The sequence below is a fragment of the Tachypleus tridentatus genome, chromosome 6 (genome assembly GCF_004210375.1).
Source record: "Tachypleus tridentatus isolate NWPU-2018 chromosome 6, ASM421037v1, whole genome shotgun sequence".
Taxonomy (NCBI): Eukaryota; Metazoa; Arthropoda; class Merostomata; order Xiphosura; family Limulidae; genus Tachypleus; species Tachypleus tridentatus.
In genome coordinates this window covers 167,733,643-167,877,821 of record NC_134830.1, presented here as the reverse complement: position 1 = coordinate 167,877,821, position 144,179 = coordinate 167,733,643, and the positions used below count along the sequence as shown (strand labels likewise).

General features: G+C 34.0%; 5 protein-coding genes and 1 long non-coding RNA gene across 8 annotated transcripts; 1 reads left to right on the top strand and 5 right to left on the bottom strand.

Annotated features, from left to right (window-relative positions):
* Nucleotides 1-26,066: 26,066 nt before the first annotated feature.
* LOC143254400 (glutathione S-transferase 1-like) lies at nt 26,067-37,056 on the bottom strand. Its single transcript, XM_076509505.1, has 5 exons — nt 36,844-37,056; nt 33,029-33,087; nt 28,970-29,111; nt 27,225-27,389; nt 26,067-26,415 (listed from the first exon to the last, which is right to left on the bottom strand). Exons 1-5 carry the CDS (start codon nt 36,982-36,984, stop codon nt 26,272-26,274), a joined length of 651 nt encoding a protein of 216 aa, XP_076365620.1. The 5' UTR covers nt 36,985-37,056; the 3' UTR covers nt 26,067-26,271.
* Nucleotides 37,057-63,533: 26,477 nt separating this feature from the next.
* Nucleotides 63,534-123,600, bottom strand: LOC143254399 (cadherin-86C-like). 3 transcript variants are annotated; one of them, XM_076509502.1, is made up of 22 exons: nt 123,515-123,600; nt 121,278-121,346; nt 117,807-117,952; nt 117,371-117,415; nt 114,147-114,239; nt 108,920-109,003; nt 106,485-106,610; nt 101,139-101,279; nt 98,610-98,688; nt 96,955-97,079; nt 95,533-95,856; nt 94,261-94,419; nt 88,686-88,850; nt 83,229-83,299; nt 82,081-82,330; nt 80,386-80,607; nt 79,463-79,542; nt 75,788-75,859; nt 71,726-71,800; nt 67,345-67,387; nt 65,990-66,123; nt 63,534-63,662 (listed from the first exon to the last, which is right to left on the bottom strand). In XM_076509502.1, exons 1-22 carry the CDS (start codon nt 123,564-123,566, stop codon nt 63,542-63,544), a joined length of 2,676 nt encoding a protein of 891 aa, XP_076365617.1. In that variant the 5' UTR covers nt 123,567-123,600; the 3' UTR covers nt 63,534-63,541. The 3 variants fall into 3 exon arrangements, with proteins under 3 accessions (XP_076365617.1, XP_076365619.1, XP_076365618.1); XM_076509503.1 differs by having other exon boundaries at nt 63,540-63,691; XM_076509504.1 differs by lacking the exon at nt 117,371-117,415.
* Nucleotides 123,601-125,206: 1,606 nt separating this feature from the next.
* Nucleotides 125,207-126,316, bottom strand: LOC143251536 (uncharacterized). Its single transcript, XM_076502808.1, has 3 exons — nt 126,258-126,316; nt 126,045-126,134; nt 125,207-125,942 (listed from the first exon to the last, which is right to left on the bottom strand). Exons 2-3 carry the CDS (start codon nt 126,087-126,089, stop codon nt 125,304-125,306), a joined length of 684 nt encoding a protein of 227 aa, XP_076358923.1. The 5' UTR covers nt 126,090-126,134; nt 126,258-126,316; the 3' UTR covers nt 125,207-125,303.
* Nucleotides 126,317-132,514: 6,198 nt separating this feature from the next.
* LOC143251535 (uncharacterized) lies at nt 132,515-133,585 on the bottom strand. The gene is made up of 3 exons (XM_076502807.1): nt 133,520-133,585; nt 133,339-133,428; nt 132,515-133,235 (listed from the first exon to the last, which is right to left on the bottom strand). Exons 2-3 carry the CDS (start codon nt 133,381-133,383, stop codon nt 132,597-132,599), a joined length of 684 nt encoding a protein of 227 aa, XP_076358922.1. The 5' UTR covers nt 133,384-133,428; nt 133,520-133,585; the 3' UTR covers nt 132,515-132,596.
* A 6,067-nt stretch (nt 133,586-139,652) lies between these two features.
* LOC143251534 (uncharacterized) lies at nt 139,653-140,427 on the top strand. Its single transcript, XR_013028624.1, has 2 exons — nt 139,653-140,036; nt 140,085-140,427. It is a non-coding gene; the product is annotated as an uncharacterized LOC143251534 (long non-coding RNA).
* LOC143251533 (uncharacterized) lies at nt 140,339-141,271 on the bottom strand. The gene is made up of 2 exons (XM_076502805.1): nt 141,162-141,271; nt 140,339-141,065 (listed from the first exon to the last, which is right to left on the bottom strand). The coding sequence occupies exons 1-2, from the start codon at nt 141,204-141,206 to the stop codon at nt 140,427-140,429; spliced, it is 684 nt and encodes a 227-aa protein (XP_076358920.1). The 5' UTR covers nt 141,207-141,271; the 3' UTR covers nt 140,339-140,426.
* Nucleotides 141,272-144,179: the final 2,908 nt, after the last annotated feature.

Here is a 144,179-nt window from a genome sequence, read left to right as displayed (position 1 = left end):
GATGAACTCTGGGTAAGTATTCTTAGTGTTACATATTAGTGAATTCTCTTGTATTTTCAAGTTTACATTCCATAGAGTGCACATTGAGGTACTAATCTTTATTAAACACAAATAAACAACATTAAAATTTTGTTTCTAAATAATACATGATTGGGAGACAATATTCTAGATAAAAAATCTAACTCTTCAAGAGTTACTTTAATTTTTACCTCGTGAAAAATTATTTTGGTATTGGTATTTGTTTTAGAAATATGATTACTGACAGAATCTTAAGTCAGGAAAAAATATTTTGTCTCATTTTTATGAGAGATTTTACTAAAGAATAAAATGTAAGTGAAATTTTAAATTTTGTTTGTTTAGGTAATAATGGAATATTTGGCAGCCGGATCTTTGGATAATGTTCTGACTAAAACCCGTCTGTCCGAACATGATATATCAGTAGTTTGTAAAGAAGTGTGTTATATTGACTGTTAAGAACAGAGGTTTTGGTAATTTTGTACAGTAACAGATGTTTAATGATTACAATTTATCTAAAAGTCTGTTCAATAGTTATTGCAGTTAGTTTCCCATGTCTGTTATCAAGCATTATTATATTAATAACATTACTTATATATAATAATAATAAAAGCATATGTCTGTGCGTGTATGTTAAAGTCATAGTTTGAAGAAGAAAGATCCCAAAAACCAAATATTTTGCACCTGTACCAAGATACTCCTGAGGGTATGCACCAGAGTATTACTTGTTCTCGTATATGTGCATCTATTAAAAGAGAAAAAGTAACAAAAACCACATAGAACACGAGCAGTTTGTTGCATTACAAATACAAATCACAGACAGACAAACACATGTGAGCAGGTTTACATGTGGATCTTTTTAAAGAAAGAATCTATCAAGAGATCTGCGTCGAAAAGAAGTTGTTCCCTATATAACAAATTTTAATACATAGAGAGGTCAAGGCAAAAATTATACTTTTATGCTATAATGGTTTCTCAATTTTGACCATAACATAAGTGTACAGTAGAGGTGGATGAACTGAGCCCTTTTTGAGGGTCATGCCATTTCATTATGAGTTTGTTTCCATTCCATGCCACCAGCAATGACAGTCATGTATGACCAATGCGTTTCTAACGAGGAGTGACCATGTGCCATGACACATGGTAAGTTAACGTCTGTCACTTGGAATATAACAATATAATAACCTGAGTACAGCTGGACACTTTCATTTATAAACGACACTGAATGTATAGTAAAGCCAATGGGATTTACTAACAGTCCTTTGTAACAATGGCTTCCATGTCATGTCACTTAGCTACAGAAGTATGTTTTAATATCGCTGTCATTCTGTGTACTGAAAATACATGAAATGAAACATCTACATAACAAAACTGGAAACTATTTGTTGATATTTTTCAATTTAGAATTTCCACTGGTTAAAGAAGGTTTTTATTGTCGGTGATATAACAGAAAATACCTTAATTCGGAAATGATTTGAGTTTAAAATTGCACAGGGGCAATTACTCAAGGTGGTTGGTCTCAACCTAAAAAGGTCACACTTTTCTCGTAGCCAGTTTAATGTTAGGTGCTCCAGTGTCAGTAATAACTTTTTCATCTTGGCAGCAGATGGTAAAACAACTAATATATCAACCCAATCTGAGCTTGGTACTTCTGCTATTTATAAATTATATATATTTAAAGCATTGAAAACAACAAGCACACTGAATTAAAAGTATAGTGATATTTAAAAATGTTTATCTTTGAAATAAATTTACATCTCATGTAGGTTCTTCAGAGAATAGAATATCTTCATGTTAACAGTGTAATACACAGGGATATAAAAAGTCAGAATATATTAGTTGGGATGGACTGGAGCATAAAACTAGGTAAATTTTAAGACATATAATGTCAGGTTTGGTTATTAGAAAAACAAGTTAACTGCAGATGTTTTATTTTTCCAGATTCCTAATAATTTGTCCAATGTTACTGAAAACCAGGGTTGTCTAAAACCCTTCAGGATTATTTTTTATACACCTCTAATTTGTAGCCAAAATGTAGAAATTAGAAACATGTAAAAGGAAATACACCTGCAGCTATCTTGTTTTACAATAATTTTGAGCTTGTACAATATTTTAGTAACTTACAGCATTTAGATTGTAATATTAAATAAAGTTTTATACCATTTGTATAGATATTTCATAGAAACTTTTGTCTCTCACCATCCAGCCAAACTAATAAGCTAACATATTGAATAAAATCGTTTTTGGCTCTGACATGTAGGAGACAAAAGATAGAATTGAAATGATGTTTTCGACACGCCACTGGTATTGAATCACAATGGACAAACTGAGAATAATTTAAAATAAAAACACACCATCTGCACTTAGCTTGCTTTTATTAGAATTTTGAAACCAGTTGGTTTTCAATATTGTGCCAGCATTCAGTGCTTGTGCAATGATTTTTGTTATTAAAGTCATTACTTTCATTCCTACGTGAACAGAAACACATATTTTATGAAGATGTTATACGTTACATGGAAATAATGTTTACTCAGAAATATAAAATATTTACGAATAAGAATTAGTGTTTCCAGTTCTCATGTTCAGTACAATATCTATGTACAATACATTCAGTACGATATCAACTACATAGCATAGCTATGTATTATTCTTTTAATAAATTTGTATATAATTTGACATATAAGTCAGTTTTTACGTATGCTTACTAGCAATGACACAGTCACGTACCAAGCAATTTTCTAACCTGATTTACTGAAAGAAATTGCCATATATTACTTGAAGGTGTGTAAGTAAATAGAATTGAATAAAGAAAATAATTTTACTTTTATATTGTCTTTATAACTATTGATCTAAGATATTTGGAAATTATAAAATAATTTATTATGATATTACATTTTTTTAATACAACCGTCTTCGAAACACATTTCATTAAGAATATTTGTTCTGATAATAAGCGCCAAACATGTATAAAAAGAACAGATTTGTAGCAATATTTTGAACGTTGACAAAATTTATTTGTGCATTTGGATGATTAATTATTTCTATTTTTCTATCTTAATGTTGTCGTGCTTTCAAAAAAGGATATTATACAACTGGCTGAAAAAAGTAGTTTTAACAATTTTAACATTTTACTACCTAAGTTGATCCTAACATACTGACTACAATACTGTAAGATATACTTTAAATTCATTTTGTCAGACTAACTTGAAATTCTTTCTAAACCATTTCTGTCTTCGTTTTCATTCAAATGAAAATTTTGTTCTTGGTTCTTTCCATCATGTAGCTGACTTTGGATTATGTGCCGTTATAACATCACAACGAAGTAAACGAACATCAACGGCCGGCACTCCGTACTGGATGGCTCCCGAAATGGTTAAAAAGAAAAAATATGAACGTGAAGTCGACATATTGTCTTTTGGTATTACAGTTATTGAGATGATTCATGGGGAGTCTCCTTATTTTAATGAAGATCCCCTCATGGTAAGTGTTACCGTACAGCCATGGAGAAAAAGTAGATTGAATTTCAACTTTCTCCTTATTTGAATGTATTTTCCTTTTTGTATGTAAATACTTTGATGAGATGAGAGTAGAAAATTATGATTGAATAAATCTATAAGAGTCTCCTTCTGGATAAATTTAAAGTATTGCTTAATCAGTTTCAAGATCTTTTAGGAATTTGGGTGAATTAATGCTTGCGTTAGTTAAAGAGAAATGTTTCTGTAATAATATTACTCATAAAAATTATAATTGTTTTACAATACTCAACTTCTTAATAGTGAGATTTCTTTTACTTGAAAACACAATTGTATAATTTGGTTGAAATGTCTTCCAGCAACTCTAATAAAAAAGACAGAACAAGGCTTGTCCACTAATCACACATATAGATATACATAAAGTTATGATGTCCCATTTCTTTTTCAGCTATTTAATCTCATAGCGAAAAATGGGAAGCCTAATATTAAAGAAAAAGATAAGATGTCTCTGGTATTCCAAGATTTCTTGGACAAGTGTTTACAAGTAGACGTACAGAAACGATACACAGCTTCTGAACTCTTGAAGGTATGTCGTGAATTACTTTTACGTCACTATTTTATTTTGTTTTACTTTGAACCTATTATTCTAATGACATACATCAAAAATCAATATTAATAAGTCGAAGAATTCTTTGTTGTGCTTGCAAGTTCATTTTACAGTTTGAGTACATCGAGTTAAAACATCACTGCATAATTTATCATTTTTATTTTGTAATATCCATCAATCCCATACAATATCACATTTTACTGCTGAAAAATTTACCTGTCTTGACGTCAAGATATATGGTGTACTTAATAGCGATTGGGGAACAGTTCAATTCTAGAAAAAGTTTTCGGAGAGTCCAACAAGCATCACATAAAGCTTTTATGCAAGTTCTATGATTTCCTAACAATCCTTCATGCCTTGGGAGCTGTGACATGACAACAAAACTTAATGTATGGTGTTAAACACTGTTTTTATGAAGGTTTATTTGTGGGTTGCTATTAAATTTATTCTTCCCAGTATATAAATGTTTTATATGCTAAGTTCTCTGTTAAGACACTGCATGTGGTTCTATGACAGTTATTTCAATCCCTATATTTCATTCAAGCAGGAATTCTAAAGAATATTGATTATTCTTACGCTGGTTCATTCAGTTCTCAAGAGGGATCAGTGAAGCGTTACCATTGTGTTGAAATTTACAATCAGTTACCGCATGGTAGAATTATATCCGTAAAATGGAAAGAGTGACAAAATATTATCTTGTTCTAGCACTTTTGCACAGTACTGTCTGTATACAGAGACTGATTTAACAACATGTTTATGATGTAGAATTAGTACTTTTTTAAACAAATATTTTTTTATTTTTCACACAGCATCCTTTCATATTACAATCAAAGGAATGTGAACATTATAAGCGATGTGAGACAAATATTCATCCTCGTTTATATTGATTTTTTGTGTGCATTCTATGTGTTGTTGTTTTGTATGTATTGTAAACATTGGCACGTTAAATATTTATGATGTATAAATTTGCTGGTTTGTTTTATATTTATTAATATTATTTGGCTGTTAAATTTTACTATATGTATATGTTTTATAATGTACAATATCATAATAAAATTGAAAGAATTGGAGGGGAATTTAATTTGTTTGAAATTATATTATTCTGTTCATATTTGATGATTAAATCAACTTTAGAAAAGAATAAATAATTAAATATCATATTGCCATTTTTGGTCCAAGTTATCATCGTATTTTCGTAACGGATAATGTTTGTGCTAAAAGCACCCAAATATTTACAAATAAAAAGAAATATAGAAGTTTTTAATAGTTTAATTGGTATTCTCCAAGATATATCAATCCTACACAAAATATTTCAAATAATATAAACAATATCTTCATATTTCGCTGTTATATAACTGAAATTACAAAAAAATAAAGAATGAAAATAAATGTTTCTAATCAATCAGCATCACGATTGATAATTCAACATAAACACCATCACTATCTATAAAATTTGCTTATTCCATCTTAGATTGTCGCTTTTAGCTTCGCTTTCAGTTTGGAATTTTAAACATTCCAAAAACTCTGTGTAGATGTCGGAAACAAATTATGTATCTTAGTATTTTTGGAGATTTAATGTTCCTAATTCGAGAATGCTGTATAGGTAAAATGCAGTTGTACAAGGACAGTTCTTACAGACACATGAAACTGATTGGTTTAACTTCTGTGGTCATAAAGGTGTGCAGGCCGTGATGATAGGTAACTGGTGGCAGTTTATTATCCATCCGTGATCATTGAGATGAGAAATTGATATATTGTTAAAATCTGCACTTTTGTGGATCAGTGTACCAAGAGCATCTCTTTCGAAGTGTTACATAAAGCATTCTCTGTTGGGGGAGAACCTTTAGAAGTGATTTATTGTTTGTGAAAAACAGTTTAGTGAGTGAAGTGTACAGAGGAGTGTTATGAAGTAAGACACCCACGAAATTGTTGGATATGAAAAATATTATCAATATACCTTCTGTAGAGAACAGGTTGGAAGCTTCAATGACAATTGTAAACCCATTTGTGTTCTTGGTGACTGAGGAAAATGTTGACAAGCCTAAAACTTATGTAGGAGCACTTACTAACGACATCTATCTGCTCGTATAGTGTTATTAAAGAGGTGTAGAGAGACTTTAGTCGAGAGTTTAAGCACAGATTTGAAATAAGGTTCAAAATGACCATTATCAGCAGAGACGTAACCCGAGGGCGCAATCCTTCTGAAAAATCAACTCGTTTTATAGCATTGAATGAAAAGTTAAACGTATGTAAACACTTGAAAGAGAGATTCACGAGCTAAGCGATAGACTATACACACTATCCAGTTTTACTGATACGAGGGAATGATAGATTTTGAACATGGAATATCAATCCATTCCTTAAGAGGTGGAAGAGAGAACATGGAGGATATTGAGAACCAGTGTGCATTTGACAGGAGGTTTTTTTAATATGTGCAATATATGTAAATACACAGTCAAGGATGAACCACAGAATCTTAGTCTCAACTACCATTGGAATAGCATCACCAACTAGAAGCAGCTGTGGGTCAGAAAACAAATCGTATTAGCAGCAAACATGTAATGAAATACTTTAAAGAAAGAGAAGGGGAAACCGTTTCTTCTGATCCACCCCAACAAGAAAGTGGGACAACTTGTAGCTGCTGCACAATAAATGTGAAAGTCGTCAACATATAATGTGTTAGTAACAATAGGAGAAAATTGTTCAGGGATAACATTGATTGTAATAGTGAAAATGTGATAATCAAGAGAAAAACCTGAGGAGTGCTGTCAACAAAATCCGCATTAGGTGAGCGAGAAGACGTTATTTAATTAAAGGATCCAAACAGACATGAACCCACTTCCCTAAAACTACACAAAGACAGTTAGGTATTCAAAGCTGGAGGGTGGAAATTAGAAGCATCTCAGAATGTATGCTGTTAGGTCCAACTGATGAAATGTCGGACCAGTGAAGAATTTTCGTTCCACCAGGGTGAGTGGGCGATAACAGCTATAATGATGATTTGTCTTCACCACCAAAAAACGAAAATGGTAAATGGTCAAACCCTCGCTTACTTACCAAGAGAGCAGGGTACGAGAAAGTGTTGGTGATGTCATGAACAATAGCATCTTTTGGCCATTGAAGAGCAAGATCTAAAAGGGAGAGGAAGCATAATTACTACTAACATTCCAAATTCTGTGCCAGACGGCTTTGAAGTGATGGTAGAACAGATGTTGGTAGTAAATTTATTCCATGACTCATTTTGGATTTGAAGTCTGACAAGCTGGACATGGGCACAAACCTATTGGAAATTAATGAGTTTAAAAAGAGTAAAATACCTACAAAAGATATTCCAGATTTGTTACTGAATATTGTGTGTCCACTGGATATTCCAGATTTGTTACTGAATATTGTGTGTCCACTGGATATCCCAGGTTTGTTACTGAATATTGTGTATTCACTGAATATCCCAGGTTTGTTACTGAATATTGTGTGTCCACTGGATATCCCAGATTTGTTACTGAATATTGTGTGTCCACTGGAATTTAGGAGTTCACCTTGAATAACGTAGAAATTGGGATTTGAAATCATATTCGAACAGATCTCGTCGAGTGTCTTCTAAAAACATATTCTTTTATAATTTTTTTATTATGCAATGAGAGATATAACAAATTAAAATTTCCAAGGGGGACACTTTTTGTCTACCTCAACAGAAGAAAATATGTTTCTCTCTATCTGTATGTCTTCCCGGTGTAATGCTACTTAATAATCTATATGTAGCATAGGAAACTATACCTATAATGTAAGTGGGGTTTAGTATGGTAATACCCTAATATCTTGTTATTTATGTCCAAACATCGTATTGAAATCTGGAATGCTAACTTGAAGGACAGTTTTACTCTCTCTCCTCTTGGTGTAATGTGTTTTAATGTATTTGTTTATTTTTAATTTATTTTGCATTTTCTGTTTCATTTATTTATTCGTTTTTTTTTGTCAGCAACCACCTTTCCACTTCTGGATGCAAACAGAGGAAGGTGGTAAAGATTTGGTATGTTATAAGCTAGATCATCCTAATCTGCTCAGTTTCTGTCTTAATCATGTGAGACTGGCGAACTGGAGGTTATACTAGTTAGACGATGTACCCTCCGAAGACATTTGATTCTTACTTCTCTAAGTACCTCTAAACACCAGGACAAATTACTCGATAATCCACTTCATGATTTGTGCCTGAAACTATACATTTGTGTTGTTGTGGCTGCGATTTTTTCCTTTCTGATAACTTTGTATTTAATTATATTCCATCTAAAATTTGGATATGCTGCGTAAGATTTATGTTGTCGTTTCTTTGGATGATTTCTCTTTTTAATCTTCAGATTTTTCATGCATGTGCAGTTTTCTTTCTCTATTCTCATGGAGGATGAAACAATTAGAAACAATGTTCTAATTCTGACTCATTGGTTTCATCTCCAATCTCCTGATCACCCAGTGAACTAAGGGTTTGTCTGAGATGTGTGGACACAGCTGATTAATGCATTCTACACACATTACATTGGATCTGAGTAGCTCATGCACTACAGGGCCAACTTTGTCACAGTATGATACATACCAATATAGCCACATTAATATTGTTTTCATGTTTCTGGCATGTACTACAACTATTCCTAATTATTACATTGGGACTTCGGTTCTTTTATTATGTAATACTAACTTAAATTCATATTCCTGCAACATTTATATTCAACGTGCTATTATCTCTTCCAGATTTTTAAAGTTTATTAATCATTCCAATGAACTTTCTGTGATAGAAATATTTCCAGTTGTGTTTTATGAAGACAACCAACTTTCTTCATCACTAAGTGTCTGTGTTCAGGAACAATGAGCATATGCAATTAAAAGTTATATTCTTGCGACAGAGATAACACTACCTTGACTGTGTTACAAAGACCTAATTACATAATGCATAATTTAAAACCCCACCTATGTAAGTACAATGAGTGCTTTACTCACGCAGCTCAACTTGCTAGTATTAAACCATGAAACACTGCTTGGACAAACAAAGGAGACTTAACACTATTCTATACATGTTATCGGACATTCTACTGTTTCTTCTACTCAGTCTGGGAAGAATTGGATATATTTTCTATAGAACATCAGCTCGCCTATTTCAAAAGTACAACTGACTGACAAATTCCGTAGTACGTGGAATCAAAACAAACTGAGCTGAAGATTCGCCTCTCTTTTAAAGTACAGGCAATTTATATTTGTCAGAATGAAATCAATATTCGTATATATGTAAAAAACGCCTGGTTTGGGTTGAGAAAATTATTTTATATATAGAGGAGCGAACAACGTTTCGAGCTTCTTCAGTCATCGTCAGGTTCAAAAAAGAAAGAAAGAGGTGACTGACCGATAGCTGACCACATGTTCGAAGGGTGTTGTATAACTGAGTGTACGAATGTAGAGGGTTGCTAACTTAGACGTTTGATTATATATATTAATATAGATATAAAGGTGTTCCTTTGTATTGGTTTATTTTGGGCTTTAGTTGTTGTATAGGTAAGGTTTCTTTAATTTTGCGTTTGTTTATGTTTTTTTCTTTATTTAGTATGTGGGTATTTTCTATGGTTATATTGTCTTTATTTGATTTGCAGTGTTCGAAAACGTTTGAAGGTGACTTTTTGTGTTCTTTAAATCTGGTTTCCTTTTTTCTATTTGTTTCTCCAATACAGAAGTCGTGGCAATTATTACATTGTATTTTATAAATAATGTTGGAGTGGTGTTTGTCAGTGTAGTTTTTACATAGTATAGACCTCAGTTTTGTGCCTGGTTTTTGAATAAATTTGGTATTAACTGGAATGTCATATTTTGTTACTAATTTTTGCCAAATGTTGGTTATTTTTCTGCTGATGTCGGAAATATATGGTATACAACAATATATGGTGTCGTGATTTTTTTAATTCGTGGTGTATATTTATTTTTGTTGGTTGATTTTTCTTCCTGTCTACGTGTGTCCGTATAATGTTTTCTTCGGTTTGTGGAGGAAACTTATTGATGTTGATGAAGTATTATTTTATTTTGTCTAATTCGTTGTTAACTTTATCTGGTGAGCATAGTTTTATGGCTGTGATTATTTGGTTTCTTAGTATGTTGAGTTTTTGCTTTGTTTCATGTGCTGAGTCTCAAGGAATGTATAGTCCAGTATGGGTGATTTTTCGGTGGATTTCTGTTTTAAATTGTGTATCGCTTCTTGTAATTTTGAGGTTAAGAAATGATATTACATTGCTTTCTTCCTGTTCGCATGTGAAGTTAATGTATAGAGCTAGTGTGATTGAAAAAAATTAAGTGTGTGTTCTGTAGATATGAATTCCGCAATCGTGTCGTCTACATATCTGTACCAGTATAGTGGTGAATATAATGCTGTGTTAATTGCTTGTGTTTCAACTTGTATCATAAAAATATTGGCTAGAACTGGTGATACTGGGTTGCCCATGATTAGGCCATTTGTTTGTATATAGTTGTGGTTGTTGAACATAAAGTTTGTCTTCATTGTGGTGAATTCTATGAAGGTTGCTAATTGGTTGCTGGGAATGTCTATAGTTGAGTTATGGTCTCGGATATAGAGTTCAAAGGCTATCTTGCCGGCTGCAGCTGTTGGGACTTCTGTAAAGAGGGATATAACATCGAATCTGGCCATTAAGGATTAATGATTAAGTTGATTTAGATTAGACTTGAAATTAAAAGAGTCTTTGATGAATGAGCTGGCTGATATTATATATTTGGAGAATGCCCATGTTATGTATTTACCAAGCTTATATTTAAACAATTCATATGTGGACATTATTGGTCGTAATGGACAACCTGGTTTATGGTTGGGGATGCCGTGTATTTGTGGTGTGCGTGAATCGGTTTTACGTTGGTAGGAATAAAGTGTTTGTAAAATTGTGTTGGCTTTTTTTCATTTTCAGTTGTATTTTGTTCAGTTGTGTTTCGTGTGTCTTTGTTGGATTTGTGTGTATTGTTTAAATTTGTTTGTGTCTGATAGGATGTTTTTCATTTTCTGGATGTATTCATTCGTGTTCATTATGACAATAGCGTTTCCTTTATCTGCTTTTAGAATTTTTATGTTTTTGTCTTGTTTTAGGTTTTTAGTGGAACTAATGACTCTTTCTGTAAGATTGTTTATTAGTTTCTGTTTTGTGAAATTATGTTGATGATTTTGTGAGAAAATTCTTTGAAAAAATCGTTTAAGATGTTGTTTCTTGGTGTTTCTGGAAAATATTAATTTTTAATTTTTTTCTGGGAAGATTGGCTGTTGGATATCAATAGATTTGTCGAAGTTGTCTTCTTTCTATTGGTTGTTTTCGGTTGTTTTGTTGTTTTCCTTTCCTGTGGAAAGTATCACAAGTCTCCTGGCTAGGTCTTCTAAACATGTTTTAATTTCTAAGGTTGGAATGTAACTAGGTGTTATAGCGAAGTTAAGTCCTTTGTTAAGTAGATGTATCTCGTCTGTGTTTAATTGTCGGTCAGATATGTTAATTATGAGGTTAGTCAACGGTTTGTCGGGTTGGTGTCTTTTCTGTTGTTTGTATCTTAGTTTTTTCTAGTTTTTGTTGTGGCAGATCTCATGTCCCTGTCATTCCCAGTGTTGATTTGGTTTATGTTTCGTTGTATAAGTCCGTAAATCTCTGGTTTAATGCAACATGCCAGTTGATGGTCTAGGTTCATTTTTTGCTTTTGTAAGTCATGTAGTTCTTTGTATTTTGTGTTCAATATAGCTTTAAGTAGTTACACAACACCCTTCGAACATGTGGACAGCTATCGGTCAGTTATCTCTTTCTTTCTTTGTGAACCTGACGATGACCGAAGAAGGTCGAAACGTTGTTCGCCCTTCTACATAAAAAATTTTCTCAACCCAAACCAGCCGTTTTTTACATATATATTTTTCTCTACAAATGGGTTTTCTCGTCATCACTGAAATCAATATTCACTTCCTATAAAGGAAGATAAAATAAGGATTTTCAAAAATTACAGCAATGGGTCAACCACCTTTCCCTGAACTTCTCCCACTTCCCAAAGAACATATTATGCCTGCTGAGTGTAATAAAGATTTTGTTTGCCTTTTTTTAGCCCCGGATTGTGTCATGTCTTTTTACACCCCATCTGTGGAATCAGCTTGGTCTTAAAGAAGTGTTTACACATGATGCCTATCTCGGTATCTGTTGAAAGCGAAAGCAAAAAACCAGAAAGCTTTATGAATTTTAATTCATAGTATTTCAACTGCGTGGTGAGTGTTGCTATTTTAAATACTTTCTATATTAGTAAAATGGTTGACTAAACAGTAAATCATTTATTTATTATATTCACTTGTAGCAAAATGACTTTCATATAGAAACTGAAAAAGTGCTATATGTTATTAATTAGAATCAATAAGTTGTCAACAAAGATTTTAAACATTTTATTGGAATTTATCAGTGAGTTTACAAAACTAAATATTATAAATAAGCATCCTAAGAGAAGTGAAAAACACCAGAAAATGGAAAAAGTATGATTAGATATAGAAGGAAGAACTGTAATCAGTACCTTAGATCATAAAAATACAATCAGTTTTCTATATCAGTGTTTATAAAAAAAACAGTTATGACAGAAACGTTTCAGTAGTATGTTTGTAACATTATTTTCTCATAGAAGCACATGTAACTGAAAAATACAAACGTAAATTTAAATCTGTAGTAACTCCACAGAAGCATCGAAACACCACTGTAAGACACACAGAATACACCTAATAAGACCTTTGTAAAACACATTTGAGTTAAACCTATACTGTTTCGTCAGGTACACTTTTATTATGCTAAACCTATAATAGATGTACATTGAATAGAAGACTGTCAGCTTTTGTAAATGAAAATTATCATAATTAAATATAAACATTTAAAATCAAATTACCCTGAGTAACACGGTGTATATATAGAATCTTAATAACAGTATCCACCATTTTATGACACGCACAATATACCTAGTAAGACTACCTAAAGAAAGAAATCCGTAAACATAAAACGTACACAATAAGTTGAAACCTGTACTCAGTCCTATGGGCTTTTTTGTAATATACATAATTCACCTAGTGACGCCAACAGAAATCATAGTAATAACATCCGCATACATTAAAAGTAACCACATACAAAACTTAAATCCCAGAATCCTCCTGTAAACTGTCCATCTGTAGTAACAGACTCTCTAGCGTAAAGCAGTATTGGGTGTTATAAATACTAATCGATAGGATACATTATTGTATTAATATGATATCTACCCATATATCAAGGGTATTGACTTCTGAATAAAGGGTAATAAGTTACATTATTCTTGTATTCATCATCTGCTTTCTTCAGTAACCAAGCAAAAGGAAGGCGAGATACTTCCATACAAACACATCTGATTAATAGCACATATCGTCATATGAGCTGTGATAAATATGTATATAACGAAGACAAATGTCACGGCTTCTATTAACGTGAAACAAATTAAATTAGGTTGTGATACACGTAGCTAACATTTTTGACTCCATACGTAAGCTTATTCACAGCACCATTTTTACCATGTATGACTGATGATGATAAGAACAATAAAATTTATCTAAAACTATATAGATGTGAATGAGTAATATGTTTTTGTACAAGAAACATTACATTTATTAAAGTTCATATAAGTTTAATAAATAAATATCAGAGATGCATTACAGAAAACTGCACCGTTCAGATTTTCGTAACATCACAATATGATACTCATTTTCACATTACAACATCAAAATACCAGTTACTGATTGTAGAAAAAATAATTTTTGACGGATTTATATGTGTAAAAACAATTTAAAACAAATGGATAATATACTGAACTATTCAATATTTGAAATCATCTTGTTTGTAGCTTTTACTTTTGCAAAGTACGGTTCATGCTGTTAGAGGAACACTTGTGAAGCCATAGTAGAGAGAAAGAGTGGCATCAGATTTGTGGTGCCAAAATTACTCTACAAGTAGTTGCCAAAATTTACAGTCATGCTATCCATGAAATTATTACAATGTTTCGACTACAATAAATCTTTTATTGTGCACTATTATCATCAAAGGTAATATACTTTAATTGTCGTAACTTTTTATTTATTGATTCAGAGTATTAAGCCACATGATTACCGAACATATACGGTATCGTACATCTTACAATTTTAATAACTGGCATTATTGGAATATGTACGTCATAGGTCACTCTCCTTTAGTCAAGACTTGGTGGTATTACTTCCATATTCCAACCTATGAACAGAAAGGTGAACGATAACTGCGAAGACAGTGAGCAGAACAACAAATTTCCATCGTTCATGAAGTCTCCTCCTAGGAATATGTATCGCTCTTACCGCATCATTTATCATCTGATTTTCAAGTTGAAATCGTAAACTCCATGACTTTTATGTTTAACATGGGTTATAGCTATTTTTTGTTGAGAATGTAACATAATGACTAGACTGTGAAAGCAATATTGTGTGGGTTGTATGCTAAAATTTCGTTATTGGTGGTTTTATGTTGAACTATGTTTTACAATGTTTGTTCGGTCAGGTGATTAAGGTGCTCGACTCCCAAGCTAAGGGTCGTAGGTTCGAATCCCAGTCATACCAAAAATACTTGCTCTTTCACCCGTGAGGATGTTGTAATGTGACAGTCAAACCCACTATTCGTTGGTAAAAGAGTAGCCCAAGAGTTGGCGGTTGGTGGTGATGACTAGCTGCCTTCTCTCTAGAGTTACACTGCAAAATTAGGGTCGGCTAGCGCAGATAGCTTTCATGTCACTTTGTTTTAAATTCAAAAACAAATAAACAAACTTCTCACCAGAAATTCATATTTCTGGTTATTTGAAATATATTGTATACATTTCGTAACATTTTTTCTGTGTTCATGTTGTTACAGTACGCTGTGTTTCTTTTTACTGAATTTTATTAAATGTGCTTTCCTCTGGATGGATTGTGTTAGTATTTTGTTCAGGATCAGTACTCTTGGTATTTGTTCTGTGTTGGTAGTATCAGCTAGTGTTTTGCTCTCTATAGATTATGTTAGTGTTTACATGTGCGGGTCATGTCAGGTGTTTGTTCTGTACGTGGGTTGCAAAAGCGTCTGCTCAGTGTAGACTGCATTGTTGTTTGCTCTATGTAGTTTAACTTAGTATTTGTATAATATTTGTGTTTTTTGTTTTGGATTATTTCAGATAGTATATGTTCTGTGTGGGGTATGTTAAGTAATGATTACTTTCTGAACATCACTCAAATGGACTTTGTTGTTTTTCTTAGTGCAAAGCTACACAATGGGCTATTTGCACCCGAGGAAATCGTACCTCGGATTTTTGCTTTGTAAGTCAGAAAACATACCTCTGATTCACCAAGAGGCAATTACTTAGAATCATAGTTCATATAAACGAAGTGCTTACACCTAAAATACCCGTGTATTCAATGGATATATACGTCTCCTAAAATGTTTGATTTACAGATGAAAAATATTGTGTGAATAATGTTAAAAGGGTAGACAAACGGTTGACATATATGAAATATGTTTTAACAAAATTGGAAGTTGTTTTGCTTAATACAGAACCTAAGTCTAGGCATATGATTGAGTGCCATTCAAAAAATTCCCCTTTTTACATAGGTTTTGTATCCTTCAAATCAAATATAAACTATTTTTAACTTTTCTTCCTTGAAGCCTCCATCTTCTTTATTCGAGAGATTGACAAAACTTTGTTGGAAACATCTAGAAAGTGACTATAATTTTCAAACCGAGAAATATTACCCATAACCGACACTGTTTTGTTTCATAACATTGAGAAAGTGACAGGAGTTTTCAAACTGAGTGCTACTGTTTAGTTACATAATGTCAACAAAATGACAAGTGTTTTAAAACTTAGAATTATTACCCACAATGCTTGTCATGCTGGATATACTACTGCTACTAGAATTCGAGTTGTGCACATTCAGTTCGCCATCTTTAATTTTTCTCATGTTTTTATTTACGTCTTTTGATCGTTTTGGAGCGGATGGAAACGACCAATTTTCGTTTTATTCACTCATTTGATGATTGTGGGTAGAGGTCTGTGTTGGTGAAAGAAAATGTTTAGAATCGGGTAGCTGGTTTAAATCCCCGTCGCACCAAACATGCTCTCCCTTTCAGACGTGAGGGCGTTATAAGTTTCGGTCAATCCCACTATTCGTTGGTAAAATAGTAGTCCAAGAGTTGGCGGTCGGTGGTGATGACTAGCTGCCTTCTCTCTAGTCTTACACTGCTAAATTAGGGACGGCTAGCGCAGATAGCCTTCGTGTAGCTTTGTGCGAAATTCAAAGAGAAACAAACAGACAAATGAAAAACAATAAGAAGGTATTAATGGATTGTCATTCAATGAATTTTTTAAAAAAATGCCTTAGAAATCAAGTAAGAACACTGTGCAACAAATAAAAACAAGTAATTTAATTTATGTAAACACTGCCAATTAAAATCCCTTAAAATGCAATATTATTTAAACTTTTAAATACAGCTTCATTCTAAACCCCTCGCCACCTACCACTCATGTGCAACTGTTTTATGATGTGTTTGTTTTTCTTACAGCAAAGGCACGTGGGACTATCTGCTGAATCGGGTCCCTGATTTTAGCGTTGTGAATCCGTAGACTTACCGCTGTACTAGCGGGGGGCTGTTTCATGATTTTTAACTTAGATGAACCCAAATTTTTAGTAACAATACTTCTGTTAACACATAGTAATTTTAGTATTTTTAGTTCAGTTTCGAATATAATCATCGTTATTTAATGAATTAATAATTAATTACAAATACATTGCTTTTTTATATAATTTAGAAAACTTGCAAATCATAGAAAATCAGATTTGATAAAATCTTACTTTTAGACATACTTTGACACCTATTTATCAAAAATTCAAATAACAATCAATGAAAATTAAAAACAAAAAATTTACCCACAAGTTTAATTAATAACGGTTTTACAATCATTATTGTTCATTAGCTTAAATAACTTTCTTGTAGAAATAATGAAATGATTTTACTTTTCTTTTTCCTTTGAAATAATTAAATTATTTATTTGCTGTTAAACCGAAAAGCTGAACAAGGTTCTCTGCTCGCTGCGATATTAAAAATCTATTCTTTGCCTTATAAGTTTTATTACTTCCCGCTGAGCCACCAAGGGGTCAAAATAATTAGAGATCACTAACATAATTTTATGCTGAACAGAATAATGTTCATTAAACCTACAGTTTCATTTCTTCTTTATCCCAAGGTGAGTTTGGCATTAAATTAATCATCACATATATATATATGATGAAATAATATGGTAACTAACCCATCATCTTGTGGATGCAGTGGTAGGTCTTTATTAAATTCTGTCTTTCCACACAACCAATACGTGGGCTGTTTTCCTTTGCCCTGAAATGACCATTACAAAAACAAAGACAAATCAGACCTCACATATTTTAATCAAAATCGTTTTTACAACAATATTAAAATACAGTTTATCCTAGGACTGCCAACCGCCGAGGTATTTATGTAGGGAAAAATAAAACAACTCACATATCTACGAAATGGTAACTTTGTTCGTTCTAATTCTTTCAAAAATTTAAAGTTCAACTTAGTTTTTACAATGAAAACAATAATGTAATAAGTATTCTACATACGTATTACTTCTGTATTTCTCCGCATAACTTCCTACTCCACTGCATGTAACATTGTTATCTCAGTAAATTATTCATTTCATAATTGTCTTTAGCTTAACATGCTACGTAAATAGGCCAGGTGTGTTAAGGTGTTTGACTCGTAATCTGAGGGACGCGGGTTCGAATCTCCGTCACACCAAACGTGCTCGCTCTTACAGCCATGGGGCGTTATAATGTGACGGCCAATTACATTATTCGTCAATAAAAGAGCAGCCCAAGAGTTGGCGATGTGTGGTGATAACTAGCTGCCTTCCCTTTTTGTCTTACACTGCTAAAATAGGGACGGTTAGCGCTGATAGCCCTCGTGTAGCTTTGCGCGAAATTCAAAACAAACGACATTTGTAAAGTATACGTATTTTTGCTTGTCAGATTTTTTTCAATAAATCTACTCACACTATAAGAAATACTCCAACTTTTCCGAGACCATTTAATTCCTACAATAAATCGACTTATATTTGTGAAGTACATGGAGTTTTCCGTGGCCCATTGCTAAACGTCCCTAGTGGCTTGGCGTTGAGTTGAAGAACTAATAATGCTGAAAATCGAGTTTCGATACATGTGGTGGGCACAACAAGATAGTTTATTCATTATGTAGCTCGCCCTTACCAACAAACAAAAGTATTGTTCAACTAACATTCATGTTTCATTCCCCAAACAAATCAACTAACATTTACAAAATATTCAAGTTTTTGATTTCTTACTTGTAGGAATCAATCGCTTTTGTAAAGAATATTTTTTTGTGTTTTTGAGTTTAAAGACATATTACATTATCGACATAAGTTACTCTGAAAATATCTGAAAGCAGTTTGTTTGTCTGTTTGAAGTTAAGCATAAAGCTACACAATGAGCTATCTGTCTCTGCCTGTTATGGGTATTGAAATCTGGTTATAATGATGTAAGTCCGTAGACATACAGCTGTGCCACTGGGAGGCGCCTGAAAACAGCTCGAAAATATTGTGTCCCTAGCAAATGCACAATCTGTATTTATTTATTTATTCCAACTTCCTATGCAATCACATTTGAACATCAGGTAATTATTTATATATTCCAAAAATTCTACACTTGGTATTAGGCATATTGGATGTATAACCTTTAGTGAGGCATGAAAAGGAAAATAATGGATGTCATTTGTTAGGTATTATAATTTATCCCTGACGAGCTTCCAATTTATTATGTTACATGTTACGATTATAAAATCCTGAAATTTTAATTTTAATTTAGAAGTTAAATGAATGTCAGTATGTGTCAAATTTATAATATCTGCCAAAACGAATGAAATAGAAACCCTACAACGCGAGCGCTTTCGAAAGGTGGACCTTTCTTCTTCAGGGACAAAGTGAGAGTGATTAAACGAGTGATATATATAGAGGATGGTTAGTGACATCATGGGAGTCGTCCGATTTTACCGGGATTTTTTTATTTCTCTGTGTACTGTTGTGAGCGTCTCATTTCCAAATAAAGATAACACGTGTATGAAAAGGTGTTAGTAATATTTTAATTTTGATTAAAAAATAAGCTTAGATATGTTATATTAATCAATTTAAAAATAAGCTTTGATATTTCATGAAAAAATAAGTGAAGAATAAAGTTATTTTTCTTTTTCCGACAGAGATGAAACTAATAACCAGAGGTCACTGATATAGATTAATTACAAAAGTTTGAACAGTGTTTAGCTTGGCAATTCAATAAGCTCCTTTTATTTCTTTATCTGCTTTAGTTTTGAATCCTGTTTCAATGCCAGTGAGAGTAACATCGTTAATGGAGTGACCGTGTTGGTTGAAGTGTTGAACAACATGGTGAATTTTTTCTGTGTTAATAGAACTTTTATGGTTGTTAAAACGTTCTCTATGAGTTGGATGTGTATTTACTACATAATGGTGATTGCATTTTCACACTGTATAAGATAAATAGTGAGTTCTGTTTCACAAGTGATTTCTTTGGATAGTTTAAAATTTCTTTGATGATGCTTGTCGGAAAATAAGTCAGTGGTTTTTATGAATTTGAAGGTTTGACAATGGGCTTTATTGTATAGACGACAACTATTTTGGTGTGGGATGTAATCTATTTTTTGTGAGAACAAGGATATCTTTTAGAGTTGTACTTTTTCGAGGTGAGGTGGATGGAGTAATTCATCGTCAAAAATTACCGAAATTGTCATTTTGTGGTTCCTGCGTCAGAAATAAGCTTGTAAGTGTGCTAACATACACCCTCACACAATCAAGATACATTCATAGCTTAGGAACTTAAGTCAATCACTTCTGGTTATAACTTGTAACAAGCATACCTAGAATTCTATTTGTTTTTTCTTTTCTTTAATAGCATAATGTTGTGAAGTGTCCTCTCCCCTTGGTGGTCTGACAACTTTCCAAGTAAGTGTTGTACTACCTGTTACAGCTTTAAGACGAAGGTGTGTTTCCCATTGATCCAATATTCCAGATTTTCATCCACCCTAATACTGCACACTAGTAGACTCCAGGTGGTTTAACATTGGTGTTAATCTTATTAATAGATTGTTCCTTGTTTTAATTTTGATACCTTTTACATGTACTAGGATCAAATTCAAATTAAATTTAACATTAGATATACACTGCTGGTCAAAATCTTAAGGCCAATGAACATAAAGAAAAATATGCATTTTTGCGTTGTTAGACTCAACCACTTATTTGATTAGAGCTTCAAAATATGAAAATAAGAAAAGGGAAAATAAAAATAAAAACTTTTTAGCATTTAATAGGAAAAATGTGAACACTATGAAATTAGCCTAAATACTAGCTGGTCAAAAGTTTAAGACCATACCAAATAGAAGTATTACACAGGGTAGGAAATGCCCAACAAGAGGTCTCAGTAGTGAGTTGTACAGCCGTATTGCGAATAACTTCAAACATTCGCTTTGGCATGGTCGATATAAGCGCTTGCAGAAGGCTGGCTGGAATGTTATTCCAAGTGGTGAAGATGGCTTCACGAAGATCATGCGCTGTTTGGAATTGACGTCCATTTCTAAAGACTTCCCTTGCTATCCACCCCAAACATTTTCAATAGCGTTCAGTTCAGGCGAACATACTGGATGGTCCAAAAGAATCACGTTATTCGCCATGAAAGAGTCCTTTGTCCTGCGGGTATTGTGGATTGCAGCGTTGTCCTGCTGAAAGATCCAGTCATTTCCACACAAACGAGGGCCTTCAGTCAATAAGGATGTTCTCTCAAACATGCCAATGTAGCCAGCTACTGTTTGACGCCCCTGTTGTCCAGCTAGTAATATTTAGGCTAATTTCATAGTGTTCACATTTTCGCTATTAAATGCTAGAAAAGTTTTTTATTTATTTCCCTTTTCTTATTTTCATCTTTCGAAGCTCTACTAAAATAAGTGGTTCAGTCTAACAATGCAAAATGCAATTTATTTATGTTCATGGGCCTTAAGATTTTGGCCAGCAGTGTATAATTAATCCTGTTTTATTGATGTAATTATAAGTCCACCCCCAGTAATTCTAATGCTAATTCAAGTTGAACACTAAATGTAAATAAGTAGTAACACTGCAATTATGACTTATTAAATGAGCACATGGTAACACTTTATGAAATAGAACAAAACATAAGTTAACTGTGTGCTTGAAATTGAAACACGATGACATGTAATACATTTATACAGTTGGTAACACTACAAAATACCTTTTCTTTCAATTTCTTTTCCTTTTTTAAGCATCACTGTACACCTCATCACAATATATCCTAATTTACTCATCACTATGATTTACTACCCTTACTCAGTCTCTGTAATTGTTTCTGGAAAAGATCTAGGCCTATTTTAAATTCAAAGTCACTTTAACAAGCCATTCAGAGCATTTTAGTTATTGGGTAAATAATAATTTTCCATAAGAGTTTATGACAATTATAAAGGAATTATAATTAAATTTTCTCCTTTTTTTAATCAAATAAAAGATTATTGTCAATTTTTTAGTTTTTATGATGATTGGGGGTGTCATGAGGTAGAGGTTGAGTAAGCCTGTAGGAGTGGTCTAGGATACCTCCAGAAAGTTCTATGTTAGAAGTCAAGTATTTGGTAACTTCAAAGGTTATCTTGAAGTGTGACATTAGATATGAATACCAGCGAACGAGTCAATAAGAAATCTTGCAGTGAATCAGCCAGTGTTTTTATTTTCAGTGGGTTGTGCCAGTAACTTTAGTTCAATGAATGTAACTTTATTGAAATATTTGAAGCAGTGTTAGTTATTTTATATATTCAGTTATGTGTTCGTTTTGTTGGGAAATTGCATAATTAAGTTTATTTTTTGTTAGTCATACTATAAATAGCGAAGTGTTTTCGTTTGGAAGTCATTCTTAAAGGTGCTCATGCTTGCAAGTTACAATAGTGTTCAAGTGAATGCAGTTTGTAGAAACGTTAAGGAAGAAATAAACTAATTTCTTATTGTTAAAAGGACTGGACTGTGAATTTCTCCCAAATAATTTATAACAAACTCATCCAAAGAAAGAAAAATGTTAAAACACTGGTGTCAGAAATGGGATTATTTTAGCGAAAATAAAATATAACACTAAGTAAATTCAACTTTCTAGATGACCTCACAAGATAATATTTAGGAACTTATTCGAGTAAATGAAGCAAAAACAAAAGTCAAAATAAATGAGACAAAAAGAATCAAGTGAAACCAAGAAGAAGGAAATGGAAGATGGAAAATGGAAAGTTGAAGAATAATAAAATGACAGAAATTTAAAGAGAACTTGAGAGAAACGTAGTGATAACAGAAAGTTAATAAAGTAGTTAAAAAAAGACACACTGTTTAAAGAAGTATTAAAATAAAAAATAATGCTGACTGAAGATAAGACTGATGAAGCTATAAGAGACATCCAGAGGACTTATGATAACAAGGTTGAAGAAAAGCTTTTCTGAGGATCTAACAATGACTTTAATTATTGCACTTGGCCAGTGCGAATTCAAGTTTCCCTCAATCGATTCATCAGTTTTGGTTTCTTTGGTTCTGAATTTCGCGCAAAGCTACACGAGGACTATTTGCGCTAACCGTTTTAATTTTGCAGTGTAAGACTAAGAGGGAGGGCAGCTAATCATCACTTACCGCCAACTCTTGGGTGACTGTTTTACCAACGAATAGTATGATTGACCACTACATTTCAACGCCCCCACGACTGAAAGGGCGAGCATGTTTGGTGTGACGGGGATTCGAACCTGCGACTCTCCCATTACAAGTCGTGTACCCTAACCACCTGGCCATAGTTACTCGAGAGCTACATCTGAATAATTTTGAACTGATAGACTAGAAGGAAAGCATTAGTAGCAGTACTCAACACCAACTCTTATCTGACCAAACAGTGGAATAATAATTTATCCAAGTGACTTGAACATTGGACTAGTAGATCCACAGGTCGACTCAGTTCCTACTGAATGACTTCTATGTTCGTGAATAATATATAGACAACAAACCTTGAGGATGAAATACACGTACAAGACATCATCTTGCCTGTTTCAGATATTCTGTTGTCCAGTGTGGTGTTATTCGATGGTAAACAAGTTTTATTAAACTGTGTGTTGCAATTGTCACTGTTATTGTTAAATTTATACATTAATAAAGTTTTGATTAGAATAAAATTTATTGAAATTTCTTAGTAATTTGGTAGCGTAAATTACCATTACATTTTAATAAACATTCATGTACTAAACCCACAGATATTGGTGGCATATTTTATATTACCATATGGTCTCTACCCAAAAAAGGAGAAGATCAGACATAAAAAGTCCAGGATTTATAAGTTGTTGTTTCTGAATTAAGCACAAAGCTAACAATGAGCTATCTCTGCTTTGAGCATCACGGGTATTAAAACCTGGTTTTTAGCGTTGTAAGTCAACAGACATACTTTTGTGCTACTGGGAGGCAGGATTTATAAGTTTGTGGGAACGTATAAAGAAGAATGCAGCATACAATAGGTATGACTTACATTTTACAGTTACAAGTTAAGTAAAAATGACTGAGTTACAACTTAGCAGAAATAGCATAGTTAATAATAGTAATTCTTGTTGTGCAACAACAGGCACGTCCGTTATGTGTGTCTCCTTCGTTATCACCCTTCATTCTATCAGTTTTTTAGAACACAACCCAATCTTCAGCTGATAGCGCCAAGCTCCGGTGAAACACTGCTGCTATTCCAAGCTCCGGTGAAACACTGTTATTATTCCAAGCTCTGGTGAAACACTGCTATTATTCCAAGCTCTGGTGAAACACTGCTATCATTCCAAGCTCTGGTGAAACACTGCTACTATTCCAAGCTCCGGTAAAACACTGCTACTATTCGGCATGCCACAAATCATTATTATTTCCTCGGTTATCTGCAAGAAAAGGTTCCTTGTTGTGTGGTTTACATGCGTAGCCACTGTGGAGAAAGTTTCCATTATGTTTTATTTAGATACGTAGCCACTGTGTAGAAAGGTTCCATGTTGTTTTATTTAGATACGTAGTCACTGTGGAGAAAGGTTCCATGTTGTTTGGTTTACATACGTAGCCAATGTGGATAGACTTTATGACATCTCATTTTGAAGCAAATCCATCTATCATGTCCAAAGATAATGTCGTGCCACTCAAAGATTAGTCTTCCGCCGACAATGATAGTAATATTACAGTGGCCAAATGGAAAGCTCAGGAACAACAAACAAACAAAGGTCGCAGAAGTTAACTTGGGAATCAAATAGAAAATATATTTAATTCGTGTGAGTGGCCACAGCAGGTAACGTGGTGCAGCCACTCTGTGCTTAACTGTTTGTAACTTCTGACTGAGAAACGATACCATAATATGGTCCTCATACTTAAATACAGAAAAAAATTCTGAAAGCTCCAACTGTGTGTACAATACTTCCTAAAGAAAACCATCCAGGATGTAAGTTTCCTTTTCCTGCCACACAAAGCCACTAATTTGTTACTGTATTAGAGAAAGACCCTACCCATACGAGGGCTGTTCAAAAAATACGCGGACTGACGTCATAAAACAAAATGTACTTTATTTAGAAGTTACAGGTCTGGGACCCCTTCAAAGTACTCTCCTCCTCAACGCACACACTTATCCCAACGGTGTTTCCACTTGTTGAAACAGTCCTGGTACGCTTCTTTTATAATGTCCTCCAGCTCCTTCGTCGCATTTGCCTTAATCTCTGGAATCGTCTCAAATCTTCTTCCTTTTAAGGGTCTTTTGAGTTTGGGGAACAAGAAAAAATTGCAAGGAGCAAGGTCAGGTGAGTAGAGGGGGTGGGAAAGAACAGTGATCGAGTGTTTGGCCAAAAACTCACGAGTTCTGAGGCACAAATTTCGCAGCAACGCGGTGCATCTTCAATTTTTCGGTCAAAATCTCGTAAAAAGATCCAACTGATATCCCACACTCTTCAGCAAGCTTCCTGACAGTCAGACGTCGTTTTGCCCGCACCAGGGTGTTGATTTCGTCGACGTGTGGGTCGTCAGTTGACGTGGAAGGACGTCCAGGACGCTCATCATCTTCAATGGACTGTCGACCATCCTTAAAACGTTCATGACACTTGAAACATGCCGTACGCTTCATAGCAACATCACCGTAAGCCGTGTTAAGCATAGCAAAAGTTTCAGTCGCAGATTTTCCAAGTTTAACACGAAATTTCACAGCAAGTCGTTGCTCCTTCAGGTCATTCATTCTGAAATCTGCCAAACGAAGAAATCGCACTTCACTTAAAACCGCGTAGCTAATACACAAATGAAGATATCTGCAATCGGGAAATGGCGTCGTAATCAGCTGATTTGTGCAAATCTAGCGACACCAAGTGGATTCCCCTGGAAACAACTGGAGCCGCGCAATTCAAACAGTCCGCGTATTTTTTGAACAGACCTCATATATTGTCTCCTTAACTACCGCGTGTGTGTGTGTACTACTCTTAATCTCATTATTCTCAATTTTAAACATATATTTAACAATACTGTCACATGGACGACATAATTATACAATATTTTATTTTTATATCAGATTTGTGCGTATTTTGAAGAAATTACATACACCGTGCATTACAGAAAATTAATAAATTCTGTCAATAACAGTTTGCGGTAAAACCGTGTGTGTGTGTTTTTCTTATAGCAAAGCCACACCAGGCTATCTGCTGAGTCCAGCGAGGGGAATCAAACCCCTGAGTTTGCAAATCCGTAGACTTACCGCTGGACTTAAAAACTTGAAAATGTATTTTCAATCTCAAAGGTAGACTACTAGAATCTCCTTTTATTCTTTATAAATCAAAGAAAAACTTCTTTATTGCAATATTGTCATTGAAAATATCTTTCAGCTCAACGGCTGGAAGACACAGAATTATAATTAACATAATTTGTCTGCGTACAAACCAATTACATAAAAACTTTGTTCAAAATAATATTTTCACGGCAGAAAATTTTGTGATAAGAAAAATAACATTTCTTTGAAAAATTTTATTGAGCTTTTCTAGACTTAATCCACGCCTTGAACTCTTGAAGAGGTTCATCATTAATGGATTTGTAGTCGGGAATTTCTTCTTTAACCTTACTTTTCCAGGCAGAGATATTGGGGTAGGCGCCGCAATCATAATCCAGTGCCTGAGAGACAGAAACAGATATACATAAGAACAAAACATTTGATTTTTCAACAACAAAAAACAGTGATGCCAGGTTTGGTTTGTTTTGAATTTCGCTCAAAGCTACAAGAGGGCTATCTGCGCTAGCCGTCCCTAATTTAACGGTGTAAGACTAGAGGGAAGACAGCTAGTCATCACTACCCACCGCCTAATCTTGGGCTACTCTTTTACCAACGAATAGTGGGATTGGCCACACATTATAACGCCCCCACGCCTGAAAGGGCGAGCATGTTTGGTGTGACAGGGATTCAAACCCGCGACTCTAAGATTGCGAGTCCAGTGCTTTAACCAGCTGGCAATGCTGGGGCTCCAAAGGAAAGGACACCAATATATAGTACCATACTATTCATTAGTCAAACTAAGCAGCCGAGTTCTCTCTTAAGATGCCCCAAAGCCTGGAGTTGTGGGGGAGGCACATTTTCTGGAATCGTACTGATTCGAATCCGGCATGCTAGCTCCGAAGTATAGAGTTATACATATGATCAATCACATTCGAAGCGCTTATTTATTTGTAGTTAAGCAAAATATTACACTATGGGCTATCTGTACTGTGTCCATCATGAGTATCGAAATTCGGTTTCCAGTCTTACAAGTCTGCAGACCTACATCTGTGCCAGTGGATGAAGTGACAAAGAAAACTGTTGAATCATCAAGCTGTGGGTAATAGTGTACAAATGACAGAGTTTGTAAAACTATGGAGCTTTAATAAAAATAATCGAGAAAGATATATTTTTCATACTTTTTATGTTTAAATATTTTTTTACCACTTACTTCAGTCATCGACAGAGTAGCCATGATAGAAATGTCTGCCAGAGTGAACTTGTCCCCAGCCACGTAGGGAGATTTTGAAAGATATCCTTCCACGTAGCCTAAAGCTGTTTGATAATTCTTTTCACTTTCTGCACTTGGAGCTTCACCCTTGAAGATTTGGGGATACTGGAACGAAAAACATTAGTTTGTCAACAGAATCTTGTGACATAACAAATTCTACTTTTGTTTTGTGATCACGGTTGTGTTTATCTTTATTATTTTCTTTTATCGTTTAGTTTATCTGTGAATTTTCAGTTGCATTAAAGCGCTAATTCATCTTCTAGCTAATTACGTATTTTATTATTATTTTGAATAAATGTGTTTGTGATCAAACTGATGACAACTTCTCTGGCGATGACGCACATATACCATGAACTTAGGAGAATAAAATGTAAATTTATGATCACACGAGTGTTTAGTCTCGTGACTCACTCTGTAAATAAATATTCTGCCAGAAACTTCGATAGATTTGGTTTGTTTTGAATTTCGCGCAAAGCTACACGAGGGATATCTGCGCTAGCCGTCCCTAATTAAGCAGTGTAAAACCAGAGGAAATGCAGCTAATCATCTCCACCTACCGCCTACTCTTAGGCTATTCTTTTACCTGACGAATAGTGGAATTGACTGTAACTTTATGACGCACCCACCGCTGAAAGGGCAAGCATGTTTAGGATTCGAACCCCCGACCCTCGGATTACGAGTTGAGTGCCTTAACCACCTGGTCATGCTTGGCCGCTTCGCCAGAAAGATGGAGTCACGAGATAGTTACTGAAGGGCAAAGTTATTGCTGTTTGTCACTCAGTATTGTTATTAATATAGAAAGATATTGTTACAATATTGTATAATTGGAAATTAGTTTTGTCGTTTTTATTGATTCGATTATTACTGATATTATTAATATTTATAATAAATTGTTTATTAATATTGGTAAGAAGTCGTGGCCAGGCATTTGTTGATTAACTATTAGTAAATGTTGCATTTAATTCTAAGTGTTATCTATCTCAGAACGGCTATTACGGGTATTAACACTATTACTGATAAGGAGAGAACAACGTTTCGACCTTCCTAGGTCATGTTCAAGTTAAGCAAAGTAATTTTAAGTGTTGTTTTTGGTTGCTGATCTCTGACTGGCTGTTCATTTCAGATCGTTACAATTTGACACTCACAATAACAGGTATGAGAAAAAAATGGCATTGACACAATTTACACGACATAATGTGGAAGTTATGGGAATACCAGGCTGTGCTTGTATGGAAACACCAACTCAACTAACATGAAGACAGAAAAACTAAAATAATTATTATTCATCTCCTACACGTTATTGTCCAGACGTTATTAAGCTGTGTGCAATTGTTCAATGAGCTTTCGTTAAGTGTTTTATCTTAAAAGTAAAACATTCACGTAACTTTCATTGAAGTAGTTATAATTCACAAAATATTAGTATAATGAAGTACTAGGTGGTTATATTTGAGATTTTCATCCAATTACCCTTTGTTTAAAGTTATCATTGTTATAATAATAACCCAAGACGATAGTTATCAGTATTTTAATTTGAAACATTTCTCGATTTTTTACTAAAAATTTGGAAATTTGTACAAGTATTTTAGCGTGAATTGCAAAGACGTATTAGTATATATCTACGTAATTATACAATTCGAATAGTTTTGTATAATGTATTAACAGAATAATAAGAAAACAATACTTACAAAAACTTCTCGTTGAGATTTGTACAACGTGCCAATATCAAAGTACAATAGCCTATCAACCATCGCCCTCTGTTGGGCATCTTTAGGATACAATGAGCTGTCCGGAGCGTATTTATTCACCAAGTACGTTATAATTGCACGGCTGTAAGATCAAAATCAATATTTTACTTGTTTTTTATGTCGAATGAGATGCAACGTATTACAAATATTTGTTGCAGCCAAACTTTATTATTCTTCAGTTACGATTGAACTTTATTTTCTTTGTTGTCATAAATTTTGCCAATCCTCGATTGAAGTTGAAATGAAATACATACAAATTCATATTTGTCAAGTTAACACAGAAATGTATTAAAATGTTTCTAATTTGAAACTACCCTTATTACTATAAAATTTAGGTGTAACAATTCATTTTAGTAATATATACAATTTGTTGTATAAATACGTTTAGAATGACACATTGATTCCAGTTAATGATTTGTTTAGGAAAACCTAATTGTTCAAATTTCCTCTGTTGTAGTCCTGGTGACTTAAACATTTGTTTATACAAACTTAAGAGAGTTTCAGAACAATATTAAATCAAAATGTTCAATTTTACTTTAGATCAAAAACCCTAAGTAACGACGACACCAGAGCGTAAGTATGTTTGTTTGTAGTTTAAGCACAAAGCTACACAACGGACTATCTACACTCTGCCCATTACGGGCATCAAAACGCAGTTTATAGCGTTGTAGGTTCACAGACATACCGCTTGTCACGGGAGCGCGGGTACATATAGGCTCAGAAGACTGATTGCACTAACACTAATGTATAATCCATGGAGCACTTTTGATCACATAACACTAATGCATATAATATTCCAAGAAGGTAGATCACATTATTTAAACTTATTCTACAAAGAGATGACTGATCGCATCAGAAATACTGATATACTGTATTCTGCTCACCGATACTTGTAATACTCAGAAGAGAACACTGATCGTATATAATAACAAATATACACACGAAAATACTGATTACATACAGAGCTAGTGACGGGCTTAACTGGTGCTCCTGGCAAAAGTTAAGACTGTGCCCTAACTCACACAGGAAAGCCCTGGTATTTGTCGTCCTAGGCCCTTTATTTACTGTCTTTAACATTGGGCACAGCGCTAATATAAAATACCCTTGGCTTCATTTCTTACTTTTTTTTTTTTTTTTGCAATAAAGGTCTGTGTTGCTATAGATGGATGGCCAAGTTTTGAAAGGTGATATTATATACAAAACAATTCGTTTTATATTCAATTGCGAAGAATTAACTGTTTTCCCTCGATTCAGTTTTAGCAATTAAATTCACTTTGACATTTAATTGTAATTTAAATTTGTAAATTAGACCCGTACTTTTAAAGCCCATTTTATATCAAATATTTGGCACATTGTTTGCCATATGAACCAGTTTTAACTATTCTCTGTTCCTACAGTGGTGAGATAATCAAATTATTACAGAAATTATTTACTTGGTACAAGAAAATGGATGACACAATTAGTCATAGAATCATCCGACACTGTGTCAGTATAGATGTCTGATATAAAGAGGTTTTGGCATGTCATGGTTAATTATTTAACCATCAAATTAATGACTTGTTTATATATCATAAACATGTTGTTTTTTTCTTCCACAACATTCAGACTAAAAAACAAACAAACTTATAAACTGAATTGGGTGACGCCACTGACTTACTATGTATTTTACATAGTTATTAGCTACTATATAACATTAATGATATTAGCAATACCGTGATAAACAGTGTTAGACCCACAGGCAGTTTAGTACACGATGATTTAAAATCCAGTGCACTTCTACTGTTAAATGGTTTTTTGTATTATGCACGATAATACACATTACTTCAAACGATTAGCCAACAGAAACTTGTTCACAGACCGAATATGAATCGTGTTAATTCGAGACGTAAAGCTTTAGTACGAGTAAAAAGTGGACCTTATTGGATTTTTTTTTTTAATTTCACGCATAGCTGCACGAGGGTTATCTGCGATAGCCGTCCCTAATTTAGCAGTGTAAGACTAGAGGGAAGTCAGCTAGTCATCACCACCCACCGCTAATTCTTCGGCTACTCTTTTACCTACGAATAGTGAGATTGACCGTCACGTTATAACGCCCCCGCGGTTGATAAGGCGAGCATGCTTAGCGTAACAGGGATTTGAACCCGAGAACCTCATATTGTCAGCAGTTAAGAAACGAAAAATTGATGATGAGGGAAGGTTATTCAACAGTAAATGGTGCACAAAATATCTTGTTGTCCCCACATAATCAAGGTGTTGTCTGCCTCGTCTGTCAAACTACAATTGCAGTCATGAAAGAGTACAATATTAAGCGACATTACGCAACTAAGCACTCCTCCCAGTTTGATGAAATTGTTGGTCAGGCACGAAAGGACAAAATTGAACATTTAAAACATCCATTGAAAAGCAACAAGGTGTTTTTACCACTTTCAAGAAAAATTCAGAACTGGTGACAAAACTGAGTTTTAAGCTTTGCGAGTCTAACCTCATTGGAACCACTGACATTCCTTTTAAAACATGCAAACCAACATAGAAGTTCCAAGTATACATTTCTAACGACAAAGTACAAAGACAAGTTATACCACCTTTTGAAGGTTCTACGTTTACAAATCGTTCAGTTTATAAGGGACTCTTTCATTGCAGTTCATCGGTTTTTGTGTTTATGTCATCTCAAGTATTTTGGAAATGTCACAAATATCAGTTTGATTTAATCACAAATACCGTGAAAACGACTCAGTTTGATTTTACAGGCTCGAGTTTTATTATTTTCTGAACCCGTATTTACGTGATGTTAGAAGATCGAAATTAGCAATTACATATACTGTTAATTTATTTTTCAGATAAAGCACTTGGCTCAAAGTTTTGGATAAACTAAACTTCCTATCTTATTTTTCTCTCATTCTCTTCTCTTTGACCTATTATAGTTTTTTTTTTTTTCCATGCTTTAGCATATTTTCAGATTGGAGGGCAAGAGTCAGAACGGACAGTGATGTGAACAAAAACTATAATTTTACAGAAGTCGAGAAGAGGAATGTAATTTGGATATATTTTTTCTATGGGACATTTACAACCAACTTTTATATACAGGGTATTTTTTAATGTGTGCCAACAATAGAAAATGAATAACAACATAAAACTACCCGAGCGTTATGAAGTTACAAGAATAGATATACACCCGTGCGATGCAGGGTGAGAGATTTATATACACACATCTTTCCAGAGTATGGCAGTAATGATTGAAGGTACTTCGACTGTATGTGTAACTCATGTGATAAAAGAGAAAACATGAGAAATCCCATCATGCCCTCTAATGACCATCTCCCTAACTGATCTGTATTTAGCCAGCACTGGAGCTGTGAAATCTATTCTTATTGACACATCTGAATCATTCCGAGTTGATTAAACCACGTCTAATGGGTCCAAGTATCTTCTCTCAGGTGGTAATACAATTAACTTACGTATTTCAAACGTATAGGATAACGTTTTGAAAGTTTTCTGTTTATATCAACTACATATTTCTACAAGTGTTTATCAAATAGGAAGTGGTTCCCATTTCATGATCTACTCAATATTAATACACTGCCTAAATATTTTTTTAAGGCTATACTGGGATGTACATTTTAGTTACTTTAGTTTTCAGAGGGCCCGGCACGGCCAAGTGTGTTAAAGCGTTCGACTCGTAATCCAAGGGTCGCGGGTTCGAATCCCCGTCACACCAAACATGCTCGCCCTTTCAGCCGTGGGGACGTTATAATGTTACAATCAATCCCACTATTCATTGGTAAGAGAGTAGCCCAAGAGCTGGCGGTGGGTGGTGATGACTAGCTGCCTTCCCTCTAGTCTTACACTGCTAAATTAGGGACGGCTAGCGCAGATAGCTCTCGAGTAGCTTTGCGCGAAATACAAAAACAAACGAAATTAGTTTTCAGGATTACTAGACTGGCAAAGATATCATTCATATGCACATTTAAAAGTTAAAACGTAAAGATTTTTTAACCTTACCTTTCCCATAAGATAAATCCATCATCGTCAATAGTAGGTACACAGTGCTCCGGATTCATCTATAAAAACGAAATATTTTGCTTTATATAAATTGTCTTCTGAAGTGAAGTAAGTTAGGGCAGTTCGACTGTATTCATCTAGAAAATGTATTCAGTTTCTCATCTTATTACAGTTGGTTGGTTATTATAGAGTAAAGCCACATTAAACTATTTACTGTGTATACCGTGGGGAATTGAGTTTAGCGTTTTAAGTCCATAAACGTACAGCTGTCCCATCGGGAACGTAATTTGTTACAGAAGAACATCCTGAAGTGTTTGTAATTTTAGTAACATTTTATCTTCAATGTTAACAGCTTGTGACTACTCACTTGTTCCTTTGCAGTTTCTTAGTGTATGAATCGAGATTAATGTTCTATGAAGAAATAAAACTTTAATATTTATAACGTCTCTTTCTTTCGAGTCCCCCAGTGGCTCAGCGGTATGTCTACGAACTTACAACACTAAAAACCGGGTTTCGATACCCGTGGTGATCAGAGCACAGCTAGCCCATTGTGTAGCTTTGTGCTTAGTTCAAAATAACAATAACTTTCTTCTGATCATTTTTATTTGATAATTAGTAATATCAAGAAGAGAACAGTAAAAAGACTCATCATTCGTGACACATGTAAAAAATGATCTTTGTTGTCGGTAACGCTTTTTCTCTATCATATTCCGTAAATTAACCAAACATCTTTCAAAAATTAATCGGTTCAACTTTCCACGGTACTTACTGACTTTAAAAACAAATATTCTGAAATCAGCAAACTAGATAGTTGATTTCATATTTTTATTTTTCTGATAGACATGCATAATCTTAGGTTTGTTTTGAATTTCGCGCAAAGCTACACGAGTGCTATCTGCGCTATCCGTCCCTAATTTAGCAGTGTAAGAGTAGAGGGAAGGCAGCTAGTCATTACCACCCACTGCCAACTCTTAGGATGCTCTTATACCAACGAATAATGGGATTAACAGTCATACTATAAATTCCCCATGGGTGAAAGGGCGAGCATGTTTGGTGTGATAGGGATTCGAACCCGTGATCCTCAGATTACGAGTCGAGTGCCTTAACCACCTGGCCATGCCGGGCCTATAACCTTAGGTAAAGAGAACGTTTGATACCGATTTTTGAAAACCATCTCAGAATAGGTAACATTATAGAGTGAGTCATAATGTCTTTGTAAGAGGTGCAGTATCAAAGCCCATTTGTGGATCAAGTGTCAGTTTACAGCGATAAAATCCGGGATTCGATTCCTTGCATTGAATGGACGGAGTAAAGATAGCCCATTGTGCAGTTTGTGGTTAAAACAACAGGGAACATTTCGTAGTGTTTGCCACGTTACTGTAGCCAAAATTCTAACATTATAATATCATCCTTATCGTACGTTAGGTCTTCTACGCATGCCCAAGATTATCACTCGCGTCAGATTGTCTCTGTTCTCTTTAAAGTCATAACACCTTCCACTTGTTAACATAAAACATTTATTGTAGATTTGAATGTATTAAAATTTTTCCACCAAATGAATAAACAGCCACAGTTTTACAATTATAATACTTATTTACAGATATTGTACTATTATACCTCATAAAAAGATTAGGCAAGTTCAGGCAAGTTCAAGTCTGTGCCGAAAATTTTGACCTTTTCCGAGTGATTTTTCAAACTTACATCACACTTTCCCTACAATTCGAATACAAAGATTTGAAATAAAAACCTAAAGAGAGGTTTACTTTATTGGTGAGTGTACATAAGTAGAAATTCATTCGCAGATGAAGCTATAAAATTAGAACAAATTCAGACTCAGAATTTAACATACTTTATAGAATATAGGTTATTATTGTTTATACGATCACTCAAACTCAATCTAATTATATAGGCCTGTGAATTTAAAAATTATGAAAGCTGTTTTAGTTTTAATAATGGATTTCCTATAATTCAGCTACACTGATTTCGAAAATAGTTAGTCTTTTGTTGTTTTTTTAAAGCATCGAGAACAAAAAACTCTTAGATAGGTCAGATTATTGTTTAATTTACCACAATGAATATTATTGTCATTATATTTAACAAAACTACGAATGAAGCTAAAGAAAATTGAAGAAATTTTATGTCAAAAGACTATATATCCTCATTCATCCCGACTTGCTTTGTGAAATCTGCGTCTTTTAGTCTCAAAACTACGTGTTGTGGTCTCTTTCATGTATTGCGTTATGACGTTTTGTTAAAAATGTGTACGTGATGTAGAAAAAAATGAGATCGTTTTAGGATCCAACCTAAAAAATTTATTGTAGAACATGTAAAAATTAAAACAATAAAATCATTACAGAGTCATGTTATTAATTTGTTACTGATGTGTATATATCCTAATTACTAGATGCTAGCTACAAACCAGTTTTTATTCATCATTTCAACTGTTAATCTGATATTGTCTTAAAATATTGTGAAGGGATGTGATTCTAGGTCTCCTTAATATAGAAATGTGGTGTACTATACACTCGTTTAAATTCTTCGAAATTAGGATTTTAAATCAACTTATCCAGACAATTCCAAGGTGGATATCGCGTTTTGCTAGTAACTATATTGTGTTGCCTGAGTGCGAAAGGTATTTTTTATGTTTGTTTTCCTTCTGTGTAGCTTATATTCCATTTTTAGAATTATTCCACTTTATTGTGTGATATTCTTTAACTTTATTGGCTGTTGCAGAGTTTTAAATGCTTATTATGTTCCACATTTTGTTAATTTTTTGTTTTGTCTAATGGAATGATTTAAATCATGTTTTGTCCTCCATTATGGACTTTAGATAGCTTTGCATGTGTTACGTACTAACTGCGACCGTATGTTGTAGCTATTGAATACAGTTCCGACTTTACATTGTTTCCATATCCTATGTACGTTCAGATACACTTTGTATATACGAGAAGGTACGCATATCTATTTTTTTCTGCTTATATTTGGAGCTTAGTTTTTCTTATGGATCAGTTATTTAAGGCATTCATTGCAAATGAGGGCTGTAGTGATGTTTATCTGTTCTTTCTTCTTGGCATCTGAACCCCCTTTACGTGGCTTTGTCGCGACTCAGTGAACATCTTTGAAAGATGTCTGACTATTCTTTACAGCATACAACTTACTCTACTGATTTATATTTTAGTAGTAATATCTGGAATATTTGAAGGTTTAGTTTTTTATGTTGTGACGTGTTCTACCGTTGGACGGGTTCGTGTGAATCATTTGGTAAAAATAATGTTAGGTCCTGTCCACGCAAAGATAGCAGACAGGCAAATTCATCAAACAACTGGATAGCAGCAGATTTATATTAATTCCTACTTCTAATATCGAATATATTTTCTGTCACTGAACTAACCGACTGCCTCTGAACTGAAATATCGTCCAACAACTATTAACTAACTCACTGATCACCGATTATTCATATTTATATTATAATCATGTTTATAAATAGTCCATCAATACGTACTTATAATTAGTAAGTAGTACCCAGAATATTTCGAAGTTTAAAACACAATTATAAATTAGATTCAGGTAATAACTTTGTACACATACACAACTACTTTGACAGATATGCAGTTTAACTCGTAATTTACAAAAAAAAATCAGACATAATCAGACATGTAGTTACTATGATGGTATTTAGTAGTTAAATGTACCTTCGTTATCTTTACAATATTTAGTAAGTTAGATACAAGTGTCTGACCTATGGAGAGGAATACCTACCTTCAAACAAGACTATGTTTCAATTAATTAAAACTTGTATGTTACTGAAGACTTACCTTAAAAAATTCAGGCTTGTTTTGCTCTCCAGCCATTAAGTCAACATATTTAAGGTTTAGATCTACGCCGATAAGTTTGGCCACCATTCGAACGGCTCGGCAAGACCCACAAGCTGGCATGTGGTACAAGTCGATAGTCATGGTGATTGTTTGAAAACGGGAGAGTACGTAAATGTTAGGATTACTTGTAGCAGCGAGTGGTTTACAAACTGCACCCACCCCGCTTTATATGCTGCTAGGTGGTAGCACCAGCGCCGGTCTTTATCTCTCGTCTTTCGAAACCACGTGCATCATAGCTTCTTGTAGCAGAAAATCTTAGAAAGCGTCTTAAGTGTGTGACTTAAAAAGGCACTTTATATCCCTGACTGTGATCCTATCAAAGATATACAGGTATCGAGTTTGGTAAAATAAAAAAAAAACACATAAATTAAAGCTAAGAAAAAGACCTAAGCCTAAACTTTATATAAAAACCCTTCCCAAGATAGAATTGTTTGTTTGTTTTGCCAATCTAAAGATTTTCTTCCAATGTCTGATTTTATAAAAAATATAATCAACTGTAGAATACGATATACGTTTATTTGGTCTATTGCACTGTTGTTAACTACAATATTAAACATCTTTAATTGCTTTTCAATGTCACAGGCTTATACGTTTGATCTATTGCTCATTGTTATCCTCTACACTATCTCGAACTGTTTTCGACTGTTACAGACTGATATCTAAACAATTATACTGTTTACCTAGGATAAAGTTATTTGTATTATATATGTGACTGGACCTTTTTAACTGATAAAACTTCAGACGGATGTAGCCCCTTTTAACATTTGAATCATAATTTGGCAATAATATTTTTCAGAGAAGAGGTCTTATTTTTATATGAATAATTAATATTATGCAAATAATTAAAAGACGTATGAATGACTGATGAGTCCTAAAAATCTTAAAGGTGATATTCAAGTTGCACCACGTTCGAAGACGAAATTCAAAACCGTATTGATGGTAATTTGATACCGTACTGAAAGATCAAGGCCTGTGTCAAAACGGAAAGCCTGGGAGAACAGTTGAATAGTAAATCGTGGTGACTCAGCAACTTCTGAGTTCACGTGTTTTACAAATACGATTTGCAATTCTATAAATTTAGTGTAAGTGATACCAGGAGAAATGTTCTTAAAATGCTACATTCCGTATTGACTATGATGGAAGATAAGGTGTAATACAAGCTACTCACATAGCGTGGGCCCGGCATGGCCAAGCGTGTTAAGGCGTGCGACTCGTAATCTGAGGGTCGCGGGTTTGAATCCCAGCCGCACCAAACATGCTCGTCCTTTCAGCCGTGGGGGCGTTATAATGTGACGGTCAATCTCACTATTCGTTGGTAAAATAGTAGCTCAAGAGTTGGCGGTGGGTGGTGATGACTAGCTTCCTTCCCTCTAGTCTTACACTGCTAAATTAGGGACGGCTAGCACAGATAGCCTTCGAGTAGCTTTGTGCGAAATTAAAAAAACAAAAAAACAGCAAACAAACAAACACATAGCGTGTATTTAACAAAGTTCGCCTACGAGGTTTGTTTGTAAGATATGTAGATGAATTATGTTGCATGTAATAGGAAAGTTCGGAAGTAAAGAACTGTTCCAGTGTTGCGAGAATCTTATAAATCAACTGCATCTTCTCTAAAAAACAGTGTTTATTTGTAGTTCTGGTTTTGTATTTGGAGAAAAATATTATGGTATAAGTGAGTTAATATTCATGGTGGTTTGATACAACAGAAAGATAGGATGAATAACAACGAACAAGTTCTGATCTTCGGAACAGTGAGAGAATAACCATTGCCAGTTCTCCATGACTCAACTGTATTTTTGTGTAACTACAACATTAGAATCCGACCCTTCATTCTCTGTGGTGGATTAGTTTGCTTTGAATTTCGCGCAAAGCTACATGAAGGCTGTCTGTACTAGCTGTCCCTAATTTAGTTGTATTAGACTAGAGAGTAGGCAGCTGGTCATTGCAATCCACAGCCAACTATTTTACCAGCGAATACTAGGAGTGACCAGAACATTATATTAACCTCATTGGAGTGTATGTTTGTTGTAGGGGATTTGAATCCGTGACCCTCAAATTGCGAGTAGAACGCTCTAAGTATTAGGTCATGTCCAGCTTCCCCTAGGTGAACAGAACCTAGATAGTCCATTCTGCAGCTTTACTCTAAAACAAGCAAATATTACCAAAGCTTAGCAAATTGGTTCTCTTTGATAGAAAATTATCACATTTATACATTCGGACGAGAAACATATAAGTGGCAATAAATAATGTATTACAGTTTTAGGCCTAATATGCATAGGCAGTTTGGTTTGATCAGAAGTAATGATAACCAAGCACTATCTGAGGATTTTATCGTTACAATTGTTTTTTTGTTTTGAATTTCGCGCAAAGCTACTCGAGGGCTATCTACGCTAGTCGTCCCTAATTTAGCAGTGTAAGACTAGAGGGAAGGCAGTTAGTCATCACCACCCACCGCTAACTCTTGGGCTACTCTTTTACCAACGAATAGTGGGATTGATCGTTACATTATAACGCCCCCACGGCTGAAAGGGCGAGCATGTTTGGTGGGACGGGGATTCGAACCCGCGACAATGGGGATTTCATACTCGGAAAACAATCGTGTAATCTCAAGACGAGCTCCTGTTTATTGCTGAAAAAATTCGAGCAGAGAGAGAGTGGATAATAAGTAATTATTTTAACTATAGCCTCTGTAACAAGTATCCGACTTTCATCTATATTAGCAGCAGAACAGGACTTAAGGTACAGTTTAATTAACAGCCACTAAATGGACGATACTCACATGGAGTATTGCTGGAGTTAATGAATATACTCGTTGTATGACATTAGTAGAATCCCGCCATTTTAAAACCGTCCCTAGTTCATGTCACACACGAACGTTTAGGATAGAAAACAAACTAGTCAGCCAAATGAAACTACATTGTTTCCTGAAACAGTTTTATTGAAGTACTTGTAGCTTCTCAGAAAGTGTATAGCAGCTGAGTTTAATAAATATCGAAAACAATGTTAAAAGTTTGTAAAGGAAAACGATTGTTATTACGATAACAGCTAAACGTAAATAAGGAGTTACAAAAAATCGAGTAAATTATTGTGTTGAGATTAAAATAAAGTTTATCAAGTTGAAAACGGTAAATAATAGTTCTCAATGTTATGTACTGGAGCTTTATAACGAAAACTAAAATAAAGTAATATCATTTATCGTCCGTATTAAAATGACCCCAGCGATTCCACTGGGTCGTTTTTTAGCATTCATCTTATTAGTTGGTGTGTTTAAAATGACCGTTTTTGAGCACTCAGACTTGCTGCTCTTCAATACTTATAACCTTCCAAACCGTCGTTCAAGGACAAATGCGGCTGTTGAGGTGTAAAAAACAAACAAGGCACTTCGCGACTGGCGTCTAGCAGTAACTTTTACTTACAGGTTGCGCAATTCCAGTAACAAGGGGTTCAAAGAAGAGGGAGGGATTAGAAATAAATATATATTGCACTGTGAAGTTGATGCAGAAGGTTTATTAGATTACAGAAAGGGGGGGGAGTTTGTGTATATATAACTTACATAAAGAATAATGCATTCTGATTTTCGTAATATACTCCAAGAAATATTGCAGTACTGGGGAAATCGCTTTGCCTCAAAAAATTTAAATTTTCAACATATTTAGCTTACGCCCACCTGAAAAAAAAAAAATTCATATGCTCTTGAATGCACCACGAATTTATGAAGGCTTCAGAAAGAGGCCCGAGGACATAAATGTTCCCCTGGCCCGATCTACCTCTCGACGCCCCTGCATCTAACATTGGCTTATAAACCATTTTTTGAATTATAAAGGACATAAGTTTTTAACATCTTTTTATCCTTGTCAAGAACATTAGTGTTTTAAATGGTTTAACCAAACACACAATCGTATTTGAACGGTAAAATATTGTTTAAAACTAACATTGTAAGAATGTTGACTCCAAACCATAGATCAAGAATACCAGTTGTTAAACGTGAAGTTAAACTTTTTTTTAAGTTGTTCGAATTATGAATGCACATCACCTTCTTTGGAAATAATCTAAAGATTAGATGAACAGAGTTAACATTAGGTATGAGAAAAATTGCTAAAGCTACCAGGAAAGTGATTCACTGAAAGACTAACAAGTTATTAAAAATGTCCAACGTTACTAGGAGTATGCAGGCGGGCACTTTCCCATTTGATTTGTTTTGAATTTCGCTCAAAGATATACAAGGACTCTTATCTGTACCAGCAGTGGAAAAGTAGAGAGAAAGCAGCTAGCTGGCCATCACCAGTTCTTGGGCTGTTCTTTACAAACGAACAGCGGTATTATAATGTTGTCCCCATGGCTGAAATGGTGAGAATATTGGGTAGGATGGTGGATTCGAACCACGATCCTTAAATTGCGATTAAAACAACCGAACCGCTTTTGGTCTATTTGCTTTCTAACCAGAATGCTATATATTTATAAAAGCTTCTAGTACGCATGATTAAACCTGCTAAGAATGACACTTACGATGGACTATAGCTCACGTTTTATTTTAATTATATTTATTATTTTTTATTCATTATGTCTGAATTTAGTAATGGAAACAAAATGGAGACACGTAGCGCATACGGGAAAACGAATAATTATATAAAACAAATGAAAGATTCAATCAGTATCGGTGACGCTTATTTTACACACCTTTATTTTCTTCCTTAGTAAATGTTTAAATTCGAAATTTTTTCGTTGTTAATAAAATGTATAGCAGAAAAAAATTAATATACCCACATCTCAGTTACTAAAGTCTCATTTCAGATGTAAGTAACAGTTAATTTCAAAGCATTTATAAGAGATTAGCTGTTCATTTGACGTAACAGTTAAACACGCAACATACCACGATTCTTTGTAAAGTGTTGGTATCCCAAGATCCAACACTCAGAGTAACCTAAAAGCTAACAAAAAAAATAACCTAGCTAGAATGACAAATAATGATGATGTACGTATTGTGTTTCCGTGTTATTATTTTACTTAAGTTTGAGTTACTTTCTGCCTATATTTCACGAGTCTGATGCTTGTTTAGGTCACTTAAAGCTCATTTGTTCGGGGCAAGGCATGCCCAAGGGTTAGTGTAGTGGAATGTAGACCTGAGTCTTATATCTTATCATAAACATCATTCTTCACACTTTTGGGCCATAGATAAGTTATAAGAGTGATGATCAAATTACAGACAAGAGTAGCTCAAACGTTAGTGGTGGGTGGTGCTGATTTGCTGCCTTCCTTTTAGCCCCCCGCTAGTACAGCGGTATGTCTCCGGATTTACAACGCTAAAATCAGGGGTTCAATTCCCCTCGGTGGGCTGAGCAGATAGCCCGATGTGGCTTTGATATAAGAAAAACACAAACACACGCCTTCCTTTTATTTTATTATCTCAAGACCCAGCATGACTAAGTTGTCAGGGCACTTTACTAGCAACCTGAAGGTCACGGGTTTGAATCCTCTATCCAAGAATGTTTGCCCTTTTAGCCGTGTGATGGTCAATCCCATTATTCCTTGGTAAAAAGAGTAGCCCAAGAGTTGGTAGCGGTGATGACTAGTTGATTTTCCTCGTTCTAGCCCGACATGGCTAGGTGGATAAGGCATTCGACTCGTAATTTAAGGGTCGTAGGTTCGAATCCCAGTCACACAAAATATGCTTTATCTTTTACCCGTGAGGATGTTGTAATGTGACAGTCAAACCCACTATTCGTTGGTAGAAGAGTAGCCCAAGAGTTGGCGGTTGGTGGTGATGACTAAGTGCCTTCTCTCTAGAGAAAATTAGGGTCGGCTAGCGCAGATAGCTTTCATGTCGCTTTGTTTTATCAAAAACAAATAAACAAACTTCTAGATTCATATTTCTGGTTATTTGAAATATATTTTATACATTTCGTAACATTTTTTCTGTGTTTATGTTATTAAAGTACGCTGTATTTCTTTTCACTGAATTTTATTAAATGTGCTTTTCTCTGGATGGATTGTGTTAGTATTTTGTTTAGGATGAGTACTGTTAGTATTTGTTCTGTGTTGGTAGTATCAGCTAGTGTTTTGCTCTCTATAGATTATGTTAGTGTTTACATGTGCGGGTCATGTCAGGTGTTTGCTCTGTACGTTTTTTACATAGGTTTTGTAAGCTTCAAATCAAATATAAACTATTTTTAACTTTTCTTCCTTGAAGCCCCCATCTTCTTTATTCGAGAGATTGACAAAACTTTGTTGGAAACATCTAGAAAGTGACTATAATTTTCAAACCGAGAAATATTACCCATAACCGACACTGTTTTGTTTTATAACATTGAGAAAGTGACAGGAGTTTTCAAACTGATTGCTACTGATATGATTAACATTGTTTAGTTACATAATGTCAACAAAATGACAAGTGTTTTAAAACTTAGAATTATTACCCACAATGCTTGTCATGCTGGATATACTACTGCTACTAGAATTCGAGTTGTGCACATTCAGTTCGCCATCTTTAATTTTACTCATGTTTTTATTTTCGTCTTTTGATCGTTTTGGAGCGGATGGAAACGTCCAATTTTCGTTTTACTTATTCATTTGATGATTGTGGGTAGAGGTCTGTGTTGGTGAAAGAAAATGTTTGGAATCGTTATGAGAGTTCATCTTACTCTCAATATCGGTTAAAAGCGAAGTCGACAGTAGATGATTCGACGCTAATTCATCAATGTTACTCTCTGCTGATGAGGTGTAGGAAGAGATACAGATGCCACTTCCCTGGTTCGGAGTGTTATCAGTTTCAGTTCCATCTACCTTCTTCCTACCCATGGCCTTAAAAATATTTTCGCTTTTAAATCTGTAAAATCAGAATGTAATTACTCCTTTTGTGAAGACCATTTATGCTTCAAATCAACAGCATAACGTTTATCGTCTTTCGAGAATGTTTTTATCGTTAGACTTTGTAACTGTGCAAGTAAAAGAATTGAAAAAAAACTTTCTCAAATAACAAATTGAAAATTTCAGGTATGAAGTACCACATCGCCATTTTATAACACTAATTATTGTAATTAAATCATTAAAATAAAGTAAAATAGTTGGTTAATTTGCTAATGTCTTTTGACAAATATTAAAAAATAGTAGATTATTCGGCACTGGAATGGTGTTTTCTATGAACAAATCTTACTTTTAGACAATAATACTTTGTCACCTATTTATCAACAATTCAAATAACAATAAATGAAAATAAAAAAAAAAAAAAAATTACCCACAAGTTTAATTAATAATGTTTTTACAATCATTATTGTTCATTAGCTTAAATAACTTTCTTGTAGAAATAATGAAATAATTTTACTTTTCTTTTTCCTTTGAAATAATTAAATTATTTATTTGCAGTTAAACCGAAAAGCTGAACAAGGTTCTCTGTTTGCTGCGGTGTTAAAAACCTATTCTTCGCCTTATAAGTTTTATGACTTCCCGCTGAGCCACCTAGGGGTCAAAATAATCAGTGATATCGAGAAACCAACTTGTTGAGAAATATATATGCAAAAACGGCTCGTTTGGGTTGAGAAAATATTTTACATAGAAGAGCGAACAACGTTTCGACCTTCTATGTAAAATATTTTCTCAACCCAAACGAGCCGTTTTTGCACATAAATAGGGGTCAAAATAATTAGAGATCACTAACATAATTTCATGCTGAACAGAATAATGTTCAATGACCTACAGTTCCATTTCTTCTTTATCCCAAGGTGAGTTTGACATTAAATTAATCATTACATATATTTATATATGAAGAAATAATATGGTAACTAACCCATCATATTGTGGATGCGGTGGTAGATCTTTATTAAATCCTGTCTTTCCACACAACCAATACGTGGGCTGTTTTCCTTTGCCCTGAAATGACTATTACAAAAACAAAGAGAAATCAAACTTTACATATTTTGATCAAAATCGTTTTTACAAAAATATTAAAATACAGTTTATCCTAGAACTGCCAACCGCCGAGGTATTTATGTAGGGAAAAATAAAACAACTCACATATCTACGAAATGGTAACTTTGTTCGTTCTAATTCTTTCAAAAATTCAAAGTTCAACTTAGTTTTTACAATGAAAACAATAATGTAATAAGTATTCTACATACGTATTACTCCTGTATTTCTCCGCATAACTACCTACTGCATGTAACATTGTTATCTCAGTAAATTATTCATTTCATAATTGTCTTTAGCTTAACATGCTACGTAAATAGGCCATGTGTGTTAAGGTATTCGACTCGTAATCTGAGGGACGCGGGTTCGAATCCCGGTCGCACCAAACATTCTAGCCCTTTCAGCCGTGGGGGCGTTATAACGTTACGGTCAATCCCACTATACGTTGGTAAAAGAGTAGCCCAAGAGTTAGTGGTGGGTGGTGATGACTAGCTGCCTTCCCTCTCGTCTTACACTGCTAAATTAGGGACGGCTAGCACAGATATCCCTCGAGTAGCTTTGTGCGAAATTAAACAAACAAACAAGTTATGAAAATAAAACTTAAATATTTGCAAAGACGTTCCAAATGTAAGTAGATTTTTTTAAAAGAAGTCTAAGTCTTCTACGATGAATAAAAAATATGTTCTCGTTTGCGTCTTTCCAATTAAAGGCAAAATCATCATAAAAATACCGAAGGAACTTTTTTATTAAATTCATGAGAGCTATATCAAATTTTAACCCATTAATATTACGTTTTCAGCCTAAGAAATACACGACAGTTTAAAGAGCGGTTTGATGTGTTGCAAATTTCTCTGCTAAATTGGATTAATCAATAAAATTCGCTTCAGGCTTTATGGTTGAAATCTTAATAATCATAAGGGAAACGTCAGCTTATTTGTGCTTTTAGGCTTAACCCCCCTGGGAAGAGAAGACGAGTGAGTTCGCTTTCTATTCTCTCTCTCTTTGTTTTTTATTTTTGAAATTATCCTGAATATATATTAGGCTCTTTAAACACACTATTGAGAAAGTAATATATAAGAATTAGCATGAAATACCTGAGCTCTGCTGTGGAAATCAAATGCCTCTCCATGATTCACAAAGGTCTCTATGTACCGATCGAACTTCTCTAATATCTCCATTTGCTACTATATTTATACCAAAGTGCCAGTAAAAAATAAATCTTTAGTACACCCACCCAAATAACCTGGGTAAGTGTGCCCAGTTTGGCGCCGTTGTTTTTTCAGTGAAAATATGAATATTGTTTTCAAAATTGTACCCCTGATTCAGAGAAGGGACGATAATACAAATTTCGATGTCAGATTCGAGTTCAGAGAACCTGAAAACCAATTCCTGGACCCTTATTCATCTGTGGACGACTTCCTCGATGCAATTTATCCTTCCTTGGTATATCAAATAAGTAAGTGTAGAGTGACTGCTCCATATATATATAAGGACACCCAGAGTCAAATCGAATCTTGCTAGTTCCAATACTCTCGGAGAAGTTCGCAGAAAAATTCGCGAACGTATAATACGAATGAATAAAGGTTGTTATTCTTTTGAATTAAGCACAAAGACACACAATGGGCTATTTGTGCTCTGCCCACCACGGGTATGTAAACCCGGTTTATAGCTTTATACACTATAAGACATACTGCTGAGCCACTGGGGGCCAAATAAATAAAGGATTGCAAGGTTTTTAGTTTTCGTAATTCTTGAACAATTTGTCTAGAATGGAAGTGGTGTCCCAGTTTATTTACTGTTTTTCAGTTGCATCACGTTTCACTGATTCTTGATATTCATTAGTATTTTAGGGAAACAAATATATTGTTAAATAAAACTAACAAGTGAAATTATTTTCTTCTTGTTTATGTATTTTATGCTAATTATGAATATAAACTAGTAATAAGGCTGAGCTGTCATCACTGTACTTCCCACTATAGCTTCGTCTCTTTCTGTGTCTCTTTCCTTTTCACGAATTAATTACTCACAAAGGATGCATTAAAACTGAAGAACAAACTGTTGGACTCAATGTAATAATTCTTACCCTATCCTGCTAGGGTCTGGAAATACGAACAAAAATAATTCGTCATTAAAACGGACTAGATGTAGACCAGAAGTTAACTTGCTGGGCTGTAGTACATAAGATACAAGGTAAAAACATTATAAAAGTGATATTCATAACAATGTATTGGGTTAGGAGTAACTTTGTAGTTAGTGGGTACTATTGACTGGTTGCGCAATTCTGCTCAGCACTTTTAAATTAGTAGGTTTGTGTTGTAAGAGTCCAATAGACACCATCCACTGAAAATATGTGCTGGTTGGGATAATCACAGCCCGAGATATAGAAGGTGAAAAAAAATCTCTACACTATCACCTCTGTCCCCCAGTGGCACAGTGGTATATCTGCGGACGTATACTGCTAGAAACCGGGTTTCGATACTCGTGGTGGCAGAGCACAGAAAACCGTTTGTGTAACTTTGTGCATGATGATAATACAAACAAACTAAACTGAATAATGCATTTAGGCCCGACATGACCACGTGGTTGGGGTACTTGACTCGTATTTGAAACTTTCGTGATTGCAAGCTTAGGGAAACTTTATAGGGGGTGATGGTGAACAATTTTGAAAGGTACTTTATAGATCGTAAAATTTCTCATTATTATTGACGTAAGACTGATGAATTTAGATTCTCTAAATTTTGATATTTTTAAACATGACGCATATATCTCTTTTTTTTAAATTTATTTAGTTATAAAAGAAAATAGTAAAGACCATGATTATTTACTCACAAATAACCGCTTTATTAAACGACCACTGTCCGGCATGTCCAGATGGTTAAAGCATTCGACTCGCAATCTGAGGGTCGGGTATTCGAAACACTGTCTCACCAAACATGCTTGTTCTTTCAGCCGTAGGGGCATTTTAATGTGCGATCAATGCCATAACTCTTGACTTTTACCAACGAACCTTATTTCAAACGTGTCGTCAAAATACGTCTTTCCGATATTCTAACGAAACTGTTTTTAATGGCGTTATTTCAAAGATATAACAACTCAGCATGAAACTTATTTTAGTAAAAATATTTAAGGATGTAATAACTCACCATGTAACCTTTTTACTTATTTTGAGCCATTTGAAACAATTTTGTTAGAATAACCCACAGGATATGTTTTGATGATATGTTAAAACATGTGTTTGAAAATAATTTTTATAAGTTTTAACCCACCAAGTAGATTACTTTAACCAAAATGTTTTTAAAATGTTACTAAAAATCCGTTTCTGAGGTTTCTCAAAGTAAACCTTTCTGGACGAAGACTCAAAAATAGTCATTCGATTCCCTTGTTTTTAACGTTTTAATCTCACAACAAAACTATTTGGCTCATAACGCAAAACAACAACAACAACAACAACCTGTTTTCGATACTTGTGGTGGGCATACTAATGGTAGTCCACTGCGTAACTTTGTGCTTAACTACAAAATAACATGTTCATTTGCTCTCTAGTGGTACGTCTGCGGAAACAAGGTTTCGATATCCTTGGCGGACAGAAAATAAGTTGTATTTGTGTAGCTTTGAGTCTAGCTACAAACAAACAAAGGAAACCATTTTTAAATTAATAACAAAGAAAGAGTCGTATAAATGTATGCACTTGTATTAATAGCAAAACATTTATGCCAAAAAGGGTTAGGAAGTAATAATAATAAATATATATTTTATTTGTTTTAAATATTAAAGTAATCTCTTATGACGTTTTGAAGGATAGCATTTACAAGTTGCCAAAATGTTATTGATGTTACACACTTAGAGAAATAAAGGTGAAACTTTGGATATGGTTGTCCTCAACCGTTGTGAGAACAATATTGCAGTTGATATCAGTTATTTATTTCAGTAAGGTACATTTCTTTTTACTTGTATATATATATCAGTCCATTCTGTATGCTTCTCATGTCAAAGAGCTGTTTTTACCGATGATGAAAACTTGAAAGTGTGCAAACTTTACGTTGTTTACCTGTAGTTTCTTTTCTAAACGTTGACAATGGCCCAAGGCAGCAGAAGGGGGGAGCATCTGTCCAAGTTTAACGCGTAAAAACGTTAATGGTGATTCAAATGGTGAACCTGGAAAGTATTTGTGAAACATAAGAAGAGAAAAGCTGAAATGTGCTTTCCTTACACTGCTTTTTATTGAGAGTGTGATTCGAACTTTCGCTAGGAAAAAATCTTTTCTTCTTACAAGTAAATCTTCAGTACATCAGCAAAGGAAGAATTTTATTGATAGTGGAACATACTATATGTTTCAACAGAACATTGATCTGCCTTCTACAGATATGATTGGTACTAAGCCATACAAAAGACACAATAATTCAATGTGAGAGAATTGACTGTATGTCTACCCATTATTACATTAGCACTAGCGTAAGGCCTGTCAAAAATAACGGGACAACTACTGCTGTACTACCATCTCTATCCCATAGTATACCCTAACATCACTTACATTTTTCGGTAACTCAAATAAATAAATTTTAAGAAATGAAACTTGACCAACAGAGAGGCAGAAAAACACAGTCGGAACAGTCAAATGTCGGCAGATTCCTTTGTGAGCCAATTAAAATCTTCATGAAATGAATTGGTAGCGTATTAGTAAAGTAATTATTGATAAAAATCAGTTGCAATAACATCTTCTACTATACAGAAAAGCTAGTGCATTAGGTAACACTATGTTCCAACAATGGCTTAGCAAAAAAGTATAACTTAATATTATTGTTAGCCTATCTATTGAAAGCATAAAATGTAATGTGCAGACAACAAAACGGGAAAAATATTTGTTCATTCGTTAATTTAATTTCTGATGATTAAAGATGTTTGTTTTTATTAAAACTATGGTGATATAATTAGCTTAATTCAGAAATGATTTAAATTTAAAACTGAATCGATATTTTTTTTTACTTTCGTAATTAAATTTATACATTTGGCTCTAGGCTAGATGATCCCATACTATGCCTTTACTTTAGGCTTATTATACCAACATTCACTGCACTTATAAGGTTTCACGGATCTCTTTTAATCCGTCACTAAAATCGTAATGAACAGATAACAATTAAACTATTTTATTTGCTTGAATGTATTTTGACTTTTATATCTCCTCCTATTTCGAGAAATTAAGAATGACATGACGTGATACACAGTGGCTTTTATACAGGTTAGATAATATGTTTTCTTGTTGAAAACAAAAGACTTTTGAAACGTCGTCCTCTACACTTGTGTCTCCACAACAAGCAGTTACCGTCCATTCTACAAAATTTTATCAATGTGCTTTCTTACATACGTAAAAATACAGTGGTAATTATGACTTCAAGAGGTGTAAGCAAGATTAACTCATTTTGTTATCATTTTGTCACTAAAAACAATAAAGTTTATTCTAATATTTTACGATATTTATTTTATCTTTCATCATAAGAACTAATATTTATGCTTGAATGTTTCTTCTCATAGCAAAGCCACATCAGGCCATTTGCTGAGTCCACCGAGGGGAATCGAATCTTAAGAAATAGAGAAATAGACATAAAGCTGAAAATATACTCTTCAAAACAAGAAACGCAAAAGGATATTTTTTTTATTTTAAAGAGAAATATATGTAATAACGTTACAAGCTCAGAGTATGTGATGTTACACGTGTTAAGGCACTGATTGCCAGACCAAAATGACAATAAAAGTTGTGCACTTTGAAAACGGAGGAAAACATCGGATTTTTTGCCAAAACGCATTCGTGTCCAATAACTTTGTTTGAGAGTTCTGCATGTTCTGCACGTGTAACATGTGCAAAATCCCTATAAAAGTGACGAGTTCTCGGTTTCCATAGCTCAGTGTTAAGCCACCGACACGCAATACAGTTACGCCAAGACTGACAGAAGCACAACGCAACAACGCCATTGGTCGATTGGAAGCAGGCTGATCTTGATAAGATGTTGCCAAAGCTGCGAATGTCCACCAAAGCACCATCACAAGGCTATGGAATCGTCACCAACAACATGGATCAACTCGTGACCGTCCACGATCTGGAAGACCTCGTGTGACCACGCCCGCACAAGATCGCTACATCCGGTTACGTCACCTTCGGGATAGGACCACCTCTGCGACGTCTACTGCCTCAACCATACCAGGGCTGCGTAGGATTTCCGATCAGACCGTATGCAACCGGTTACGAGATGCAGGAATCCGACCTCGACGTCCAGTCAGAGACGTCATTCTCACCCAGCAACATCGTCAAGCACGGCTGCAGTGGACTCGGGCACATCGGGTATGGCCTCATCGACGACGGAGGCATGTTTGGTTCAGCGATGAATCACATTTTATGCTTCGTAGGCAGGATGGAAGGACCCGTGTTTACCGTCGACGAGGTGAACGTTTTGCAGCAAACTGTATGCAGGAAGTTGACAGATTTGGTGGTGGCAGCGTCATGATGTGGGTTGCCATCGCCTACAATGCCAGAACAGACCTTTTGCACATTCGAGGGAATCTTACGGCTCAACGATACGTCGACGAGATTCTTAGGCCCCATGTGCAAGCCATCATGGTGAACGTCAACGACGTTTTTCAACATGACAACGCCCGTCCTCACACAGCCCGACTCACCACTGTCTTCTTGAGACACCACAACATCAACGTTCTTCCCTAGCCCTCCAGATCACCAGATTTAAACCCCATCGAACATCTTTGGGACGAGTTGGACCGACGTCTGCGACGGCGACAACCTCAACCGCAGACTCTACCTCAGCTTGCAGCAGCTTTGCAGGCTGAGTGGACAGCCATTCCACAAGATGTGATTCGTCATCTCATCGCTTCCATGGGCAGGAGATGCCAAGCAGTTATTGATGCTCACGGGGGGCATACTCGTTATTGACGTTGAGTGACGTTAAACTTCAACTAGTGAGCGTGGACTTCGCCTATGGAGACGTTGAATGTTCAGCAGTGAATGTGCAAAGCTTCACAGATGTCATACAGAACTACCCGAAATAAACTTGTTAACAGTATGTCTCAAATTTTGACTTTTGCGTTTCTTTTTTTGAAGAGTATATTTTATAGAAAAGAAAACTTTTGACATACGGCATGTTTTCATAATGACATTTCAAACGTAATTAGAAACAAATAAAAATATCTATTATAGTCTTCAGAAATAATTTTTTTATAAGTTTGAGCGTCTTCTCACGGTAGAAAAGTTAAATTTTCTGAGTCAATTTTTCACCTAAATATTATTAATAATTTACAAATAGTAATTTCAGTTTTTATTTTGTGAAGCACAAATTGATCTTCAGCCTAAGGTAATAGAAGTAAGATGTATTCATAAACTTAATTTTGGATAAAACTTCTAGGGAGTTTATGTATTGAAAATACTTCTAAAGGTTCTAGTGTATCATATTCAAGCGCGATTTTTGTTATGGTTTGCTTGTTTCATTTTGAAGTTTGTGCAAAGCTACACGAAAGCTATCTGCGCTAGAAGTACCTAATTTAGCAATGTAGGACTAGAGGGAAGGTAACTAGTCATAACCATCCACCGTCAACTTTTGGACTACTCTTTTACCAACGAATAATGAGATTGACCGTCACGTTATATCGTCTCCACAGCTGATAGGGCGAGCATATTTGGTGGGACATGGGATTCGGTGTTGAGCTCCCTAGTCTCCAGGCCATGCTGGGCCTGTTAAGGTTAGAAATGAAAATCATTTTACAAACGCGAACTTTTGGTTGTTACAAATGCCTTAGACACCGATGTCAATATAGGGTTTCGTGGGTGATGCTTTACGAACATTGGAACAATAATCAAATTAAACCAAAACATATTTAATAAAATATTCTGAAGTTTGAAAATTGAAGTGCACATCCACCACTTTTTTAGTATTTTAAATTAAGCTTTTTTTTCCCCTAACTTAATGGTATTTTATCCATTCGTGTTAAAACTAGCTTGAATCAAAGTGAATGTAGGCTACCTAAAGAATGGATTTCATTTTCCACAGAAGGTTAGTAACACCTAGCTCCACTAAGTTGTAAGAAAATCCCAATAACAAAAAGCAAAATTTTGTTTAAATTTTCATAGCATGAAAAACTGTTTATGTCCTTTATGTCCAATTTAGAAATTGTAGAAGAGATCAACCATTACTCCCATTTAAGAATTATAGACAAAACTAACCACTATTTCCAATTTAAAAAAAAAGATGAAACCAGCCATTACTCAAAATTAAGAACTATAGACAAGACCAACCATTATTTCGAATAAAAAAATTATAGATGACACCAAATATCACTCACAATTAGGAATTACAGATAAGACCAACCATTAGGAACTACAGACGAGTTTACTTAACCCATAAAGGAAGGAATGGCGGTAAAATATAAACAGCATTTTTCTTTGGTAAAGCATCATTTTCTAAAAACTATATTGTGTAAAGGTGGTCTTTTTTTTAAACAAAAATATAATTTCTGTTGTAAAAACTGTCATTGCACCATTATATATTAATTCAATAGTTCAGAAAATATTTTAGTGTTGTAGTTTACTTGTCCACATAAACTCTTTTTAAATAATAAAAACTAGGTCATTTATCTACAGTCTTTGTCATTAAATTTGTCAGGCATACATTGAACTAACTAATATATATTTATTTTGATTTTAAGGAATACCTATTTTTAATATAGAGACATGTTAATTCAACTCCAGTAAAATACACCAATACAAAATAAAGTACCTTGTTTTGTAATGATCAGACTGTTATGAGTTGAAGATGACGAATGAGATTTTTTAAAGTTACAACATAAAAATGTATAATCAAAATGTTTATTTTGAACAAAAGGTCACAGTTAATTGAGGCTGTTTCGTGCTTTGCTTTACCATTATTATACAAATTTCTAGATATGAAAGCAATGAGGAAAATGTGCTGAAAAGTTACTGGTGATAACAGTTTCGGAATGTGTAGAAAATAGCTCACTATATTTTGTATTCTTATTTTCTAACTAAGGTGAGACACACCCAAGTATTTGAAATACTGTACAAATACATTTCAATAACCAAATACAAAATAGCTCACTATATTTTGTATTCTTATTTTCTAACTAAGGTGAGACACACCCAAGTATTTGAAATACTGTACAAATACATTTCAATAACCAAATACCAAATAGCTCACTATATTTTGTATTCTTATTTTCTAACTAAGGTGAGACACACCCAAGTATTTGAAATACTGTACAAGTACATTTCAATAACCAAATACAAAATAGCTCACTATATTTTGTATTCTTATTTTCTAATTAAGGTGAGACACACCCAAGTATTTGAAATACTGTACAAGTACATTTCAATAACCAAATACAAAATAGCTCACTATATTTTGTATTCTTATTTTCTAACTAAGGTGAGACACACCCAAGTATTTGAAATACTGTACAAATACATTTCAATAACCAAATACAAAATAGCTCACTATATTTTGTATTCTTATTTTCTAACTAAGGTGAGACACACCCAAGTATTTGAAATACTGTACAAATACATTTCAATAACCAAATACAAAATAGCTCACTATATTTTGTATTCTTATTTTCTAACTAAGGTGAGACACACCCAAGTATTTGAAATACTGTACAAATACTTTTCAATAACCAAATACAAATGGAAAGACCTTAAAAGGAATTAACATTTAACCAGGAAACATTTAGTTTCTTCGAAGTTTTACTTGGATCATACCAGCTGTAACTTTTTATATAAATTAAAAATATCAGCTGCTTTTATTTGTTATTATTTCAGTGTCTGCAATTTTTCTGCGTTTTCTATGTGTGGAGGAATGTTGTTCGTAACATTATGGAAGATGTCAAGTTTCATCTTCAGTGTCCACTCTCCAGACCTTTACTGGGCAACTCTAGGTGACGTCCCCTATTGAAGAGACGATTCGGAGTTTTTCAGCAGAGAAAAACAATAATTTTGTTTTTTGAATTTCGCACAAAGCTACTCGAGGGCTATCTGCGCTAGCAGTCCCCAATTTAGCAGTGTAAGAACAGAGGGAAGGCAGATAGTTATCACCACCCACCGCCAACTCTTGGGCTACTCTTTTACCAACAAATAGTAGGATTGACCGTCACATTATAACGCCCCCACGGCTGAAAGGGCGAGCATGTTTGGTGCGACTGGGATTCGAAGCCGCGACCCTCGGATTAGGAGTGGAAAGCCTTAACATACTTGGCCATGCCGGACCGAACAATAATTTAACACCGTATCAAATGTAAAATAATTATTTGATAACTGAATTCAAATGTACACTTTTATCTGAAGAAGAAAACCAAGAATGCCATCAATGTTACTTGATGACAGTAAAAAAAAAAAAAAAATCTTTATTGGCCAAAAGTGCAAAGAGTTTTGGCCCGGCATGGCCAAGCATGTTAAGGCGTGCGACTCGTAATCTGAGGGTCGGGGGTTCGCATCCCGGTCGCGCCAAACATGCTCGCCCTTTCAGCCGTGGGGACTTTATAGTATGACTGTTAATCCCATTATTCGTTGGTAAAAGAGTAGCCCAAGAGTTGGCGGTGGGTGGTGATGACTAGCTGCCTTCCCTCTAGTCTTACACTACTAAATTAGGGACGGCTAGCACAGATAGCCCTCGAGTAGCTTTGTGCGAAATTCAAAAACAAACAATCAAAACAAACAAGCAAAGAGTTTGTGCATCTCCTCAATAGCAAATGAGATTTATTGCTCGTAAAATCTTCACAGTATTAGACCTTTAATAACGGTGCTCAACAAGTAAGGATTATGTTTGATAATGACGACAATTGTGGAGATGAGTGAATGCGAAGAATTCATGCATTTTAATGGTTAAACCCACTCGACTCACCACTTCGCAACCACTAGATATTAATGTTAGATATTTGTTTTGTGCTGCGGTGATGAATAAAAACATACAAACATTAATGGAAAATCCCAGGTCAATATCTTTAAAAGAGTCACTTGGTTTTACGGCTACTTATCGTGTAATGAAAGTTATCAATGACAAAACTGAAGATTTTAACGCAGCGGGCTCTGCACGTCCAAGTGGTTAGAGGGCGCTCGACTCGCAGTCTGAAGGTCGTGGTTTCGAATCCCTTTTACATCAAATATGTTCGCCCTTTCAGCAGTGTGGTCGTTATAATGTACGGTAAACCCCACTATTAGAGAGTATAATAGTAGCTCTAAAGTGATGACCAGCTGTCTTCTCTCTAGTCTTATACTGGTAAAGTAGGGACGGCTAGCGCAGGTAACCCTCGTGTAGCTTTGCGCGAAATTAAAATAAAGAAACAAGGTAAATGCCAAGACCCAAAATATTCTTATCAACTTGAAACAATGAAATGTGGGAAAACAAAAACAAACGAATGAGTATCTAAAACGAAATTAGGCTTAATAACCTCACAAAATTACAATTAAAAACATCAATTTACATTGTAAATATCAATATCAGTTACTTGAACCTGAGGAAGATTGAGAAGGTTCATTGAAATGAATGTTGTGGTATTTTTGATTATCAAACTTTTGGTGTAGTCAAATAAATGATACAATGTTGTTACTTTTTTACCTATTTTACTCTATGTCACATTTTTGCATATTTAACTCTGTCATTAAATATTCTTAAATTATTTGTTAGCTAGTTATGACCATACACTATTAGTTACCGAACACGAGTGATTTGAATTAGTGGCCTAAGTTTCCGTTTTTCTTCTAAAGTAAACTAAAAATATGTGGTGAAGAAAACTGTATTAGAAAGGACTAATACTAAGGTCTTTCTAACATTTTCCACTGATTTCTGGCCTCTTATAACCTTTGAAAGAACTTTATTAATTCATGTTAAGTAAGAGGTTGAAAACCAAACTCATTATATTGTTATTGAGATCACGCTAATTGTTTCAAAAACAAAGAGTGATTGACAGTCAAGAAAGATGTCTGAAGTAAAGAAAACTCACCATTCAACTGCAGTGCTATGACAGTGGTTGTATACAATTTGCATTATGGAAAAAAATTACTAACTAAAAATAATAAAGTACTTGCTTTCAAACGTTACGGTGTATACTGGAGAGATTTACATATTTTAATAATAAGGGTAGAATAGTAAAAGACCATTGCTTTCCAGATAACTTTTATTTTAACCAATGTTTCGCCTTTGTAGCTTTTTTGGGCTTTAGTATGTAACTGTTACATTAGTAGCAAATCGTAATAAAATTAATCTCCAAATAAAATATTTTTATGTACTATCCCTGAAGAAGCCACACGGCCCGGCATGGCCAGGTGGGTTAAGGCGCTCGACTCGTAATCTGAGGGTCGCGGGTTTGAATCCCCGTCGCACCACGAATGCTCGCCCTTTCAGCCGTGGGGACGTTATAATGTGACGGCGGTCAATCCCACTATTCGTTGGTAAAAGATTTGGCAGTGGGTGGTGATGACTAGCTGCTTTCTCTCAAGTCTTATACTGTTAAATTAGGGACGGCTAGCGCAGATAGCTCTCGAGTAGCTTTGTGCGAAATTCAGAAACAGAAACAAAAGCCACACATGTGAAACGGAGTTACAATAAAAGTTTTCACAAGCAACTGTTTTACTTTTAAACAGTAATAATAAAACAGAATGGTGTGCTTTATGTTACTTTGCTTATACCGTATCAACTAATCCTTTTAAGTCGAATACATTCCAACGTTATCAACCATCAGCGTTCGGATTAGAATGTTGGGTCAAATAGCTTTGTAAAGCAAATACGGCGATTTATGTATAATAAATGTGATATAAGAACTATCGACATTAAACCAGACAGTTTTCCTTGATCATGTTATTAACAGTTAAACTTCAATACTGAAAAAATAATAATATTTTTAGTGATAAAAACAATCACAATTAAATATCTAAACTTAATGTAACATGATCAGTTATAAACAGTTCATCAGTGATGCGCACACTTGTTGAGTGATGTGAACAATTAAAGAAACGTTATAGCCAAGGTTATGGTAAATACGTATCCATAGCAACTGGCGTATCATAAACTACTGAAAATAAGACCAATCATTGTGTAAATAAGATTAAATATATTTTTGGAAAACATTCACGATTCTCTAAATACGAGTACTGCGGTTACAAAGTTTCATTTATGTGAAAGATACTCGAAACACATGCGTAGAAATATTAACTAGCAACTATCGAAAATCGTGTCAAAAACGTTTTTTTTATCTAGAAAAGATTTCTTTCGAGATGTGCAAGAAAAAATCGTTCTAAAATGGGAAAAGTGAAACGTTGATTCTGATAAATCATTTAGGAATCTGAAAATTCAGTTTAGTTAGAGGATTTAGATATGACAATGAAGATAATGTCAAATCAACAAAGAGATAACAAAAATGTAAGGGTATCATCATTTTATATAAAACCAACAATCAAATACAGCGTGCACAAAAGTTATTAAATACAAAATGACAAACAATATGGCACTAACACTTTGCCTAATAGCAAATGATGTTTCGAGTTTCTTGTCTTCATGTTGGAGACCAGCAGCATTAAAATATGATGTCTACAAAACGTGTGATCATTCATACCAAATTTGGAATTATAGACCTTTTCTGTTCTGGTGATGGTGGACGAAATGAGGTGTAATTTTGGGTACACTAAATCAATAACGTTAGTTATAATTACGGACAGCATCAAAGCCATTGCATTTATTATTCTTATTTCATGACATTTTGTTTTTGGACTAATACACGGCCCGGCATGGCCAGGTAATTAAGGCACCCGACTTATAATCTGAGGGTCGCGGGTTCGAATCCCCTCACATCAAACATGCTCGCCCTTTCAGCCTTGGGGGTTTATAATATGACGGTCAATTCCACCATTCGTTGTTAAAAGAGTAGCCCAAAAGTTGGCGGTGGGTGGTGATGACTAGTTGCCCTCCCTCTAGTCTTAGACTGCTAAATTAGGGACGGCTAGCGCAGATAGCCCTCGTGTAACTTTGCGCGAAATTCATAAGCTGACTAATACACCCAATATAATTATAATATTCAAAATAATACTACGAAGCAATAACAGGCCCCCTTCCCCAGTGGCACAGCAATTTCGATACCCATAGTGGACAGAGCACACATAGCTGTTTGTGTTTAATAACAAACAAACAAGTAATAACATTTCTTATAGCAGAAGTAGACATTGTTAACAAGGAAATAAAACATTATTTGTGAAACATTTAGAATACTGGATGAGTTGCTCATTCACAGAGCATAAATAACATAAAGTAATGTATCGTTTAACGTTTCTCATTGTTACCTGACACAACCATGTCATAAGAACACGTTATAAAAACCTAGAGCAACATATACATATGGTACTATATATTTTAAGAAATTCTGAAACGTTCGTATGGACAACTCGTAGCTATTGAAAAGAATCAGCTACTACCATGGTTTATATAAACACCAGAAGTAAAATTTCAGATTTTTTTACCAGTCAAAAGTTTACATTTCTAACAATTATCTGAATTAATAGTTTATTTTTTGCTAATTGTTAAGCAGTTTTGTTCATCCAAGACCAGATTCTGGTAGAGTACGGAAAATTTCTAAAGTAATAAAAAGCAAGTAAAAATGTTTATGAATTTTTAAAAACTTCTCTAAGTACGATACGTGTTAGCCCTTTAAAATACATCTTTATGGTAAAAATTTGCCTGATGCACTATTTTATAATTAAACTGTAATAGGAGCAAAATATTTATTCAAACATGTATCATCACAAGAAAAAGGTTTGGCTCCATTAATGTTGCTTAACGTGAGAACCACAACTTATCTTGTCGAGCTCGTTCCCATATTGGATTATTTAACATGACGACTATAACTTATCTTGTCGAGTTGGTTCTCATACTGGATCGTTGAACACGAGGACTATAATTTATGTTGTCGAGTTGGTTCCCATATTGGATTGTTGAACACGACGATTATAACTTTCGTTGTCAAGTTGGTTCCCATATTGGATTGTTGAACACGACGACTATAACTCATGTTGTCGAGTTGGTTTCCATATTGGATTGTTAAATACGACAACTATAACTTATATTGTCGAGTTGGTTTCCATAATGGATTGTTGAACACGACGATTATAACTCATGTTGTCGAGTTGGTTTCCATATTAGATTATTGAACAAAACGACTATAACTCATATTGTCGAGTTGGTTCCCATACTGGATTATTTAACATGACAACTATAACTCATGTTGTCGAGTTGATTTCCATTCTGGATTATTTAACATGACGACAATAACTTATCTTGTCGAGTTGATTCCCACACTAGATTATTTAACATGACGACTATAACATATCTTGTTGAGTTGATTCCCATACTGGATTATTTAACATGACGACTATAACTCACGTTATCGAGTTGGTTCTCATACTGAATTATTTAACATGACGACTGTAACTCACGTTGTCGAGTTGGTTCCCATACTGGATTATTTAACATGACGACAATAACTCATGTTATCGAGTTGGTTTCCATTCTGGATTATTTAACATGACGACTGTAACTCACGTTGTCGAGTTGGTTCCCATACTGGATTATTTAACATGACGACAATAACTCATGATGTCGAGTTGGTATCGATACTGGATTATTTAACATGACGACTATAACTCATGTTGTCGAGTTGGTTCCCATTATGGATTATTTAACCTGACGACTATAACTCATGTTGTCGAGTTGGTTCTCATATTGTATTGTTGAACACGACGAATATAATTTATTTTGCCGAGTTGGTTCTCATACTGGATTGTTGAACATGACAACTACAACTTATCTTGTCGAGTTGGTTCTCATACTGGATTGTTGGACACGACTATAACTCATTGTCGAGTTGGTTGCCATACTGGATTATTTAACATGACGACTATAACTCATGTTGTCGAGTTGATTCTCATACTGGATTGTTGAACATGACGACTACAACTTATCTTGTGTCTTTGACGACTAAAACCATCTTGATGAATTAGTTCGTATATTTTGTTTTTAAGTACAATGACGTTCTATCTACGTTAGTTTAATTTTATGAGAGTAGATACACATAATTTGTGCTATTAAAATCTTATTGATTAGAAGAAACTCTTCATTCAATATGTATAATGTTTTTAGGCAGTCAAATAGGCCCGTTACATGTACATATGTTGTGTGGATTCAAACAGTCCTGTTATACAGATATATGTTGTTGTGTGGACTTTTTTCGGAGCAAGTGGTTGGAATAGGAGAAAGCAACAAATACCACGATGCTTTTTCTAAATACATAAGAAACATTAAGTTTTTGAAACACGTACAAATTAAACAATTTAAGAAAAAAGGTCATATCTGAAAAGCAGTAAAGATGATTTTTGTAGACTTCCTCAACCGAATTTTATGGATTTTGTTGCTGTTGTTAAGCAAAATGCTACAAAATGAGCACCTTTAACCTGCTCACAGCAGATATTGGAACTTTATTTGTAGCTTTAAAAGCATTCAGGCTTACCTCTGAGTCACGCGAGGGCGTATAGTTTCAATTTTCCAACATTAGTTCATAAAATGGATGCAAAGATGTATAATAATCACTTGACAAAAACCAGTATATTTTCCACAAGTAATGTGTAAACGTTTACAGTGGTTTACGGAAATAGGAATAAGTTCCTTATGTGAAAGTGTTTAAATACATGTACATATTTTAACACAAACTTAAACAACGGACTATCTGTGCTCTGTCCATCGTTAAGAATCGAAGCACAGTGAATTTGAAAACTTACCGTTGACACACCTAGAACTATTTGTGATACATATATAACTCGTTATTAGTAAAGTGTTTTATAAAATCGGTGTAATTTGATGCTTTAATAGTATTTCTTAATCAAAATTATAATACAAGACAAAAAGTATTTAAAGTGCTTCACAGAGTAACGTTCAAGTGAGTTTCTCTAATACTTTGTTGTGAATTCAAATGTTGCTTGGTGGTTTAAAGTAAAATCTTAATTAATTTTTTTTCTTGACTGAATTTTCATCTTTTTCTTTGCTATACCATTCCATATAGCGAGGAACCTTCTTCACTTTTAATGGTTTATCGACTATTTGAACATCAGTGCCACCTGCCGAAGACCTATTTGACCTAAAGCCATTATTTGTGCGGCTGGCTACTGATGCATTTTCTTCAGTTTTCTTCTTCTTAGCCTCTTCAGTTTTACTATCATCTGCAGTGTTTTGATCATTGGATATTGTTGATTTGCTCTTTGAGTTAGTTGCTGAGAGCGAGGCTTCAGAAAGACCAGAATCACTAGACTGGTCATTTGAAGAAGTTAAATCCTTCTCAGTTGGAGTATTGTTATTAATATAGGTTTTTGGTTGTTCCTGCGTTTCGTATACAGAATTGTCTTTCTCGTGAGATGATTGGTCTTTTGGTAAACTCTCCAAATGTTCTGAGGACAGTGAATTTCCATCTTCCACCTGACTAGAAGAGGTTCTGTCCACAGTACTTTCATTAAGACTATCAGTGTTGGACTCCTTACTATCAATAACAACAACTCGTTCCATATTATTTTGAGTTTCTACGTTTTCTAAATGAGATCCATTATTGTCTGTTTTGTCCCTCTCTCCTTTTGGTAAGGAAGAGATTACGTCTTCTTTTTGGCCTTTACAATCATCTCCTTTTCCATTTGGTGAACAAGCTACGTCCTCATGACTTTCTGCTTGGGTCGATTTTATAAGATTTTCATCAGCTTTCACAGTTTGAATTTCACTTTCTTGTTTATTTCCATATTTTTTTGCCCAATATTCATCATAGTCCAGTGTGTTGGTTTTCTCTTGCTGGATGTGACTAATAATTGGAGTTTTGTTTTTGTTTTCAGGCAAAGTCAAGTCTCCCCTGAGGCCAGACTGACCAGATGTCAGGTTTCTCTTGTTTGGATAAGCGCTTGCTGTGTTATGGTAGCGAGAGAAACCGAGCAGTTGGCTGGCATTGTCTTGTACGGTAGGAACTATAGAATCTCGGCGAGGATGAGCATTCTGGTTAAAGGTGTTTGAATATTGACTCGACCCATGCTTGTCTTTAGACCGTGTTTCAGTGATTTGTTTAGTTTCTTTATATGCATGTTGCTGTTCATCACTTTGTTTAGAAGAAAGAGTTTCAGCTACGTTTACTTCAGTCTCAGTGTTTGTCTCGTGTTTAGAAGACTGAGTTAGATCAGAATTTGTTACGTTATTCATTTCTTTATTGGCTTTGTGTTCATAATCGACTTCCTTCTGAGAACTTACGTATTCCGTCTTCACGCTGTCTTCCTTCCAACCTTTTTTACTCGAATGTTTCTTTCCTAGATGTACGAATACAGTTTTATATCTTCCGCTTTAAAGACTAATCCTAAGAACAATATTTGAAAAATTCAAAATGCATTCTATGAATTATTTAAACAGAAATTGCTCACATTCGTAAAATGTCTTAACTTAGGATTAAATTAAACATTACGTTTCAAGGGTACAATACAGGAATTATAAGTATTTCAAATAGTCACATTTAACGTTTGTAATCCACTATGTCAAACCATAGGGCTATTGTGTTAAAAATACCTGAAGTATTCTTTAAGTCTATTAAAATAACTCTAGTTGTCATTCACATAACAGGTAATATTAACTTACACAACACAGGTTTCCGTCGCAATAATTTAAAATGTTACTTACTGTCTCCAACTTTCCTCCTTTGAACCGGTTTCCGTAATTATCACTCCCCGTTGGGCGGGTTGTATTCTACCAGAAGAATACGGTCGTTGCTTATTTTCTTCGTCCTCTGTACAACAACTGAGAGAATAAGATGTTCAATGTTGGAACTTTAAGAGGAAAGATAACGAGAGAATCTACTTCAGAGTGAACTCTGCTCTATGTTATACAAGTTAGTGTTTCAATCCCCGTCTAAAATATTTCATCAATCTTTAAAGTAACGTACTTGAGAAATTTGATAATTACACTGATTTATAGAATCTCAAACGCTTATAACAACTACCTATTGAGGCACGTCTAAATCAATTAAGGAAAACATTTAGTCTTAAGCTCCTAATTACTTAAATATGTGAACAAGTAACTGAAAAAAAAATTATCAAATCAGTGTAAAGTGACTAGTGCAGTACTCTATAAACAATATGCACAAAACATGCTTGCATTTTTAGACTGTCTCTACTGTATCGATTGGATGAAAAGTCTATTCATTTCCGACTGATGTTCAAACATTTCTTCATACCTAAGCAATAAAATAATTACAAAATATTTTGTTTTAACTTTAAAATTAACTTTGAAAATGTGCGCTAAAGAGTTCTTGGCTTCTGAAAATACAAACAAATTAAAAAATTGACCTATGTTTTTCTTCAGAGGCTTGTCTGCAGGACATGTCAGGACCAATGTTACATAGTACAAGTATATGAGGGGGGAACCATATTATATAGTACAATAATAAAATATCATTACATGAATGTAAGGAAAAACGTTATACAGACTGGGTCTAAAAACTCTGATACAGTTGTTGATTTGTTTTCTTATAACTATTTTATTTCTAGATTCAATGAGAAACTCTCCATCACAAAGGATGACATGATTTTTTTATATTTCTAGATTCGGTAAAAGAATCCTTTATCACAAAGGATGACATGGTTTTGTTTATTTCTAAATTAATGAGAGATCACTTCATCACAAGGGATGACACGGTATTGTTTATTTCTAGATTCAATGAGAAAACTCTCCATCACAATGGATGACATAGTCTTGTGTATTTCTAGATTTGGTGATAGAATTCTCCATTACAAAGGAAGACATGATGTTGTTTATTTCTAGATTAAAAGACAGAATTCTCCATCACAATGGATGACATGGTACTGTTCATTTCTAGATTCAATGAGAATACTTTCCATCACAAAGGATGACATGATTTTGTTTATTTATAGATTAAAGGAGAAAATTCTCTATCACAAGGGATGACACGGTATTGTTTATTTCTAGATTCAATTATAAAACTCTTCATCACAATGAGTGACATGATTTTGATCATTTCTAATTTGAAAAAGAGAACTTCTATCAAATGGATGACAGGGTTTCGTTTATTTCTAGATTCAATGAGAGAACTCTTCATCACAATGGATAAAATGATTTTGTTTATTTCCAGATTTAATGAGAGAACTCTCCAACACAATACATGATGCGGTTTTGTTTATTTCTTGATTCAATAAGAAAACTCTCCATCACAATGGATGACAGGGTTTTGTTTATTTATAGGTTCAAAGAGAAAACTCATCATCATATGGATGACATGGTTTTGTTTATTTCGAGATTGAATGATAAAACTCTCCACCATGATGGATGACATGATTTTGTTTATTGCTAGATTCAATGAGAAAACTCTTCATCATAATAAATGACATGATTTTGTTTATTGCTAGATTCAATGAGAGAACTCTCCATCATGATGGATGACATGATTTTGTTTATTGCTAGATTTAATGAGATAAATCTCCATCATGATGGATGACATGATTTTGTTTATTGCTAGATTCAATGAGAGAAATCTCCATCATGATGGATGACCTGGTTTTGTTTATTTCCAGATTACAAAGGAAAATTCTCAAACACAGTTGGTGATATAATTTTGTCGATTTTTATATTCCAAAAAATAGATATTAATTGAGAGTTCTCTTAGGAACAGAAAATATTGAAAGGAATATTTTTGAAAAATGTGAAGGGAGTAAGAACTCGTATTCTATGTTTTGAGAATTAAAAAAATCTATAGAAGTACTCAATTAAATTTTGATAATTTGTTATGTAGAAACAGGACGCTATTCAATATGTTTCTATCAAGTTTCACGGGGCTAACTGAATACTATCGCTCTAAGAAAGAAAAACTACCGATGGGTAATTTTAGTACCTTCCCCCCTCCGTGGGTCTGTAGAAAGCTCATTGTCTCAATCATCATGCAAGAAACCCACTATTCTAGATGAGACATTTTTCTTTCTGTAATCGAGAAAATCTGATGTTTGGAAAGTCCACTGTGGTTTTCCACACAAAATTACTTTACCTAATCATTTATCTGATCCAATAACTCTTAAAAGGAAGAAAAAAAATACATTACTAGCAATACCACTCACCAAGTGCCTTTACTGTAAACACAACACCATCGCCAGCAGCAGCAACATATTAACAGGATTAGGAAGACCAAAATCACCAAAGCGATGAAGAGCCAGAAGATGATGTCGTAATCTTTCTTTTTTACCATCTTCTCCTGAAAAACATCAGATACACAATGTAAAACATCCACAATTTATGTTATAATTACAAACCAAAAACTCAATATTTAAATAAATATGATTTACGTCTTAAATAGAAACTGGAAATACGATATTTAAAGATACATAATTTATGACCTAATTAAAAACTGACCACACGATATTAAAACAGCTATGTTTTATTTCCTAATTAAAAACAAGACATACAATATTAAAATAGGTTTGATTTGTGTCCAATTAAAAACCAAGCAAACAATTTTAAAACAGCTATGATTTACGTCTTAATTAAAAATCACGCATACAATATTGAAATGTCCATGATTTACCGCCTAATTAATGGTCAAGAAATACAATATACATGTGTGTGTTTTTTATAGCAAAGCCATATAGGGTTATCTGCTGAGTTCACCGAGGGGAATCGAATCCCTGATTTTAGTATTTTAAATCCAAAGATTTACCGCTGTACTAGTGAGGGCTACGACATACATACATGAATCACGAGTCACTTGTCAACAATTTCTTTTATACTTTTAAAATTTACCTCAATAACAAATTCCATTTACATAAAGTATTTTCTCCCAGTTACGCTACTTATATAGTTTTATTGTAGGCCATGTTAAAGTACGTGTGGAAACATAGACAACGAACTTAAGTTTAAAATGCATGTTATTTTTAGCTTAAAACTGCACTACTGTGTGTGGTTTCAAATTAAAGAATTTTCATTATGAAAGTTTCAAGTATTCATCGGCTCAGTGTGGCCAGGTGGTTAGCGCGCTTGACTCGTAATCTCAGGTTCGAATCTTCGTGGCACAAACATCCTCCCTCTTTCAGTCGTGACAGTAAATCCCCACTATTCGTTGGTAAAAGAGTATCCCAAATGTTGGCCGTGGGTAGTAATGACTAGGTGTCTTCCCTCTTATTTGACATTACTTACTTAGGGACGGTTAGCGCAGATAGCCCTTGTGTAGCTTTGCGCGAAATTTAACAAAAGAAAAAAACAAGTCTTTAAGAGTCTAAACCTTAATCCCAGAGAGTTAGTGGGTTTTTAGGGTTACCAGTGACGTAGGATACGGTTTTGATATCAGAATTAATATTGTGACATTAATCACACAAAATGTATTACATATTAAATACTTGAGTTTCGTTAGTGGATCCATGAGCCGTCGATGTAAGTTCACTACAAAAATCAAATGAAATAAAAGCGACATCAAACTTACCCTTATTTCTTCCTCTTGTGAATACTGACGGCCATATATGTTACTGACAAGTACAAGGAGATGTTAGTTTTCAGCTACAAGACAGTTTCTCAAAGTAAAGAAATAATCAACCTGTCCATCAGTATACCTATCTTATATATATACATTCTTTGTTTTTTTAACAAATTCGCGCATTATAAGAGAGTAAATAACTGAATCAAATGTTGAAGTTACAAAGGTTAATATGTATTTATGAAAGAAAACTAGAAATAATTGATGTATTAGCACCATTAACTTGGTTAGGGTAAGCGTTTCACCAGTTATTTAACAAAACACAAGCGAAACACACATATAATGATCAGCTAAGAGCACTTCGTAAATAAATAAAGTCTTAACTTCATGCACTTAATTAACAACGTCTTGAATTTAACCACACATACACCATCTGCAGCCAGTTGTGGGTACTATTTTTTTTCTCAAATATTACTTAAAATATTAAAGAACTACAACACCTTTCGGTATGGTTCAATTGTTTAAAACATGGAATCGAAGCATAATTATAGTCTAATAGAACTGTAACACTTTGCAATATAGATGAATGAAAACACGATTCACTATAATTAAATACATCTATTAACTTTTCTCCCTGTTATAAGTATTAGACAGCATTAATACAATTACAATTTAAATATAGTCCTTTCATTTCCTCCACAAGATGGCAGTAGATTAACTAACAGCCGAAACGTAAAAATAAGATGATAATAGTCTACTAATAATCGGAATAGTTGATATCCAATCGCCGTAACTGTAACATGTGTATTTAATAAGCCGATATGGTCCCAGAAACTATAGAGAAGTTAGTGATAAAGAACGACTTAACTGTTAATTTTGCAAATATAGGCAGCACAGGTCAAATTGCACATGAAAGGCAAACAGACTTTACTAAAACCAAATTCTAAAACAGGATTAAATGCCATTGTAGACACAGATTTACACAAGATATAAAATAGCCATTCAAACTTAATATCAACAAAGAGACTTATGTATTAAGTAACTCGGTATGACGAAACGGCTCAGCATGGCCAGGTAGTTAAGGCACTCCACTTTTAAAGTGAGGGTCGCAGGTTCGAATCCCCGTCACACCAAACATGCTTGTCCTTTCAGCCGTGGAGGAATTATAATTGATGATCACTCCACTGTTTGTTGGTAGAAGAGCATCCCAAGAGTTGGAGGTTGATCGTGATGATCAGCTGCTTTCTCTATATTCTTACACTGTTAAATTAGGGACGGCAGATAGCTCTCGTGTAACTTTTAGCGAAAATAAACATAAAGAAACCAACTAAATTTCACTCTTAAAAATAACAAAACCCAGCTCGATAAAGCTACAACCGAACAAGACTGTTCACAGCGTATTAGAAGAAAAATCCAGAATCGAAGTTAGTAAGAGAGAAAGTTCTGAAACGTAAACTCGTGAATACAACACGAAAAACATCAGGCATTTAAAGAAGGACACTGTTATAACAATTATACTAGCAGACAAAAATAAATACACTATCATGTCTCAACAACACAGAGAAAAATATAAACCAACTTCTGAAGAAACAGCTGAAGGAATTTCGAATGGAAACCAACAATAAACACATTGATACTGTATCACCCCACACAGTTATGATCTATCTAAGAGGGCTTGGTATGGCCGGGTGGTTAGGGCACTGGACTTGTAATCTATGGTTCCCGGATTCGAATTCTCATCTCAACAACAGTTAAGGGCGTCATAAGTTAGGGTCAATTCTACTATTTCTTTGTCAAAGAGTATCTCAAGAGATGGCAGTGGGTGGTAACAACTATCTGCCTTTCATATAATCTTTCACTTATAAACTTTAGGGACGACTAGCGCAAAAAACCCTTTTGTATCTTTGCATGAAACTTAAGCCAAACCAACCTGCTTAAGATTCACAAATACAGCCGTCTCCATCCCACAAAAAACTTGCAAAGGTTTATCAAGCCTTGTAGACAGATTTAATATCACCATTGAAAGGTAAAACATCTTAAACGCTAACCTCAAACTGTACAGTTACGAGTTTCGACGTATCCCAACTATTCACTAATTAAAAGCAGATACTTAGGTAATAATTTGAAAATGATAGAATATTCAATAAATGAGTTAAATTAACCTCTATAATAATAGAAGTTAACATTCTGTACCTATATAACTTACCTTCAATATGAACATATCAACAAAAGGAATCTTAGCCATCTCTAGATAATACGTGTGTCTGTGTGTTTGTTTTATAGCAAAGCCACATCGGGCCATCTGCTGAGCCCACCGATGGGAATCGAACTTCTGATTTTAGCGTTGTAAATCCGTAGAATTACCGCTGTACTAGTAGGGTGCTCTCTAATATATAATGTAGCACTCTAAAAAATACCAAAAATGACAATGAAAATACTTCAATAAAACCACATTCACAATGAATACCTGGCCAGGTGGTTAAGGCACTTGACTGGTAATCTGAGGGTCGCGGGTTCGAATCCCCTTCACACCAAACATGCTCGCCCTTTCAGGTGTGAGGGCGTTATAATGTAACGTCCAATCCAACTATTCGTTTGTAAAAGGGTAGTCCAAGAGGTGGTGGTAGGTGTTGATGACTAGCTGCCCTCCCTCTAGTCTTACACTGCTAAAGTAGGGACGGCTAGCGCACATAGCCTCGTGTAGCTTTGCGCGAAATTCAAAACAAACCAAGCCAAACCACAATGAATACCACAAACGTCTAATAAATTATAAAGAAGACAAGAATCAAGAGTAAGCAGAAAGAAATTATAAAATCTCTGTCATATTCATATACGTTAGACGTCTCTCTGAAAACACATAAACAGCATAAAGTCAGAAAAATTTTCAAAAACCAAAACACAATATGATCATAGTAAGTGCATGCTAAACCATTTAAACACCCAGTGGGGAGAAAAAACACTGTAAAAAGTGAATTTGGGAGTATAATAGACATAAAAGTTTACAATATCGAATTGATTGCAATAACCTATCATGGCAGCAAAGAATATCATATAATACGGTGGAAAGATGCCAAGAAGCCCTCTGTGTTAAACTAACTGATAATACAATCAGTTAACCAAGGATAGAGTCATCAAAAGCCGCATACCCCCAACCAACTATTAAAATAGCTAATTAGTTAGCCAACTTTCGAAAAGGTCAAAGGCCTGAATGAATAAATGACACTCCTGCTTTCTAACTAGAAAACCAATAATCGATTTCAGCTCCTAGCACGAACATATAGTTATTCTCTGAATGTGTTTGAAGAAGACAGAAAACTAGCATACGAAACGTAGAACATAAACCAAATGTCAGTTAGCACTTAACAACAATAGTTTCGTCTACGGTTCATTAATTTCTTACCGTTAGGGACTGATCTTCTGTGTATTGTATTATTTGTATAACCACCTTACCACGACTAGTTACAGACAGAGAACGAAGATAAGAATCTTAGACACAATGGGTTTGTTCAATCAGTCTTTTCATTCTTTCTTTTACACAGTTAACGAACAGAAACCAAATGAGACATTTAATTAATATCTATTTCAGTACGTCCTACTTGTGAAAACACATACCTCTGGAAACTATGAGAAGTTTTACTGACGTTAGAAAACCACGTAAGTTCAAGAGATCATTTAAAGACAAAACTATGAAACCTTATAACACGAGCGATTCTGAAAGACAAGCCTTTCTTTATTAGCAGTTTATTCCACGTTTTACCTTATTATTCATTTCCCTCCATTTTTCATGGCCCGGTTTTTAATTTTATTTTTTATCACAGGTGTCGAAGTATGTTTTTAACGTTTTTAGTCTAAATAACCTAAGCTTTTCTTAACATTTTAAGTTATATATAAATATGGTACGACAGCTATTTATCGATTGTAAAGTGAATGGTATACTCTCGTTCTACGTCGCTAACTCAGTTACTTCAAATTAATACATAATATGGAGAATGTGACATCACTGTAGTGTTCACGCGGTTCAGTGGAGTGATTAAGTGATCAGTCATGAGGCTCGTTAAGCAAAATAGAACATTTACAAAGTGATCTCGGGCATTTCTTCTGGTTTTTTTAAAACTATTTCTACCATTTCAATTCAAATATGAAATACCGCTCGCTTTGTTTTCAATAATTAATAGCAACAGCTTGAGCCACTTGAGCAACTGGAATGTTCTGAAAACGTGTATTCAATGACTAAAGGCTATTACACGAATAAAAGTCTACAAAGTAGTTATTACATCTGAAGGAATGTTCAGTTCTATATGACAACATGTTATGCTATACCTACTTTATTTTAAATTGGCCTTAAAATATTAAACCCTACCAAATAATATTAAAATAAACCAATCATTACCTTACAGCGAGCTGCATATCTTCAATGTTGACAGTAGACTTCTGGGGGAAAGACACCCAGGCTTTCGCTAGAGTCCTGACAAATATAAACAAATATTATGGTTTCTTACCACAACACACATCTCTTACTAGAAACCTTCATAAAAGGTGCAACGTACTGACAGCCATCGTGTAGCTTTGCGCGTAACAAGAACAAAACACAACAGTTAAACGTTCTTTGCTTAGAATAGAAGCTAGTAATTAATGTACATCAATAGCCATTATGTACATCCATATTAAAGCTGCAGAGAAGAACTAACTTATTCCATAGCTTAATGTTGGCTTAGTTTTAAGTACACAGTTATCAAGACGTTTGAACTATAAATAGATTAACTGTTTGTCGATTTTACGTTTGAAAAGGAACAGAAACTGACATTTCGATACAACAGGAATAACTAATAACGCGTTAATCTGGTGCACAACCACACAGTAGTAATCCACGATGTTTCAGTGATCAGTAACTTTATAAATGAGACAAAATCAAACCCCTTTAAATAAGGGTATTTAAGGGCAAACTGGTCCAATCACATTGTAACTGAATCCATCGTTTCGTTAAATTTAAGTATCGCGCTTGTTTTGATAAATTGGCCACATATATAACAGAATGCGTCTGGAGAATGCTTGCAGCTTCCTGATGCCATCTCTGATAAAATCAGATAGGTCTATGTGTTTACTTAGGCAGCTAGAACTGAACTGAAGTGGTGAGTGGTGAGCTCCTGTATATATATTACTATGGAAAGTTCTAGAAAATTCTAAAATGTTCTTGAAAATTCTCGTAAGTTCCATTCTAAATTCTCTATCAGCTACTCAGCACTAAATCTGCCTGGAATGTTCTGGAAAATTAATAAATCTGAAAATTGCATTACCAAGGCCACAAAAGCAAAGTTTGAAAAGAAAAAATAGGTCTTTTCCATTTACTTTAGGCGTGAGGAACTGGGAAATAACACTTTCTGCCCAGGTAAAAGAAGAAGTAAGAATTTTCTACACAGTGTTATAGAACCGTTGGTAGAATGTTTTGATGACCCACCACGACTATCAATGAGTTATTGAAAATAAACGTTGCATGAGGTTGACTTAATTCTATATTTGTACAAATTGCGAAACTCTTCTGAAGCCGTGTACTCTTTCATTGTACTACTTATAAGAAAACTCACAACTGAAAGTGTGGTTTTTAATTTCATTACGATAACTAACTAAACTAACGTGGCAGGGGTTCAGTTTAGAGAGAGAGAAATCAGAAGAGTTCTCTCTCCAACTGGGGTGTTCAGGAACTTTGTAGTTCCTCTTCGTCCCCTTTCGTGGATTGTTATTAAGATTAAGTGGTGGTTTTTTTATTATTATTTTAATAAATTAATTATCGTTATTATTCTTGACTTTTTGGGTGGAGAATGTCTCTCTAAATGTTGTTTTGGGTGGAGGCAAAGGCAGCAGTGGAAAGAAAGGCCGGGACCTGTCCCGAAAGGAAAACGTTGGGCAGATGTGAACATGAATGTAATTCATTCAAATCCAGATCAAATCAAACGATATTACTAGATGAACTTATATATCTTCGTTTATGGCACGTGTTGTTAAACGGACCTTTTATTATGTTCTCAGGACCTCTACGTTGTTCTGCCATATATGATTACAACCAATCAATGACCGATATGCTAGGTTCCTGAGAACGTAGAGAACTGATTGGATATTGTTTCAAACTTGGTCGGAAGTGATAGAAGTTATAATTAGTCACGGTATGCGTACGTGTCGTATTTTCAAACAGATTTCTGGGATCAATTTTCGAAGTGTGTATCGTTTGTTTCTGATTCTTTTTCGTATTTTTTCTGTCAAACGTTTGTTTGACAGTTGTGCCAGAAATATATTACCGACTTAGAAGTTTGAAGTTATGCTAAAATAAAATTATTGAATTAAAGTAAAGGTTTTTGAAGCGAGACGAGTAGTTTGTAACAAATCCTCTCCCGCCATTTTTAAGTTGCGAGTATATATAGTTTTAGCTGTCAAGAGGTCCTAGTGAACCTGACCCTCCAAGAGAAAGCAAAGCAAGCTATGAAAGTTAAAAAACAACAACAATACTTCGTTTTGTTTTTAAACATTCTGACATCACTGATGGTATTATTATACTACAGAATTCATTACAGAGTAAAGAGAAGTAAAATTCTATATAACTTATTTATTACGTGTTTTTAAACTTATAAAGATAAAAAGACAATGCTCTCTGAAGGTATGTATATCTATATAAATATGATAGTGCTGTCTGTTGTCTGCTTATGTAACTACTTAGCAGAGTGGAAATGGATCTTCAAAATGTGTATGGATGTTCATTAGATCTATGAAGGAATACCTACAAAATTTCAGTTTTGTGTTCCGTATTTTGCGATTTTCATGGATTTTGTTTTGCTTTCTTTACTACTACTTCGTCTCCAAAAGATGAATCTTTACCAAATATGGTAAGAAGGATCACTGGGTCCATGGGAATATATATACATACAAAGTTTCAGTTTCCCATTTTGCTTTTTTTATGTGAGTTTTTATAACTACTTCGCCTCCTGTAGATGGATTTTCTCCAAAAGTGGAATTGGATGTAGGGGGACATATATACAAAATTGCGGTTTCACATTTTGTGTTTTACAGTTTTTATGATAACCTTTTTGTATTATATATGAGTGAAATACCTTTTCATGCTATAAGATAAAATTTCATTAATCCCGAATTTATATGACTTTTGTCCAGAGGACGGGTACTCCAGCTAGTATATATATATATATATTAAATAGTGTTGGCGAAGGTCACATAACATGAACGAAGGTATGAAAAGAAAAGTTATCTAATATAATATTTTATTCCTAAAATACTTCATGATATAGCATTTCAAAAACAGCCTTATTTTTAAAGTATAAAATATTTTCATAAGGACAGTCTTAAGGTACGATCATCTCGGAAAACTTTAAAATACTCTCATATTAGCAATCGTAGAAATTCTAATCTAAATCATCTTAAACCAAATATATTTTATTCTTCTTGAAATAAAACTTTTAAATATTTCCATTCAGACATCAATAGCGTATCCTAATTGAAAGTGCTTCAAATTATAGCATCATGTTGGTAACTTTAAACATCATCATTTTGATATTTTATATCATTCTTACATTGAAACATTGAAAGTGCTTCAAATTATAGCATCATGTTGATAACCTTAAACACCATCAGTTTGACATCTAATACCATTATTACATTGAAAGTGTTTTAAATTACAGCATCATCTTGGTAACCTTAAACACCATCATTTTGATATTTTACACCATTCTTACATTGAAAGTGCTTTAAATTATAGCAGCATTTTGGTAACCTTAAACACCATCAGTTTGACATTTTATGCCATTCTTACATTGAAAGTGCTTTAAATAATAGCATCATCTTGGTAACCTTAAACACCATCATTTTGATATTTTACACCATTCTTACATTGAAAGTGCTTTAAATTATAGCAGCATTTTGGTAACCTTAAACACCATCAGTTTGACATTTTATGCCATTCTTACATTGAAAGTGCTTTAAATAATAGCATCATCTTGGTAACCTTAAACACCATCAGTTTGACATTTTATGCCATTCTTACATTGAAAGTGCTTTAAATAATAGCATCATCTTGGTAACCTTAAACACCATCATTTTGATATTTTACACCATTCTTACATTGAAAGTGCTTTAAATTATAGCAGCATTTTGGTAACCTTAAACACCATCAGTTTGACATTTTATGCCATTCTTACATTGAAAGTGCTTTAAATAATAGCATCATCTTGGTAACCTTAAACACCATCATTTTGATATTTTACACCATTCTTACATTGAAAGTGCTTTAAATTATAGCAGCATTTTGGTAACCTTAAACACCATCAGTTTGACATTTTATGCCATTCTTACATTGAAAGTGCTTTAAATAATAGCATCATCTTGGTAACCTTAAACACCATCATTTTGATATTTTACACCATTCTCATGCTAAGCCGTGAAAATATGAACTTACTTTTTTTGGTCTCCTTCGAAAGGCTCCAAAGAATAAATGAGAACTTTGGATCCAATCAACGTACTCAAAGACCTGAATATATATATAAGCATAAACAGAATTAACAGTAGTAACGTTTCTAACTAGGTGTATAATTACTAAAAATTGATTTTGAAATCTAATTGCAAAAATTATACTGAACGATAGTATTAATCATAAAGATTTCACAGGTTGTTCAGAGCAAAATACTAAGTATACCATGCATGAAGATCAGGGGCGCGAGGTGATTTGTTCTGATGGGAAAGCAAAACCAGAAAAGGTGGATTAAGAAAAAATGTTCAGGACAAACCATAAAGGTAAAATTAATTACCTGTAATAATTAATCATGTTTAAGTACTTCCAATTAAAGATAAAAACAAGACATATCCGGCTGCTTATTTTATATGTTAGTTTCACCCTCCTTTTCTTTTGATTTAATAAATTTATTACATCTTCTTAGAAACTTTCAGTCTTTATTTCCTTAAAAAGCTTTTTCTCAGTCGCGATTAACGCTAAACTTGCAAGTCTTTTTTGTCCTTGTGCATTTTTGGTGTAGCTGTGTATTATTTTTATGGGCCCGGCATGGCCAGGTGGGTTAAGGCGTGCGACTCGTAATCTGAGGGTTGCGGGTTCGCATGCTGGTTGCACCAAACATGCTCGCACTTTCAGCCGTGGGGGCGTTATAATGTATGGTGAATCCCACTATTCGTTGGTAAAAGAGTAGTCCAGGAGTTGGTGGTGAGTAGTGATGACTAGCCATCCCCTCTAGTCTTACACTGCTAAATTAGGGACGGCTAGTGCAGATAGCTCTCGAGTAGCTTTGCGCGAAATTCAAAAACAAATAAACAATTCTTTTTAAATGAAAAAAAGAACGCTTAGCTGAGGAACTGGTGGCTGTAAGAGTCAAAGTTAACTCACACACCTTTGTAAATTGTTTCAGGACTGTATCTAACTTGGCATTTTGCAAACAATAAAGTAACTCATTAAAAGGTTTTCCTTTTAAATCAGCGTCAGCGTATAAAACCGAAAGTTCACTTTTCAAGCAACGAATATTAAAGTTTCTCCATAATTATTTTACAAAGATTCTACTGTAAATTCAGGAAGTATTTTTTTCTTTTCTTCTTGTTTTTTAGTCTCAAGAAGCTCAAGGAATGTTATGTTTATTAAAGATTTGAAACTAATTTTAATTTAGCTACAAATTGCATCCAAAATGTTATAAAATAACTTTCTATATGTTATTTTAATTTCTTCCCCGGAATCATTTCTTAGTCTTTTAGTAGGGGGGCAAAATCCACCGACTACTGCTCAAAATTCATCGAAATCGTCTCTCTTTGTTTTTTTTTTTTCTTTCGGAACAGTCACCCTTTCATTTACTTTATTCATGCAGTAGGGTATGTCAAATACTCTATTCTGTAGCAAATCAAATATAACAGTTGTATATGAAAAAAATACTGGCAAATATATTCAACAAGAAATTGAATTCAAAATATCCGAGATTCGATGAAAGTGCTTTGGCATAGGTAAATATTTCAGTATCTTGGAAGCCACAATTACCAACAGTATTTTGAAATACATTAACGAGTTCTTCCTTATATTCCAAGACAGTTTCAACAAGACAGTGATTATAATTTCAACGAGTCGGGGCCACTTTCAAGAATCTTTTCTTCACTTCAGTATCTACAAGGTGCACGAGTTTTGTTGATTTCGCAAGAAACAAAAAAGATAACGATTTAAGATTTGCAATGAATTTCTTCTACTCCTTGATCTTCAACAAATATGGGCCCGGCATGGCCAGGTGGTTAAGGCACTCGACTGATAATCTGAGGGTTGCGGGTTCGAATCCCCGTCACACCAAACATATTCGCCCTTTAAGCCATGGGGGCATTATAATGTAACGGTCAGTCCCACTATTTGTTGGTAAAAGAGTAGCCCAAGAGTAGGCGGTGGGTGGTGATGAGTAGCTGCCTTCCCTCTAGTCTTACACTACTAAATTAGGGACGGCTAGTGTAGATAGCTCTCGAGTAGCTTTGCGCGAAATTCAAAACAAAACAAACATATCATCAAAGATTGCTGCAACATCTTATTTAATTTATGCGCCAACAACGAATGAAAAAGCATTTGGATACTTATCTCTAACTTTCTTTTGAAGCCCATTCAGCTCATTGGACATCACGTTTGCCCCATCATAGGTTTGCGCAACAAATTTAGACTTTTATTTAATAAATCGACTAAATTATACACTATCTTGAATAAACCTACAGCTGTTCAAATTGCACTAACATTTGTAAACCCCAGAAATCTATTACAAACTTCACCATCTTTAGTCACGTATCACACAACACTAGAAAGCTGAGAAATGGTTCTTGCATCAGTAGTTTCATCTAAGATAAGAGCCACAAACACAGAATCATTTATTTTGCTTTTAATTTTATTCAACAATATTTCACCTGCACAATTAATGAGGTCATTCTGGATTCTATTTGACAAGCTAGAAAAAACACTCGATTTTTCTAAATGTGATTTCAATAATGGATCATATTTCTTCCACAAATCCAGCAATTCCACATAACTGCCTCGGTTAGCAGCCTCTAGTGGTTCATCATGACCTCTAAATGATAATTGTTTTTCACCCAAATAACAAACAACGTCGATTAACCTTTTGAAAATATCTGTATTCCTCTTTTCCTTTTCAATGTACATTTGCACATTTATTTTATGTTGGCCATTTAGTTGGAATTCCTTCCGTGATGTTCCAAATCTAGCTAGGCCTAAAATGAAAATTTATGACTGGAGGATTTTCATGTCTTTTAATTGCCTTATGCATATTATTTAATTCATGGAATCCGCTTGAGCTAAGTGTCCCAATTCCATTGTTAAATGATAAATGAGCTCCAATTTTACTTGTATTTTGAAGTAAGATGAACTGGTAATTGCTTTATTTATGCCATAGAAGAGGCCAATATAACATTCAAGATATGTTTTTTTTTGTTAAATAGCAGTGTTAATTTGAAATTTTTTATTCACATAATTGTTCATGTAAGAATCATTTTATAGTTGAAAGAATATATCATATAACAAAAATGTTTTTGGTTAGAAATAATGCCTTTTCTAGTTGGATAAAAATTGAAGTCAACTCAAAAAAGGAAGAATTTTCGGAGTTGTAGTCCAGACTCTTCCCAACGCTGCTTTCGCCTGTATAAGGTGATTACTGTTCATGTATAATATAGTGCAGTGATTCCGTTTGAATCAGTTGGAAGTTCATGACGTCATATTTTGCTGATACTTAAATATTAATTTTATTTAACATATACTGGGGAAGCATTGCTTCCCTTGCTTCCATGGACCGCACGCCTCTAAAGAAGATATGACTACATAAAGATCGATATATTAAAAATAGTATGTGTGTTCTTATAGCAAAAATAAAAATAAAACAAAAGGTAAAGAACTATGAACATGTATATTTATTTCTTATAAATACTTATAAATTCGCTAAAATAATTTGAAATCAAATTATTCAAAGGCACACCAATATCCTGCTAATTTTGAAGCAAGTTACAACACTTCAAGAACCTTCTGGTTATCGAGGTTCCTGTTCTGCGGTTCGTGCAATTTTTTATTTTTAGTACGACTAATTAATAATTTTGAAATGAAACTGACCTTGCAATGTCACCTTTTCTAGTTTTGACGTCATCAACTGGTCGTGGAATAACAAAGTAAATCGTTCGATTAAGATAATCCTGGAAATAAATAAATCAACATCATACGAATGGAAAACGATTATTCGCAATGTGATACAACACATTCCATATAACAACAATTTAAATATTACGAATTTTGTCCACTTTAGCATCTGTAAAAACAAACAACATTGAGTTTACATTAGTGGAAGAAAATATGATTAATTTTAAATTCCTTATATCAAGTAGCGCGAAAACAAAACATATCACTACTATATTATTACCTAGGCTACATCGACACATAGTTACTGTTAAACAAAGTAGCAGTCATTTATTGTCTAAACCTTCAAATTTTAAAACACTTATAGGATAGCTTAATATTGTTTATTAATAGTCTTGATTAATAGTTGCAAACCATATTCGCACATGGCACATCCGGAGCTTTAATTAGATTAGAATGTTTGTGAAATAAAATTTCCGAAATGTTCCAAGCATCTCCGCATATCCATACGTGTTATTTAAATTTTTTTATATGGAATTGTATATATATCGCTAAAATATACTTGTTAGTTAATACAAGATTCTACGTTAACAAAGCAAGTTATTATTAAAGAAACCTTTTTATTTAATATCAAAACTTTATATTCTAAAAACTAACAAAAGTTAAAAATTCTCATAAAATTAAAACAAGTGTTAATAGTTTATTAAAGCATATTTTTATCAAGACCGTTATAATAATAACAGTAACGTAGTTGAGCGGTTATCACAATAACACATTTATCAAAACCGTTATAATAACATATTCGTAATTCCGCCATTGTAATTACAAGTTGTTGTTTTTTTTTCTAACAGCACTTGATTCGTTAGTTGCCACAAACATCTTGTTTTCCAGTTTCTCATTACCTGCGTATGGACTTGAACTTCTACAGTTGACTGTTGACCACCATCATCAGCCTGCACTTGTAAGACAACAGATGTCGTTGTAGATTGACCATCTGAAGCAAAAGGTCGTATAAGAGTTAACTCTCCTGTTGTTTGGTCTATGTTGAATCGGTCACTATGAGGTCCACTCAAGATACGATAGGTCAGTTTACTGCTAGTTTCAACTGTGTCAGGGTCTTGAGCCTATCAGTAAGGAAAGGATATAAATCATAGAATTCAGATTATTTGATTAGTCTATCCCGATGACATAAGGGATTTCAATACTGCTTATGTCATTTAACTTATATAGTAGATTTTACTTAAGTTTCTTTTTTTACATCCACAGGTGGTTAAAACATCTTTGATACAGTCTTGTGTGAATAATAGTTTCTGAGCAATTGAAAAAAAAATCTTAGTCTAGGGGTAAAGGTTTGGTTACAATGCCTAACCACGAACTGTTACAGAGACTGATAAAATTAATACACGACTCAAATGTGAAAAGAATCAGAGTTACTTCTACTATTACACCACGTGTTATCTGAGTAATAACAGCTATAAAAATCGAAATATACCGCGTTCTAAAAACTACTAGTTTTACAGAACAAACCATAAATTTATCGCACTATTTAAGAATTTATGGTAATTGTTATATCTGTACATAATAATAAGGTCGAAGTGTGAACAGAAAGTGTTTGTTTGTTTTAAATTTCGCGCAAAGCTGCACGAGGGCTATCTGCGCTAGCCGTCCCTAATTTAGCAGTGTAAGACTAGAGAGAAGACAGCTAGTCATCATCACCCACCGCCAACTCTTGAACTACTTTTTAACCAACGAATAGTGGGATTGGCCGTCACATTATAACTCCCCCACGGCTAAAATGGCGAGCATGTTTGGTATGACATGGATTCGAACCCGCTACTTTCAGATTAACCATTTAGCCATGCTGGGCCGAACAGGAAGTGACAATTGACACAATTACAGTGACGTAGGTCTTTCACTTGGGGATGAGCAGAAAAGTTTAAGGGGAAAATAAATTGAAAAGCTTAATTTGATCTCAAATTTTAACAAAATGGTGATTAAAACAAATCAAATAAAATGCAGTGGTGTTTATATATGTTTTAGTTTTTATTAAAATGACACAAAACCAGTATATTATATATAAAAGCTAAAAATAATATGTGATTTGCATGCCTAAATTTTAAGGGGGCAAGCTCCTTAGCTTCTTCCTTGGTTACATACACTTCTGCACAATTATTATATTTGTTATAAATAATTTTCGTAGTCAATTATGAGCGATATTATGTGGAAATAAGATGACAATTACGTGAAAAGAATAAAATAAGATGTGGAAATTTTAATCAAACAATAATAAATTCATTGCTGAGAAGTGGGTTAGTTCGTTAACAAATGTCGCCAGCGATGAAATTTGAATTAACAGAACAAACAAAAACATTTCTTATAAACAAAGAACATTTCACTTGCTCACATATAGGTTAAAAACTGTGTTTACGCCCGAAGTTTTGTTTCGACGTAAAAGGTAACGTCTGTTCTGACATAAGTGAAAATACAGCAATCCATTTTTTATGGAAAAATAACCTCTTTGAACCTTTCTTTAAAAATCTATATATTATGTACATTTTTTTTTTTACAAAAATGTATTATTTTCTCCAACTAGTTACCGAAATAAATATTCTTCGATCAAAACCACTAAGTTCTGAATTCAAAATGACGTCATAGCGAGGCCTGGCAAACGCCGGCTTGTTGTCGTTAACGTCAAGTAGACGAAGCACAAGACGAGTCACATTTCTGTTTCCCCGTCCTAAGTCGTCACGTGCTTCTATAGTTAGTGTATACTCTGGCACATTTTCTCTGTCTAGGCCACTAGACGACTTCAGAGTCACTTCTCCAGTTTCAGGGTTTAAGTCCAGTCTAATGTAACACAAGTAAAAAATGATGAAATCTTCAATGTTCTTGAAGTAGACAAGTTGTGCATGTAATTATTAATGTATCTATGTTTACATATTACTTTTGTTCAAAAGAGATACAAGAAAGACAAACTGGTGAGGTTAAAATTTTATATCTTTCGTTTCACAGAATGAGGACCACATGCTGTAAATGTTCGTTTTAAATACCTTAGATTATCCATAAGTAAGAAAGTAATTGACGTCATTTTTATTACATTGAATTTTTTTCATGTATAATCTTGGAAACTAATTTTAAGACAAATTGTTTGTTTGTTTATTTTGAAAATTTTGTTAAGCTACGCGAGGGCTATTTACGCTAGCCGTCCCTAAGTCAGTAGGAAGGCAGCTAGTCATCAGCACCCATCGCCAACTCTTGGGCTACAATTTTACCAACGAATAGTTGGATTGATCGTCACATTATAACGTCCCCACGGCTGAAAGGGCGAACCTGTTTGGTGTGACGGGGATTCGAACTTGCGAGCCTCAGATTACGGATCAAGTGCCTTATCCACCAGGCCATGCCAGACCACTAATAAGTAGGGAAACAACGGTATATATATACAAGTAAACATTGTTTATTGATAGTGGAAAATACTGCATATTTTGACAGAACAGTGCAGGAAATATAATGAAGTAGATTGTTTGTTAAAACCACCAAATACAGAACAATGTTTTGCCTTCTTTTGGTGTGATAAATACTAAACAATACAGGGTTTATATGTCATTAAAGTCCTAAGGATTAAATGTGACGGAAATAAAAAAAAAATACTTATATTTATAAATCGTTGTTTGCCTACTTATATTTATACTAACACAATGTGATTATTTATTCAAATAACATATTTTTTAACAATATTACTTACAACTGAGCGATAGGCCCATTGATGGTTGTGTAACGAATTCTACCATAGTCACCGGTATCGCTGTCTGTTGCCTGGAATGAAAAACATTTTAACAACTAAGTGTAAGAGTTTCATCAATATGGCTCGTGATGTGATGTTTATTCTTGTTCTATGTGTAAATTTTATTTTTTTAACTCCCCACCTTATGATGTACGATGCCTAAGACTATCTACCATGGGTCTTGTACAATATTTTTTCTCTTCCAAATTAGGTGAAGAATGGCGGTAAAGAAAAGCTACATTATGCAAATATATGCAAATTGCACTATTGTGAGGACACACTACATCAATGGATACTATTGTGAGGACACACTACATCATTAGATACTATTGTGAGGACACTACATCAATGGATACTATTGTGAGGACACACTACATCAATGGATACTATTGAGAGGACACACTACATCATTAGATACTATTGTGAGGACACACTACATCAATGGAATCTATTGTGAAGACACACTACATCATTGGATACTATTGATGGGACACACTACATCATTGTATACTATTGAGGGGACACACTACATCATTGTATACTATTGAGGGGACACACTACATCATTGGATGTAATTTCTTATAACTGACAAAGATAAACAAATGACGATTGACATCTAAGTTATGTTTAGTCATTGGACAGCGTGGGAGAGTCAGGTTCTCATTGGATTTCTTCCTCCCTTCTTTACTATTGTAAAAATATGTCAAACGCTACTACTACTATACTTGTATCGGGTTAATGCTATCTATTACTTTTTGTATACACTGATTTATCTTCACTTTTTCAGGTCCAGGTCCTGAGTAGTATTCGAGTAGCATTTGTTGTGTTTCATTTTTCTCTTTATTTGTTCACACACACACTTACAAACAACCCCCCAGTGACACAGTGGTATGTCTGAGGACTCACATCGCTAAAACCGAGTTTCGATACCCGTATTGAGGAGAGCTCTCTCTCTCTGGTTTTTGGGTATATGTTTATACCCAGGAGGGTCAGGTACACCAGGCCTCTTCCTCCTTCCATTACATTGTTGGAACTGACTGATTAATATGCGGTAATATCAACTTTAGACTGGTCCATTTTAGGGCAAATGAGCAGAGCAAATATGCTTTGGTTTGTTTTGAATTTCGCAAAAAGCTACTCGAGGGCAACCTGCGCTACCCGTCTCTAATTTAGCAATGTAAGACTAGAGGGAAGGCAGCTAGTCATCGCCACCCAGTGCCAACACTTGAGCTACTCCTTTTCCAACGAATAGTGGGCCTGACCGTAACATTATAACGCCCTCATGGCTGAAAGAGCGAGCATGTTTGGTGTGACAGGGATTCGAACCCGCGACCCATGGATTACGAGTCGAGCGCCCTAACCACCTGGCCATGCGGAACCAGAGCAAAAATAGTCTATTGTGTAGTTTTGTGCATAATTCTAAATAAACTGTTCATACAGAAGTATTTACCTTCATTTGATTGTGTATACTCACAAACACCTTAGAAGCAAAACGTCATTTTTTCACACAAGATAAAACTACCAAAGCGAATTTGGCATAAATACTCTTTTGAATATCTAAGTTGTATTTAAATGGTAATTTTACTGTCTGGTTTAGATGGTTTTGTTCTTATAACAGAAATTTAGTTGGAAGAGATACTTAAGTCTATCATCATTATGTATGATATAGCGATCTATTTAAGTTAATAAATTAATTTTATGTAAGTTTTTATCAAAGCAGCGAAACAAATGATCTACGAATCTTTCATTAGTAATATGTTTGCATATTTGTGCAAAAATATAGAATTTGTGTACCTTGGTACTCTAAATGCTGTAATTAGTTATGTATCTTGAACAGTTTGTAGTTTTTAATATGTGTATTTGGAACATTTGTCCATGTGAGGAATGCATATTGAATTATAGCTCTGATGTACTGTTTATACATTTTAATTATGTTCTATGTTGTTGTTTATACATTTTAATTATGTTCTATGTTGTTGTTTATACATTTTAATTATGTTCTATGTTGTTGTTTATACATTTTAATTATGTTCTATGTTGTTGTTTATACATTTTAATTATGTTCTATGTTGTTGTTTATACATTTTAATTATGTTCTATGTTGTTGTTTATACATTTTAATTATGTTCTATGTTGTTGCTCCTGTCTAATTAACTGTTAATATTTTGATATAGTTTGCCAGTTGACACACTTTCTTAATTTGGTTGTTGTTGTTGTTTTGAATTAAGCACAAAGCTGCACAATGGGCTATCTGTGCTCTGCCCACCAGGGGTATCGAAACCCGGTTTTTAACATTGTAAGTTCGCAGACATACCGCTGAGCCACTGGGGGGGGGCGATTAATTTGGAATTATAAGTTATTCCTAATAATTTAGCTGATGATAAGACATTAAGAATAGCACCATTTAGGTACAATAAGTTTTTGTTTTTGAAAGTTTTTGTTAATTTTGTTTTGGAAACATTAAATTTTATTCTATATTTTGATAGTATTCTACAGCTTGGTTTAAAACTAGTTGCAAATTGGTTGAAGCTATTGAGGATGTGGTTGAGTTCTTCCAGATTGCCACATCATCTGAAAACTGTGAAGGTGAACTGAACTTTGAATTGCATGACGTGTAGCTTACATACATGATGTACAGGATAGAACTAAGTAAGTACCATTCCCTGGGAACACCCGACTCTGGGGTAAAATATTTCGAGAAGGTGCCCTCAATATTTACTCTAAATTTCTCATTATCTTGGAAAATTGACAACAAGCGAATAACTCCTATTGGTAAATCCATTTTTTTAGTTTAAACTCTAATCCATTGCACCATACAATGTGGAACACTATCGTAATACTTACAAAACAAACGACAGAGCATTTCTTTTGGTTAAAGCTATTTACCGTGATTTCAGTTAGCCGCATTAAATGGTTAATTGTTTGCCGAAACTTTCTGAAACCATTTTCAACTTTGATAATTGTGATGCCATCTCAAGAAAAGAATCTTTATCAATTATTCTCTCTAAAGGTTTGCATACAAATTAGTCTATAACTGCCTGATTTACTTGCTGGTTCACCTTGCTTCAAGAACATATGAATATTTGGTTGCTTCCAAAAGGTAGGGATGTTTGGGGATAAATTAAATAATGTGGTTAGATGATCACTTTCTGAGTATCTTTAATAATATAGTTTGTTTTCCATCTTCGCCCAGTACTTTATTTTTGAGTTGTTTTATACATACAGTGACTTCAGTTTTTGTTATTGTACTTGTGATTTTAAGTGTGTAGTCATTGTTCATAGTTTGGTTTTAGAAATTTATTGAAGGATTTGGGAATTGTATTGTATATAAATATTTATCTCTTTCCAAAAATTCGTTTATCTTGTTAAAGGTAATTGTCCAGATAATTGTCCAGATGATTGTCCACATCTAGTTCTTCATCTGTTTTAAAAGTTATATTTAATTGTTCTTCAACATCTTCAACTTTATTTCAGTTATTCCATTTTAAAGGTTTATGGTCGGATATTTCTGTGTTTTCATTACACACGCCTGCGAAGGTTTTATTGTGTCGATTGCTTTACATGTTTTACTGTAATTCCTGTATGTTGAATCGAAAAATAACTATTCTTTCCATCACGTACAGATTTTTCACAAAACTACATATGTACTTTTATATAACTGAATCATTTTCATCGAAATCGGGCTACATTTTGTTAAGCTTAAAATGTCAACAACTACTGGCTATGAAAATACCTAGATTAACCGTAAGAGTCTTATCGATCGTTCTAGAACCCGCGAGAGACACACCGCTAGCATATAAACGGTTAACATAACGTGCCATTTCTAAATAGTACTTGTTTGTGGGTGCACCGTGGTGTTGAAAGTTGTGTGACAACTACGGCTGGTGTCTTTATTTCCTCCACCTAGAATTTGTGATACCATTAGTTAATAAGCCACATTTATCTTGTGTGGTGGAATCCGTGTATATTTTAATTATGTTTGTATGTTTCTGTGTCCCATTTCAGATAATACGTTCGAGCTCTTCTTATGATTTGTTTATGTCTATTGTTTAATGTATGCCTCTCATAATGATTATTGAGTTTCAATCCAGGTAAATATGTTTTAATATTTCCTGCGTTTAACGTTTCTTTCGTCCATCTGTTAGTACGACATTTAAATCGTGAGGTTCGACACATTTCCCAGTACCTTTCCTTTTTGGTATGTCGTTTGATGGTAGTGTATGCTTGTAGTTTTTGTTTACTGCAGCTAATTGCGGTTCTTTGCAAACTTAGGTGATCCACTGTTGTCCTTAAAGACGTTTGATTTGTTTTCTTCTGATCCTCTGGAAATATTTCTCTGTTTTATCTTGCTTTTCTGTCTTTTGTGTGTTTGCATCCAAGGTGGTTTCGGTTGTAATATCTGAATTTACTTTATCTTTTGAATCATTTTTTTTTTCTACAACTACGTTCTTGTCTAATTCTTTATCACTCGGCACACGCTCGGCAAATCACATGGTTCTTTAACATGTTTTAGTTACTTTAGTAAGTAGTTACACTTTATCACATGAAATTAAAGTTACTTTATCCAGATTTACCTTTAACTTTTTTATTTTTAGTGTTATCAATGGCAGTAGAGGTTGTCGGCATATTTTTGTAGGTTCAAGATTAGGAGACCGTAACTTTCAGTTTCATTTTGTGTAGTCGTGGTTTACCCAACGACTGAACGTCTTTAGTTTTAAAGTTTTTGTTGCCTTCTTATTAGTATTTATTTCCTTGCAGAAGACTGGTGAGAGATTCCGAAGTCTTAAAAGCTGTTTTGTATAATGTAGAGTGTTGGCCTGGACCAGTACAAGTCACTCGCCTGGGTGCCAACTAACCTTGCATATGTGAGATTTAGCTTGCTACTGGTGAGATGTTAGACCCGAATTAAGTTAAGCCAGGGGAACGAAGTTGCAGTTATTAGAAAAGGAGATAAAAATCATGCCTTTCTTCAACGACGGTGTGACTGGGAATCGTGACTGATGTTGCTCAATAATTGGTTGGTTGGTTTTTAATTTCGCGCAAAGCTACGCTACCTGAGTGTCATCTGCACTAGTCGTTCCTAATTTATCATTGAAAGACAATATGGATGACAGTTAGTCAGCATTACCCACCGCCAACTCTTGGGCTACTCCTTTAACAACGAATAGTTGGATTAAGTATCACATATAACGCCCCCACGGCTGAAACGGCTAGGCGACGGGGATTCGAACCTACCGACATTCAGATTGCGAGTCGAATGTCCTAAATGCGGAATGATAAAATCTCAAACTGACTGTCGTTTCTTAATAAGCACTCCTTACATTTCAGAGTCTTTTAGAACTGTTAATGACATATTAAATTATTAACATTGATATTTCAATGTAAGCGATCTTTATTAGGCATGTTAAAATCACTTACCTGTATTTTAGCTACAAATGTGCCGGGCTGAGCATCTTCTGGTATCTGAGCTTCAAATATGTTTTTCGTAAATTGAGGAATATTGTCGTTCGAATCCAAAATGGAAATTTTAATCTTTGCTCTAGCTGAATATCTTTCAGCACTTCTTGTTTCTCTTGCTACAATCTAAACACAAACAAATTACATTTAATTTGATGTCAAGCAAATCACCACATTAGCTAAACCTATTTTGATAACAATATAACGAAACACAAGCCACTTAAACAGTACCTTATCCAACTGAATACTACATAACAGAGAAATTATCATGAGAAATGACATCGCAGAGTTTTCCTTGTAAAATAAATTGAACAATATAATCAACGAAGTTTATTTGATAAAATATTGATTTTACCCATTCTATTCGTTGTTTACTTTTAAAGTTCTAAAGTGGTCTTTGTGTGACCCATAGTGTTCGATGGTTCAAATGTTGGGTTAAATTTATACTCTTGAATAAATCTCTCACTGTGACCAATTGGCGTGGAATTCCATTTAAGGTTGAAAGGTGGACATCAGTTGAGAACAGGGACCAAGATGGTTATATTTTCTCCTTTGAAATGAAAAGCAAGGAAGGATTCATTGGTTATCTATACTAAGTATTTTTACTTTAGAAACAGGCTTTGTATTGAAACATAATTCCAATCCCAACATCTACAATCAACCATAAGCGCATTCCGTGGTCATAATCAGTATTTTAAATACTTTCATCTTTCGAGGTTTGATCCTTATATCATTGTGATCTCCATCTTTCTAGAAAGTAAAAACTGTTAGAATATAAGCATCAGTATCTACCAACATTTGAACTTTACTTGTGGTCTATCTTTATAATATACGAGAAAGGTTTGATGCCGAAAGCCGAAGTGTATTTTGAGATTGTACATGTAGGTTCCATTACCAAGAACACTGACAAAATCCTGTATATCAGCTAAATGTTTCTCTGCAAGAATTTTTGTGTGTTCCTTGATAAAGCCATCAGAAGTTATACACAAGTTAGCTTTAATGCTGCGAATGGTTGCAAACAATGTTAAGAAAAAATTAAATCGTAACTGATCGTGTATATATATATCATACATATAGCTGATCATACGTATAGTTACCATAATATAATGTTTATGGACAACAGTTAATCTGTTGATCCATCTTTGCTATTCCATACTACCTCCACAACACCTGAAGGCAACCTATTCCATAGGTGAACCATTCTATTTGAAAAATAAAACTGTCTTGGTTAAAGACGGCCTTTACCTAAATCTATATTTGTGTCTCCTAGTTCTATAATTCTCACTATTAGGTACAGAAAATGTCATTAATGTAAATCAAAATGAGCAATGGTCCTAAGACTGAGCCCTGAGGTACACCACTTGCAACGTTAATCCAGTTTGACTGAAACCCATTAATATCAACCCTCTGCTTTCTTCTATCAAGCCATTCTTCTATCGAATTAGTTAAGTTATCCTCCACATCTTTAGAGAGAAGTTTCTTTACAAGCCTATTACGTGGCACTTTGTCAAGTGCTTTCTCAAAATCTAGATACATGAGATTTGCACATGTACCCTTATCTATATATGCAGTAACATTTTCAAAACAACTCGGAAGATTTGTAATAAAAGATTTTCCCTTAGTGAAACCACGTTGACTATGTGATAAAATTCTAAACTTTGTTAAACTCCTTTGCAAAGTATCTTTTATCAGACTTTCCAAAACTTTTCTCACAGCTGATGTAAGACTAATAGGTTTATAATAAGTGGGACAACTTTTCTATTACCTTCATTGAAGATAGGAGTGACATTAGCTAGTTTCCAATAATTTTTAGTACTTCTCCACTACTGAAGTACTTACATATTCAATACTTGAATTCCTTCAAAAACGTCACGAAAATATTATCTAGTCTAGGAACCTCATCATCCTTAAATTTATCAATTTTATCGTAACAAGCTCATCCATCTGTCTTGTTCAACTTTGTTTTCATCTGTTAATACTGCTTTAGTCTTAATTAATAAAAATTGAATAAAAAGCGGAATTTAATAATCTAACCATTTCATTAGCATCAGATACAAGCCTTTCTCTGATATTCCTCAAGGGTCCTATCCCTAGCGTAACATTGTTTACCCCTAATGCACTTTAAAAAATCCTTACTGTTAAACTTTATGTTTTCAAACAATTGTTTTTCATACATCCTTTTGGATGACCTTATTCATTGCTTGACCAACTTTCTTGATCTCATATAATCTTTTAAATCTCCTGGCATATCAGTAAATTTTTAAAATTTTAATTTACTTTAATTTTATCTCTTATACTATTTATGAGCCAAACTGTTGTTTTCATCATTACTTGCAAATATTTGTTTTAATAAATATTTTATTCGAACATTATCTACAATTATTCAGTGTCTCCATATAACTCAGCTGTCTAAATAATTATTATTGTATGCATTCAAAATCTGATTTTCTGAAAATTGGAATTAAAATATCATTATTCGTTATTTCCATATGCAGCAAAACATCAAACCTAATACATTCATGATCATTTGTACCTAGATGTTACCCAATTTCCACCCTCTCAATCATTATACTGTATTGATTTTTTGTGAAGCTACGTACAGTTACACCGACGTGATTTGTTTTTGTGAGGCTGATAGTTACACCAAATTGACTTGTTTTAAGGCTGACCGAGCATAGAGTTGCACCTAACTGATTCCTTGCGAGTCTGGTCATTCAAAGAGTTACACTGAACTGATTCTGTGTGAAGATGACTGTACTCACAGTTGCACTGAACTGATTTCTTTTGAGGATTACCGTACTAACAGTTACACCAAACTGATTCCTTGTGATGCTGGTCGTACAAAGAGTTACACCCAACTAATTCCTTGTGAGGCTTACCATACATACGGTTACATCGAATTGATTCCTTGTGAGGCTGGTCGTACATAGAGTTACACTGAACTGATTCCTTGTGAGGCTGGTCGTACACAAAGTTACACCTAAACTGATTCCTTGTGAGGCTGGTTGTACATAAGAGTTACACTGAACTGATTCCTTGTGAGGCTGGTTGTACACAGAGTTACACCTGAACTGATTCCTTGTGAGGCTGGTCGTACACAAAGTTACACCTGAACTGATTCCTTGTGAGGCTGGTTGTACACAGAGTTACACTGAACAATTTTTTTTGTGATACATGTCATGGTGATCATCGAACTCAAAACATAATTCTTTAAAACTTCAACAAATTTTCTTTCTAAAAGCTGGTCAGAGATCACCAAACAGTTATTTTATACTTGGATAGTTGATGTACATTTTCATCTAAATCTGTATTGGCGTCGTCCACGGTCTCGCATCTAAACAAGTCACCATTCAAGTTGAGTTGACTGCTAGTTCACAGTCCCAGTGGTTGCGATGTCTGGTGCTAACTTTTTATGAAATATCGTTACTTGACATGACGTAAAAGGGTACCAGTGGTATTATGTAAAGTCATGTTAATTACCCATCTTTTGTATTCCCTAACTTTGTTTGGACAAAACCTTTCACCTCTTTCGTGATGACGAGAAACTCGCTTGTATTCTGAAGACGGCTGGTATGGATATCGAAACTTCAATTAAAATAACTCTCTTTGTCATTACGGCTTTATGACAAACTAACGCATTCTTCGTCATTACATTTGCCATAAACTAGTGTTACTCATTCAGCATTTGCTGCACTCGAGGCATCTAATCGTGTTTGTCTCACAAACATGTAAATATGTTCGGTATGTGCGTGTGTCTTATTTTTGATGAACTTCCTTGGAACTTCAGGATATATATGTTGTCTTCAGTGAAATAAACGTTATGTCCAACTGATAATAAATGTTATTTTATTAACCATATCATTTATAACGGCAAATTTAGAGTATATATTTGTTCTTATTTATTTTATAATGTTAATCTGCTTTATATAAAATTTCACGAGGTTCTAAAAATCAAATATTTAAAAATGGCTGAATTCTTAATTACGTACGTTAATCGCCGTATCTAGATATTTCTAGGCGTTTTGTTGATCCATTAAAAATAAAGTACCAAAATCTATATAAGTCACTGCTCGTGTCACCTTTCTCCAATGTAAAATATTCAATCGCTGGGAGGATTTTTATGGAACGAAAATTATTTCATTAAACCTTTCCGGAACCACTCAGTACAACGAAACGGGTCAAAATGGACACGTGTCACAGAAACTAATCAAAATTACCAGCATATATATATATATATATATATATTTAATTTCGCGCAAAGCTACAACCAGCAAATAATACATAATAATGTAGAGTGACATGTTACACACACAGTACCATCACAGTCCTAATAACAAATACTTGCTTTGTTAATTATTTAACATCGGTTCGCAGCAGACATCACAATTTAACACGCTTTCACTTTCCAGAACATTTTATGAGAAAGCAACATTCTTACAGACTTCATACTTTCTATTGGCGGGCCCAAATAGCATAATAGAATCTGAATCTATTTTCTTAAGAATGATTACTTAAAACTATTAATCTTAGTAAAATACGTCAACTAAAGAGTCTATCACATTTAGTTTGAAGATATATACATTAGGTAAAGATTGCCCTTATTTATTAACACCGTGAAGTGCAGCTAACATATGTAATTGGGCAGATTTTTAAAATATCAGATGTTTATTTCCAATTATTATATTTGTTTCTTTTGGAAATGCCCCATCGTAAGGTTGTCATGTTCAAACCACAGTACTCCTCACTGCTTGCTTTCCATAAACCAATTAGCGTATCAGGACGACGACATCCAAGCACCCCTTTCAGTAGTCCGATCATAGAGTATCTAAAGGTATTTCTTTACCGGCATGTTTGGTGTGTGTGTGTGAATGTGTGGAACAGCCCGAATATCCGTTTCATTTCCTATTTGCTTTAGATACGTGACACTGGAGAAGGATGTCTAAGTAGAAGCATTATCTTGGTAAATTCATACATTGTTTGCCTCCTATCTATACAGAAGTCCATCTCGATTATGTTGCTTTTGCCATCCTTTCTGTTCGTGGATTCTCACATGTCACATCATGCTTACCGCGGCTGGAAAAAACTACCTGTTTCAGGTGTTTTCTCTGGCTGGTTCTGGTGACCAGTCTTCATCGATATTCCTCTGTTTACTAATGCCATTGGGTACAAAGGACATTACTAACTTGGAAGTACTATATCGTCGATCTGAACACATCTTTATGAGTTAAATCTATGAATATTTTGAGTTGAAAAGAATTACACATCTTTTCCAAAGCTGTCCATTTTTGGTGCTATCACTATCCCTACCTAAAGTCTGCATATTCAAACCAATTTTAATATAACACTCTCGACGCTTTTAATTACCTGCTCCAAAAATAAAATGGTATGACAGAAGACATTATTAGTTTATTACGTCAACTTGTGTTACTAGTTAATGAATTCCTAAAACCTTTATATCATCATATGAAACATACATAAGAATAAAGAATTGTGAAAACAATACAGAGTCAATATTTAAAAATGTAGAAGTTTCTACCTCCATGTCTATATATTTAATTTCTCTGTTATCGTAGTCCAGGTTAGCTGGAATCCTGACAAGAAGTCTGAAGTCCACAGTTTTAGTGCCAGAACTGGGGATAACTTGAAAAGTCTGATTACCTCCTTCCAAATAAAGTTCAAAAGTGGCGTTATTACCCTATAAAACACATAGGTTTAAGATTTGTTAAACAAAATATAATAAATTATAGACATGGTTTACATACGCTTGAAAACATCTAGTTAACTCAAATGCTTCATGTTAGGTAAAACCAGGTTTATAGTAACATTTACAATTCTTGTATGACCATAAAATGATGTTTGTCTTACGTTTGTAAGAAGACGGAACTGAAACAACCTGATGAGGTTTTTATTTTTTTAAATTTCTAAACCATTTAATTAACAAGGAAAACATAAATGCTAAATATGATTCATTCAGAATTGTTAATGAAAGGCATTAGAATAGCTTTACCAGATTATATATAATAATTATAATAATCTTGGAACTGAGGGCAAAGGGTATGAAGGTAATCTATCACCAAGTAAAATAAGGTAATCAAACTTTTTCAATTCTATAGTTTACATTTCAAACCCAAATTGTTCTTGAAAAGATGACTGTCACACGATGTAAATTTTTAGTTTTTGATGTTTTATGTAACTAAAGGGTAAGCATAAAAGAGGGAATCCTCAATGTCTTCGACACTTGAAATTATTTTAGGCAAGAATAGAGTAAATTAATTCACGAGACCTTTGTTCCACTTTTTTTAGCTATATTTTTGTGCGCCAGAAATACCCAGCGTGGGGTGCGCGTATATCCCATTCCATTTTACACCTCAATCAAATGGGGTTTTACCTCCGGAGTCCAAAACTGCAATTATATTTCAAATCCGTCAAGAGGTGACGGAGCTACAATTTAAAACCTCTAATTTGACAAAAAAAAGTTGTATCCGTTCAATCCGGCAGCTAAAAAATCACGTTTCTAGTAAACTCTTTATGGTATGTTGAAGGAGACATGTCTAAGATAAATCGCTTTATTTATATTAACAAAAAGAAAATAGCTCATTTCCAAGGTGAGTCGTTGAATTTATATTCACAGAAGGAAGATAAGCCGTATAATCTCACACAATAATGCTCAGTTTATCAGAATTTTATTGTAATTTGTATATTGAATTGTAAATAATTTGTATGTTTAAACATTTATTTGAGGATGTTTTTAATGGCGACTTTATTTTGGTTTAAATATTAAACAAACGTAAAAATAAAACTTATTTACCTCGTCATCATCAATTACTTGAGGAACACTAGCGCCCGTCCATTGGAGTGGGGTCTGAAGAAAACTGTTCTCTTCAATTACTCCGGTATAGATCTGATTAGTGAATCTAGGGGCGTGATTTATACCATTAGCAGCAGACTGACCTGACTCGTTGCTGGCAGAATGACTTGGAGCAACTGGTATACACTGGTTTGGAGAACCGCTTGCATCAGAGGTGGTGGTCATGTCAGTTGCAGGGTTAGTTTGTTTGGGTGGGTTTGTCAGAAATAATGCAATTTCTGTTGTTGTTTCCGATGAAGAGCTTAGCGTTGTTGATTCTTTTGCCTAGAAGATTTCCAGACGTAACGTTGAAGATGGAAAGATTCTATGTAAAGCGTTCATCCACAAAATATTTAGACACAACAAATTAAAAAAAAAAGCATTACTTGTTTTTGTTAACCTGCAAATGGGTAAACGAAATCCCAAAATATTTTATTAAATATGAGAACTCTCTGTGCTAAATGTGTGATGAAGTTAGGATAACCTAAAATCAATTTTTAAGGCATGGAAACAGAATCATCTGAATGGACATCAATAAGTAACAATATAAAAGTCTAATAACAACATATGTGTTTTAACGTTATGAATATGAGAGGTTTTGTTCACAGAAAAATAACATCTCTTCTAATACAAACAAAAACAGTAAAACTTTCACTTGTGGGTTATAGGCTAACGAAAAAACTATTAACTCTTTCCAAAATATTGATGTTTATATTTTTAAAAAAATACTCAATAACATATCACCATTACTGACTTCGAACGTACTCGGAGAAATATAACGTATTCTTTACTCAATCAACCATATGTAAATTTAGGCTTTTAACAACCATAATTTGTAATACGTTAACCAATGCTTTTAACAATAAACTATAAACAGCAGTTACAGGTGATTCATGGACAAGCAGTGTGATCTGGATGTATCTATAAATACAGTTACAGGTGATTCATGGACAAGCAGTGTGATTTGGATGTATCTATAAATACAGAAACATTGTTATGTTTGTCAAACATTTTATGTTCTACATATATTTCTTTCATTTATACCCCTTGTGAACCGAATCATTATTATAATACATTCTAAAATACTTAACTTTTAGTAACATTAGGCTTCTCCATTTTGACTCTTAATACAGTGTTATATTTCAAAATATCTTTACTGACAGTATTAAACACTGTTGATATCACTACTTGTAAACGTGATTATATTACATTTCAAAACGTAACTTCTACTAACACTAAAATGTGACATTCCTAGTACTAACTCTTATGAAAGGCACATATTATTACTACATATCCTCAAACACTCTACGTCATAACAGTGTTGATTTACGTTATAGTTTAAAATGACTACAGGTATTTATATATATATACATCTTCCAATACCTTGACTCCTAGAAACAAGAGAGTGCTGCAGTCGCCATATTGACTTCTTAGTTCATCTAGCGTTTTCAGCAACTCTATTCTACCAGTGGTTGAATTGATTGTGAAAAATGATGTTAAAGGCGAGTCTAAAATAAGAAGGTATCAGCAATAAAAATCATACAAGTATATGTTTGAATCATTCATAAAGTGTTACAAAATATATTACATATATTTACCAAAAATAAGAGCTATTGAACAATGATTTATCTTGCAGTAAGTGTTGTGAAATAATAACTGGTAGGAAAAAGCAGTTGATGGAACACTCACAATCATAGCTTGACATAAACTCCCGATATCAGTGTAAGCAACTGAAAAGACCACACGGCAATCAAACTGTGGTGAATCATAAAAAACATTTGAAACAACATTTCAAAATTAGAGATTGAAAAACGTTGGGTAGAACAAAAAACATGAACTACTCTGTTTACAGTAAACCTAAACTATTAGTGTATTTTACAACTTCTTTCTTTTCTTTTGTATTTTCCGTAACCATATATCGCTGTTGATGTTTGAATTTCGCACGAAATAATTCGAGGGCTATCTGCGCTAGCCGTCCCTAATTTAGTAGTGTAAGACTAGAGGGAAGGCAGCTAGTCATCACCACCCACCGCCAACTCTTGGGCTACTCTTTTACCAACGAATAGTGGGATTGACCATCACATTATAACGCCCCCACGGCTGAAAGGGCGAGCATGTTTGGTGTGACGGGGATTCGAACCCGCGAGCCTAAAATTAGGAGTCAAGCGCTCTAACCATATGCTATACCGAGCCATAATAATGTATCGCACTGGTGATAAATTGATTATTCAGTTGCATGTTTGTTTGTTTGTTTGAAGCACAAAACTATCCAACAGGCTATTTGTGTTCTGCACCCTACATACCGAACATCAAGTGAATGTTTGTACTTTCAATGACAAATCCAGTGTTTGTTTTACAACAAGCTACGCTTATATCCTTCCCTGATTTTGATGTGATAGACTAAAGGAAAGGCTGTTAGTCAATATCACCAACTCCAACTATTGATCTACTCTTGTGATACTGACCAGTGGGTGTTGACCATCACTCTTATAACGGAACTACGACCTTAAAGTTCAAAACTTTCTTCGCAGTACCGTGGCGCGAACTACGATATCTCGAGTTCAAAATTCGGTTCGGCTTCTGGACATATAAATATATATCTGCTCTAAAAAATGAAAATAACATTAAACTGGAAGACCTGAGTGGAGATAACAAGAACGGCCAAGGTTGACTACCTCTGGCAGTTTTTGTTTCTGCTTGGTCCACATGTTGGACACGTATAGCAGCGTTGTCGCCTTGTGGGCATAACTGAATCTAGTTGTGGACGTTATCACAGAAAGGTGTAATGTGTTATATGTTAAAACTTGAGTGATATTTTATAGATACCACAAATTTATGAAGAGATAATTATGTTCAATATTATAAACACAGCGATATTACTTTGTGTTTAAACTAAAAAACGAAAATGCTTTAAGGCTTAAGACAAACTCATGTTAAACTGTAAAAATAATGACTGTCATTAAACGAATTTAACAGCATAAATTTTCTACACCAGAGTCAAAAGGTAGGTTGAAGTTGGTTTATAACAAACTACTCACCAGGTTCCAGGCTGTACGTTATATTGTTCTGATTTGTCGTATCTCCGTCAACAGCTTTAACGGCAGCTAAACCTTCACCCTATTATTTATATATAGGAACAAGTATTGAGTTCTAAAATATAACAATGTACTCAAATTATTGTTGTTTCCGTTTAAGTCTTGTGTACTTTGATTGTCATGTCTATTTGCACAGAAAAGTTTAAACACCTACGTTTGCTTCTAAGTCTTTTAATATGTAGCGTGGACGCAATCTATAAAACATTCAATTAATTATACTTAATTTAGTTCATTGTTTTGTCTTTAGGTTTTAAATACCAAGAAATTATGGGCTGGTGTAGTTTTAAAAATTGTTTATAATAATGTTGGATTCAGTGGTATTCTTTTGTCTGCTAGTGGGGCGACTGAGGCCTTGTTCAAGTTCACTTAAAGAGAAGTCTCTCTCCAGAAACAGTCCATTAAAGGGAGAACTTCACTATCTATGTACTGACTAATTACCCATAAAACCACCCCATTTACAATGTTTGTAAAGTAAATGAGGCTGGATCCACATTCAAAACAGGTTCTAATGTTTAAATATCATCAAAGTTTTTCGTTACAACAGTATCACATTACTCCAAGTTAAATTGAAATAATTTATATAAATGCCACAACATTCCAAACTTTCTCCAAGCAGTCACTCATTTAACCCTGTCATCGTTATATCATGCCCTCATTACGGTTATATTAATGAGCTCAACACTTCGAAACCGTGGTTTGGAGATAGTCGTAAAATATTTGGTAAATACCTAAAGATAAATCGTATTTGTATTTATAGCAAAGCTACTAAACTTACGTGCTGCTGTACCTAATTTTGAACTACTAATCAGAAAAAAAGCCATCCTGTATCTTACCTATCATCATTCATCCACACTAAGGGATAGGCGGTCACTCTTGTAACACACATACTGTTAAAGAACAGGAATATTTTGAGGTATCGCACGGATTCTGACTATTGAGTGATGACGAGAAAACCCACTTGTAGAGAAAAATATGTGTGTAAAAATGTCTGGTTTGGGTTGAGAAAAGTTTTTATGTAGAGGAGCGAACAACGTTTCGACCTTCTTCGATCATCGCCAGGTGATGATTAGGTAGATGTTCCATTTTACACTGGAACATCTTAATGTTTATAATAGTGTATATTATATAGGCTGGATCCACATTCAAAACAGGTTCTGATGTTTAAATCTCATCAAAGTTTTTCGTTACAACAGTATCACATTACTGTTTATAACGGTTTATAAAATAATAACCGTTATTATTTTATGTTTAACATTGTTTAATGTTTAACATTGTTGCATGTTAAACCTAAATACATGCTATACATGTAGTATAGACTACATGTAGTCTATACATGTAACGAGATTTAATTTCATTAGTGTACGTCAATGGGATTTTCACTCTCAATGAGTTTAATCGTTTCGTGTTTCATACAAATAGCTCACTTAACACTATTCCAAAGGAGAATGTTATTCGATCATTTCAAGTTGTATATATTTGAGGAACAAGAATATAATACATGGACATTTTTGTAACATATTTTTAATCGTTTCAGTTCGATGTATTCTTCATATACAAATACAAACGACAAAGAAACCCACCATTTATTACATAACTACCTACTAATGAGTACGGTCCAGCTATGTTTCTGTTGTCTAACTATTATAAAGAATAAGTGGCTTTTGTAATGTGACTAAAACAAAATAGCTAGAATGCGAGCATTTATTAACTTTTATCAAAATTCAGCGCAGTCGAAGCTTCGTTGCGTTTGTGTTTTGGTGAGGCTTTCATTGGTAGAGTTCTGGATTTAGCAGCTGGCGATAAAGACATACTACAGAGAACCTACAGAACATTTTTTAGGAACGTGCAACAAATGTTGAGACAGAAATGTGGATCTGAGAAGCTGCTCATTAAAGTCCTAAGTCAATTTGTTTGTATGTTTGTTTTGAATTTCGAGCAAAGCTACAGGAGGGCTATCTGCGATAGCCGTCCGTAATTTTGCAGTGTAAGACTAGAGGGAAGGCAGCTAGCCATCACCATCCACTGCCAACTTTTGGCTACTCTTTGACCAACGAATAATGGGATTGACCGTAACTTTATAACGGCCCCACGGCTGAAAGGATCAGCATGTTTGGTGTGACGGGAATTCGAACTCGCGACCCTCGGATTACGAGTCGAGTGCCTTAACCACCTGGCCATGCCGGGCCCTTAGGTCAATTTAAAGAGATAGAACATATTCCGTGAGACGAACACTGGAGTCATACACCACGTTAGCAACTGTAGAAACAGGTTTAACTAAAGAAAGCTGTCTTACGTTTCTAATACATTGACGATAACCTTCGGTGCAAACAGATGTTATAACGGACATGTAAATGCTTCCACAGTGAAACTAATAACATTGCAAATTTTAAAAAAATACAAGAAAGCAGCAGCAATTTATGTAACAAAAATATTAGTAACATAAAGACTTAAGACTAAAGTTCTATTCCTTACCGGTTCTGAACTCTCCGCTATAGTAATAACAGGGGGAAGGTCTATGAAAATTGGGGGAACATCTTGAACATCTTCAACAATAATGACGATGTCAACCGTGGCAACGTTTCTCGTGTCAACAGTGGAGTTCGTCCATGCGTTCTGAAATTAGGGAATCATCCAAATAAACCTAATATTTATGAAACTGTATAGATAAGAGACAAAACTTCAAACGTGCTAACATACATACACAATATTCCAGTGAATATAAACACTGAGGCTATGTTACATGCTAAACTTAGTCTGAACGTAAACACTGAAGCTATGTTGCATGTTAAACCTAGTCTGTTAAAACCTCGTCTGAACGTAAACGTTGAGGATAGGTTCCTTGTTAAAACCTAATGTGAACATAAATATTGAGGCTACGTTCAGTGTTAGAGCCTAATGCTCATTGTTAAATTAATATGTAAAGACTATGTTCATTGTTAAAACCTAGTTTAAACATACATATTAAGGCAATATTTAGTGTTAAAACCTAGTCTCTTGTTATCATGGTTTACGAATTTGATAACAGCTTACTTGACGTTTCATTTCACCCTACTGCAAAATACACACCACGTAGCTTACAGGAAGGATGGTTAATATAATAGTTTTTTAGCCTATTTTTATATTCTGTAATAAACATTATATAACAGTTATTATTACATTACTGCATTTATTTCAAAATGTATAATACAGTATAAACAAGATTGAGTGCAGCTGGAAATAACGAACAATGAACAAAACAGTAATAGTACTTAACAACGAAGGAAATAATCTATTCTTTGGACTACATATTTTACAATATTATATTATTACTACAGACCAGTTAACAAAGTAGTTTCTTATAAGGCCCGAGAAGCCAGCGACTGTGAAGTGTAAGCCAGAAAGAACTCTTATTAGTGACTTTATATGTGTAGTAGTAACCAAAACATTTGGCGACTTACCAAAGACAGGAAATAGGTTTGTTCTTACTTTCACTCACGAACAAAATGTATTTCACATTTGTTTATAATAATGGCTGAATATTCCGAGAATTTACAAAAATCTGGAAGTTCACATTTTCGTAGTTTTGTAAATAAACAACACTCAATAGAACACTTTACCTGTAGTTGTTGTAATCAAAACACGGTTACTTTCTAAAGTATGGATGGCAGGTGTTTGTACAGCGGGTTTATCGAACTTTGTAAAAACAATTTGCAATATTTTATTTAAATAGGTAATGTCGCAGATGCAAGCTGTAGCGCAACAAGAGACTTGTTTCAGTTCATGGTGAATTCTAACCATTTGTCAGTACAATGTTACCATGCAGATGAAGGATTATAAAACAATGTCACCATGAGGCTAGAGGGTTATTCGTACAGAGTTGTCATGAGTTTAGAGGATTATAGTAGAACGTTGCCATGTGGCTAGAAAATTACAATACAATATCAACATGAGACTTGAGGGTTATAATATAGCATCACTGTGCGGGTTGAGAATTAAAGTACAATATAGCCCTGTGAGTACTTAACACGATTATATACCACCCAAAGGATGCCACTTCAGTGGGGGTTTACCTGAGGGTTACATAACTATTGCATAGCATATACACATGAGGGTTATGTTACTGTTACGTAATACGCAAAAGTATTGTAGTTTGAGTGCTACTCATCAAAAGCGTATTGCTAGGGCTATGAAGTAGCGCCAGAGGGAGCATTGGTATTATGATGACAGCATAGACGAAAAATCAGAGGATGATGAGACCAACATGACATCAACCTATAGTATCAAAGTTTTAAGATTAATGAGTTAATCTAATTTACATAATGCTGGTTCTACAGTTTCACTTTAAGAATGTCTCTGCAGACTCCCACCACAAGAAGCCAGGTTTCGATAACCGTGGTTGGCAGAACATAGATAGCCCATTGTGTAACTTTGTGCTTCATCACAAACAAACCCATAGATAGATGTTGTTTCTACTGGCATACTGTGTTACTAAACTTCTATGGGATTTATTACAGGTTTCAAGAAGTCTTTAATAATGTTTTTAGTTTTCATTTATATATTTAACTGTGTAAATTTTATATAAAAAACAGATGGTGTCACTAGGTTGATTGCGTTAGAACAAGCGAATGGTTTTACGGAAGTCAGTATTGCTATAGCTAATGGTTTTTTTATAAAGAAATAGTCCCATAGGGTAATGACCTCATCAAAAGGTGTCTCAACAGGTGATTACTTCATCAATGCCTACATTTAATTATGTATCCTAAAATATACAAGGAAGAACATTTTTTAATGAGACAGTTTTTATAACACACTATACGTCAATTTTTAATTCACACCCTATTTTATGTTATCCATTATTTGAACAAGACAAATACTATAGTCCACAATTCACCTCAGATATTTTTACAATTACCCATTGCTTTACGTAAAAATCACTTAATTAATCCATTATTTCTACGTTTTTGCTTCTATATCCAAGTTTCATCACATACTTTTGCATTTTCTGAAATTTTATAAGTAAAACACTTATAACTAATTCTTTTTTTCTATAGTTTTTCATTTTCGTTTAATATGCAACATCTATTCCTTCTTACTTATTTAAATTTATCAATAATACATAGTATTTTTTATGTCTAGCTATATAAGTTGATATATTCTATTAAAGTTTAATTTTAAAGGATCTACATATATAACCATGTTTAGGCTTCACTATTGTATAAAAATTATATTCTGGCATTTCTGTAGATATTTTCAATTTGATCATTAAATGAACTACTACATCTTTCTACTTTTATGTGTGCCATATACGTGTTCTCTCTACTTTTATGTATGCCATTTACATTGATTTGAAACGATAGAAAGGACAACACAAAATCACCGAATGGTGTAGACAATTCACCTCTGTTTAACATTTATTCTGACTCGCAATTCACAGTTTCATTACGCGTGTTGCTAAGTATATGAATTTTCTTACATATATTAATGAGATAACATTCTGAACTATAATAACCATGAGTTTGATATACGAAATATATCTGGAGACTTGTATCAGTTATTGTAGCATACTTATTAGAAACTGAAATTTATGGTGCGAATTTATCATAAAATAATAAGATTGACAGGCACATATAGTTATCTGAAATTTGATTTTGGTTTGAACAGAATGCAATAAATTGTTGGTGAATTATTAATGTAGAATAAACTATACTTTCCAAGTGATCCTGTCTGATCTTTGCTGTATGTTGTGTACTGAGTGTAAAATGTGTGTTGAAAAGTAGCTCAACAAAATACTAGAATTGTACACTAACTGTACACTAAGTTTATAAACTATATCGAAAATATTAATTTCATGGTGAAATGAAGAAGTAATACATAACGTAAAAAAATTGTATCAAAGCTAATCCACTGTTTCATTAATAAAGACGTTTACAATTATATTATCTCATCTTGAGGTTTTGTTAATAAATGTTTTAGTATTCTTATTAAGTCTGGAATTTTATCTCACTCTGTTAATAAATCTTTCACTACGTGTTACAATAGTGTTATTTAGAGTTTTATATTTTACGTACATACAATGATTATAACACATCTTAGGTGGCATCCTTTGGATGCTATATATATTTGGGGTAACAACTTATGCAGCTCGATGATTATAGTACAATGCAGGAACGCAGCTGGAGGATTATAGTACAATGCAGGCATGCAGCTGGAGGCTTATAGTACAGTTCTTTCTGAGAAAAAATAAACATTTGGATGCCAAAATAGCAAAGAGATTCAAGACACACCAATTGGAAAGAACAACAATGTTGGTTAAAGATCGTCAAGAGAAGATCAACACATCCACATGACTGTAAAAGTTATCAAAAATAATTGTCCAGGACCCCAGAATGTGATTGCTAATAAGTTGCACCGCATATCTAAATCAACCTTACACAAGATCGTTTATAAATATCTTGGCCTTGTAGAGAAGTGTAAATAATGAAAACACAAACTGCTCTTACAGCACCTTAAGGGAAAAAGAAAATAATTACAAAATGCAAAAACTCAGATCTACTAGATTACCTTACGTGTGAGTGATTTAAGTTTGCTTCAATGTTGGACGAGGGTTGGATATATCTTTGCAACCGTAACAGGAAAGAAGCACTTTGTTACCAACCACAGGAATGAAAAGGACTTTGAAAAATGATACAAAGAATGTAAAATAATTCTTTGTGTAAAGCTATCAGATTGCACAGGTTTATCGTATAAACTCCAAAGAGTGCACATAACGTAAAATCTACTTAAATTAGAATAACGTACTCTCACCAATTACATGAGAAGAAATTCCTGTACTGTATGATCAGAACACTAATACAATATAGCTAAACCAGGATGAAAAGTCATATCACATAGTAGCATTTGTACAAATCAATGATTATTGAATCGTGTTCAACTTATCTTCTCTGAAATACCTGTAAAACCACCTAGATCTGCACCCATGTGCTTTTCTTCATTTATTTTGCTTGGATATGTTCTTGAAAGCTAGCATTCATCTGCAGTGAAGTGTAAGTAGAACGCTCCTCAAAATAAATGGGCTAAGATGACCTTGCAGTTTATCATTTAAACTTCTGTTCCAATGTGCACATGTTTGGCTGCCTATCAGAAGATATATACTAAATTGTTCTTGTCCTTTTGATAAGATGTTTCTAACCCAGAAAGGCCTGAGCCTGAGGGGTCTCAAACCTTGCCATTTAATTAATGTATTGCATGAGGTGTCATTTAGATTAACAGTACTTAATATCAAAACTGATACAGTGGAAAATGTGATGTTCGGTAATAATGTGTAACAATGGCCATTGGACTACCACAATCAATTTACTCACGTCAATGTAACACCTCTATAACACTTTAACCCTGGTAATAAAATACTGACAATGTAAACTACTTACCAAAGTTAGAAAGAAAGCCCCATTCTTTTCTAGTTTAACTCCCTTACAATACTTATTCATTTTTTAGTAATACCTAAAAAATCTGGTTACATCATGAAGTCAAAGTTTTTACGATACAACTCTCCCATATACAATGATTATTAGTATACGGATTCGTAAGCAGTCCAGTCTGTTTGTTTAATAAAGTCACAATAATAGCATGTTTCTTTCATCTACAAAACTTCGCACCGCCTTACGAATCAAGGTCAACAAGAATCTGGTTATATACCAGAACCGGAATTTAGATTTTTTTTTAATAGTATAACTCCACTTTTATAATTATTTCTACACCGTATAAAAGTATGAAGACTATAACAATTTGTTTAGTATTTACAACCTATAAAGTAATTATTATACCAATACACTTACTTACCAGAGCCAAGACTTTAAACCTGACAAAATCTGCTTTTTCATAGTCTAGGTCTCCTACAATGCTTATTTCTGCTTTACTACTTCCACGTGGTCCAAACATATACTTAATAGCAAATATCTCAGATCCCTGGAAGAAAAGGAAGTACTAAAAGTGTCATTTAAAATATAATGTACAAATATTTAACCCTAAAATCTTGAGTTAATTAAACAGAAATTGCTGTTTTTTTGGTGGCAATTTAAAGAAAAGATCCTTTATACTATTTTCTTCTATAAATTTTGCAAGAGTTCAGGGTTCAGTCTCGTGCTTTGAAAATGCAGTGAACTTCCCATGATACTGTTTTGGTATTAATGAAAAATATTCCAAGACAACGCTATTTTTGTCAAGAATATTCCAGTTTGACCCTGATTTGCACTTTAAAATCTGTTTTAAAGATTTTAATGGCATTATACTATTTCAGAAGAATGTGCACTTAATAGAAACAACATCACATGACTTTCTTACGACTTCTGTCGATTGACGTCTGATGAACTACACCTGCGTCTGTCAACAACTTAATGTTCTAAGACAATGAAAGCTGTTACAATGAGAACAAAAATAAATTTATTCTTACTATTCCTTGGGGTTCGTAATTTTAATTATCCTTTTCCATTTTTAGAAAGTATTATATTTCACATAAAATTATATTTTAGTGAAATATTTTAATATACTAGAATAAAGAATTGTTAATTAAGTATTTGTTTTGAATATTCTGTGTGCAAAGTATTTTGATTCTTAACGTGAAAAATACTTTACACACAGACTATTCAAAACAAATTTCTCATCTCAAAATTTTCACATTTGCTCCGTGTAATCTCTAAAACTTTCTAAATACCTTCCCAATGTTTTTAGTAAATGTTTATATTTTATGAGTTATGTCCTCTACTGTATTTCGATAAAGGATCGGTCAATTTGACCGACCTCTTAAATGACCAAAAAATCGAAATAAATCCAAATTATATTTTCTTTTTTTATTTAGAATGACTTCAAATTGAGCTGATACATTCTAAGTGGCTTTAAGCTAGGTCTAAGTACTATATGTGTCATTATAAATCACTCTGAGAATGTGCAGCCCACGTTACGCTGCCGAATTACATTTCCCACGAACCATTACGAGCTTCTCGCTTGCGTGCTTCGTGGAACATTTTTATTACAATATTATTGTTTATTTTAACTAATATAATGTTAACGAACCTCAAAATATCCTATTTTTACATTTTACTTATCTTATAATAATAAATAAAGAATAAATAGGAAAACAATAAATAAAGTACTTACCAAATTTCTTTTTTCTTGATGTCGACTGTTGACGACTCTTAAACCTACTTGTTTATACTAATTTTTCTTACTTTCTAACTATGCGACAAGAACAGTTACTAATTCATCCAAACAAGTCAGGCCTGGCATGGCTAGGTGGTTAGAGCGCTCGACTCGTAATCTGAGAGTCGTAGGTTCGAATCCCCTTCACACCAAACATGCTCGCCCTTTCAGCCGTGGGGACGCTATAACGTGACGGTCAATCCCACTGTTCGTTGGTAAAAGAGTAGCCCAAGAGCTGGCGGTGGGTGGTGATGACTAACTGCCTTCCCTCTAGTTTTACACTGCTAAATTAGGAACAGCTAGCGCAGATAGCCCTCGTGTAGCTTTCCGCGAAATTCAAAAACAAATAAACAAACAAGCTATTCAATAACTTTCTACGGGAAGGAGAGATGTACTTTGAGTAAAAGTGACAGTTATTTGTTCAGAACATGACGTTATACTATACATCACTTGGTAGATGAAAACTAATATACAATTAAGCGTAAGAAAGAACTATTAACAAATCTTAAAAAAGAGAGGTGTGATAGGAGGGGTCTTATTTGGTACATGATAGCTCTGTACCTAAACGAAATTGGATGTTATAAAAAGTATTGTTTGTAAGAGCAATGGCAATTTTATAGTGAGTAATTTGCGTTTAATTTCGTACTTTTTGTACGGATGGTGGATAAAATAGAGAAATGAAGATATCTAGAAAATATTAGTCATGTCCGCTATACTAGGGAAAATTCAAATTAGTATTTAACATTGCCTTATAGAATTAAAAACTTAAAACTGATATACTATTAAAATATTGACTACTGTCTAAGCTTATATGCTATACTAATTGGTATGACGTAAAGAAATATTAGCTTAATATAATTTTGAATGTAATACACTAAAACTTTGTGTAAAGAATATCGGGACGATAGGAGTTAATAGAAATAAACAAACAAACAGAAAGATAAACAGATGTATATGTGAATATGTCTGTGCATATGGTTTTCCTTTGTGCGAAATAATACAAGAAATTGAGTCCGACTGTCAAGTTAAATAACTCATAGTAATATTAGTGAAAATATTAGTAAATAATTTGCACTAACCTGAATTTCAAAAGAAACGGGAAGGTTACTGATTTCCTTTTCTTTAGCTATGACGTAGCCGATCACTTCATTCAGAGTGGTATCCTGACGTAAGAAAATTAAAAAGGAATTAATGGTACATGTAGAACTTATTTCTAAACTTTGCACGCTGCAAGGAAACTACTTAAAAACTTTAAAATGTAACTTTAAAATCTGTACACAGGGTTTTCGGAAAATCTGGAACCATGGGTGATTTGGAGTCTTTCTCAATTTGACATGCTTAACTGATTATGATTTAACTGATTATGATGCTATCAAAGTCGAGTAAATCCTGCTGTTAATCCAAACTTGTCTCGTGTAACACGTGCAACGCATTATGTAAATTTCTTTGAAATACCTATATTTCCAGACTTTTTGGACACTGTATATGTAATTATAACTTTATATACAGGAAGCCGCGGCTAGTTGTTATAATAATTATAGTTTCAAATGTTCTGTATTGATGGATCTGTTATTTTAGTTCGTGATGAGGTCTTTTAAATGCTACTCATAGAAAAGTGAAAACATAAACCATGCAAGGATTTTGACAGGTAGGAATAAAAGTCACTTGTGTGCACAGAAATTCTTCAATATCATTTCAATGGCCGAAGCTTCTTGGGTCATGTATGGAAATATAGAGAGAATTTACACATACCATTTATTATGTGAAAGGTGACGATGATTGACATGTTTCTAACGTACATGCTGACAAGCATAGCTGAAATGGTGTGGGACTAGTTGTTACGTATTGTAACAATATATGACTAGTAAAGTAGCATCAGTTGAAATTGAGAAAATGTTCAGCCTTTAGTCAGTCTCTAAGGAATTAATGCATAACAGTGTTTCAAATTATTCGAAAATAATTGGATTTAATTGGTAAAGTGCCCATCTTTCTAAATACAGCTGTTGTGGAGAATACAATATTCCGTATGGTTATAAAATGGGATATACTGATACAACGCCAGGAAAATTTAAGAATGTGTACAAACTTAGGAAAGAAAAGTTAAGTGTGTGTACAGCACAATTGTAATAGCCAAAAATGCCAATATTTTTTTAGAAAAATTAGACCTAAAGAAATCAAAATATGATAAAACAAAAAGAAATGCACACCACTCTATTAACTGGAACACTTGAAATGTTACAATTTTAGTCGAATAAAACATAAAACAGTTCAAAAGAAAGTTATGAAGAAGTGGCTTATTTCTTCTTAAATGAATGCACGCAAAATTCAAAATGACAGAAAATTGATTGTGAATGTTTTGATTTTGCTTCTGAATAAACGTGGATAGAATGTATAGAAGATCCACTGATTTTATTGTGTTTTTATAAATATATGAATAACAATATATGACTAGTCAAACTAGCATCAGTTGAAATTGAGAAAATGTTCAGCCTTTAGTCAGTCTCTAAGGAATTTAATGCATAACAGTGTTTCAAATTATTCGAAAATAATTGGTTTTAATTGGTAAAGTGCCCATCTTTCTAAATACAGCTGTTGTGGAGAATACAATATTCCGTATGGTTATAAAATGGGATATACTGATACAACGCCAGGACAAACATCTTAAGGGTGTGTTACAAACTTAGGAAAGAAAAGTTAAGTATTGTTACGTAAAAAATGAAAATAATTATAATATTATATTTACAAAAGAAAGCCAATATTTTTTACACTGATTGAAAAATTAGACCTAAAGATGAATCAAAATATGATAAAACAAAAGAAATGCACACCACTCTATTAACTGGAACACTTGAAATGTTACAATTTTAGTCGAATAAAACATAAAACAGTTCAAATGTTACAACTAGAAAGTTATGAAGAAGTTACAACTGAGCCATTTCTTACACTGATAAAATGAATATTCTTCGCTACTTAAAATTATAAAATGACAGAAAATTGATTGTGAATGTTTTGTATTAATTGATTAATTTTTTGAACAAACGTGCTCTTTGTAAAACCTGACAGAAAGATGTATAGAAGTGTCAATCCATAATGGGCTTTCTTTCTGAAAATCTTGTTATCCATTTTAAATGTCTTATCTTTAAAGCTTTGCAAGCTATTTTATGGGAACCGCACTCACCCTCTTTTGAATATGTGGAAAATAAGCACAAATTTGCTAAAAATGAGCACAGTCTCTGAGAGGATTTTCTGTAGTATTCATTCTCCAATAAAACTGTTGTAAGACAAGGGAAGTGAATCGGAGATGTAGCAATCGAGTCTAGAAACTTGGCAAAAATGGCAAAGAAGTTGCATAACTTTTTGCTGAAAGCAGCTCATTTCACCGTAGAGATATGGTCAAGATTTCTACTGTTCGAGTTTTATATATTTAATGCATTAAAATTATTAATGATCTTGAACTATTCTTCTACAGAAAACTATCCTGTATGAAGAACTAAGAAACATCTTATAAATGAGTATAATTATGAAATACTTCTCTAATTTAGGCTTAAGCGCTTATTGTAACCATTGTATAAGCCAGAAGTTAAATAGTGTGAGTCAGGAAAGAGCAGCAATATCTTTATCATTTCCAATATAGCAAGATATGCTTTAGTTAGTATCGGCAATAAGCTAATTATTAATATTTTCACTTGTAATCTTTGACTTGTGGAATTTTGTTGTAAGTTTTGTTGAAACTTGTCTTTTTACAATAGCTAATGCAGTAAAGATACAGGGATTATTTTATAACTGTTTTTATTTTTAAATATATGAAAAAATTTAATATGAATTTGCTTTGATTTTGGACTATCAAGTTAGAATACTAACATTGGTCAACTCATTTAGGAGGAGATTCGTCCACATTCAGAAATAAAAATACAATAAATATATTGTATACTTACTGCTCTGTTATGGCTTAATACAATGCTGGTCAACTGTTTACATAATGTGCGCATTTTAATTTTCTCGGAGCTCTGATATGCGCCAAAAACCTATGAATATCTCAACAAATATAATATAAATTGTGCATTTGAAAAATTAATCTTACCTTTAATAAGACTTTTGAGTTTGCTGTAAACCTGTCTATATTGGGTTTTAGACCTGTCGTAGATTGTTGTAACAGGCTTTTTAAATTTGAGTCTGTCAGTCGAGATCGGTGTTTATTTTCAATGAGTTTCATTGGTGAAAATACTTACTCACAGCTTTAGGTGTTTGAAAATAGACAAATGTAACTTTGAGCAAATTTTCGAAGATTTGGAAATTGATCACGCAGTAATATATTCCAGAATTGGATCATATCGACCGCCTCAAGAATCGGAGGAAGTTCCTCAGATTTAGATTATACCATGACATTGCTGTTAATTCAGTAACTTCCATCTGCACACCTGTACGCATGTCGCTGAATTTTTGTTCAGTAGTAATAAATGGGTTGATAAATAGTCCTATGTTATTTTCCTCTCTGGTAAATTCACTAAGAAATGATTCATGTGGGTATTGCAACAGTCGTATTTTTGCAATAAATTTTGGTAACTCAGTTTCGAAATTCTCATTTTTACTTTGCATTTTTAAATGCTCAAAATGGTTTAAATTTTTTGTTTCAAACTGAGAAAAATAGAGTTAATTTAAATTTAAATACATTAATATCATTCACTAAGTTAGCAAACAATATGTGTTGCCTTGTAGTTACAAGTTTAATTTGCTGAGATGATTGGTCATGCCAACTAAAAATGCTGTATCACACAACTAGTTACTATTACATAGAGCACTCTTTCCTCAGACAACTCATTTTTTCTCTTCTAAGAATTGAACATTGTATTTAATTGCCAAAACATCTTCAAAACGTTTCCTATGAAGAGTTCACGAACATCACAATAAAAATGAGACTGTGGTATTCCTGTTTTAGCGTATCACAATATTCTCTGAATTCTTACCAGGATAATCCTCTTGCTCTAATTTTATTTATACATTTTACACTGTTGACCCTGGAGGTTTAAACATTTCACACATTACGATTCTTTTGTGTACAATACAGTGATATTCCAATAATTTAAGAAGCTCCGTCAGTGCAAATACTAACAAGTATTTCCAGTCCAACTCTAATTGTTCGAAACATAATTTTAACTTCTCGAATATGTCTGAATCTTAGCTTTAATATGTATAAAAAAAACTTGTACCCAGGTTTTTATATTCAGCTGTGTGAAACTTGGTTGAGCTGGAGCAAGAAGTAAGTTATATTCTGCAGAATTAAATAACACTATATTGAAACGCAGTAAACACATGATTATAAAATCTAAACAACAACAAAAACTGTTAATGCACAGTATAACAGAGGTTAAGCAAAGTCAACACTAAAGTCCATGTTACTATATCTGGTCATACATTATTTGATGGCCATGTATCTTTATAATACTTAGCACGATTTCCATTGAATAAAGCTCCCCATATTCCCCATAAGTTTTCCATATTCAGATTACACCCTCCCTATAGCTTTCCATACTCAATTTGGTGTACAAAGACAATGGTTCTCATTATATATTTCATAAACCATATCACACAGAAATCCTTAAATATTGTATACGGTGAGTTTATCATAAAGAAAAGCATGGATAGAGATTTCATTCTCTAGCAGTTCAAAGGATGTGTCATGAACTCATGGCAAAAACTTTTATACACACGAGTTGCATCAGTTTTTCAAACTGAATTACTGTTTGATTATTTTGTTTGTTATTGCCCGGGAATGTTGGGCAACCTTTATATTTGTCGATTCTTATTTGTTACATTAATATACACTTGCTTACAATGGCTGGGATACAACTTGTTGCAAGCTCTTCTTGGATTGTCATTGGTGTTTCAATTTGAACCATATTATTGTGTTTTCCAATATCAAGACCAAGGGATATCACAATCTTCAAAATACTAAACCACAGACACGAACAGTTTTATCATCTGTTTGTACGAATATTTTGAGTCATAAAGAATTGTAAAATTCCTTTTCCAGATGTGATCAACTGTCAGTGACATCACACTACCTAGGAAGTGCAAAAAATGTTGAAATATAGTTCTGACATATTCCATTCCACTGCAACAGTACACCGTCTTATGGTCATCGTGTAACTTTCCAATTTGCTTATTCAGGCCTCTTCTCAGAAAATAATCGTATTTGCTAAGCAACTAATATATTCCTTTACTAATCTTTGAGCTTTTTTTAGCAATATGCGATTGTAAATGAGTATTAAAATATCTACACTAAAAACACGTTATTTAGATACTTACTTCTGCTAAAGTGATTACAGGTTCGTACTCTAGAAAAGGTGAAGGAACATTTGAGACTTCAGTAAATACGATGGTTGAAGGAGCAAGTGAAGTCTGAAAAAAAAAAGGTTTTCAAATATACACTATATTTAAACTCTTTCTTTTATAAAATGCATTTAAGGTTATTTAGCTTTCAAATAGATTTAACACTGATGTTTTTTCACCTTGGTGAAATGAATAGTGAAATGCAAGTGTGTATGATCAAATTGGGACAAATTTCCTTACAACTCGCTAGGATTTGAATTTTGAAGTAAAAGCTCTCGCCAGTATAGGTAGATCTAAGATAGAGAATATCACACAATGAAGTTTTGTATGAATTTAAGAAAGTGAATTACGATAAACTGAAATACATTGACACTTCACGAATTGAAAATGTTGTTTAACAAATTTCAAAATTAAGTTATAAATACTTTAATAGCGTAAGTTGACATTTTTAAATCAGATACGATTAAAATATGTTTTTATTTCATAGCCAATGTTTTAATAAAGGTTACAAAAATGAATTATGAATAAAACCTTCTTTGATTTCAAGAAAACCAACTACCTTTGAGCGGAATGCAAACTGAAATAATCTTCTATCGTAAGGAGTCTTAAACTTTAAGACTTAGTTAAACTGAGCTGGAGTATAATTAATTAAAACCTGGAGAGATTAAACAATCAACTGCAATTAATTATAAATTACTCTGAAATATTTTTATGAATAATTTAACATAAAAGCCTTGTAAAAATGTCTGTAGATGTAGGAGATAAGTTAGAAAATTAGATAAAAGAATAATTGGATGGTGTGTGTATATGTTCTCTTATAGCAAACCTACATCAGGCTATCTGTGTGTCCACCGAAGGAGAATCGAATCTCTGATTTTAGAGTTGTAGACTTTGTAGACTTACCAAAAGAGACTAACTGGATGGGAGAAAGCAGAGAGATGCTACAAATTACGTTCAGTGAAACTGGATTAATGCCACACGTGGGATAACTCAGTGCATTACAAAAATTTTAACATGCTTTGTAAATGTTACTGCATATGGGAAGATTTGGTGAATCTGGATTTCCAGAAAGCATTTGACAAAGTGCCACATAAAAGGCTTGTAAAGAAACTTACCTCTATAGGTGTAGAGTGTAAGTAAACTAATTCAAAAGAAGAGTGGCTAAATGGAAGAAAGCAGAGGGCTGATATAAACGGATTTCAGTCAAACTGGTTAATGTTGCAAGTGGTGTACACCAGGGCTCAGTCTTAGGGCCTTTGCTCATTTTAAGTTACATCAATGACATAGATGAAAAAATAGCCAATACATTACTTAAATTGGCAGATGATATTAATGTCTTTGGTAAAAATGTACCTCAGGACGGCTGGTATGGGTATTAACACTTTTACGAATAAAGGAGAGGACAACATTTTGACCTTGGTAGATCATCTTCAGGTTAACAAAAAAAAACAACAACAACTGAAGATTACCTAAAAAGATCGTAAAAAAGTGTTTTACTACTTTATTCGTAAAAGAATTAATACCAATACAAGACGTCCTGAGGTACATTTTTACTTCAAGTGGGTATCTCGTCATTACGAATAATATCTTGGGTGTTATTAAGTGTGAAGAGTATGTTATGATTCACACAAAAAATTCAGATTATTTTATGAGTTAGGTAACTAAATGGCAGATGTGATTTAATTATAATAAATGCAAGATAATGCACATGGGTTATCATAATTTGAGTTATAATCTTAAAAATGTCATGAAAGTAAGGGATCTTGATTTAGTCGTCGATCAGTCTCTAATACCAGACAAGCAGTGTGTTGCTGCTATTGGTAAGAAAAATACAATGTTAAGTTGAATCTTCAAAAACACTGAATACAAGTCTAAAGAAATTATACTTTCATTATACAATCTTGGGCTCTTTACCTTAAGAAACACAATGAACTGTTCGAAAGAATTTAGAGAAGGGTTATTAGAATGGTGGCTAGAATGAAGAGATTGTCATGAAAGGAGAAGCTGAAATATTTCAAACTGTTCTCTCTTGAGAAATGATGAGTTAGGGAAGATCTGTACAAGGTGTACAAGGAACTAATAGTGTTGATGTTTCATTGTTTTCATATTTAACAGTGAGAATAGAAAAACTAGGGAAACAAATAAATTTTGGCAAGGTAGGAGTCATATTCACTTAAGGCAGTTTCATTGTTCTACTAGGGAGGTTGGTCTATGGAATGGGTTGTTTTCGTATGTTGTAGAAGCATTAATTTAAGTGAGTTTAAGAAAAAGCTTGGTAAGTATATGAACGACTGGTGCTGGATTTAAGATTCTTCTTTACAATTATTTTAATTAGTTTAGAGAATGGAACAGCCGAGATGACCCAGTAGATCCCTTTTTGTCCCAAATCGTTATGTTATATAAAAGCCAGTGTATGTGGGTCACTCACGTCGCGTCTGATTTCTTGAAATTGGAGGAGTCATAAAAGCCAAAATGCATTTAGTCAGATAGAATAGTTCGATTATTATCTACCCATTACGATTTTAGTGACGACGATGCGAAGGATTGTGAAAGACGATGGCCTAAAACCTTATAAGTGTAGTGAATGTTGGTAAAATAAGCTTAAAGTAAAGACGTACTATGGGACCATCTATCCTAGAGCCAAATGTATAAATTTCCCATGAATGTAAAATATATCTATTCATTTTTAAACTAAAATTGATTGTGAATTTAGCTGTTTTATATTATACCACTGACGCTTCAATAAAAAACAAACTTTAATGAAAAAAGACCCTAAATTAAGAAATCAATAAATATTTTCCAGTTTTGTTATCTACACATTCCATTTTATGCTTTCATTACTTAGACCAACATATACTTTTCTGTTCTTAAATGGCGTCAGATAAACGTTATTGTTGAAACATAGTGTTACCATAACTTTTCTAAATATAAGTCGTTAGTTTATCTAGTTTATTTTTACCAACAATTATTCTATGAATACATGGTGAATTCACTTCGTGAATGATCTTAATTTTGACTGCTTCAACTACACTTTTACACCTTTTTGTTGGCTAAGCCAGATTTTGCAAAATTTAATAACTGCAGTCAGCTATGAAATATGAGATTAGGGTATGCTATCGGATAGAGTGGTAAGCCTTGCCCCGTCACCTTTGACGGCCTATACCTAGTACATTATATTTTCCGGAGTCAAAAACACTTACCTCGCTTCCGTCCGAAATGAATATTGTATATTCGTATCGATTTCTCTGGAAAATAAAGAGAACGTAAAACGTTTTTTTCGATAAACTTGCACATGAAAAATAGAAAATATTTCAGTTTTTGTTCACTGCATTAGGTGGCGCTGCAGTTTGCATTGATGACTAGTACAATAGTTATGTAAAACGTTAGTTAGTTCAGAGGCATGCTTGTTTTGTATCAATTATACTGTAGGTGAGATTTCCCAAGTGTTAAGTGTTTTGAGAACAAAATTTATTTAGGAATAGTTTTGTTAACAGACATTGGAAACGCTATAAAGAATATGTATTTGTGCAGTTAGTATTGGCAATGATTAGTGTATTAAAGATGTCATTTAACCGTGAAGGTTAAATACATATCGCTCAATAATTAAGTTATTTTTACAAGCGTGCACTCTCTTACCGTTGGTGAACTTTTAAGAATGACGTTTGCTTCTGTAGGACTAACAGATTGTACGTGTAGCAGCTCACTGGCGCCAGTTCCCCGAACAGCAAACGTTAAGACGTCATTATCAGCATCAAACCCTCTGAGACGGTATATAATGGTTCCTGAAATGTCACGGGCAGAAGCTGTCAGTAATTACATATTTAAATACGGAAAACTCTGCTTATTGGCAGTGTATAATATTCCTTTTTTATTTGATATCCGTCAGTGTTATTCTGATAAAATCAAATCATATCAAATCCTTTTCTATTTTCATATGAAATAAAATAATTTACATACTAAAATGTTGTATTAAGCTCTACCTTACAATTAAAAACAGACGTGTTTGAATGCTATGTTAATATTCGCACCTGGGTAATTGATTCATGGTTTCATGCAAAACAGTATCGGACGTCGCCTCGTGCGATGACCTAGTTTAATTGTATTGTAGAAACACAAATACTTATAAACTAAATGTTCTAATGGTATAAATTCAAGTCCAATACGAAACGTGTAGTGGGATGACACTAGCATGAACCCGATTTCAATGATGCATTAGCGACTGAAATACTTCGCACAGTTAAAATCTTGAATTAAAGTACATTTTGCTTTAATCTTAACTGATTAACTTGTCATAATTGAGAAATTCTTTCTAAACAATTTAGTATATGTCTTGAAGAGAATTCGAGCTGTGTGAAAGGAATTACAGTGAATGTTTTTAAACTTTTATGAAAGCACTCGCCCATATAAAATCTGTTTCTACACTGTAGTAATGACACAAATACAAGTGTGGTTTGACATTTCATAATATAAACTTTACTTTTTAAACCCTTAAGGGATTATTGATTGTGACTAATACTTAATGTCTTGTATAAGATCGCTGCTTTGCTTTAAAAATATAAAACATTACCTACCTGGAAAGTTTCATAATTTAAAATTAACATTTGCTCTTTTTTTATGCAGCGATGTATATTTTTAATTGGGACATATCAGAGATGTCCTATAAATAGTTCTTTATGAAGATGTTGTGTCCATTGAATTAGTTTTATTCCCAACCATACAATTATCGACAAGGTCTAACTGCCCTTTAAACACGTTTCTTACTTATTCCTCGGACCTGGCATGGCCAGGTGGGTTAAAGCATTCGACTCGTAATCTGTGGGTCACGGGTTCGAATCCCCGTCGCACCAAACATGCTCGCCCTTTCAGCCATGGGGGCGTTATAATTTGACGGTCAATCCTACTATTCATTAGTAAAAGAGTAGCCCAAGAGTTGGCGGTGGGTGGTAATGACTAGCTGCCTTCCCTCTAGTCTTACACTGCTAAATTAGGGATAGCTGACGAAGATAGCCCTCATGTAGCTTTGTGAGAAATTCAAAACAAACAGAAACAATTTTTTCCTTGTGAGTTCATTCTTTGCAATAAGTTCATCGAATGCCTTTTTTTCTCTTTAATTAATTCATTACACTGAGTGTAAAAGCATAAAATTACTCAGTGTAATCCAAAATGTAGATTGTAATGATAGAAAACTCGGTAGTTTGAAAGTTAAAAAGGTAAAATTTTTTTGAATTGTAGCACCCGATATTTTGAAGGTAGAATTTTAACCTCACAAAGGTAGAAAAGTGAAACAGAGATGCAATCGCAACTGTTCCATCGATGTCTAGATTAAATAGACCCATTGATCCGTGATGGCGTATTGAGACACTTCATGATAAAATGTATTAAAATCTGATGCTTACGAAACGAGAAATGCACTCCAAGAGACTGGAGCGAAATACTGACATTCATGCCTGCGATTAAACGTTCGGCAAACGAAATTATTTGGCCGAAATGGCTGCTTGTCTTCACCCTCAAATTACTGGCGAGGTGTATACATATTGCATAACATTGAATAAATATGTGTTCTTGCCTTTCACAACGTCCAGTTGATCACTGATCCAGTGATCTCAATATTAGTGATATTTCTATTATTATTTTTTTGTTATTTACACGATATTAATAAGCTTGTAACCAAATAAATTCACGTAACACTAAAAAATATGGTGGATAAACAGTTAAAGATTTGATGGGGTCCATATATTTTATCATAGGCACAAACGGTTGATATTAAAGCCAATAAAAAACATTTATTGTTTTGTTTCTTTGGAATTTCGCACAAAGCTACTCGAGGGCTATCTGTGCTAGCCGTCCCTAATTTAGCAGTGTAAGACTAGAGGGAAGGCAGCTAGTCATTACCACCCACCGCCAACTCTTGGGCTACTCTTTTACCAACGAAAAGTGGGATTGACCGTCACATTATAACGCCCCCACGGCTGGGAGGGCGAGCATGTTTGGCGCGACTCGGGCGCGAACCCGCGACCCTCAGATTACGAAGCACGCCTTAACGCGCTAGGCCATGCCAGGCCGAAAAACATTTATTAAAATATTATTGTAAAATAAAGTAAAATCTGATACTATGAATTGGAAAACCTTGTTCAGCAACTCAAAATTATATGACATTATATAGCCATAAAATTATCCTCGAATCAAATGTGCTGTAATTATTACAAATGCTTCACCTCCATTTTGTCAGTACATTATTTTTAAAACCAGATTCATTGTAGGCGAGTTGTTTCAAAAAACGAAAATCGGAAGTGTGAAACAAAATTGTTCACAATGGCACTGGAGTGGTTTGAATGAGCGAAAAATATTGGAAAAAAAATGACACTTAGGAAAACACGTAAATCACGTTTCTTTAAGTTCATACGTGGTATTAGCGTCTAACCAATTTATATTTTTTTACACTTAACTCAAACAGAAATATTTTATTCTAGTTGTATTCAGAAAACAACCACGCGCATCATACATAAATAAGATTTATGATTTTTAAATATAATTAACACTTTCTAAAATAAACAGATTACATTGAGTAACCACGTAGTTAAAGCGGGAATTTATTGCTAGAAATGTTTTTAAACGCTTGTAATAAGCAATCAAGAAAATAACAGTGAAAGATAAAAATATCTTAAGGTATCATTTGTTGTTCAACCCCCTTGTTTTTTTTGTATAGTTAGTCCATTCAAACAGTATTATTTGTCTTTAAAGTAATGACTGTTTCCCGAAGTGTTGGAAAGTAGCTTGATACAAAATATGAACACAACATAGTATATAGATTAAATATCGATATAAATATTCATTAGTATAGTAAATATGAAACTACATTTTTTTTGGCCACCCCTGTTCTATTGTTTAGCATTCCAAATATCCCGTCACATTATTTATATATTATGAAATTTAATATGTAAAGAGTTTATGTAGTGAAACAATTAGCAAAATATATCTAATAATTTTATTTCACGCAATTTTTTGGTTTGTAAAACACAAAAGGAAATGAAAGATTTCTTGCACGTGTTTCATTTTTGTTCATACGATAAAAGAAAATCGCTTCACTGCTCTCAAACTACCACTTACCAGGTTTAGTATCTTTTGGAAGCTGTAGGTGTCGCATATTATATGAGACTTCAATGTCTGGAGAAGTGGCTTTAAAAATAAACACAGATAAAAACACGTAACTTATCGAACTTTTACTTACAAAACGTTCATCTTGATTAGTTATAATATAGTTTAATCATTAAAATATACTCTTCAGATGTGATACACATACACCTAGTATTTTGTTTCATACTTTTGACAATAAAACGAACATTTTCTAGCTCATAAAGTACTTTACCAAGAACTGCCTCATGTTTATTGTTAATATTAAAACTTACTTTGAGATTAAGGTTACCATTACTATTTAATATTCACTAGCATATAACACAGGCATAATAGTGAATTTATGGGCATGTATAAGAATGAACAATGCACGGCGTGACCAGGTGATTAAGGCACTCGACTCGTAATCCGAGGGTCGCGAGTTCGAATCCCCGTCACACCAAACATGATCGCCCTTTCAGCCGTGTGGGCGTTATAAAGTGACGGTCAATCGCACTATTCGTTGGTAAAAGAATAGCGCAAGAGTTGGTCGTGATGATTAGCTGCTTTCACTCTAGTCTTACACTGCTAAATATCGGAAAGCTAGCGCAGATAGCCCTCGTGTAGCTTTGCGCGAAATTCAAAACAAACCAAGAATGAACAAGAAATTTGCAACATTTAGGCCTCAACTTTACATTCAATCAAAGATATATAAATTATCACCATACAAACTGGAAACAATGAAAAATATCTTTCTTTTATATTCAGTAAGCCTTATTCATATTCACTCTCTTTAGGCAAGAAACGGTTTCTTATTACATAATTAATATATTTTTATAAAATATATTTGTTTGACGACTTAATATATTCTGGAGTTTTATCGCTGACATATAAAGCATAGCGTTCTCCTCTTATTTAGCACATCGGTGACTCCGTGATGGGCCTCAAGAGTAAATATTATGGGTTTGATCCCGATGGCAAACTCAGAGTAAGACGGCCTAATTGCAGCTCTGCCTTCAAAATAAAACAAAGTAATTCTTCACTGGCGTAACTGCCCCCCCCGCTAGTACAGCGGTATGTCTCCGGATTTACAGCGCTAAAATCAGGGGTTCGATACCCCTCCGGGGGCTGAGCAGATAGCCGCTGTGGCTTTGCAATAAGAAAAACACAAAACACACTGGCGTAACTACGAGTTTTGACGACCTCTGAAAAATGGAAGCATTCATAAAAGTAATCTAAGATCTTTATAACAAATTAAATAACGTGAACTGTTTTTTTGTTTTTTTTTAATCTTCATGGTCGACTTCAGTGACAGCTTCTGCACTGAGTCAATGTGATTCCTATACAGAGCTTATCACGCGTGCGACCTGGCTCTTTAATTTGGAACAGATGGATTAACTGCTTTTGCCAAAAAACGCCAAGAAAACAACTCTAACACTGGAAGAAGGTCATCTCATGACATTAGGCATTGTACAGTATTTCATGAGATTAGTTTGTTTTTGAATTTCGTGCAAAGCAACACGAGGGCTTTCTGCAAATATTGTCCCTAATTCAGCAATGTTACACGAAAGGGAAAACAGCTAGTCATCACCACCCACCGCCAACTCTTCGGTTACTCTTTTATCAACGAATAGTGGGATTGATAGCTCCCACGGCTGAAAGGGCGAGCATGTTTGGTGCGACGGGCATTCGAACCCGTAATTCTCAGGTGACGACTAGAGTGCCTTAACCACTTGGCCATGCCGGGTCTTTGAAACGTCGTATTCCAACGTTTCATTAGAAAGGTTTCGATTACATTTCTTTGTGGTCGTTATTTTAAACATTAACACTTGTCTTCTAATTCGGCATTGTTTAAAACAAAGTTTTATTATTTTCAATCTTATTGGTTACGCAAAACACAGACGCTGTGAAATATTTGATAGTGAACAACGAAAAAATCTTATTGGTCTATTAGTAAGGCAAAAATTGATGATGTATATATTTAATACTACGCTAAAATTACATTTTCAAGTATGGCCATGAACTCAACACAATATTCTATGTTTTAAACTGATATTCAAACTTTCATTAAAAATATAGAAAGTGTTAAAATTAACTGAAATTTTACGTTTTTGTTAACTTTCAGATAGTAGTTCGAAACTGCAAGTATAATTGAGACTAAAAGACATCTGTCAACCTCCGAAATTTCAATTACAGGAAATATAACCACATTTTACTGATTCAAATCATCTTACCTGCTGTAGAAACGGTGAAGAGCAGAAGAAACATCCATCTAACGTCACTCATTGTTGTTACGTGTTCTATTATAATCTCGACACCTAAAAATATGTATAGAAATTATTAATAATGTAACGGATTTACTGTTATACATTTAACATATACGTTTATTTCAGTTTTATGGATGTGACGTGATCGTGCGGGTCCTTTTCTCTACATTTGAGGCGAGTTCAAGCAACAGTGTGGTTTACGAAAACGATGGAGTGTCTTTGAACATCGCTAAACATACGAGAAACTCAACTAATTGGTACCAAAGCTAGCTAAGAGACAGTAATAGAATATTGTTGGTTAAAGTCAGTGTACTATAAACCTCGGAAGCTCTAAACCGTTACCAATCCGAAATTTACAAATTATATGAAGTATTTTGGAGGTTTTGAACATCAGAAACTTGTTCAGTGAAGTGAATATTACTATTTCTACGAAGACATTAAATGCGTTCGTCGGGAAAAGTTCAGCCTGTAACCGGCGCGAGGCCATTCAGCCTAGGTCGCTTACACGAGGTGTAACAATATCAATTCAGAATTAATTTGCTTGTACGGGAAATTGACTATCAATAAAATACTTACTTCTAAATCACATAGATTGTAAAATTGAGCCAGTATACTTGTATTAACTATTCGTAAGAACAATTACGTTTTATTGTTGGTTGTACATTAACATATTTGCATTAAAAAAAAGTGTGCAGTCATTAGCACATAAAATTTAACAAATATTACAGTCAATTAACTTCTAAACTCTCTAGCTATTTAAAATATGCTATCGCATGCTTTCCTCGATACTAGGACTCTCCAGACCGCATTCTAGGTTTAAACAAAGTTTGGCGCCACAATGAACGATCATAACTTGTTATATTAAATCATTCACAAAACAGATAAAAAAAAAAATCGTGTAAATGGTGCGAAGTCAGTGTTGAAAACATTTTGTAGCGATAGCCATAAGTAGCAAGAATAGCAAATTTTCCTGCAATAATACATAGTTTTGAAAAACAAACTCCCGTAAAGTCTGTGTAGTGATGAAAATAAACAAAATCCATTTACACAATACACTTCACTCAATAGTGGCTCGTCTGACCAATTGTAATTAACGTTATACCTCGTACACGAGGATGCAACTAATATTAAAGTGATAACAGAAAAAGTTCCACTACAACGAAAAAATAAATAAATAAAAAAATGAAGGGGCCAACTCCTTTTCAGGTATAGTACATTATTCATTTTATAAATACCATGTGAAGTTTTCCAATCCTTCCGCAGCATTTATATTCAATATGATTTAGAAAAGCAAGTTAAATTACAACCATTAATTGGAATAGGTTGAAACTCTTCCCATCTAAAAGAACTCAAAATAAATAGAGAATATATTTTATTTGAAACTACAGTAAAAGATCAAAATGATCTCATATTATTGTAGTGATGAAAAGTTTAATGCTGAGAGCAAATAATGACTATTTGTATGCATGTATACAATTAGAATCTTACCATTAAGATAAATACACGTTTCAGTATAGGATTGCTACCATAACTGTAGCATTATGGTAGTTGTAGTTTCCGTCCATTTTCGTGGTTTGCAGTTATTGAAAGTCGTGTGGAAGCAGATGCGTTAAGGTCGTTCTTGTTATATTTAATGGTAGAGAAATATAAAAGAGTAAATTACAAAAGTTTGTTTTATTAAAATAGATAGATGTACAAAGTATGAATAAATTAATACAACTAAACAAGCTTAAACTTCTAACAAAAAGAGAGACAGTTATGAAACAATCATTAATGCAATCACAACATAATTTAAAAATACACTGAGAGTCAAGGCAAGGTTGGCAGAACTAGGGCTGACCGTCGTAAGAATGTCAGAGTGCTTAGTTATATTTATGACCGGAGTAGAGTTAGAATAAAGGTCACCGATGGTGTCGTTCGACGTCGTCAAAAGTTCACCGTCAATATAGAGGTTCTTGGGTTCTCGGTTCCTTCGTTTGGTGGGAGTGTTAAACTTCTCCGTTTCTGTTGAATAGACAGAAGTATTCAAGTGATGTGCAGTAGTGCTGAAGTCCATGTGGGAAGAGTTTCCAGATACAGTTTCGTTAATATCCACGTATTTTGGGTGACGAGGGTACCGCTTTATAGTACTGCTAGACGTACCGTCAACTCCTGGCGAGGTTTCCGTAGTGTTGGAGGTAACCGTATACTGGTTTTCACGATCGACGTCTGAAGGATCAACGTAGTTGAGCTGAAATATCCTCTTTATCTTGTTAAGAATATAACTTCCAATGTTAGAAATATCGAGGTCAGTTATTGTAGTAATGTTGTTACCTTCTATGACGATCAGGGTCGTGTTGGAAGATTCAGCAATATTAAACATAGTGGTATTTATAGAATCTAGTTCAGAGAAACCCTGAAAAGGAATAAAAACCATGTAATCAAAAGTAGATAATAACAAATAGTTAGAAAAATAGCAGAGTACATGTTAGGGAACACTAACAAGAAAGAAACTTACGTTTTGAAGAAACAGCAAACATGCTATAGGGAGAATATTTTTCATGTTGTCTCGTTAAAGAACAGCTTCTAATTATCCAATACACTCCTCCTATATAACACAGATACATTAATTCAATTACTAAACTTCTTCATCACTTCACACAAATCAATCAATCAATCAATCAATCAATCAATCAATCAATCAATCAATCAATCACCTAACGAGTCTTACCTTCTAATGTCTGATCTTATGCTTCACCACACTTAAATCTCTTTCGACTTATCATTTATATAGATGAATCAAAATCCATTGCACGTGACTTATCACGTTAGGCGAACATAATTGTATGATTGATGTTTTGATAATTATAGGGGTGTTTGTTTTGGTATAGGATGTTATGAAAATACTTTACTGTCCACCATGTTGATCTTGATACCACTGTATTACGAAAACATTAATAATTGTATCGTTTATTGCGTATCTGAATGGATATTCAAACCAGAATGTAGTTTCAAAAAAGTATGTTTTAGAAATTTTATTGTAAAAAGTTCCTTTCAATTACAAAACAATAATACTAATTATTATTACAGAATAATAATAACTTTAAATATTTTCACTGAGACAGGTAGTTTTGATGTATTTTATTTAATATGAACAATTATATATTCCACAGATATAGTTTAATTATGTGATAGTGTGAATAAATCGCAGTCAAAAACAGTTCTAGATTTTTAGCCGAGGCCTAGCCACTCATGGAATGGGAAACTTTAAGCTCAGAACTCCGTCATCTCTTGACCGATTTGGGATCTAATTACAGTTTTGGATTAATGAGAACAATCCCTTACAATTAACATATTTGACCATGTTTAAGGTATTAAATACTAATTTACTTTAATACTGTATAAAAGAACTTTACTTTGAGGGTAATGCGGTAGTCATCTTAATAAGTAATAAAATGGAATTAGGTACACGCGCACTAAGCGCTTGTCATTGCTGGCGCACAAAAACATAAAGCTACTAACAAGGTCTCAGCCACTAATTTACACTAATCATGGCTAAAATAATTTAAAGTTCCACAGGTATTGAACATTTTCTCTTGGACTTTTTACAGTTATTTACTTTCAATAATATGATTTTCGTGGCATAAAAGAATTAATCTTAAATACACGATAAAATAATGATGATTTCGTTTGGTTTGTTTGAATTTTGCGCAAAGCTACTCGAGGGCTATCTACGCTAGCAGTCCCTAATTTAGCAGTGTAAGACTAGAGGGAAGGCAACTAGTCATCACCACCCATCGCCAACTCTTGGGTTACTCTTTTACAAATAAGAGTGGGATTGACCGTCACATTATTACGCCCTCATGGCTAAAAGAGCGAGCATGCTTGGTGCGACGGGGATTCGAGCCCTCGACCCTCGGGCAAATAATGACGAATCCACTAAGTCCCCAGACTTGCTCCCCGCTAGTACCTCGGTAAGTCTACGAGTTTACAACTCTAAAATCATCGAGTTGTTCGATTCCCCTCGGTGGGCTCAGCAGATAGCCCGATGTGGCTTTGCTAAAAGTAAAAACACATCCACACTTATATAATAAATAGCTATTTCTAGAAATATTAGATATAATAGTGTAAAATTTTGGGAAATTATAAGTAAATATAAAGAATAATGTATTAGAATAATATTTTATCAAGTCGACCATTCTATGTCTGTTATACAAATCACCGAAAACTTCAGGTCTAGTTTAACATATTCTTGCCATAAAACGGTTCAGTTTTGTTTGTTTGTTTTTGAATTTCGCACAAAGCTACTCGAGGGCTATCTGTGCTAGCCGTCCCTAATTTAGCAGTGTAAGACCAGAGGGAAGGGAGCTAGTCATCACCACACACTGCCAACTCTTGGGCTACTCTTTTACCAACGAATAGTGGGATTGACCGTCGCGTTATAACGCCCCCACGGTTGAAAAGGCTAGCATGTTTGACGCGACCGGGATGCGAACCCGCGACCCTCAGATTACAAGTCGCACGCCATAACACGTGTTAATGTGTGTTTGTCACAGAATTTTGAGAGTTTACTAATGCCATCTATACATTAGTTTACGTTTAATGGTTCCACGCATTTTGTCGTAAATCATATAACTGTTATTATACACGAGCTATATTTTGTTACATACTGATCTAATTCATTTCAAGATTATTAACAACTACTAATTAAAAATAGCGATCTACAGAAAAGAAAGAAACATTGTAGGTAGCTTAAAGTTAAAAATGCAATAGCAAGTAAAACGTAAACAAACAAAATGAGGCTTTGAGACACATTGCTGACATTATTTTCGTATTTCGACTCCAGAATATTGCAATTTTTAGACTTGGAGTCAAGACAGGAATTTGTAGCTTGACGAAATGACGTTTGCACAAAATCTCAAAACTTAAACTTGTTTGTTTATTTTTTGTGACTGAATTATAACTTCAAGCCACATATCTTGTTTCCGCCATTAATGGAAGATCCTTATTACCCGAGTTTAATAATCTCGTTTCATAAGTTGTTTAATTTATGCCCATCACACATGTAAACCTGCATAATTGTAATATTGCCATATTTGAAAGTCTAGTGTATTGACATATGTGGTTGATGTGTGGTGCCCTCTCGTGAAACAATGATAAACTTTGAATTGGCTTCATGCAGATTGGATGACTGTTGCTCCTGATATTACTGCCACAATGTTATCGTTGATAGTGGTACTGCAGGTGTGATCACTGTGACGCATGGTGAACAATATACCACGTGTTATGTATATTTTTGTAAACTGTGTGTAGGTAATACATTTATACCCTGTAAACACTGGATTGGAGGAACTAATGAAATGTACTGGAATGATGCATGGATTGGATCCATCTTGTTACACATGAGTTTTATACATCTATGCACATGAAATGCATGTGTGCTTTATAGTTTTCTCGGGTGTAAAACCGTATAAACTGAAAATATCCTCAGGTACGAGCTTCAACGTGTAATTATAAAATATACCCTAGGATTTGGAGGTAACGTAAGTAGTAGGACCCACATAGCGGTGGGGATACATCGTCTATTAGTCTCAACCTTCATATACCACTCTCACACTATAAGAAATAAAGTATAGCAATAGATATAGAATTAGAAATAGAAATTAGAAATATAAACTGAAATAGAAATTATGGGAGCGACATGTGGGTACTCAAGCCTACAATGTCCCAGATCTATAACACCTCTTGCTGCCTACAGACAGTTCTATTTGCGTAGAATGTCAAAAATAGCTATAGAATTAGAAATAGAAATTAGGAGAGCAAAATGTGGGTGCTCAAGCCTACAATGTCCCAAATCTACATCACCCTTTGCTGCCTACAGACAATTCTATTTGTGTAGAAGGTCACAAATAGCTATAGAATTAGAAATAGAAATTAAAAGAGCGAAATGTGGGTGTTCAAGCCTACAACTTCCCAAATCTACATCACCCTTTACTGCCCACTGACAGTTATATTTCAATTTCTTTTCAGTTGATTCAGCGTTTTTTGTTTATTTTTTTGTTTCGTCTTGTTTATTAGTTAAATTAACAAATTACATAAATAGTCATAATTAGTCCATGGTTTACTGTACAGAGAGATGCTTTTGTGATATTTTTGGATCATAAAACACAAACTGGGCATTTGTAGCTTACTAAAACTATACAGTTTAATAGCATTCATTCAAAATTATCGCGTTTTCCTCCGAAGGATGAAATTGATATCTAAGTTTGGCTTGACTCTTATATGTCAACTTAATATCTAAATTTGACTTAATTGTAATATGTTTGTTTGTTTTTGAATTTCACGCAAAGCTACACGAGGACTATCTGCGTTAGCGGCCTCTAATTCAGTAATGTAAGACAGCTAGTCATCACCACCCACCTCCTACTCTTGGGCTACTCTTTTTATAACGCCCCCACGGCGGGAAGGGCGAGCATGTTTGTTACAATGGGGGTTCGAACCCGCGACCCTCAGGTTACGAGTAGACTGCCTTAACTCTCTCGCCATGCCAAGCCTTTGAAACGTCGTATTCCAACGTTTCATAAGAAAGGTTTTGATTAAATTTCTTTGTGGTCGTTTTTTTTTTTTTTAACATTAACACTTGTCTTCTAATCTGGCATTTTTTAAAACAAAGTTTTATTTTCAATCTTATTGGTTATCACAAAACAGAGACTCTGTGAAATATTTGATAGTGAACAACGAAGAAATCTAGTTGGTGTATTAGTACAACACAAATTGTTGATGCATAGCTTTAATATTACGTTAAAATTATATTTTCAAGTATGGTCATGAACTCAATAACATAATACTCTATGTTTGAAACTGATATTCAAGCTTTCATTAAAAAATGTAGAAAGTGTTAAAATTAACTGGAATTTTACGTTTTTGTTAACTTTCAGATAGTAATTCGAAACTACATGTATAACTGAGACTAAAATGCATCTGTCAATCTCCGAAATTTGAACTACAGGAAATATAACCACATTTTACTGATTCAAATCATCTTACCTGCTGTAGAAACGGTGAAGAGCAGAAGAAACATCCATCTAACGTCACTCATTCTTGTTACGTGTTCTATTATAATCTCGACATCTAAAAATATGTACAAAAATTATCCATAACGTAACGAATTTACTAGTATACATTTAACATCTACGTTTATTTCAGTTTGATGGATATGACGTGATTGTGCGGGTCCCACCTTTTCTCTACATTTGAGGGCAGTTCAAGCAACAGTCAAGAATATGTGGTTTACGAAAACGATGGAGCGTCTTTGAACATCGCTAAACATACGAGAAACTCGCCTAATTGGTACCAAAGCTAGCTAAGAGACAGTAAGAGAATATTGTTGGTTAAAGTGAGTGTACTGTAAGACCATCTGTTACCCATCAGAATATTACAGAATTGCGCCATGAATTTTTGGACATTAGAAACTTGTTCAGTGTAGTGAATATTAATATTTCTACGAAGACATTAAATGCCTTCGTCGGTAAAAAGTCAGCTTACAAGCCTCGCGAGGCCACCCACATAAGGTGGCTTAAACGAGGTGTAACTATCAATTCAGAATTAATTTACTTGTTAGGGAAATTGACTATCAATAAAATACTTAATTTTAAATCACATAGATTGTAAAAGTGAGCCAGTATACTTGTATTAACTATTTGTAAAAACAATTAAGTTTTATTGTTGGTTGTACGTTAAAGTATTTGTATTAAAAATTGTGCAGTCATATTAGCACATAAAATTTAATAAATATTGCAATCATTTAACTTCTAACCTCTCCGGATATTTAAAGTATGCTATCGAATGCTTTCATCGATACTAGGACTCTCCAGACCGCATTGTAGGTTTATACAGAGATTGGAGCCACAACAAGCGATGTTAGCTAATTACATAGGAATCATCCAAAATTAAAATATTTGTGTAAATATTGAGAAGTCTAGGTTGAAAACATTTAGTAGTAGATAGCCATATGTAGTAAGAAGTCAATTTTCCTGCAATAATATAGTTTTCAAAAACAAACTCCCTTAAAGTTTGTGTAGTGAGGAAAATAAACAAAATCCATTTACACAATATACTTCACTCAATAGTGGCTCGTCTGACCAATTGTAATTAACGTTATACCTCGTACACGAAGATACAACTAGTATTAAAGTGACAACAGAAATGTTCCACTACAAAAAAAATAAAGGGGCCAACTCCTTTTCAGGTAAAGTACATTATTAATTTTATAAACACTATAAAGTTTCCCCCCCCTCTCCTTTCCCAGCATTCACCTCCAACTCGATTTAGGAAGGTAAGTTGAATTACGTGACCATTAATTATAATAGGTCTATTTTTCCCCGTATGAAAGAAATCAAAATAAATGAAGAATGATTACATGAGACAGAGTAAAAGATCAAAACGATCTCGTATTATTGTAGTGAAGAAAACGATCTCGTATTATTGTAGTGAAGAAAACGATCTCGTATTATTGTAGTGAAGAAAACGATCTCGTATTAGTGTAGTGAAGAAAACGATCTCGTATTAGTGTAGTGAAGAAAACGATCTCGTATTATTGTAGTGAAGAAAACGATCTCGTATTATGTAGTGAAGAGTGAACGAAAACGATCTCGTATTATTGTAGTGAAGAAAACGATCTCGTATTAGTGTAGTGAAGAAAACGATCTCGTATTAGTGTAGTGAAGAAAACGATCTCGTATTATTGTAGTGAAGAAAAGCTTATTTCCGAAAGTAAATGACTATTTGTTTGTATGTATGTATGTACAGAATTAGAATCTTACCATTAAGATAACTACATATATCATTGTAGGATTACTACTCTACCTGTAGCCATATGGAAGGTGCAGTCACCGTTAACTTTAGCGGTTTGCAGTTATTGAAAGTTGTGTGGAAGCAGATGAGTTAAGGTCGTTCTTGTAATGTTTAAATGGTAGAGAAATACAGGAAACTTAGAAGGTTTTTATTAAAAGAAAAAAGTATAAATAGATTAATACAATTAAACAAGTTCAAACTTCCAACAAAAAGACAGTTATAAAACAATCATTAATGCAATTACAACATAATTTAAAAATACACTGAGCGTCAACGCAATGTTGGCAGAACTAGGGCTGACCGTCGTAAGAATGTCAGAGTGTTTAGTCATATTTATAACCGGAGTAGAGTTAGAATAAAGGTCACCGATGGTGTCGTTCGACGTCGTCAAAAGTTCACCGTCAATATAGAGGTTCTTGGGTTCTCGGTTCCTTCGTTTGGTGGGAGTGTTAAACTTCTCCGTTTCTGTTGAATAGACAGAAGTATTCAAGTGATGTGCAGTAGTGCTGAAGTCCATGTGGGAAGAGTTTCCAGATACAGTTTCGTTAATATCCACGTATTTTGGGTGACGAGGGTACCGCTTTATAGTACTGCTAGACGTACCGTCAACTCCTGGCGAGGTTTCCGTAGTGTTGGAGGTAACCGTATATTCGTTTACACGACCGACGTCTGAAGGTTCAACGTAGTTCAGCTGAAATATCCTCTTTATCTTGTTAAGGATATAACTTCCAATGTTAGAAATATCGATGTCAGTTACTGTAGTAATGTTGTTACCTTCTATGACGATCAGGGTCGTGTTGGAAGATGCAGCAATATTAAACATAGTGGTGTTTATAGAATCTAGTTCAGAGAAACCCTGAAAAGGAATAAAAAGCATGTAATCAAAAGTAGATAATAACACATACTCATAAGAACAACTGAACAAGTGGTTAGGGAACACTAACAAGAAAGAAACTTACGTTTTGAAGAAACAGCAAACATGCGATAGGTAGAATATTTTTCATGTTGTCTCGTTAAAGAACGGCTTGAAATCGTTTAATACACTCCTCCTGAATAACACAGATATATTAATTCAATTACTAAACTTCCTCATCACTTCACACAAACAAACTAAATAACCAATGACCTAACAACCCTTACCTTCTAATGTCTGATCTTACACTTCACCACGCTTAAATCTCTTTTGACTTATCATTTATATAGATGAATCAAACTCCATTGCACGTGACTTATCACGTTAGGCGAACATAATTGTATGATTGATGTTTTGATAATTATAGGGGTGTATGTTTTGGTATAGGATGTTATGAAAATACTTTACTGTCCACCATGTTGATCTTGATACCACTGTATTAAGAAAACATTAATAATTGTATCGTTTATTGCGTATCTGAATGGATATTAAAACCAGAATGTAGTTTCAAAAAAGTCTGTTTTAGAAATTTTATTGTGTAAAGTTTCTTTCAATTACAAAACAATAATAGTAATTATTATTACAAAATAATAATAACTTTAAATATTTTCACTGAGACAGGTAGTTGTGATGTATTTTATTTAATATCAACAACTATATATTCCACAGATATAGTTTAATTATGTGATAGTGTGAATAAATCGCAGTCAAAAACAGTTCTAGATTTTTAGCCGAGGCCTAGCCACTCATGGAATGGAAAACTTTTAGCTCACATCTCCGTCATCTCTTGACCGATTTGGGATCTAATCACAGTTTTAGATTAATGAGAACAATCCCTTTCAATTAACGTATTTGACCACGTTTAAGGTATTAAACACTAATTTACTCTAATACTGTCTAAAAGAACTTTACTTTGAGGGTAATGCGGTAGTCATCTTGATAAGCAATAAAATGGAATTAGGTACATGCGCACTAAGCGCTTGTCATTGCTGGCACACAAAAACATAAAGCTAATAACAAGTTCTCAGCCATTAATTTGCACTAATCATGGCTAAAATAATTTAAAGTTCCACAGGTATTGGACATCTTCTCTTGGACTTTTTACAGTTATCTACTTTCAATAATATGATTTTCGTGGCATAAAAGAATTAATCTTAAATACACGATAAAATAATGTCAATTTCGTTTGTTTTGTTTTGAGTTTCGCGCAAAGCTACACAAGGGTTGTCTACGCTAGCCGTCCCTAATTTAGCAACGTAAGACTAGAGGGAAGGCAGCTAGTCATCACCACCCACCGCCAACTCTTGGGTTACTCTTTTGCCAACAAATAGTGGGATTAACCGTCACATTATTACGCCCTCACGGCTGAAAGGGCAAGCATGTTTGGTATGACGGGGGATTTTCTCTAGTCTTACGCTGCTAAATTAGGGACAGATAGCCCTCGAGTAGCTTTGTGCGAAATTCCAAAAAACAACAACAAACAAACTATGTCTGTTATATCCACTGCCACTACAGCCTTCTGTTGAAGACTGTATTTTAGTTTTAGGACCTTTAATTTTTAAGACGATTTTAACCACCGAAAACTTCAGGTCTAGTTTAACATATTTTTGCCATAAAACGGTTAAGTTTTGTTAATGTGTGTTTGTTACAGAATTTTGAAGGTTTACTAATGCCATCTATACATTAGTTTACGTTTAATGGTTCCACGCATTTTGTCGTAAATCATATAACTGTTATTATACACGAGCTATATTTTGTTACATACTGATCTAATTCATTTCAAGATTATTAACAACTACTAATTAAAAATAGCGATCTACAGAAAAGAAAGAAACATTGTAGGTAGCTTAAAGTTAAAAATGCAAAACAAACAAAATGAGGCTTTGAGACATATTGTTGACATTATTTTCTTATTTCGACTCCAGAATATTGAAACTTTTACACTTGGAGTCAAGACAGGAATTTGTAGCTTGACGAAATGACGTTTGCCCAAAATCTCAAAACTTAAACTTGTTTGTTTATTTTTTGTGACTGAATTATAACTTCAAGCCACATATCTTGTTTCCGCCATTAATGGAAGATCCTTATTACCCGAGTTTAATAATCTCGTTTCATAAGTTGTTTAATTTATGCCCATCAGACATGTAAACCTGCATAATTGTAATATTGCCATATTTGAAAGTCTAGTGTAATGACATATGTGGTTGGTGTGTGTTGCCCTCTCGTGAAACAATGATAAACTTTGAATTGGCTTCATGCAGATTGGATGACTGTTGCTCCTGATATTACTGCCACAATGTTATCGTTGATAGTGGTACTGCACGTGTGATCACTGTGACGCATGGTGAATAATATACCACGTGTTATGTATATTTTTGTAAAATGTGTGTAAGTAATACATTTATACCCTGTAAACACTGGATTGGAGGGACTAATGAAATGTACTGGAATGATGCATGGATTGGATCCATCTTGTTACACATGAGTTTTATACATCTATGGACATGCAATGCATGTGTGCTTTATAGTTTTCTCGAGTGTAAAGCCATATAAACTGAAAAGATCCTCAGGTACAAGTTTCAACGTGTGATTATAAAATATACCCTAGGTTTTGGAGGTAATTGAAAAAGAAGGACCCACATAGCGGTGGGGATACACCGTCTATCAGTCTTAACCTTTATTCGCCAATCTCACGCTATTAGAAATAAAGTAAAGCAATAGATATAGAATTAGAAATATAAATTGAAATAGAAATTAGGAGAGCGAAATGTGTGTGCTTACGCTCACAATGTCCCACATCTTTATCACCCTTTACTGTCTGCAGACAGTTCTATTTGTGTAGAATGTCACAAATTGCTAAGGAATTAGAAATAGAAATTAGGAGAGCAAAATGTAGGTGCTCAAGCCTAAAATGCCCGTATCTATATCACCCTTCACTGCCTGCAGATAGTTCTATTTCAATTTCTAATTCTATATCTATTACTATTCTTTATTTCTTATGTGAGATTGATGAATATAGGTTAAGACTGATAGATAGTGTATCCCCACCCCTAGGTGGGGCCTACTTCTTCAGTCACTTCCAAGACCTAGGATACATTTTATAATCTCACATTGTAGCTTATACCCTGGGATCTTTTTAGTTGATGCAGCCTTTTTTGTTTAATTTGTTTTTGTTTCGGCTTGTTTATTAGTTAAATTAACAAATTATATAATTAGTCAGAGGTCTGGATTTGCTGTTTTTAATGTAGTCCTTCCTTATGATTTTACTATTTAACATCATTAAAATGTAATTATTTTCACTAAAATATACATATATTTATATATATATAGTCATATGAACTTGACAAGTTGTATAGATGCATTCCTATATATTTCATGCAAATATAAGACAATGTGTCATAATATAATAGCACATGTGTATAAATACTATCGCTTATAGTTGTTATATTTCCTCTTCACTGGTCATAGTAAGACCAGTCATAGTTTTGCTGCAGCTGAGCAGAATTCCTCTTAAAGTGACATTTTACATGTTCTGCAAATTTGAAGACGTGTTAATGAACAATTATGGATTGATTATATAAATATACTTTTCACCTTTCATAATTACGATCTTCTTCCACTGTGATAATCACATCGCTTCAAAATTTAAGCCTCAGTTTCGTTTTGAATCAGCATCAATTTCGCCATCTCCTGCTTAAACGATTCATGCCAATCCTTATAGTTAACCACCAGGATGGCTGATCTATCTGTAGTATCCATAAAATTCCACGTTTACTATCAGTGTGATTGCCGTTCTGATGCTGGAAACTGAGCTTGGTGCTATTTTATTAACTATGGCTCAAAGATTTATGTTGCAAGGGACGGCTTAGACGTTTGTATAACGTTTTAGGTGTCTATGTAACATTGCAGAAATCGATATTGTAGTGGTGAAAAGAAAACTGTAATTCTGTCGTCTTGTCTGAAAAGAGTGCATGAACCCTACAGATAAACAAAGGACATGCAGAATCAGTACAGTTGTAACAATAATTTAGTAATCGTTATGGTCATGTGTCATGCTTGTTATATAAACATTAAATTCCATGCACGGCCCGCATGCAACTATGTACATAAACATATAGTGCATTATGAGGCTCCATATAAACCAAAGACTACATTAAAACGAATGTGTGTTAACGGTTATACAGCCGCTATTATTTGCGACAATGCACAATAATAAGTTTAATTGGACTTCGCAGGTTTTATTATAATATTTATAATAGAAAACAATTAAAATCAATAAAGAAGAACAAATGAGCGATCCTTATCATGAATCATATCCATGGTTCACTGTACAGAGATATGTTTTTGTGATATTTTTGGATCATAAAACACAAACTGGGCATTTGTAGCTTACTGAAACTATACAGTTTAATAGCATTCATTCAAAATTATCGCGTTTTCCTCCGAAGGATGAAACTGATATATAAATTTGGCTTGACTCTTATATGTCAACTTAATATCTAAATTTGACTTGATTGTAATATGTTTGTTTGTTTTTGAATTTCACGCAAAGCTACACGAGGAGTATCTGCGTTAGCGGCCTCTAATTCAGTAATGTAAGACAGCTAGTCATCATCACCCACCTCCTACTCTTGGGCTACTCTTTTTATAACGCCCCCACGGCTGAAAGGGCGAGCATGTTTGTTACAATGGGGGTTCGAACCCGCGACCCTCAGATTACGGGTAGACTGCCCTAACTCTCTCGCCATGCCAAGCCTTTGAAACGTCGTATTCCAACGTTTCATAAGAAAGGTTTTGATTAAGTTTATTTGTGGTCGTTTTTTTAAACATTAACACTTGTCTTCTAATTTGGCATTTTTTAAAACAAAGTTTTATTTTCAATCTTATTGGTTATCACAAAACAGAGACTCTGTGAAATATTTGATAGTGAACAACGAAGAAATCTAGTTGGTGTATTAGTACAACACAAATTGTTGATGCATAGCTTTAATATTACGTTAAAATTATATTTTCAAGTATGGTCATGAACTCAATAACATAATACTCTATGTTTGAAACAGATATTCAAGCTTTCATTAAAAATATAGTAAGTGTTAAAATTAACTGGAATTTTACGTTTTTGTTAACTTTCAGGTAGTTGTTAGAAATTGCAAGTATAACCGAGACAAGACGTCTCAACCTTCGAAATTTGAACTACAGGAAATATAACCACATTTTACCAATTCAAATCATCTTACCTGCTGTAGAAACGGTGAAGAGCAGAAGAAACATCCATTTAACGTTACTCATTGTTGTTACGTGTTCTATTATAATCTCGACACCTAAATATATGTATAAATTTATTAATAATGCAATGGATTTGTTGTTATACATTTAACATATACGTTTGTTTCAGTTTGATGGATGTAACGTGATTGTACGGGTCTCCCTTTTCTCCACATTTAAATAGAGTTCAAGTGGCAGTCAAGAATGTGTGGTTGCTGAACATAAGAAAACCTCGCCTAATCGGTATTAAAGCTAAGAGACAGTAATATAATATTGTTAGTTAAAGTCAGTGTACTTGTAAGCCTCAGAAGCTGTAAATCCTTACCAATCAGAAAATTACAGAATTGGACCAGGAGTTTTTGAACATTAGTTACTTATTCAATTTAGTAAATATTAATATTTCTACGAAGACATTAAATGCCTTCGTCGGTAGAAAGTCAGCTTATAAGCGGCGCGAGGCCACCCACGTTAGGTGGCTTAAACGAGATGTAACAATATCAATTCAGAATTCAGTTGTTGGGGAAATTGACTATTGGTGCTTGTACATTATAATATTTGTATTAAAAAAATTAATAAATATTGCAATCATCTTTTAATTTCTCCAGCTATTTAAAACATGCCACCGAGTCCTTTCATCGATACTAGCACTCTTCATACCGCATTCTACAGGGTGACCCGTAAGTCCCTACCCATCCATATATCTTATGTATGCAGTGTATCTGTGTGCTGTCCCTCATTCTCGCTGCATAATATGCGACGCCATGTTCTGCGAGACATTTAAGTGCAAGTGGGCTTAAATCAGCCATATTTATCTTAAAAGAAAAAATTTGTACTACATGCTTTATTGAATGTAACATAACATATGGATGGGGAGGGGCTGACGGGCCACCCTCTAGGTTTAAACAGATTGGCGTCACAACGAACGATGTTAACTGGTTACATTAAGTCACCCAAAAACAAATAAAATATTCGTGTAAATTGTTCGAAGTCAGGGTTACAAAAATTTGGAAGTAGACAGCCATAAATAAAACGAATTGCTACTTTTGGTGCAATGCATAGTTTCGAAAGTAAACAAACTCCCTTATAGTTTGGCAGAATAAACAAAAGACACCAATTTACACAATATATTTCACTCCATAGTGGCTCGTTTGAGCACTTGCAGTTAACGTTATACCTCGTACACTAGGATGCAACTGGTATTAAAGTGCTAACAAAAAAGTTCCACTACAAAAGACATGAAGGGGTCAACTCCTTTTCCGGTATAGTATCTTATTAATTATATAAAACCACGATGTGAAGTTTCTCTCACTTTCCCCAGCATGCATGTCCGACGTGTAGAAAAGTACGTCGGTACGTGAAATTACGTAACCGTTAAGTAGAATAGGTTTATATTTTTCCGTATAAAACAACTCAAAATAAAAAATAATTACATTTGAAAATATTCACCTGAACAAATGGAGGTTTCATTCGAGGCATAGAGTAAAAAAAAAAAAAACGATGTAGTAGTTTTGTAGTGAGGAAAAAGAGTAAAAAAAAAAACGATGTAGTAGTTTTGTAGTGAGGAAAAGTTTAATTCTGGAAGTAAATAATGATTATTTGTTTAAAATATTATCATTTAAGATAACTACATATATCATTGTAGGATTACTACTATACCTGTAGCCATATGGAAGGTGCAGTCACCGTTAACTTTAGCGGTTTGCAGTTATTGAAAGTTGTGTGGAAGCAGATGCGTTAAGGTCGTTCTTGTTATATTTAATGGTAGAGAAATATAGAAAAACTTAATTAGAAGGTTTTTATTAAAAAGAAAAAGTATAAATAGATTAATACAATTAAACAAGTTCAAACTTCCAACAAAAAGAGAGACATTTATGAAACAATCATTAATGCAATTACAACATAATTTAAAAATACACTGAGAGTCAAGGGAAGGTTGGCAGAACTAGGGCTGACCGTCGTAAGAATGTCAGAGTGTTTAGTCATACTTATGACCGGAGTAGAGTTAGAATAAAGGTCACCGATGGTGTCGTTCGACGTCGTCAAAAGTTCACCGTCAATATAGAGGTTCTTGGGTTCTCGGTTCCTTCGTTTGGTGGGAGTGTTAAACTTCTCCGTTTCTGTTGAATAGACAGAAGTATTCAAGTGATGTGTAGTAGTGCTGAAGTCCAAGTGGGAAGAGTTTCCAGATGCAGTTTCGTTAATATCCACGTATTTTGGGTGACGAGGGTACCGCTTTATGGTACTGCTAGACGTACCGTCAACTCCTGGCGAGGTTTCCGTAGTGTTGGAGGTAACCGTATATTCGTTTTCACGACCGACGTCTGAAGGTTCAACGTAGTTCAGCTGAAATATCCTCTTTATCTTGTTAAGGATATAACTTCCAATGTTAGAAATATCGAGGTCAGTTATTGTAGTAATGTTGTTACCTTCTATAACGAGCAGGGTCGTGTTGGAAGATGCAGCAATATTAAACATAGTGGTGTTTGAAGAATCTAGTGCAGAGAAACCCTGAAAGGAATAAAAGCCATGTAATAAATAGTAGATTAGTAAATACCTAACAGAATAGTTGAGGAACACTGAAAATAAGGAAAAAAAAAAACTTACGTTTTGAAGAAACAGCAAGTATGCTACAAGTAGTATAATTTTCATGTTGTCTTATCAAATAACGCCTTGAATTCTTGAAATACCCTCCTGCGTAACAAACAAATTTTACTTCAATTAAACGTGCATACTACTCTACAACATATTTAATAATAAACATACAAATCTCTCAACTTGAATTAACGATAAAAAAAAAAAAAAATCAGAACAATAATATAACTCACCTTCCACTATTGCTTTCACCACACTCCAGCCTCTTTCGACTTGTTATTTATATAGATGAATCAAACTCCATTGCACGTGACTTATCACGTCAGGCGAACATAATTGTATGATTGATGTTTTGATAACTATAGGGGTGTATGTTTTGGTATAGGATGTTATGAAAATACTTTACTGTCCACCATGTTGATCTTGATACCACTGTATTAAGAAAAAATTAATAATTGTATCGTTTATTGCGTATCTGAATGGATATTAAAACCAGAATGTAGTTTCAAAAAAGTCTGTTTTAGAAATTTTATTGTGTAAAGTTTCTTTCAATTACAAAACAATAATAGTAATTATTATTACAGAATAATAATAACTTTAAATATTTTCACTGAGACAGGTAGTTGTGATGTATTTTATTTAATATCAACAACTATATATTTCACAGATATAGTTTAATTATGTGATAGTGTGAATAAATCACAGTCAAAAACAGTTCTAGATTTTTAGCCGAGGCCTAGCCACTCATGAAATGGCAAACTTTCAGCTCATAGCTCCGTCATCTCTTGACCGATTTGGGATCTAATTACAGTTTTGGATTAATGAGAACAATCCCTTTCAATTAATGTATTTGACCACGTTTAAGGCTTCATATATTAATCCACTCTAATAGTGTCTAAAAGAGCTTTACTTTCAGGATGAGGCGGTATGAGTAATAAAATCGAATCTGGTACCAAATAGCAAGTCATCCGTTAAGAGATGTCCGATTGTAGGTTCATATAAAGAGAAAGGATTTCAGACGCTTTTAATGATATTTAATCAGTAATGCATGTTTATTTATTATTAATTACTTCCTACCAACGGTTCACAAGCTTCTGAATAATACTTCCCATAAAATTCTTGAGGTTTGGAGGAAAAGAATGTAGAGAGGGTAGTTTTGACATCTTCATGTGTCCCAAGCTCTTTTTCATCAAGACAATTTTGCAAACTTCGGAATAGATGATAATTAGAAAGGTCAAGGACTGGAGAATAAGGAGGATGTGGAAGTCTTTCCCAGTCTAGCTCTTCAGTCTTTGCAGATGTGATCCTTGCTATATGGGGCCATGCATTATCCTGGTGTAACACAACACCTTTACGATTGATCGAAGCAGGCCTCTTTTCTTTCAGTGCAACATTCAAGCACTCTGTTGACAACAGAAGTCTGATGTAATCATTACATTGAGTGGCAGCAACTCAAAGTGGATCACACCAACAATATCCCATCAAATGCTTAACAAGACTTTCTTAGGGTGCAGGTCCATTTTGGGCTGTGCTTTAACTAGTTTACCTGCACTGAGCCATTGTCTGTGACGCTTAACACTTTTATAAAATATTCATTCTTCATCTCCAGACACTAAGCTGTCCAAAAAAAAGGGAGTTACGTTCACGAGAGTGCAGAGAAATGCAAATGTCCACTCTTGCTCTAAGGTTGGCTTCTGAGAAATCATGGTGGACCTATTTTCCAAGGTTTGACATATTTCCAAGCTGTTGCAGATGACAGTGAACTGTTGACTGGGTTGAATTAAGCTTCTGTGCTAGTTCTTCAACTGTTACAACACAACCTTCATCAAGTGCAGTCAGCAACAAACCATTATTAAACTCAACAGGACGACCTGAACGTGGTACATCGCTTAAGCTGTAGTCACCTGATCTGAACTTCTGAAACCACCTTCGACAATTTTTGTCATTAAAAGACTCCGCATTATAAACACCTTGAATGTTTCGTGTAGTTTCTACTGCACTATTTAAACTCATAAAGCATTATATGACTAATGTGCTCCTCAGACACATCCATATTAATAAGGGTTTATTTGATTAATGATCTGAAAAAGTTTAGTTGGGTTAGTTTTTTTATTTGTCTGAACATTTCTATACGCGTCTTAATACATATTTTAGTCATTAAAACCTTATACAAAGACAAAAATGATGATGCACTTCTGTTTGTTTTGTTTGTTTGTTTTTTGAATTTCGCACAAAGCTACTCGAGGGCTATCTGTGCCAGCCGTCCTTAATTTAGTAATGTAAGGCTAGAGGAAAGGCAGCTAGTCATCACCACCCACCGCCAACTCTTGGGCTACTCTTTTACCAACGAATAGTGGGATTGACCGTCACATTATAACGCCCCCACGGCTGAAAGGGCGAGCATGTTTAGCGCGAAGGGGATGCGAACCCGCGACCCTCAGATTACGAGTCGCACGCCTTAACACGCTTGGCCATGCCGGGCCGCACTTTCTGTATTAAATTTTAGATGACCTGATATATAGCTAACAAAAAGGTGAAAAAGGTCTCAGCCATCAATTTACTTTAATCACGACTGAAATAATTTAAAGTTTTACGGCTATTGGAAATTTTCTTTTTGTACTTTCTCGTAGTTATTTACTTTGAATGTTATGATTTTCGTGAATCGAACCCTTCATTTTAGCGTTGTAAATCCGAAGACATACCGCTGTACAAGCGGGAGGCAGCATTAATCTTAAACACATAATAAAATAATGACGATTTGGTTTCGTTTGAATTTCACGCAAAGCTACACGAGGGCTATCTGCACTAGCCGTCCCTAATTATGCAGTGTAAGACTAGAGGAAAGGCAGCTAGTCATTACCACCCACCGCCAACTATTGGGTTACTCTTTTACCAACGAATAGTGGGATTGAACGTCACGTTATAGCACCCTCACGACTGAAAGCGAGAACATGTTTGGTGTGACGGGGATTCTATGATTGTTATACGTTAACTTAATATTTAAAGTTGCCTTCAGTGTTATATGTCAAC

What these genes read in the sequence shown, in the direction of transcription:
- LOC143251536 (XM_076502808.1), bottom strand. Translation starts at nt 126,089, where the DNA reads ATGAAAAATATTCTCCCTATAGCATGTTTGCTGTTTCTTCAAAAC. An exon ending in GTTTGCTGTTTCTTCAAAAC is followed by an intron (nt 125,943 to 126,044) that starts GTAAGTTTCTTT and finishes ATTCCTTTTCAG; the next exon opens with GGTTTCTCTGAACTAGATTC.
- LOC143254399 (XM_076509502.1), bottom strand. Translation starts at nt 123,566, where the DNA reads ATGAGTGACGTTAGATGGATGTTTCTTCTGCTCTTCACCGTTTCTACA. An exon ending in GGTTTAAAGTCTTGGCTCTG is followed by an intron (nt 101,280 to 106,484) that starts GTAAGTAAGTGT and finishes CCCTAATTTCAG; the next exon opens with AACGCATGGACGAACTCCAC. An exon ending in ATCGAAGAATATTTATTTCG is followed by an intron (nt 80,608 to 82,080) that starts GTAACTAGTTGG and finishes CCTTACTGATAG; the next exon opens with GCTCAAGACCCTGACACAGT.
- LOC143251535 (XM_076502807.1), bottom strand. Translation starts at nt 133,383, where the DNA reads ATGAAAAATATTCTACCTATCGCATGTTTGCTGTTTCTTCAAAAC. An exon ending in GTTTGCTGTTTCTTCAAAAC is followed by an intron (nt 133,236 to 133,338) that starts GTAAGTTTCTTT and finishes ATTCCTTTTCAG; the next exon opens with GGTTTCTCTGAACTAGATTC.
- LOC143254400 (XM_076509505.1), bottom strand. Translation starts at nt 36,984, where the DNA reads ATGACTATCGACTTGTACCACATGCCAGCTTGTGGGTCTTGCCGAGCC. An exon ending in ACAAGCCTGAATTTTTTAAG is followed by an intron (nt 33,088 to 36,843) that starts GTAAGTCTTCAG and finishes TCGTTTTTATAG; the next exon opens with ATGAATCCGGAGCACTGTGT. An exon ending in AATCTCAACGAGAAGTTTTT is followed by an intron (nt 27,390 to 28,969) that starts GTAAGTATTGTT and finishes TTTTCGTTCCAG; the next exon opens with TATCCCCAAATCTTCAAGGG.
- LOC143251533 (XM_076502805.1), bottom strand. Translation starts at nt 141,206, where the DNA reads ATGAAAATTATACTACTTGTAGCATACTTGCTGTTTCTTCAAAAC. An exon ending in ACTTGCTGTTTCTTCAAAAC is followed by an intron (nt 141,066 to 141,161) that starts GTAAGTTTTTTT and finishes TATTCCTTTCAG; the next exon opens with GGTTTCTCTGCACTAGATTC.